This window comes from Hemibagrus wyckioides, linkage group LG16 (genome assembly GCF_019097595.1).
Source record: "Hemibagrus wyckioides isolate EC202008001 linkage group LG16, SWU_Hwy_1.0, whole genome shotgun sequence".
In the NCBI taxonomy this organism is placed as follows: domain Eukaryota; kingdom Metazoa; phylum Chordata; class Actinopteri; order Siluriformes; family Bagridae; genus Hemibagrus; species Hemibagrus wyckioides.
This window is the reverse complement of record NC_080725.1, coordinates 8,318,104-8,462,282: the sequence shown is the minus strand read 5'-3', so window position 1 is coordinate 8,462,282 and position 144,179 is coordinate 8,318,104. Positions and strand designations below refer to the sequence as shown.

The following is a 144,179-nucleotide window of genomic DNA, read 5'->3' as shown; positions in this document are numbered from 1 at the left end:
CCAGCTATGCTTTTAACCCAGAAGTTGAATGCCCTGCCAGCACCGTTACGGAATTTTGATGCACATGTTCTGTATGAAAAGCAATAGAAACACGTGCATTTTTTGGCAAATGCCTTTTGGAAACTATGGTGAGGAGAATACTTATCTTCCTTACAAAACTGCAGGAAATGGATTTATACAAACCCTAAGGATAATATCGGTGATGTGGTTTTGCTCAAAGTGCAAAGAAACGAATAACCTTTTTGGACTCTTTGTGAACAAATTCCCAGGCAAGGATTCTAAAGTTCATAAGGTGGAAGTAAAGGTCAACAAGCAAGGAACTGTAAAGACAGACCGGTGGCAGATGTTATTGTTCTTCTGTCAGATACAACTTGAATGGTGTTCTGAACTATTATTTTAGTTATAGAAGAATAGTGACAGAAAACAATTTTGCCATGTGGGGAGTGTGCTGCCATTTATTGTGTTTTGCATCTACTATGGTACTCTTCTGTTATATATGTGATTATGGGGCCACCTACTGGCTGTTAATGGTATTTTTAGTATATATTTGTGAAACAGGAAGCAAGCATATATTGTCAAAGAAGCTTTATTGTCACTTCAACCATATATAGCTGATGCAGTACACAGTTAAATGAAACAACGTTCCTCCTAGACCAAAGGTGCTACACACAACAAAGACAAAGTACAGGTGATGCAGACATACATGGAGATAAACATAGAGATAAAGCTAACTATACTTAATGTGCAATCTTTAGAAACTAGACATACAACAGAAGTGCACAGGATGTCATGACAAGACAGTGCAGACAAACAGGACATATAATGCAGACTGTGAAAACGAATAGTGTTGACAGTGAGTGCAAATATAAAAGTTACATGTAAACACGATCAATGTAAAGTGTAATGTAACGTGACCTATGTGTGCAAACAGGACAATTTTGTGTGTCTGTGTCCAGCACAGTACAGTTCTATGTTGAGAGCAGTTCTCTGTTGTGTGTGTGTGTTGTGTGTGTGTGTCCGTGTCCAGCACAGTTCAGTTCTCTGTTAAGACCACAGTTGTGTGTTGTGTGTGTCCGTGTCTAGCACAGTTTAGTTTCTCTGTTGAGATCAGATCTCAGTTGTGTGTGTGTCTGTGTCCAGCACAGTTCAGTTTCTCTGTTGAGAACACAGTTCTCAGTTGTGTGTGTGTGTGTCCGTGTCCAGCACAGTTCAGTTTCTCTATTGAGATCAGATCTCAGTTGTGTGTGTGTGTGTCCATGCCCAGCTCAGTTCAGTTCTCTGTTGAGATACCTAATTGCCTGAGGGAAGAAGCTCAATGCTGTTTGCTTTGCCAGTGCAGCGTGCGGCGTAAATGTCCATAATGGTATTCTATCCATAATAGAGGGAAGAAAGACTCCGATGATCATCGAAAGAATTAAAAAAATTTACAAAAAATTCAATGTGCCATGGAACACTGTAAAGGTCATCGTAGGGAAGTGGTTTCAGTGGGTAAGGTAAGGCTGGGTAAATGATCAGAAGGTCAAGGTTCAAGCCTCTGAACTGCCAAGCTACCATTGCTGAGCAAGGCTTTTAACCCTACCTGTTCCAAGGATGCTGTACCATGGCTGACCCTGTGCCCTGACCCCAGGTTGCTAATAAGCTGGGATATGCAAAAATTCTTCAGTGGTAGCTCAAGTGGTTAAGGCTCTAGGTTGTTGATCAGAAGGTCGAGGTTCAGGCTGTAGAACCACTAAGCTGCCACTTCTGGGCCCTTCAATTCAATTCAATTCAATTTATTTTGTATAGCGCCTTTTACAATGAACATTGTCTCAAAGCAGCTTTACAAAAGAAGAAAAACAGAGAAAGGGGAGGGGGAAAATGAAAATAAACAATATCTAAATAACTCGAAATAAGAATAAAATTATTAAATTTAATTATAAAACTATTTTATCCCTATTTTATCCCTAATGAGCAAGCCTGTGGCGACGGTGGCAAGGAAAAACTCCCTGGGATGGAATAAGGAAGAAACCTTGAGAGGAACCAGGCTCAGAAGGGAACCCATCCTCATTTGGGTGACACTAAACAGTAAATAACGTAACTGTAGCTGATTAATGTCCTTTCTACAACAGAAATCAGTGGCCCATGAGGAACTATTAGGTCAGTGTAGTTTCTAAGGTCATTATAGACACTAATTCTTTGCTGTCACAAGCTGACAGATGAAATGGCAGATCTGTGATGGTGTGAAAGTCCCCAAGTGGCTCTGTCCATGGCTGTCTCCTGGTCCACAAAGATCCATCCATAGCATCAATGGGCACCACCAAGTGACGAGACTCCGACCAGGGATAGGGCAGTGGTCACAATGGAAACTGGCAAACACTGGGAGCTCAGGAGTGGGGTGTATAGCTCGACAGAGAAAGACAGAGAGAGAAGGAGAAAGATATTAAGTATGATTCTGTGATGTGATGTTTAAGACAATGTAAGATTATGTATAAAGTGCAGTCAGGGACTCCGGCAAGACTAGCTATGACAGCATAACTAAAAGGGAGAGCCAGAAGGTGACAGACATGAAGGCTTCCCGAGACATAAAGCGTCCAACCACTTCACAGTCAGCAAACCTGAGTGACTTGCAAGGGTGGTAAGGCGACAGCATCCAAACATCCCAGTACACCAAACACTCTATGTCCATGAACCTTCCAGATCTGCTCCTTTACCTAAGAACTATATATTAAAAGCTTGACTAAACAAATGTGTCTTCAGCCTAGACTTAAACATTGAGACTGTGTCTGAATCCCGAACACTAATTGGAAGGCCGTTCCATAACTTTGGGGCTTTGAAAGAGAAAGCTCTGCCCCCTGCTGTAGCCTTTGCTACTTGGGGTACTACCAAGTAACCAGCACCCTTTGTTCAGACTAGGCGTGGCAGATCATAAAAGACTAAAAGATCGCTCAAGTACTGTGGCGCAAGACCATTTAGTGCTTTATAGGTCAGTAACAGTATTTTATAATCAATGCAAAATCTGACTGGGAGCCAGTGTGGCTAGGATAGGAGTGATGTGTTCATATCTTCTGGTTCTAGTTAGGACTGCATTCTGGACTAACTGGAGCCTGTTTATGCTCCTACTGGAACATCCAGACAGTAAGGCATTACAATAATCCAACCTAGAGGTAACAAAAGCATGAACTAGTTTCTCTGCATCATGAAGTGACATCATATTTCTTATCTTAGCAATATTTCTGAGATGGAAGAAGGCTACCCGAGTGATATTATCTACATGAGCTTCAAACAAAAGACCAGAGTCAATAATCACACCAAGATCTTTTACTGCTGGACAAGATGAAACAGAAAGACCATCCAATGTTACTCTGTAATCAGAAAGCTCACTTCTAGCTGCATGTGGTCCTAGTACTAGCACCTCTGTCTTGTCCGAATTAAGCAGGAGGAAGTTAGTGGCCATCCAGTGTCTAATGTCCTTTACAAATTCTTCTATTTTAATAAGCTGGTGTCTCTCATCTGACTTAGCTGAAACATATAGCTGTGTGTCATCGGCATAACAGTGAAAGCTAATACCATGTTTATGAATAATTGCACCAGGGGTAGCATATATAGGGAGAAAAGCCCCTTGAAAAGCCCTTGAGCAAAGCCCCTGGCCACCTCTGCTCCAGGGTGCTGCATTATAGTTGCCCCTGCGCTATTCTACTGCAGTAATTCTATATGTCAAAATCTAGCTATGTGTGTAATTGTTATATATGTTTTGGGGACACCAGAAGCTATGTGAACCCAGGTGGTGCCCTATGGTTTAACACTAAATTGGTGTTGGTGATGTTGTGAAGGGTAGCATGTCTTGTGTGCTTTTTTAAAATTTATTTAAATATAAATAAAATACTAAACGGAGAATATAGGCGTCAGCTACTGACCTGCTGCATGGTTGAATACAGAGAGAAAAGGGTTGTTGAGGGATAAAACCTTGTAGATGTTGAGGCAAGACATGCTTCAGAGTAGAGATTGGAAGCTAGTAACAAGGAAGTGCTAAGGAGCAAAAAATAATAAACAATAGTATTTGAATTTAAATTTGCTTCCCTTCCTTTGTGTTGATTAGTTCATTAATTTCGTAATTTTCCATTTGAATGTCCATTTTTACAAGCTTCAGTTTTAAAAAGAATAAAGGATTCTCAACATATTGTGTGATTAATTAATACATTTTTCACACACACACACACACACACACACACACACAGTAAAAGCTTTATACATGTCTTCATTAACAAAATGAGCTAACTATGACTATTTAGCATAGTCATTCTTGATCTTAAGAAGCTTCTGTGAGAATAGATAGTGTAGCTTTAGTTTTAGCCTATTTCAATTAAGTTTCCAAGATACCTGGCAATGCTTTTTTATTCACTGTATTATGTATATTATTTAGGTTATAAGTAACTACTACGTTAAAATACAAGTTTAAAACATATCTGCAGTGTTATTTTGTTGTTTTGTGTTGTGTTTTAGCACTTGACAGAAAACAGTCTGAGGGTCTGAAGTCTGAGCTCTAAGAAAGACATTTTATTTCTGCACAGATCAAAAGGGAGTAAAGTTTTTTTGTGGGGTAAACTGGCAGAGAATTGTCAGGTTACTGCTGGATGCGGCGGATGGACTGGATCTGAGGAGTCTGACAGTGGGACCCGAACTCCCTGAAATGTTTGTACTCCCCTGCATGGCGGTCACATTCCATGATGTACTGATATCCACGGTATCCAGGATACTGGTAACACACAAACCTATCACACGCAAATAAAAAGTCAAAATTGCATATATTATATATATAACTACAATAAATAAATAAAATAAAAGCCCATTACTACAAATACAAATACATCTGTAAATAATGTTGGCAAATAATGGGAACACAAAGTCATAATTTAGAAGACGATATGATGCTTACGCTCCAGAGTGGATGCGCATGGAGCCTACTTCATTGTGGCACCAGCCCATTGCCTGCAATGAGGGGTAGTCATCATTTAGCTCCCCCTTGCGACCCAGGTAGTTCTCCCTCTCATAGATTGTCATCCTGCTCTCCCTGTGGTTCTGTAAAGATTAATTGGAAAAAATAAATATTTATGATGAAATTTCTGTGTTTTTTTCTACAAGATGCATGAAATTATTGTGAGATAATCTAGTCATCCAAGAGGATCATGCTCAGATTTGATAATCAGATTAGGTATATGCTTGGAATGGCTAAAAATGACGTTACATTTGTTTTATTGTCTGCAATTGAACCTGTACATATCTGAGAGGACTGAAATGCAATGCAAACTTTGAAAACTTACAATGCAAGAGATTGGCCTGAAGGAGGTCATCCTCTCAATATGATAAGCGTTGCTTCCTCCAAAGGCATCACACTGAGGGTACTCACCACGCTCAAGCACAAACTGCTGGCCCTGAAAAGAGGGGTGCTCATAGCCCACCCACCTGTGGAGGGTTATGCAAAGTAAGCACTAGACCAATAGTGGAAGACAGCAGTTAAATTGCAAAATAATTTGAAGTTGGATAACGGGCTTAAACAGTAGGTCTTAACCCAGCAGTCTTACCCAAAATCTATCTACTTTTGAAAAATAAAAGCTATAATTCAGTTAGCCAGCTATCTAGCCAGCCCATACAATAGCCCAAATAATTATAAACTCAAATTTCCTTATTTATTAACTCGACTTTCGCAATATTTTGTTCATTTGTTAAATATGTCATTATAATTTGTGCACTTACGCTCCACTTTCTACCCTCAGAGAGCGGACACTCTCAAAGCCAAAATCCATAACATTCCAACACTCAGAGGTAAACTCATGATGGCGACCCTGGAAACACTCCTCATCATATACTATAATCTAAAAGACAGAGGTTAGGCACTTCATCAGGTATGAACCACAAAAGTTCCTACAACTAAAAATAATGAATTTGCTTATTTTAGGCAGAAGAAACTTAAAATATCTATGACATCAATAAGCATACCTTCCAGTGGCCAGAAAACTTGGTACAATGATGATTCATCTTGTCTGTAACAAAAAGCAAATTAATGGTTTTATTGTATAAAAAATATAAAGTAAATCATGGCAAGAAACATACAGATATTAATGGTTCAATAGCATACAATAACATGTTTACAGCAATGTATCTCTCGCATTTATAATAAATGCTAATATAAACTTGCAAGTGTGTTACCAAATTAATTACATCAGAAGTCACCAAACTCATGTGCCAGTCATATTATTCAACAAAATGAATTTTTAAATGTATATTTTTCCTTTAAAAATCTAGAAGAATTGTTTAAAAGCAAGCTATTCAAAGATATAATATATTATAGGCTTAATGCTTATAGGCTATTATATAGGATATTATAGGCTTAATGCCTTCCCTAACCTTTAGCACTTAGGGTGGACGAGGGTGAAGACAGATTTTTAGATGATTAACGGGAAGAAGAGTTGAAGGGAAAGTAGATAGGAACTCACCTTGTTTCAATTAAGCTCAGGAAGTCCTGGTGAGTGAGTGAAACCTGGCACACACCGCCATCCTTTTAAAGCCTCCCCTGGCAAAGGGCCGAGCCAGAAGCCCCAACTCAGCACCCGTGGGCTGGGCTGCCATTGTCCTGCATACAAAGGCGGGGATAAATCTAGAGTGGCAGAACTGCAAATGTTACATTATGTCTGTAGGATCCATGCATAGGGAGGTGAAGGTGTAGTCATCTCTCAAATGTCATCTTTGCTCTGCAGCCAGCACTACAAGTTCCTCTGGTATGGACATACATTCATTAAGAATAAACAATTTCCTTACATAAATATCAAGCCATTTTCCTTTTTAGAATTAAAGAGAAGCACTTTCAGTTTATTAAAGATGTTCACTATACTAATAACTATTTGTAAAATTATGTTCTCATTTATTGTAACATTCAAATCAGTCAGTACTAGCATACAATGAATGACTCTTATTATTTTGGTACCAAAACAAACACTACAACAAAGTGCTTGAAAACTTATTTCGACAAGGAAACACAGTTTACAGTCTGGGTTCAGAGCATGGTTATCAGAACAGAACAGAAATAATGTGCAGGCCAAATCACAGGATTTCACAGTAATAGACGAGGTCATAAACAAATAGTATAACACAGTCAGCCCAGGACAGAGCATGCCTTGATATATTCAGAATATATCAATAATGTTCTATAACAATAATTTCTGTAAGACTAAACCTATATAACCATGCAAACCATTTCCTAAAGCTCCTTCCTTTAGATACATTTACATATACAGTTAGAGAAAACTTTGCATTAGTGCCAGTTGTACAAGATTTTGTGAGCTACATTCAAGTGACTGCAACATTGAGCTAAACACTGGAGTTTATTTTCTATATAGCTAGTAATCCTTAACTTAGTTATTTACCTAACATTGCTAATAAGCATAACCTAATTACATCCTTTACAAAACTGTTTGAAACATTGTCAAAATAGCTGATAAAAATTAACTAGTGAAAAGGTTAGCAAAAAAGCACACATAGAACGAAATACACAAATGCAAAGTTCAACAAATGTCTAACCTGACAACAAATGAAAGAGCATCTTTTTACTGTTTTTATTAAATCACAATCCTGTGTGACTTCCAATGGTTTGTGAGAGTTAAAAAATGACATGAAAAACAATTGTTATGAGCAACTATATGAGTAAACATTACAGTTTGTGCGTTCCTTACATCACTGTTTTTGACTACCACAGACACCACAGAAAAAACATATATAAGCAAATAACAACAATAAGCATACCTTCCAGTGGGGAAAAAACTTGGTTCAATGATGATTAATTTTTTCTTTAGCAAAAGGACATGCAATTTCAAATTCAAATATTATTTGTCACATACACAATCATACACAGTACAACATAGTAAAATGCTCTTTTTATGTCTGTCTGTATACTATTAAAATAGTTGGTTGTATTAGAGACAAAAAAAATGGAATTAACAATAAATAAAATAATTTAAATAAAATAATATACGTGGGAATAAAGTGAAATTTGCAATAAGTGGCAATGAGCATAACAAAGAAAATAAGCAAATTTAATGGAAATAATTTTAGACAAAATAAAACATAGCAAGAAATAAGCAGATGTAAATGGTTCAATAGCATACAAAAATGGGTTTTCAAGAGGTTAAGGGTTTACAAAAATGTAACGCCATCATCTGACAACTCTCTAAACAGCTATAAGCCAGCTTCTGGTAATGATCACATCGAAGATCAGAACTGGGGAAAAAATGTGGTTTCATTGATTTTGAATGTAGCATGATTGTTGGTGCTATACGGGCTGGTTTGAGTATTTCTATAACTGCTGATATCAGTTTGATTATTATGTACAACATTCTTTAGAGTTTGGTGCAATAAAGAAAAACATTCAGCATTGCAGACAGAAAGACTGGTCTGAGCTGACAGAAAGGCTACAGTAACTCAGTACAATTGTGTAGAGCAGAAAAGCATCTTAGAATGCAGAACACGTCAAACCTTGAGGCAGTCCAGTCCTAGTCCCCCACAATCACCGTCCTACCTCCACCCACCCGGCATTTGAACAGGATGATCAGTGTGAAATGTTATTATTTTGTTTAAAGATCTTATTTTTTCATTTAGTACTACTCTGCAGAAGATACATAACATATTTATTTGTTTCCCAGAACACAAAATAATAACAATTTACACAGATCATTCTGTTAAAAAGTTTACACCCCAGCTCTTAATGTATCCTGTTGCCTTTTTGAGCATCAGTGAATGTTTTCAGCTCTTGTAATTGTGGACAAGTCCCTCAGTTGTCCTCAGTGTGAACAGATGGATCTCAAAATCATATAGCCTCTGAAAGTGCCAGACCTGAAGGATTTTTCTTAAGAACTGTGGGCAAGGAACAAGGGACTCATGAAGAACTATAACATCACCCAGTATTAAGAATTAAGAGGATGTAAACTTTTGAACTGGTTATTTGCGTAAAGTCACTTTTCATTTTGTCTTGTGGAATCAATTGTTTTTTCATCATTTTCATCATTTTCATTGTTTTATTTGATAGATATGTTATAATATTTTTTTTCTTTTAATAACAACAAAAACCAACCTGACAACCTGATGTCTAAGAACATTCAGTGCTGAGAAAATTACAGTAATATGGTCAGTTGGACTGTATATAGTAACTTTTCATTAAAATTAAAATACTTTTTAACACACAAAGTAAAATTCAAGAGGACACAGGTGGAGGATTATCATGACCTGACCTTTGGCCTACACATTCCTCACATCCAAATGCAGTCTGTACCATGCAGCCCCATTACAAAGAGCAAAGTGACACTGTCAGGGTTTTCCATTGACACTACAGACAATCAGGAGCTTTCCGTGCAATGGGATAATCTCATGGCTTTAGAACTAAGAAAGTCTGATGACAGGGATATTTCTATTATTAGCCAAACCCCTCCATGCTCCACTTGCCAGGGTATAAAAGGTGGGGTACTAGATGGAGCTAGCAGCACGGGCCAGCCTACTCTACACGGTACAGCTGTACTCAAGCAGGTAAGAGGCCAATAATTGCAGTCATATACAAAATGGATGAAGAAGTGAATGGTTTTGGGGGAATTAGGTCTACTATTTGAAATACACTGTAACTCCAGACTCATTTTGTCTACAGACTCATTCCAACCAATCAAAGTTAACATTCCATGTCCTTCATTATGTTAACCCACTATGGATATTTTGCATATATCCACAACGTCCTGTGACATTTCCCTTCCACTCTTTCCCACAGACTCTCTCGAACCCCATCAACATGTCTCAGACTAAGTCCACCTCCAGCCAGGGCACTGATGCCAAGGATAAGGGAGCCCCTGCCGCTCCTGCATCTAGCAAGGCCACAAAGACTGGAGACACTGCAATGGGCAATTACAGAGTAAGTTTTCTTACTCTAATCAAAACAGAGAATTATTTAAAGGAGCATAGAAAATTAAATTTTTTAGTAGGTTTTATCATCTATATATGATAGAACATCCATATGAAATATTTTTATTAAACTAATATATACGCTTTCTCCTCCAGATGATGCTGTTTGACCAGGAGAATTTCCAGGGGAGAATGATGGAGATGTACAATGAGTGCATGAACATTTGTGACCATGGATTTGATAGAGTACGCAGTATCATTGTCGAGTGTGGCCCGTAAGTTTCCCATTTAAAGGCTGTGTATAAGATGTATATATTAATACTGTATAAAAATGTGAAAAATGGTTATAACAAACTCTTCAGAAAATCTGTGCCTAGCTCATTGTTTGTTTTTCTCTCTGTCTGTTTAGCTTTGTTGGCTTTGAGCAGACTAACTTCCGTGGGGAAATGTTTATCCTGGAGAAGGGTGAGTATCCTCGCTGGGATACCTGGTCCAACAGCTACCGCAGTGACTGTATCATGTCATTCAGGCCCATACGCATGGTGAGTACAGCAGCTTTCTCATCATGAAAGTATGTGAATGCCTGAGCACCACACTTCAAAGCCTTAGCCAGCACTCAATGTTCCAATTCATCCCATACATGTTCAATGAGGTTGAATTCAGGGCTCTGTGCATGCCACTCAATTTCTGCCATATCAATCTCATCAAACCAGGTCTTTATGGACCATTTTTGTGCAAAGGGCAGAGTCATGCTGGGACAGAAAAGGGCCTTCCCTTTCAACATTTCAAAAATAAATTTACAAAGTGAGTTGTGGCAAAGGAGTCATTATATGACAGTGCCATGTTTAAAGTCACAGGTTTTTCAATAAGGCCCACTCTATAAAGTTTGTGTACTGAGAATGCATGGTCATGTTCTTGACTTGTAACTGTTATGAAATAAGTGTAGCTAAAACACCTGATCTGAAGAATTAGAAGGCCACATACTGTAAGTTTCTTTACATTTTAAAAATTTCTTCTCTTTTAATTCTACTACACAGGACCCTATGGAGCACAAGATCTGCTTGTATGAGATGACTGATTTCCAGGGCAACAAGATGGAGATCCATGAGGATGATGTCCCCACTCTGTGGGCACATGGCTTCTGTGACAGAGTGGGCAGCGTGAGAGTTCCCGGTGGGGCGTGAGTATTAAATCATTATTCATCATTTATCATCAATAACCACTTTATCCTGGTCAGGGCAATGGTAGATGCAGAGGCAACCCTGGCAACACTGGGAGCAAGGTGGGAAAATTACCCCTAAATTGGACACCAGCAGAGCACCATGCACACAAACACATTCACACCTAGGAATAATTTAGAAAAGCCAGTCCACCTACCCACATGGTGTTTGATGGTTAGAAGAAACCAGAGAACATGAAATAACCACACTGGGGAACACAAGGAAAACTTGTGAAAGTCCATACAGTAACCCAAACTCAGGATCCAACCAGGGACTCTGAACCTAAAAGGCATAAATGCTACCCAGTTTGCAATCCTGCCACTGCTGTGTTAATCAGTCTTTATTAATTAATTCCAGCTAGTAATGCAGGGTGGAATTCAATTCAGGAACTAAGGATGGTCTTCCCAACTCAACATGGAATCAACATGACTGCACACAGCACCAGCAGCAAACAAAGTTGCACTTCTCAACTTTTATTAGTTTATTCTGTGTATACAAGCAAATGTATATCTCAATTTTAGATCTATTAACTTAAAGACATATTCACTTTTAAATCTATAACATTGACTACACAGATCACTATATTAAGGAGTTAAATACATATTTCTCACCATTAACTGGCTAAATTGTTGCTATCAAAACATGAATAGAAAGGCATCCACATTTTTCCCACTTTGTAGCTCACAGAGATTGAAAATGACCTTATTTACAAGCACAAGTTTCCCCACTTCTGAGGTAAGTAGAATGCAGTAATATTACACACTAATGCTGCATTCAGTTAAAGGTAATTCCCAATTCCCAACCAAAGAAATTCCACTCAACTCAGAATTCCACAGAGTCTTCATAACTCTGAGTTCCTCCTGGTTAAGCAAGTGACATCAAATCAACACAGTTGTGCACAGTATTGGCAGTAAAGTAGTACTTCTTACATTTAAATGAGTTATAGTGTAAATGCATATATTTGCTTTAGCTCAAATATGGTTCAGACAATAGTTCCAGCTGTATCATATTTTAATGCACTGATTCTAATGCATTTTTGTTTCTATAGTAACAGCTCATTCACAATTATGTGTATAGGGGAGGCTCCATGTAATAAACAGATTAAAAATGTCTTATCACAGCCAACAACATTATCTGTAATATGTTATTCCCCACATAGAGAACCAATACTCTTTATATTTTTACATTTTGATGTAACGTTAATTTTCTGTTAAAATGAGATTTGTTAAATAATGAGTCATTGTTGAACTCGTTATTTATTTTTTGTCCTAAAATAATGATTAAGTCTGTGATTATGACTTGAATACTGATTCTCTTTAACTCTTTCCTTAATTCTAGTTGGGTTGGATACCAATACCCAGGCTACAGAGGCTACCAGTACCTATTTGAGTGTGGAGACTACAGACACTATAATGAGTTTTGTGCCTTCCAACCTCAGATTCAGTCTATTCGGCGTGTGAGGGACATGCAGTTTCACCAGCGTGGTAGCTTCACCCTGACCGCTGCTAAACAATGAAACAGGGCTTCTGTGAAGTAAAGCCCTCTTATGGTGCTTTTTATCCCCTATTCCTGTCCTTGCTCTAATTCTCACTTGAGATTGATATAAATTGTACCACATATCTGAATGACTTCTTATGACGCATATAATAAACATTTAAGAAAATCAACTTTCTAATCTGAGTTGTCGTTTCTTGCTAGTCTTACTGAGGTCTGTACACTAGAAGTTGGCTATTGTATGGCTACGCAGTACACAATAAAATATGTCCAGCAGGTGGCAGGGATACCGTCGTAAAAGTGTTGAATACATCAGCGAGGAAGAACAAAACGAAGATGGCAGCACTTTTTAAAGCTCGGAAAGGTCAGTAAGTAAACATTTTTCAGTATTGATTTATGTGTGCCCATTTAAATGTAAGTATTCAGCCCTACAGTTAGTTTGTGAATGGATTTAGCTGTCTGTACTGTATAATATCATCCACAGTTTATAAACAGTGGTGCTGCTTGACCGGTTCAGCAAGTGAATGACAGCTAAAATAGCTTCAAAATCATTCCGAAAGGTATTTATTTATTCAGGTTTATCTAGTTATTTATTTTAAGCAACGCTATGCTTTTGCCAGCTAGTTAAGCTAGCTGATGTTGGTAGAGACCCATGACAGTGTTGTAACCAGTTTGTGCAAGTAAACCTTTTAGTTTTCCTTAACTAGTTTTATTTTAGACCAAAAATGACAGCAATAATATGTAAATACCAAGTCAACTATCTGTTTACATATTTATCAAATTGTATATAATATATTTTAAGCTTGTATCGCACAGAAAAAGTATCGCATCTAAAATGACATAAAGCGAATAATGCTTAATTATACTAAAGAGAATTTAATTTGCTTTATGTAATTATTCAGTTTATGAAAGCAGCTCTGATCTGTACGTAGCTAAATTAGGATTTTTGGACGTTGCTGAATCACGCGCCACCATACAAGCGCACGGACCTACAACCTTTGACCTAGTTTTTTGATTGCCGATGTTTGTTTTACATTTGCACATTAACCAAAATAAAATTGTTTATAATTTCACTTAAACGCATCCACGATCACCATGGGTAAAAAATTCTTTTTCACCTTCACTTGTAATGCATCACTGCAGGAGTTGCTTACTGTATTGTACACAATCACCGTCCACTTTACTGGGAACACCTGCGCATTCATACTGATCCAATCAGCTAAACATGTGGCAGCAGCACAATGCAAAAACAAAACAAACAAATAAAAAAAATCAATGTTGAGGTTTACAGCAGGTTTTTTTTTCAGAATGTAGAAAAAAAAATTAATTAAAAAATTAATGGCATGGATGTTGGTAAAGATGGGCTGTTTTTTTTAGTGTTTCAGAGGCTACTGATCTCCTGGGCTTTTTTGGAGCCTGTATCCAAACATCCCAGTTCACCAAAACACTCCCCACAGATCTGCTCCTTTACCTAAGAAAAACTATTTACAAAAAGCTTGACTCTGCCCCATGATGTAGCCTTTACTACTTGAAGTATCAACAAATGCACCTTTAGATTGAAGCAGGTGTGGTGATCATAAAAAAACAAATGTTTGCTCAGGTACAATGTCGTTAGACCATTCAGTACTTTATAGGCCAGTAATAATATTTTATAATCAACATTTTACTGGAAGCCACTGTAGTTTGGATATGTGATTTGTTTATATCTCTCAAATATTTCTGAGATGAAAGAAGGCTTACTGATATTATCTACATGAGCTTCAAATGAAAGACTGGAATCTATAATCATACCAAGGTCTTTTATTGCACCACATAATGTAATAGAAAGGCCATCCAGAGTGACTATATAATCAAAAAGCTTACTTACTTGCACAATGGTGTCAAAAGCTACTCTAAGATCAAACAACACCAGCAGGTAAGACACAACTCTGATCAGAAGCCAGTAACGGGTCATTTACCACTTTAACCAGTGCTGACTCTGTGCTATGATGACGCATAAATCCTGACTGATACATTTCATGAATGTTAGTCTTATGTAGGTATGAGCATAACTGCTGTGCTACAACCTTTTCTAGGATCTTGGAGATAATGGGGATATTTGATATTGGACTATAATTGGCCAACCCCTTGAACTGCTAGTTTAAAATATTTAGGCACATACTAAGGGAAGAATTAATTTTAGAAGCTGTTTGGTAAGGGAAGAAGTACGTTAATTATTTTGAGAGATATATTAAATCTGTCTTTTGAAAGGGGAGTGAAACATTGTCAAGTGCTGATCAGATCTTTTAGCATTGTTATCTACAGGATGAGCTATCAAATTGTCTTGAATTTGCCATTGAAATGTTTTTTTTTTCATACAGTAGTTTTATTCCTAGTTAATTTTGCTACAGTATTAAATAAAAATTTAGGATTATTTATCTTCAACTAGGGTGGAGAGATATGCTGCTCTAGCAGCACTAAGAGATTTTCTGTAGCTCAGGAGGCTATCCTTGCATGCTACTCAAAATACTACCAATTTAGTTAGATGACATTTACATTCTAATATCCTATTGGTCTGCTTTAAGATGCATGTGTGATCCTTATACCAGGTGCTAGTTTTTTCCTAAGTGGACCTACATTGTCTAGGGCAGGGGTGTTCTCTTAACTGGAAAGGGCCAGTGTGGGTGAAGGTTTTCATTCCAACTAAGCAGAAGACACAGTTGAGTCTATTGCAAGCTAAGATCAACTGATTAAACAGGTGGAATCAGGTGTGGCCCCTGCTTGATTGGTATGAAAACCTGCACTTACACTGGCCCTTTGTGGATATCTGATCTGTGGGGTCAGATGGTGATCTAGTCATGAATGATAACTTTGGGAGACTATTATTTATAAACCCCTCTGTGGTAGCAGATGTAAAATTCCACAGAGGTAACATGGCAAAGTGCATATATCAGGTCTAAGACAAAAAAATGTATTGAGACTGTCCTAATGTATTCTGATTAATCCCTACTGAATTTAGGATAGACACAACTGCTGATCTGAGAGGATCTTCGGAATAATTAAAATGAATATTAAAGTCTGCAGCAATTAATGCTTTATTTAGAGAAACAACAAGTTTTGAAATGAAATCTGCAATTTAGAGTCCCTGGCCCTGGGAGTCTGTAAATATTAATTAGTGGAATCAACTCAGTAGACTTAATTTGTTGTGGCTACATAGGTTAGTATAAAGAACTTTAAACATGTTAAATTAATGTCCAGGTCTTGGTGTCTTAGGAGAGGTGTATATAACTATATCCAGGAGCACTAGCTTCATTAAATGCTACATACTTTTTTTCTTGTTTATTTCACGTTTCTGTTTAACACATACATTAAACTCCTGATCAGTAATAGTTTTATTTATAATAAGTGCTTAAGATGTATAAGATTTAATATTGAACATTCCTAGTTTCATTCAAAGGTTCTGGCTGTGCATTCACAATGATCTAATTTTATGCTAATCAGGTTACTAAAGCTAATTTTTTGAGAGTTTCTATGTTTTTGTTTAGCTTGGGGAACAGACAGTTTAGCCTGCTTGTCTCCTGGTCCCTGGCTTTGGCTCTGGATTGTCACCAATTAACTAGTCCTGTTCTATATGTACAATGCTGCAAGAAATGAGAGCAGCACCTTCCTGCATGGGATGGACACTGTTCCACCCTAATAGGCCAGCCTTGTCCTCAAAACAGTTTCAATTATCTATGAAGCCCACATTGTTTTCAGAGTACAGCCTGGACATCCAGCTGTTCAGCGACCATAACCTGCTGTAAACTGTATTGCTACACCACTTTGGGATGGAGGCAAAATCATATTACTGCATCAATCATTATCTTCAATAATCTACAGTATCACTCTCAGTAACCTCTGACTGATAAATGTTATTAGCTCCCTCATGAAAAACTACTTTTGAGAACCTATGCTTGCCTGAAGACCTGAAGATTACCTCCTATGAGCTCTTTTAGGTTTCTCAGCGGGTGCTTCATTGAGGAAAGCAAACCAGTTTGACATGAGAGGCGGAGAGGGGTGTTGCTCCCCTGGGTGAGCCTCAGTGTTAGCTTTGGCATTGCAACTATGTCATAGAGTCGTCACCCATTTGTTGTGGGATTACTAAATCCGTCTAAGACTTTCCACTATAGACACTACTCTTACTATCGCTAACCCTCTCTAGCATCTGGATTCACACCTCTAATGCTGCAGTCTTCTCTATCAGAGAGCTAACTAACATACGTATCACACGTAACATTACTGATAGTGACTGTGGAAGAATTACTAAACATCCTTAAGCTAGTACACAAACACACTGGACTTTTGCTTGAGTATGGGTTGAATATTTAGGAGAGCCGAAGTGAATTTCTGCTTGCTGTCTTTAGACCGAAAACGAAAGTGCTTTCCGTAAAGATTAATTGCCTTTAGCAAAAATTGCTTCCATTGGCCAGTTATTAACAATAGAAAAGCAGGCAACTAAGTTTTTTGAAGTAACCCAGTATAAATGAATATTCTGTTACAAATTACAGAAAAAAAACAGGTGTTTGAGCTTATCTCCATTCCCCTGTCTATATCCATAACCCAAACGGAGCACAACTCCTCATGACACTGGCCTGAAACTGTTCTTCTGTGGCTCAAAGCCAGTAAATCAAGCTCTGTCACACTTGGATTAATTATGTGTAGGCCATGTTGTTTGCAGATCTGAACAATTCAATTAAATTTGTATAGTGCAATGGACATTGTCTCAAAGCAGAAAAAACAACATTCTTGAATATTAGCTTCTACTGAGTAATTCAACTCCAATTTTGGTGAACATGGGTAAATTTTTTATGTGGGCAAACACATTACACTAAAATGGATTTTGTTAGAGTTTTCTGGTTTACTCGGAAAAGAAGCCTGAGCCGTGCTGCTGCCTCTACCTCTGCTGATATCAGGGAAGATCTCGCTAAAGAATTACACAGAGACAACGACTGACTAGCAGTGGTAACCCTGTCAGATGGCTGTTGAAATCTGATTGGACACTTACAGATTAGCACACAGATACACTATAGTAAATTTCAGCTCAATTGAATTTGCAGCATTTTTCTCATATGCATGACTATGACCCAAACCTTGCATATGATCTCTGAATGTACCTTTATTAATTCCAGTAGGGAAAATTCAAGTTGACATAGAAGTGCAATTAAGGGTAATAACAACAAAAATCAAGAAAATTCTACGAAGTTGTTTTTTTATATTATGTGATAAATAGAAATAATAAAAGTAACAATAAAATAAATCACTTAACATAGCTTCTTAACATAACCTCATAATATTTAATGATTAATAATTTAATGATGCATTGTGGGATGATAAATCACAATGCAAAAAAAATTGAAGATGTGAGCCATGGAATTGTGCGGTTAATTATGCAATTGCCATGTTTGAACAGCAGAGGTGCACAACAGAGTATATAAGTGAGAATATAGTGATATCTCCAGATTACACAAACCAACACACAGTACACAACCAAGTTATAATAGTTAAAAATGGATGTTCACTAACTTTCAAACAAGACCAGCACTACACTGCTGCAGTCTACAGTGCCCAGGAAAGGTTTCAGAACTGGGGCATTAGAGCTAAATTGGGAGCTGGTTAAAATGATGCCTCGGGTTCTGCTACTGAGCTTATGTTTGTCAATCATTTTCCCTGGGACAGAGATTTTATTTATTAAATCATATTTTCTAGGAAAATGTATGTTTATTTTTTATATATATATTTATCTATATTATTAGTTAATTGATTTTTTTTTTACATATTCTGACAATAGTTACAAATATGGGTATTAGGTAGTTTAATAAAGAATCCTGTCCATTAAATGTGATTTATTGATGCCATGAATGAGTATGCTACAAATGAATAATGTATTTATTATGTCCTTGTGGGTGAAAATAAACACTGCATGATTATATTTTTCTCACAGAGTGTCCTGTTTCCTCTGTAATTAATGCAGACAAATAAGACAAATTAAAAATCTACATGGTGTTTTGTGTGTGTTTCAGCCCTGAGCAGGGCTGTGAAATGTGGCACTCGTTGCTTTTCTCAGCTTGCAGAATTACCTGAACTCCATCAAATTCTGAGGCAAACATGTCAGGAATATGCAGCGAAAGAACTTGCTCCGATTGCTGCACAGCTTGACAAAAATCATTCTTTCCCGGCTAAGCAGGTAAGTAACTTGCAGCTGCAATCTTTTTTTTTGTCATTGTTAAAAAGAAATTCTAATCCATACAAAGCAAAAAAAAAATTTTTTTAAATTTGTCAGTGATTGAGTTTGTTAATATACAGAATACACATAGCAGAGATAAGAATCAGGTGTGCATTAATTTGCACTCTCCACATTCATTTTTACAGTGGATATACATTTTTTATTTTACACTTTTCCCCTAAAATTATTGTCACTGTTTTACATTTCAATATATAGATTGCAATTTCACAATAAAGGTGTAAAAGCTTCTTGGGTTTTTTTTTTAATCTTTTTATATCTTTGTTATTTATCTTGGTTTAATTTTTTATTACAGAACAAAAACCTGCCATTTTAATAGGGGTGTGTGTAGACTTTTTATATACACTTCATGTACACCAATAAGGCATAACATTATGACCACCTGCCTAATATTGCTTTGGTCCCACTTTTGCTGCCAAAACAGCCCTGACCCGTTGAGGCATGGACTCCAGTAGATTCCTAAAGGTGTGTTGTGGTATCTGGCACCAAAATGCTAGCAGCAGATCCTTTAAGTACTGTAACTTGCAAGGTGGATCGGACTTGTTTGTAACACCAAGTCAGTTAAACTTCAGCGATATACACTACCAGTCAAAAGTTTGGACACACCTTCTAATTCTATGGTCTTTCCTGATGTTTATTTCTTTCTACATTGTGAAACAATGCTGAAGGCGGCCGAAATACACAATAATGTCCTTTGAACAGTGGATATTGAGATATGTCTGCTACTGATGCTCTGTAAAGCCTTCATAACGGCTCTAATCTGAGGTGCTGTTAATTGGTGATTTTTGAGGCTGGTAACTCTAAATGAACTTCTCCTCTGCAGCAGAGGTAAATTTTGGTCTTGCTTTACTGGGATGGTCTTCATGTGAGCCAGTTTCATCATGGTGCTTGATGGGTTTTGTAAATGCACTTGACAATACTGTTCTTGCAAGAACTATTCCAGAACACTTGACCTTCGTGTCTTAAAATAACAACTGACTGTTGTTTTTGTCATTACATATGGATTACTTAAGTCCATGTGTGTTATTTCATAGTTTTGAAATCTCCAGTATTGTTCTAGAATGTAGAAAATAAATCCCTAAACAAAAAACATTGAATTAAAAGGTGTGTCCAAACTTTTGACTGGTAGTGTATATCCAGTTATGAAGCATGAGTGATTGTGAATCACTTTCCCTTGATAGTGACAACAGGTGCACTGGAGAAGCAACAGCAAGACAACCCCCAAAAAGGGAATGGTTTTAAAGGTGGGGGCCACAGACAATTGCTCTCATATCCTTCAGTACTGATTTGTATCTAGTTACGTGTTTTGTTATGGTCACTATTTCCAGTGCCTGCAACCCAATCAGGTTGCACAGGTAGTCCAGCTCCTGCAGAATGGCACATCCATACATGCCCTCACAAGGAGGTATAGTGTGTTTCCAACACAGTTTCTAGAGCATGGAAGAGATTACTGGGAGACAGGCATTTATACAAGGAGAGAATCTGCTCCTTTGTGTGAGGAGCACTGCGAGAGCCCTACAAAATGACCTCCAGCAGGCTAATTGTGTGCTTATTTCTACTCAACAATATTTTGATTGATTTTTAAACAGAGACATGACACACGAGGTAAACATGTAGTATGCGTTTCAAGGCACACTTGTATTATCTGGATTTATAAACCCCTTTATAAAGGCACACTTGTATTATATGGGTTTATACCCCCCACCCCACCCAACTCCAAGCCACCCTAACATGTCTAAGAGAGGCTATATACCATGCTTATATAAAGAAGAACAAGAGGGGGGAAAATAAAATAAATGAAAAAACAAATGGAGCTGGAAGTCTGGGTTTTGTGTGCAAAGAAAGGGGGGAAAATAGAATTGGCAGGTCTACCAATGGCATCCCATTCTCTAAACAGATGATAGCAGGTTTACATTGAGCACATGTTACAGATGTAAAAGAGACTGGAGATGCCATGGGAAATGTTATGCTGCCTGTAACATCATCCAGCATGGCTGGTATGGCACTGGGCCACTGATGGTCTGTGGAGGAATATCCTTGAAGTGTCACACACACCTTCACATGCTAGCCAACTGTACCTTTACTGTTGTTAGTTACCGGGATGAAATCCTCAGAGCCATTGTCGCACATTATGCTGGTGAAGCAGATCCTGGGTTCCACTTGGTACATGACAGGCAGTGTGTAGTGTCTAAGCAATTACTGGACGATGAAAGCATTTATGTCATTGACTGGTCCTCACTTTCCTCAGACTTGAATTCAATTGAGACTCTGGAACATTATTTAATCCAAAGCCGCCAGGTTGCACCACAGACTATCCAGGAGCTTTCTGTTGCCCTGATCCAGGTCTGGGAGCAGATCCCCTAGTACACCATCCACTCATCTCATCAGGGACATGCTCAGACATTGTCAGAAGTGCATACAGTCACATGGGGGCCAAGTCAGACTCTGACTTATATTAAGAGTTGTCCTGATGAGATTCATGCAAGTTGAATCAGTCTGTAATTAAAATTTTTTACTCTGATTTTTGGTGTGATTTTGAATCCACCCCTCGTGGGTTGATGATTTTGGTTTCCGTTGTCCATTGTTACAAAATTTGTCCTCAACGAATTACACAATGTATATAAGTAAAGATTTTCAACATGAATCATTCTTTCATAGGGATCCAATGTGTGATTTAAGTGTTCCATTATTTTATTTTATTTTATTTTATTTTATTTTATTTTATTTTATTTTTTAGCAAGCTTTCCTCTTCTTGCTTCAAATAGTGATGCTATTGGTATCTGGTCATATTTTAGCATGTTATATTATTCTGTGTTTTTAAATTGCTAAACAGTTATTGCTTTGTTAACAGATACAGGCACTGGGAGCAATGGGTGTGATGGCCATGGAGGTACCAGAGAATCTTGGGGGAGCTGGAATGGATTATTTGGCCTATAGTCTGGCTGTTGAAGAGATAAGCAGAGGTTGTGCATCTACTGGGGTCATCGTCAGTGTCAACAATGTGAGTCTATCCACCTATCTATCCACCTATCTATCCACCTCAATCACACACACAAATATAAATAATGTATACACACTGACTAGCCCCTTATTAAGAACTCATACATTTATACAATTTCCCAAGTGGCATCACTGCATTACATAAAATTATGCAAATCAGGTCAAAACCATTAATTAATGTTTAGTAATGAAGTAAGTAATGAAAATTCTGAGGTGGTGTTTTTTACAGCTTGCAAATTTCCACTTAAACAACACTATGAAAGCAGCAGTATGCTTGCACCTAACTGACATAATTAAAGGGTTGAGATTTTTCAGATTGAGCTAGTAGTATGTTTTTAAGTTTTCACACGTATTAGTCTAGTTTCTGGTTACTTCTTTGCTAACTGCATATAATTAAAACAAAATAAAAGGTAAAAAAAATTGGCTGTGGGAAGGGAATTGACACATTAATTGTTTGCAATTAATCTCTAGTATTTTAAATTAAAAATATTACTATGATGTTTAAATGAACACCAGAAAAATCTGCAATGAGTAAAAACAAAAATCCAGGCTACTAGTGTTTATACAAGTATATAAATATAAATATATTTATACACTGTTCCCTCTTGTCCTTGTCTTTTTATATTATGAAATAGAATATGAAATATACATGCTAAGGTTTCTGATATTTAACAAATACATTCAAATATATGCTTGTGCTCCAACTGTATTAAATTACATATAATGAACCAGCTGTAACTGAATATTAATTGCATTTCAGTCATTATATTTGGGCCCTATTCTGAAGTTTGGCACAGAAGAGCAAAAGAAGCAGTGGATATCTCCCTTTACCACTGGGGAAAAAGTAGGCTGCTTCGCTTTGAGTGAGCCAGGTACATATGTCTGTCTTTCCATATATTACAAAACATCCACTAACAGAGAATGTCTTTTACATATATTTTAGTGCTCACTTTCTGCATTAATAATCATAAAAGTTTTAGGTGTCTTGATGTTCTTGATATCGTAAGTGAGCAGGTGGCACAAAAGTGGCATTCTTCCTCATCCTCTAGCCATGTGCTTCTTTGCTTTAGGTGTGGGATGTAGTTAGCAGCAGGTGGACTGATTACTTGAAATTCCAGCTAGGTGTGAATGTGTGCTATGCAACAATCATAAGGATGGCTTATGTTAGCATTTTGGAATTTAACTATTGTCGCTCAGCCATACAAATTACAGTGACTTGATACTGATTCAAGACATTTTTGCATCAGTGAGGGGAAAAAAGGAACCGATCTGCCATTCTGCATTTAAATTTAAATTTGTCCTTTAGTTGACATTCATTTGTTTCTAATTGACAGTCAGTTCCATAAACACTAAACTTTCTGATCATAACTTTTAAAAATAAAACTTAAAGCTCATTTCACTCCAATTGACACATTTTCCATCATCATTTGACCCTATAGTATTCATAATTATGTCATCAGATCTAAGAGTTCTTTGTTTTGAAAGGCAATGGGAGTGATGCAGGTGCAGCCTCCACACTGGCACATCTAGATGGAAATGAATGGGTGCTGAATGGCACCAAGGCCTGGATCACCAACTGCTGGGATGCATCTGCTGCAGTTGTCTTCGCCACAACAAATAAGAGCTTAAAACATAAGGTACTATCCATTGTGTCCTACTATTTTCAGCTCACCATCAATTTTTACTCAAAAGTTAGGTAAATCATTTATTGTTTTATTAGTCATTTCAAAGTTAGGTCTTTTCTAGTTTCTAGTAACTACACAGATTGGTTAAAATTTGGTCAAATAGTTAAATGTATATACATTCATGGGAAAAGATGGGTTTCTTCTCATATACAGCATAAGCTGAGCTGTTTGCTTTTTTGCAAAAAGAGTGGTATAAAGTTCCCCAACAGCAACATGTGAGAAACTGGTGGAGATCATGGAGCCAAAACGCCTGCAAATCGGGGTTATTCCACCAAATACTGATTTCTTAATGTTATTTAGCCAAAGCATTAACACAATTTATTTACTAATTACTTGCATACTGACCACTGCAGACCGGGAACATTCCACAAGAGCTGCAGTTTTGGAGATGCTCTGATCCAGTTGTGTAGTCATTACATTTTTCCAGAGCTGTATGTTTCTTTTTATCAGTGCTTAAATAATATTTGTGTTATCCTCAGGTGACAACAGAAATTCACAACAGGTGTAACTTACTTGACTTTTTTCCCCCAAATTTTTCCCAAAAGGTAAATTAACATTCTAAAACCAGATGGGAATAAAATAAATAACAACCTATAATTTAGTAACATGTAATACCCATTTTAGCAACAATAACTTGAGGTAAACTACTTGAGTTATAAATAATAATAAAATAATATGCCAAATTTTGTGATTAGTTTTAAATATATGGGTTTATATATATATATATATATATATATATATATATATATATATATATATATATATATATATATATATATATATATATATATATAAAATGTATATGTTTAAGGGCGCTGGTGGCTCAGTGGTAGGTTTGGGAGGGTTGTGTCAGGAATGGCATCCGGCGTAAAACCTGTGCCAAGTTGTTGTGCGGACCAGCCCTCACACAAAGGGAGCAGCTGAAAGGTCAACAACAACTTTACATAGTTTACATTTATATTTCACAGTGGATATTCTTTTGCTCTATATTCTCAGGGAATCAGTGCCTTTGTGGTACCTATGCCTCACCCAGGCCTATTTCTTGGAAAGAAAGAGGATAAGCTTGGAATCCGCGCATCGTCTACAGCAAACCTGATTCTGGAAGACTGCCGTATCCCACTGACAAACTTATTGGGTGAGCCTGGGATGGGCTTCAAGATTGCCATGGTGAGAATTAGGTTTCTAACACTGTCTGTAATGCTTATCTCAGTGCATGATTAAGCAAGTGACTGGCTTAGGATGAAAATACAAGTCTCATATACCCAGTCACTTGCTTGAAGCCAAATTTACTGTATTTTCGCAGGTCTACTACTACTGTAATCAACATTTTAAAGCAAAAAAAGAGCTGAAAATTACCTTTGTCAGTTTGTCAGTATTTCTTAAATAAAAAAAAATGAACAATTAACAGTGAAGTAATCATAACATTCTTTCTAATGTCAACAGATAGTACAACAACTTAACTGAGAATGGACAAATTTTTCAGATATATATTTTAAAATGAACAAGCAACGTAATAAACTAAAACAAAACTATAATAATATAATATACTATAATAATAAACTAAACAAAATAACAAAATGTTTATTACTAATTGTTACTAATCACATTGATAACTGTGCTTTTACATTAGCACTGTATCTTCAAATTCAAATTTTATTTGTCACATACAAAAACATACACAGTACAACATGTAATGAAATGCTTTTTACGACTGTCCTACATTTGAAGAAGAGTATAAAGTATAAAGTGTGTGGACAAGAAAAGTATAGGGATATAGGTAATAAAAATATGAATGGAAAAATAGGAAGAATAAAAACTCTTAGTAGAAATTAAAGACATGATAAATTATGAAAAACACCAATAGTTACGTAAAGCCGATTGTGTTTTGGATATACATATACAAATATATGTGTATATAAAAATGTAAATATATAAACATGTGTACATAATATAAACATAGTATAAACATAATAATATAATACAATATATCTTCTTAAATTATCCAGCATAACATGACAAAAAACAGCTCTGGAAAAAATGAGACCACTGCAAAATAATCAGTTTCTTATGGTTTTTTCTTACAGTATTGGTGCATGTATTGGTGAGATGAACAGTTTTGTTTCATTTTTTGTGAACTGCTGACAATATTTCCTAAATTCAAAATATAACTATTGTTATTTCGAGTGTATATTTAAAGGAAATGACAACACATCAAAATAACCCAAGATCATGCAGTATTTGTAGAGCTTTAATAACTCAAATAAAACAAAATGCAAATAATTTGTAAACAAATTGTGTTAATGTTTTGGATAAATAACATTAAGAAATCAGTATTTGGTGGAATAACCCTGATTTGCATGCGTTTTGGCTCCATGATCTCCACCAGTTTCTCACATTGCTGTTGGGGAACTTTATACCACTCTTTTTGCAAAAAAGCAAACAGCTCAGCTTTGCTTGATGGTTTGTGATCATCCATCTTCTTCTTGATGACATTCCAGAGGTTTTCAATAGGGTTCAAATCTGGAGATTGGGCAGTGGTCTCTTTTTTTTTTTTTCCAGAGCTGTATGAGAGACGAAACCCATCTTTTCCCATTAATATATGTACATTTAACTATTTTTTTCCAAAGCTATATATATATATGTAGTGTATATGGATATAAATATATATATATATGTGTATATGGATATATATATATATATATATATATATATATATATATATATATATATATATATATATATATATATATATATATATTAGTCCTTTTTTTCATATAAATTAAATATCGAAGTTAGAGTTATTGGGTGAAGAGAACAGAGCAAACTGTTTGTATGAGACTAAGTAAAACTGTGAAATGTTTACCATTCTAAGGTCAAACCATCTGTGGAAACAACACGTACAAAAAGCTTTAAAAAAAAAAGGGTTACTGTATTAATACTTAGACTAACAATTATTTATCAGTCTCCTCATGATGCAAAGTCCATTTATCCTCATCACAGATACAAATGTTAGATTATTCGTATGAAAAATTAATTCTTTGACGTCTCATGCCACATTGTCCTGCGTCACAGACAAACAAAAAAAAGTTTGAAAAATAAGCTTAAAAACTACACAAAAAGTCACACACCAGTGGCTTATATAATAACACAAATATATTTTTTAAGTTTTGTTTAATGTCCAACTGACAAAACAAGTTTGGCTACTGTGCAGGCACAAACATCTGTTCCCTTTATCACATGAAACCCTGGCGTTTTGCTAGACAAAAAACTGGCCGTGAAAAAAAAGGTCCTACAGTATGATGCTGTAATATGAATGAAGCTGGCTGAAAAAAAAAAACTGCTGTGTATTTTCAGCCATTGTGTAAAAGATACAGCATGTTACTGATTTATGATGTGTAAATTTACAGTAAAGGGTTAGAAGGTACCAACATCATTAAAAATTTGTCTGTAAAAAAAAATTTGTATCTCTTTGTATAACAGCAAACGCTGGACAGTGGGCGCATTGGTATAGCATCTCAGGCTCTTGGGATTGCACAAGCCGCTATCGACTGTGCAGCTGGATATGCTCAGAAGAGGATAGCTTTTGGAGCACCAATTGCAAAGTTGCAAGCAATACAGGTTCAGTACACAAATATCAAGTTTATTTATGAATATGTCAGAAGAATGCTTTTGGGGCTTAATCTAATACTAACCAACTCAGAACCATCAGATGAAGCATGATGCTGCTGCATCAGCCTTAATGGATTGAAAAGGAACCTGTTCTTTCATGTGCTGTGCAGAGTGATTACTTTTGCTTGCATGAAATTCATGACCTTATCTGAAAACTATACTAGCTCATGTAAGGCACTGCACAGATTGGTAACTGCACAGACTACCATCACCAAATTAAAATCTTTTTTATTTGCTTTAGTCAGAAAGCTATTGATGTCCTGCTAGCATCGCTATTGTTGATTTTCCTGTGTATTATATTATATAAATCTTTTTTTTTGATCATATGGAAATCTTGTCTAGTTCCCAAAAACTAAAATTACTTAAAACTAATCAGAAAATTTGGCATATTATTTTGTGCGCATCATGTGCGTATCATTCTATAATACACACACTCGTTTTTTCCATATCTCGTAGTGTCTAACTTATACTCGTTCGGTATACATTCATATGCATAATAATGAATCGATTTTGTAAAGAACTTTAGAGTCAGAAGTTATTCATGTCACTCTGCAACTCTCCAATGTACATTCACTATCCACTTTAATAGAAACCCTGGCATATTTATGCAGCTATCTAATCAGCCAATAATGTGGCAGCAGTTCACAAAATCATGCATATGCAGTCAACAGCTCAGTTAATGTTCACATCAAAAATCAGAATGAAGGAAAAGTGTGATCTGTATTACTTTAATCATGGCATGGATGTTGGTTCCAGTTCCATGTTTGGTCTCTAGAGTTGATAGAGTTGTTTTTAAAATTCACAGTTAGGACTTGCAACACTAGACTTGATTTTAACAGAAATCTCTCCTCCAGTTTAAGTTGGCAGACATGTCTGTGGCTATAGAAAGTGCTCGTCTTCTCACCTGGAAAGCTGCACTGTTACGAGATGGAAAGAAACCGTATTCTAAGGCTTGTTCTTTTTTCTTTTACAAATGTTTAAGTTTTTACCTACAAGTTCTCATGGTCAACAGTATATCAAATATGATTTGAGAGACTCATTTCCATCTGCCCTTTTGTAATAGGAAGCTGCTATGGCCAAGCTGGCTGCATCTGAAGCAGCAACATTTGTTTCTCATCAGGTAAGAAACAACTCCAGATTTCAAATAGTTAATTGAAAATGAAGTGTCTAAACTTTTTGTGTAACCTTTCCATATGAAGGCCATTCAGGTGCTAGGAGGAATGGGTTATGTAACAGACATGCCTGCTGAGAGACACTACAGAGATGCCCGCATCACTGAAATCTACGAGGGGACCAGCGAAATTCAGAGACTTGTCATTGCAAACCAGATTTTGAAGGAATATCAGCAATAGAGCTGCATGGCATGCAGCAAATGTATGTCAACACACCAAATCATCATTCTGAAATGACTTTTAACATGGCAGTGAGTGCCCGGGGATGCTACCATTGTCAAAAACACATGCTAAATAGTGAAAGGTTTGCCTGTGCTGTCATTTCCGGATATTTAAGGCTTAAGTGTCAGAAGAGCAGTCATTAATTCCACAAGAGAGCAGAATGTGTCTGTGCTGCTAGCTTTTGCTGATGTCACTGCATGTTTGGAGAAAAATCTAATCATGGAATGATTCTCAACTGAATACATACTTGGCTTAAAATATTTTTACATATTTCGTTTGCAAATCTTTGCTTATTGCATCAGTACACTATTACATGTAATAAATTAAACAATTAGAAGTTTAAATGTAATAAATTTCAGTATATGATTTAATTGAAAGTTGAATAATCTCCTTTATGAATGAGCTTCAAAAATTTTACTGGTAGTGTGGTGTACAGACAGAATTGCAGAATGGCTGTGGCAATTTGAGGGTGCTGTGTGGCTAGTGGCTAGATTTTGATCAGTTCCATCACAGAAGAGGTTGGTTGCTGCAGATTAGAGTTTGTTCCAATGCAGGCAGCAAAGTGGTTAACAAAATGCTTTCAAAAATGAGTATTAAATAAGGATAGAAGGCAGATTAAAAACACTGCATGGCAAAAATGAAAAAACTGTGTTTCGTCCAGTTCGTAGAAGGCCTGTCATCCAAATAATTCCTATTTTATTTTTTGTTTTAAAAATATTAATGACTAAATACTGGATTTGGCAGAGTGACCCATTTAGTGGATGTGTTTTGCTGGGTTTTTAATATTATATATTTTATTATTAATAATATTTTATATTAGGTTAAAACAATGTTTAAGTAGTTAATTAAGAAATAAAACATGACCAGGTGTGCTGTTATAGGAAAATCAATTATGTGCTATCATGTGGCCCAATGTATAGCACAGGCCTGGACTGCTGAAGGACCGAGGACTTTAAGGTTTCTCTGTAAATTTAATTACACAGATGGCCTGCAACATTAAGGAGTGTGATGTTCTTTCATTTATAAGAAATGTAATCACTGACAAATTGCAGTGGTACAAGAACAACAGATTCTTCTGTCCATGCAATTGTATGACACTAATCAAGTCTGGTGTAGTAAAAGCATTATGTCCTTGATTATTTTCTTGCTATTTTATTGTCTTACTGAGTTTTATTCCTTACCTGTTAGAATTTTCGGGTTCACTCAGGAGAAAATCCTGAGTCACGCTGCTGCTGCCTCTAGAGCTGAATTCAGGGAAGAGATGCTAAAGAACCATGCAGAGACAGTGATTGAATAGCAGAACTCTTCGAAATCTAATGAGAAAACAGGGAGTATTTATACAGAAGAAAGATATAATCTTCATTATTATCTATAGGTAAACAAAAGACGTCAGCAGAAACAGACGTGGTGGTTGACGTGTTCACTGGCAGTTTTGCGAGTTTACTACGACAAGGCCTATCTAAGATACGGAAGACAGAACTGTCACTGAGTGTCGGTGTTCAGCACATGTTCTCAAAACAGAACGGGAAGAATTTCTAGGACAAAACAAAGGATATCATGGTAGTAAGATGAGGTCATAAACAAATGGTGACACACTCAGCCAAGAGCCAGAGTCAGCCCAGGAGTGTGCCGAAATATAGAATATATCAATGCTCTCTTAGGTCACGATGGGAACTGTGCACGCTTCTGTGGAGCATCAAAACAGTCTTACTGTCAACTGGGCCATCCCACAGCCCCAACCTCACACGACAGTCACCCTTTAAGGCCGTGCATGCCAGAGGTCAGAGGGTGGTCCTGTCTAGCAGAAAGCAAGACCTACTTCATTGTACTGTTTGGAATTGCTACAAAAGTATTGTTAACTAGGGCATCTACAGATCGCCTAACACAAACAGAAATGCACTTAAGGATACACGGTAAGAACAGAAAAACCAAAACAATGATCATAACTAATGGTATAATGGAATGCAGAATCCAGTTACCCCACCATCCCAAAAACAAGTAAGCCGATGATGACTCAGCTGGTGGCGGACTAGCTACAGCCTTTCGCATATGTTGAATAACATTGGTGGTGATGTGTAAGTTATCAAAAAATAAAAAAACAGCATGAGGTGTTAAGCATCTAACAGACACCTCCACGCTCTGCAGTCAAGATGTCCAATATCATCCTATTCTGAAGAACCACGTCTCTCATATCCTTTAATTCACTATTGACTAGCTGCAGACCTTGTTCAGTATCATTCACTAAGGATAAAAGCATATATGTCAGGCCATTTATTTTATTAAGTGTGGCTGCGGTACCTCCTCCGAGGAACATGGACCATCCTACCGCTGCACCTGGTGAAGTCCAGGGGTCAGCTAGGGTATACCCTTCAAAATATCTAGGTACATATCTCCTACTTTGGCAATAAGACACAGGGGACTCCTAGTTGGGATTTTGCCAAGGGTTACGTGTGTGTACAGAGACACTAGGGACAACAAAGTCTGGGTAACAGCACCCTGTCCAATTCCAATGGCTAGGTATATTATTATAAGCTTTACTTCCACATACCCACAAAACAGTGTTAGTTGTTGTCAGAAAACTAAATGGACATTTCTGTCATGAGGAGACCATCAGTAGATCGATGGAAACCCTTATTATTAATAAAAGAAAAAAGAATTAGAGCCCTCTTCCGAAGCTATCACATCCACATGAGTCTTGCACTAAGAATTGCCAAGGGATAACTGGTCACTATCATTCGAACAGAGACAAGTGTAACCCAACTTTCTAAAAAATAAATACCTGAGAATTGCCCAATAATACATCAGGGTGAGAGGTGCACTCTTCCCCAGGGAGACCATGACATGCATTCAGGCTGGAGTTGCAGCCAGGCACTGGATTAGTCATATCATGTCCTGAGCGAAAAGCAGCAGCCAGACGATCAGGGGGAACTAGACCGAAAGAACTGTTCTTATTGATCTCAACTGGAGTATTATTATCTAAAGGAAATGACAACCACTGAGTACCAATGTGATGACAGACCCAACAAGATGCATCATGAATGTCAGACAAATTGTGAGCAATTTCTAAGAAAAAACACAGGCCAAAAAACTGTGCTTTTAAAAAAAGTTTTAGTGGCAATAAAACTGTACAATTCCTCCCTTTAAGTGTTGGGACATTTTCTTTTTCATGTGCAATTTCATGCACAATAGTGCTTTTAGTAATTATAGGCCTTTTCATGCACATTACTATTTCGCCATTTTCTCCAATAATGTACAAACTACTGTACCATTATCACCTAATTACAATCCTTGTGTGCAATATTACAGCTCTACACTAGTATTTGTACAGTATTTGTGTAGTATGTGTACAGTATTTGTATTTATTTATTCTTTTTTACAGTTTATAAAACAGTGTATATATTTCTTTCTTTTTCTCTTATTTTATTTTCATATTTTTATATTTCTTTCTTTTTCTCTTATATTTTTAGTTTCATTAGAGCAACTGTAACATGGCAAAGGAATTTCCTCCTGGGATTAATAAAGTTCTTTGAATCTTGAATCTTGAATCTTGAAATTTCCACCACACTGCTGCTGAGGTGTAAGACTACTAACATAGGGGCATAAGGCCCCTACTAAAAGTATAATCAACATTTTTTTGAATGTTTGAGGATGCCCCACAGATGCTCAATAGGGTTTAGGTCTGGAGACATGCTTGGCCAGTCTATCACCAAGGCAGTGGTCGTCTTGGATGTGTGATTGGGGTCGTTATCATGTTGGAATACTGCCCTGTGGCCCAGTCTCTGAAGGGAGCTGCTATGCTTATGCTCTGCTTCAGTATGTCACAGTACATGTTGGCATTCATGGTTCCCTCAATAAACTGTAGCTCCCCAGTGCCGGCAGCACTCATGCAGGCCCAGACCATGACACTCCCACCACCATGCTTGCATGCTTGACTGTAGGCACTTGTCTTTGTACTCCTCACCTGGTTGCCACCACACACGCTTGACACCATCTGAACCAAATAAGTTTATCTTGGTCTCATCAGACCACAGGACATGGTTCCAGTAATCCATGTCCTTAGTCTACTTGTCTTCAGCAAACTGTATGCGGGCTTTCTTGTGCATCATCTTTAGTAGAGGCTTCCTTCTGGGACGACAGCCATGCAGACCAATTTGATGCAGTGTGCGGCGTATGGTCTGAGCACTGACAGGCTGACCCCCCACTCCTTCAACCTCTGCAGCAATTCTGGCAGCACTCATACATCTATTTCCCAAAGACAACTTCTGGATATGATGCTAAGCACGTGCACTCAACCTCTTTGGTCGACCATGGCGAGCCCTGTTCTGAGTGGAACCTGTCCTGTTAAACCGCTGTATGGTCTTGCCCACCGTGCTGCAGCTCAGTTTCAGGGTCTTCTTCTTCTTATAGCCTAGGCCATCTTTATGTAGAGCAACAATTCTTTTTTTCAGATCCTCAGAGAGTTCTTTGCCATGAGGTGCCATGTTGAACTTCCAGTGACCAGGATGAGAGTGTGAGAGCGATAACACCAAATTTAACACACCTGCTCCCCATTCACACCTGAGACCTTGTAACACTAACGAGTCACATGACACTGGGGAGGGTAAATGGCTAATTGGGCCCAATTTGGACATTTCCACTTAGGGGTGTACTCACTTTTGTTGCCAACAGTTTAGACATTAATGGCTGTGTGTTGAGTTATTTTGAGGGGACAGCAAATTTACACTGTTATACAGGCTGTACACTCACTACTTTACATTGTAGCAGAGTGTCATTTCTTCAGTGTTGTCACATGAAAAGATATAATAAAATATTTACAAAAATGTGAGGGGTGTACTCACTTTTGTGAGATACTATATATATATATATATATACGTCCGAAAACTAGTCAGTATCTGGTGTGACCACCTTTTGCCTCACGCAGTGCAACACATCTTCGCATAGAGTTGATCAGGTTGTTGATTGTGGCCTGTGGAATGTTGGTCCACTCCTCTTCAATGGCTGTGAGAAGTTGCTGGATATTGGCAGGAACTGGAACATGCTGTCGTATACGCCGATCCAGAGCATCCCAAACATGCTCAATCGGTGACATGTCCGGTGAGTATGCTGGCCATGCAAGAACTGGGATGTTTTCAGCTTCCAGGAATTGTGTACAGATCCTTGCAACATGGGGCCGTGCATTATCATGCTGCAACATGAGGTGATGGTCGTAGATGAATGGCACAACAATGGGCCTCAGGATCTAATCACGGTATCTCTGTGCATTCAAAATGCCATCAATAAAACGCACCTGTGTTCGTTGTCCATAACATACGCCTGCCCATACCATAACCCCACCACCACCATGGGCCACTCGATCCACAACGTTGACATCAGCAAACCGCTCACCCACAAGACGCCATACACGCTGTCTGCCATCTGTCCTGTACAGTGAAAACCGGGATTCATCTGTGAAGAGAACACCTCTCCAAAGTGCCAGACGCCATCGAATGTGAGCATTTGCCCACGAACTGCAGTCAGGTCGAGACCCTGATGAGGACAACGAGCATGCAGATGAGCTTCCCTGAGACGGTTTCTGACAGTTTGTGCAGAAATTCTTTGGTTATGCAAACCGATTATCAGTGGTGGGCCGTCAGGGCCAGCAAGGCCTTCTCTGCTGGCCTAAACAGCAGTGATCTGAATCACTGACTTGCATTTTAATATATTTAATATATTTTTCCATGAATGTGTATTAAATTATTCCCAATACTCTATTCTCTACATTTCATAGCTTTTCTCTTGGTTGCGCTGCTTCCAGTAGTGTATATTTATGATGAGAGTATTTATCCAATCATATTTCAGCTAGTGGCTGACATCATGTGTTGCCCGGTCTTAAGGCCTTCAGAATCAATAGTGCAGGCGCCTGTAGCTTAAAATAAGTGGCAATGAAATTGTTACATTAACCAATCAGATTTCGAGTTGGCGTCACTGGGGCCATCTAGCAGGCATATGATTACGTCGGCAATTTCCTGTCCTTTGATTGGATAATTGGAGTAGTCAGAGGCAGAACCGCACATATACAGTGTTTCTATATTCGCTGCGTCTCATTTCAGATGCTGCGTCCCCCGGTTGCAGTTTGCTGCATATGTCATCAAGAATGTCTTTTTTGAGAAAAGTAACCGTAATAAAATTGACTATTCCTTGTGAGGTGTGAAATACTGTAGACTAATTTATTTTTTACTTTGATTAGTATCTATTGCCGTGGCGTCCAGGGGTGATTCTAGAATTTTCATTTAAGGGGGGCTCAGCCCCAAATGAGGGTAGGTAATTAATTAATTAATTAATTAAAAAACAGGGTAGGATGGTAAACATTTGAGTACTGAACAAGCCAAATATGAGTCTTCCTGAGCACACACACACACTTGTCCTCTGATCCTCACTCTGAGACGCCGCAGTCTGCGGATTGAAGAACACACTGAAAGATGGGGTAGAGCCGAAAGTCTGCCGCCGTTTTCATATGGGGACTGAGGTGATCACAAATTTGTGCACAGTTTATGGAGAATCGCAGAATTTTAGGAGGGCTGAGTAGAAAATGGCCTAGCGACGCCCATGGTGGCGTCATAATGATGGTATAGAGGTGGATTAATTCAGGAAGGACACCAGTGAAGGCCTAGGTGTGAAATGCCCGCCACGAAGGTCAGGTGTTCTGGAATAGTTCTTGCAAGAACAGTATTGTCAAGTGCATTTGCAAAACCCGCCATGATGAAACTGGCTCACATGAAGACCATCCCAGTAAAGCAAGACCAAAATTTACCTCTGCTGCAGAGGGGAAGTTCATTTAGAGTTACCAGCCTCAGAAATCACCAATTAACAGCACCTCAGATTAGAGCCGTTATGAAGGCTTTACAGAGCATCAGTAGCAGACATATCTCAATATCAACTGTTCAAAGGACATTATTGTGTATTTCAGCCACCTTCAGCATTGTTTTACAATGTAGAAAGAAATAAACATCAGGAAAGACCATGGAATTAGAAGATGTGTCCAAACCTTTGATTGGTAGTGTACATACATATATATATATATATATATATATATATATATATATATATATATATATATATTGGTAACTTTTTGCCTCCAGAATGTTTATTTTTTCGCGGCAAGAAAACTGATTTGGAACGCTAGTTGCGTCACTAATAAACGTTATTACTATGGAAACTAGTAGTAAGAACGCAAGGGATTAATAATAAAAAGCGCGCTGGAGGCGTCACCGTTTCCCACCATCGAACGTGCCGAGGTGGGAAACTACGTCATTACAACTGCCAAATTACCTCTTACAATACACCATTGCTTGCTATGGTGTATTTAGTAATTTTCAAGTTGTAATAACGTAATTTCCCACCTCGGCACGTTCGACATGCAAAGTGGAAAAAACATCTTTCGTTTGCTCCGCCAGATAACTGAGTACAGCTGGTACTGTTCTACTGTAGTAAACTACAAATATTTATACAATATTTTACTAAATTTTGAGAAGACTATCCCATGTTGACGAATTTCAAGTTGTAGGTGCCTTTCGGTGGCTTTTACCAGTTGTAGTCGGGAAATTACAAGTTGCAACTTCTCCTCGAAAACAGCCCTGCAAGCAGCAACTTCTCGAACACAGCAAGATAAATAGGCTAAGATACATTTTACTATAAATACACATTCAGAACTTTGGCTAAGCTTGTCTGTGTTTTGATTTATTATTGTTGTTGTTATTTTTTGGATTCGCTGCAAATGTCAAAATGAGCCTGTCGTTAAGGTAATACTGGTTTCCTATAGCTGGCTAAAAAACAGACACTATAGCTTGTCATTCATTCATTCATTTATTTATTTAGCTAGATAGCAAACTTTTAGATAAAAGTGTCCAATTTTCTTAAACGGCTAGATTTCCCTTGCAAGCTTAAAAGCTGTTTTCTGTGGTTATAATCTTTTTATAATTACTAAGAGACAAGCTAGGCTAAATAGTATAATACAGATGTTATTAAGACATTTCACCTGCAACGTATCTTGATGAAAAATGAATGTTGAGTTTCCTCACTGACTTTAGGGCGGATCTTTCTGCTGACAAGAATAAAAAAAAGAGGAGAGAACTAACCGATGAACAGAAAGATGAGATTAAAGAAGCATTCGAACTCTTTGACACCGATAAGGATAAAGAAATAGATTATCATGAACTGAAGGTAATCATTTCAAGCTTGTCAGTTATGTGCTTTTTTCATGTTCTCTCTCTCTCTCTCTCTCTCTCTCTCTGTCTCTGTCTCGCATGCATTCTCACACATTTACTAGCTGACTTGCTGTGTTTGATATTTTTTTTGTGAAGGTGGCCATGAGAGCGCTTGGTTTTGAGGTGAAGAAAGTTGATGTTATGTCGATCTTAAAAGACTTCGACCGAGGAGGCAGTGGAAAAATAACTTATGATATTTTCAAAGAAGTTGGTATGTAACTCTTAAACTTCATCTGGGATTAAATATTTCCTCTTTAAATATACACTGCTCAAAAAATTAAAAGAACACTTAGAAAACACATCAGATCTCAATGGGGAAAAATATCATGCTGGAAATCTATACTGATATGGACTGAGTAATGTGTTGGGAACGAAAGGATGCCACATTGTTTGATGGAAATGAAAATGATCAACCTACAGAGAGCTGAATTCAACGACATCCTGATCTGGACCAGGGCATCACTGAGCTCCTGGACAGTCTGAGGTGCAACCTGGTGGTGTCGGATGGACTGAAACATAAAGTCCCAGGGGTGTTCTATTGGATTTAGTCACATATGCTCAGGGTGAACCTGCTCTCAGCTGTGAAAAGCACAGGGTGCCAGTGCCAATGGCAAATTCCAATTGAGCTCCACGGTGCCAGGCAGTGAGCACAGGGCCCATTAGAGGACGTTGGGCCCTCAGGCCACCCTCATGAAGTCTGTTTCTGATTGTGTGGTCAGAGACATTCACAGCAGTGGCTTGCTGGAGGTCATTTTGTAGGGCTCTGGCAGTGCTCATCCTATTCCTCCTTGTACAAAGGAGCAGATACCGGTCCTGCTGATGGGTTAAGGACCTTCTACGGCCCTGTCCAGCTCTCCTAGCATAACTGCCTGTCTCCTGGAATCTCCTCCATGTTCCTGAGACTCTGCTGGGAGACACAGCAAATCTTCTGGCAATGGCATGTATTGATGTGCCATCCTGGAGAAGTTGGCCTGCCTGTGCAAGCTCTGTAGAGACCAGGTATTGCTTCATGCTACCACTAGTTACACTGACTCTAGCCAAATGCAAAACTAGTGAAAAAGTCAGAAAATATGAGTAGGGAAAAAATGTCAGTGGCCTCCACCTGTAAAACCATTCCTGTTTTGGGGGTCATCTCATTGTTGCCCATATAGTGCACCTGTTGTTAATTTCATTAACACCAAAGCAGCTAAAACTGATTGACAAACACTGATTGTGTATTTAGATGAAATTTAAAATGATGGTAGATAGGGCTGCAACTATTATTTTTAAAATATTCTGGGTATTGATAAATCTAATTAAATTGGAAAATCTAAAAATGTATTTATTTATTTCAGTCAAGCAATATAAATTGATTAGAATACATAAGACATGTAATACCATGAAATGTATTACTCAGCATATCAAGTGTTCAGTGCATTAGTGCATTTTTGAAAACTTGCTAATGTTGCTCCAAATCATTATTTATATTTCTGTTTTGCATTACTGACCAAAACTGCAAAACATTTAACTTACAGTTTATCTAAAGAAAGTTTATTTATAAGAAGAAATTTATTTAATTAAATTTTATCTGGTTCAAAAAAAAGGCTTTTTTTAAAGGAATCATCTAAAATAATCTTAAAATAGATTCATCCATTAATTACATTTTTATTCAATCAAGTAGATGGATTTAAATTAAAATCACTTATTTTTAAGGTTAAAATATATTAAAGTTTTTTTGAAGCATTTCAATTAACATGTACAAATTCAGAATAAAGACAAAATAAATATCCATGGCTGTCTTGATAACTGAAATACTCCAATGGTAAATTAATTTGCATGCCACCTGTTCTGGTGTGCAGAAATCAAATAATCACTCTTTACAACCATGGAGAGCAGAAAAACAACTCAGAAAGCACAAAGCATCAAAACAACAGGTAGCTACAACTGCAGAAGACCACATCAGGTTCCACTCCTGCTACTCACAAAGCATGAACAGTTGCTTAAATTAAGAAAGTGATACATTCAGGCCGAAGTTATGCTGTACGCTGTAAAAGTAAAAATGGTTCAGGAATGGTTTGATGAGCACAGCAACGAGTTTGAGGTGTTGACTTGGGCTCCAGATTCCCCAGATCTTAATCCAATCGAGCATCTGTGGGATGCTGAACAAACAAGTCCAATCTATGGAGGCCCCACCTCGCAAGTTACAGGACTTAAACATCTTGGTGCCAGATACCACAGCACACCTTCAAGGATCTAGTGGAGTCCATGCCTTGATGGGTCAGAGCTGTTTTCGGCAACAAAAAGGAGGACAAACAATAATAGACAGGTGGTCATAATGTTATGGGTGATCTGTGTATTTGACAACAGTTTGAGCAGCAGCCCCACTGATATCTGGATTAGGCATTATTTAAACCAAAAACTGTCAAAATATTTGGATATGCATATTTTCTCTTATAGTGACCGACAGGATATTGGATCGAGACCCAAAAGAAGAAGTTCTGAAGGCATTTAAACTGTTTGATGATGATGACTCGGGGAAGATCAGCCTGAAGAACCTGCGCCGTGTGGCCAGAGAGCTAGGAGAAGATATGAGTGATGAAGAGCTGAGGGCTATGATTGATGAGTTTGACACAGATGGAGATGGTGAGAGTAAGTACAAGATGGATGACTGTTATACCACTTTATCTGAAAACAAATCCTGTTTGTGGCTTTCCATACATTTTTACCATCCTGACAGGCTAGCTTTATAATATGTGATGAACATCATTCACTGTCTAAAATTGTTTGATTAATAATAAATAATATTGTAGCCACAGAATGTACTAATCTCTTCCTTAATTAGATTTGTTTTGACATGTGAACACCTCACCCATTCTCAAATTGATGCCAGCCAACCAACCAAACCCTTGTCTGAAGGTTTTTCGCAGTGCTACCACAGAGAATGATGCATACAAAATACTAAATTTACTTCAACACACTAAACAACTCCCTGCAGAACAAATTGCTTGTGTTTAAAAGCATGTAGATTAAACTGCATTAGACACGTTTCTTTTTCTGTAAATTTTTCTATATCCTGAAATAGAATAAATAAAGAAAAAATTGTGATTCAAATAATTGAATAGCTTTATAATTATTTAAGCATCTGAGAGGTTCAACTTTACTATAAACTAATGTTTGCTTCTTCTTTTTTTTAACTGGTTACTTATGGATATATTCCATGTTTACTTTAACATCTAACACTGTGTGAGCAATCTACCTCTATAGGGCTATTCACACTTGAAATTGTTATCCCTGGGTCATCCTAAACCCCGGATAAACGGAATCCTGGGGTTTGATCTGTAATCACGTTTCACACTGCTCATACTATACCTGGGGTTAACTGTTAATCCTGGGTATTCATTAACAGACGTTTCACACGTAACATTCCTAAACCCTGAGTTAACGTTCTTATTTACATATTTGCAGTGTCATTGTCACTTACAGATAACCCAGGATTCTGTTTTTCTGAGGTTTAGGATGACCCAGGGTTAACAATTCAGGTGTAAAAGGCCCTTATGAGAACCAATATGAAGTGACTATTAGTGCACAAACCACCAAATTTCTTACGTAGTAATTTAATATGTGAAGAAGGAGTTGCAGTGTAATACTAACCAAACTAACTAAATTTAAAAAATAAAATCCTGTTGCAGACCTGGAGCCAGTGGTCTAAGTATGAAAACAGTCTTAATTATTTTACTCTTAAGTATTTTCTGTCGATGTAGTGATAATGGAAGTATTAATGCGCTATTACTCCACCTTTAGGCACAATTTTTCCCCCTCATTATTATGTATGACAAAATTATTTGTTCATGGTTTTGGAACTTTGTATCTATAAGCTAACTTTGTATCTGCTACTTTGTAACATTGGACTGATTTTCCTTCCTAATGTTTTTTTTTCTTTTAGTTAGTCAAGACGAGTTCCTCTCTATTATGACCGGAGATTCCTGAGTTTACAGCATGGTCAAGTCTTATTAAATATCCTATAACATATGGACAACAGCCATGATATGGCTTGATGGTTAGAAAAGACACTTACAAATATAATCACTCATGTGTTCACTATATAAAGCTTCATTTGACTGCTTTAATGAGGTACTAGATTTCTCTTACACAAGACATTAATTGTACTACTAAATGTTGAATATAATTAAGCATTGCATTGTGGTATGACTACTACTGACCGTCCACTAATCAGTCAGTTAATGTTTATCTGTATAAAAGTTTAATTACTGTAGTTTGGTGCATTACTGTTGAAGTTGTGTACTAACTCTCATGTATGGGCATATTTACTTATAAACCAGAGGTTATATACAGTACTACAGTTTAGTTTTTTATGTTCAAAACTTTACATGATTCTAACACACTTAAATGAACTTAAAAATGAAAATAATTAAAAGTATGTTCAATTTGCTGGAACTGCCACAATAATGCTCCACTCACAGCAGTACTTCAGCACTAAAACTCAAGAGATATATTATAAATACTTGACATAGTAACAAAGACTGGTGTCCAGTTGATTTTATTAACTGGAAGGATACATGACAAAGTAATGACAAGGCAGCGTACACACACATCCCTTAGGTATTTTATGTGTAGAAAATGCATGTACTGACATGTTTTGGGTGGTAAGACAAAACCCCACTTGGGCACAGGTAAAGTGTGTGAAACTGTGGCGTCAATGCAATTTATGCCGTTCCTCTCAGGAAGTTTGTATTTTTGCTACAAACAAAGACATTTTGGTTTGAGATCAAAAGATGAATATTGATAAATCAGATGTTAGATGTTAAACAACTTGTAATGTGGCACCTTTTTTAAGACATGCATTTTCAAGTGATCAAAAAATCTAGAAATATTATTGATTGATTGGATATTATTGACAGGTTGCCTTAGGATTGCTCTATTAGACTGATTGTTTAAACAATTAATAGCTCTGAAGCTCTAGTCTTGGTTTGAGCCTGTGAGGGTTTTGCTTGTGATGTCTGCATTTGTTGTAACGATAAACCAATGATAAATGATAAACCAAAAGAGAGGGAGGATCCTCAGTGGGAGGATAGACTGCCATTTTGAAGCTGAGACTGAAGGGGAAATTAAACATAGACATTGCACAAGCTTTGGTTACAGCCAATAAACCAATTTGGAATGTCCATAAAAAGAAAAAAAAACACTGCTGTACTACCAACTAGGCACTGAAATCTAATGAAAAGAAGAGCAGTTGATGTCAGAAACTTTGTAAAAAGCTGTGATGAAAAATGCAAACCCATCAGTGTGTGACATCGCCAACAACTTTCACAGGGCAGGGATGAAAGTATTACAATCCACTGTCTGAGGAAGACTTTAAGAACAGAAATATAGAGGGCACAATAGGTTTTGATCCAAAACTAAAACTCTACGAAAGTCATGCAAAATGTGGAGAAATAAAGGATCTGGTCTTGATCCAAAACATACAAGCTCATGATTTAAGCATGGTAGAGGTAGCTTCATGGCTTGCATGCTACTTCAAAAATTGGCTCACTCATCTTACTTGATGATGTAACTCATCCTGGTAAAAGCAGAATTAATTTAGAATAAATCATTTCTTATTCATATAAGGGAAACACTTGAAAATGGTTGTAGGCAGATGGAACAGATGATGTTCTCAACAAAGAAATTTATGTGTTCCTTGACATATGCATTGTATGCAGCTCTAACATTTGCATAAGTCTAATGTGTCTCTTGTCTCTTGATATTTGTCAAACTGGTGAAATGTAGGAAGAGTTGAGAATAGAAAGGACATGGTTGAAGTCACCAGAGATTGCCAAATTTCACTATCAACTTGTCAAAAACAATGTACCCAGCATACATCCTGATTTTAGAGTTCTGTGATTGTTCAATGTCAAATAACACAAAACACACTAAAGCAGCAACCCTGAGCTGCACTAAAACAACAAACAAAAAAATAGACTAAATTATCAGACAGTCTGTTTAGCCTGCTTGTCTGCTCCCTGGCTTTGGCTTTGTATGGTCTCTGGATTGGATTGCTCAGGATTTACTAGGCCTATTCTCTATGTGCAGTGCTTCAAGAAATGAGAACAGCACATCATCCCATCCTAATAGGCCAGCCTTGCCCTCAAAAGAGCTCCAATTATCTATGAAGCCCACATTGTTTTCAGAGCACCACCTGGACATCCAGCAGTTCAGTGACCATAACCTGCTATAAGCTATATTGCTACACCACTTTTGGATGGGGCCAAAGCATATTTCTGCATCAAGCATTCTTCAATAGTTCACATACATTCTTCAATAATTAAAATACTCTATAATATTACTCCTAGTAACCTCTGACTGATGAAGGTTATTAGCTCTTGCATGAATAACTACTTTTGAGAACCTATGCCTGCCTAAGACCTGAAGATTACCTGCTATGTCTGGTACCCTGCTCCCGGTATAAAACTAACTGGTGCTGCTGGAGCCCCTAAAGGCCTAGCTAATTTTACATGCTTTAAGATAGAGTCTCCTAAAACCAGAGCTCTTTCAGGTTTCTTATCAGGTGCTACACTGAAGACAGCAAACATGTTAGACATTAAAACCTTGTGCTCCTGTGTAGGAGCCTTGGCATTAGCGTTTGTTTTGCAACTACGCCACCAAGTCATCACCCATTCGCCCTACTGTGAGAGCTCTAATGGCGGACTTGGGGGATTACTAACTCCATCTAATCCATCCAGATTTTCCCATACAGAGACTACAATGCTCTCACTATTGCTAACCCTCTCTAGTGTCTGGATACACACATTTAATGCTGCAGTCAGAGAGCTAACTAACATACACTTATCACAAGTAAAATGACTGCTAATGACAGAGGACAAATTACTAAACATCCTGCAGCTAATGCACTGGACAAGCTGAATGTTTGCCATACCGGATTATGTACTTGTATACTGAAAATGGGCTGAATAATAAGAAGATCCAAAGTGGGTTTCCTCCTCTTACTGTCTTTAAACTAAAAATAAAAGCATCCTCCAAAAAATTAACTTCAACAGCCGAGTGAAAAATATAACAAACGAAAGTGGCAGCACAAAATTATTGATGAGAAGAGGGAAAATCAATCTAATTTAAATGCCAAAATGGCCAAAGAACTTAATGCAAATTAAAACCTTCTTCACTTGCATCCACCTTCGCATCTGTGAATTCTGGACTAACTGAAGCTTGTTTATACACATAATGGAACATATTGTATATAATATATTATATATATTATATATAATATGAGCTTTAAATGCAAGACTAGAGCCAATAAGCAAAGGTCATTTATTGTTCCACATAATGAAACAGAAAGGCCATCCAGAGTTACAACCCGAATTACGGAAATGTTGAGACATTTTTTAAAATTTGAATAAAATGAAAACTAAAAGAATTTCAAATCACATGAGCCAATATTTTATTCACAATAGAACATAGATAACAACAAATGTTTAACCGTTAAAATTTTACAATTTTATACACAAAATGAGCTCATTTCAAATTTGATGCCTGCTACAGGTCTCAAAATAGTTGTGATGGGGGCATGTTTACAATAGTGTAGCATCTCCTCTTCTTCTCAAAACAGTTTGAAGACGTCTGGGCATCGAGGTTATGAGTTTCTGGAGTTTTGGTGTTGGAATTTGGTCCCATTCTTGCCTGATAGGTTTCAAGCTGCTGAAGAGTTCATGGTCGTCTTTGATGTATTTTTCGTTTAATGATGCACCAAGTGTTCTCTATAGGTGAAAGATCTGGACTGCAGGCAGGTCAATTCAACACCCGACTAAGAAGCCATGCTGTTGTAATAGCTGCAATATGTAGTTTTGCATTGTCCTGCTGAAATACACAAGGCCTTCCCTGAAATAGACGTCATCTGGAGGGGAGCATGTGTTGCTCAAAAACTTTTATATACCTTTCAGCATTCATAGTGCCTTCCAAAACATGAAAGCTGCCCATACCGTATACACTTATGCACCCCCATACCATCAGAGATGCTGACTTTTGAACTCAACGCTGATAACACACTGGAAGATCTCCCTCCTCTTTAGCCTGAACATAGAACACTTTTCACTTTGAAATTTCAAATGAGCCTTTGCCCACAGGACATGCTGGCACTTTTGGACCATGTTCACATATGGCTTCCTTTTTGCATGATAGAGCTTTAGTTGGCATCTGCAGATGGCACGGCAGATTGTGTTTACCGACAGTGGTTTCTGGAAGTATTCCTGGGCCCATTTAGTAATGTCAATGACAGAATCATGCCGATGAGTGATGCAGTGTCGTCTGAGGGCCCGAAGACCACAGGAATCCAACAAAGGTCCTCGGCCTTGTCCCTTATGCACAGAGATTTCTCCAGTTTCTCTGAATCTTTTGATTATGTTATGCACTGTAGATGATGGGATTTGCAAAGCCTTTGCAATTTGACATTAAGGAACGTTGTTTTTAAAGTATTCCACAAACTTTTTACGCACTCTTTCGCACTCTGCCCATCTTTACTTCTGAGAGACTCTGCCTCTCTAAGATATCCATTTTATAGCTAATCATGTTATAGACCTGATGTCAATTAACGTATTTAGTTCTCCCAGCTGAATCTTTTCATAATTTCTTGCTTTTTCAGCCCTTTGTTGCCCCCGTGACAACTTTTTTGAGACCTGTAGCCTGTTGCAAAATTAAATTCCTGTCTTGTAAGTGCATAAACAAGTTCCAATTAGTCCATAATACAGTAGCCAGAGTCCTAACCAGAAGAAGTGACCACATGAGCTATTTTATTAACAATGTATTGGATCCAAATCAAATAAAATACTACTATGAACCTGTGAGCACTGAATAGTAACATTCACCACAGTACTTGAGCAAATGTCTGGTCTTTTATGATTCACCACAGCTACTTTAAAATCAAAAGGTCCAGACTCTTTCTTGGTACCTTGACTAGCGAAGGCTACAGTTATTGGCAGTACTTTCTCTTGTAAAGCACCACAATTATGAAACAGCCTTTGAATTATTGCTTGGGACTCATTCATAATGTTTGGGCTGAATGCATATTTGTTTAGCCAAGCTTTTTATTAACAGTTGTTTTCCTGTTTTCTGTTGGCTCAAGGGCATAGAGTGTTAAGATGAATTGGACTTTGTCCTTCACCTGTCTAATATGTTTGGGCTCCTCCATGCTCTGAACCTGAACAAACCCACAAAACTTTGCTTACAACAGGTTACAAGGAAATTGAATGGGGTGAACTGTCCCCTAAAGCTCAAAGTTTGAAGACCAAGCTTCACCAGTGAGAATGCTCAGTGCCTTTCTCTCATCTTGGCTGTATAGAAGTCATCAAAAGTTGAAAGGAGAAGCACTTTTTACCTTACCAATCATTTGGTGTAATTCATTCATTTGTTGAAAGTGTCTCTGCACATTACCTTCATTGTTTCTTATGGATGTGTGGGCCTAAGCCCATTTGTCAGAAAACAAAATATTTTTGAACTACTGCAATATTGGTTATCTTAAAAGAAATCTACATTAGTGTTAAAGCAGGTGCTTGGAGTTTTTTTTCCCCTGACACTAATGTTAACACAATACAAGCCATAAACACTTTATTTCTGAAATTCCTGGACAGCACTTGTTTTACATATTTTTTTTACTTGTTTTCTGAGATTTCTGAAGTATTGCTCATTGATATTGGTCTTTATAAATCAGCTATGTGATAACTCTTCATACCTCTAGTCTTTCTTCCCTTACAAAAATGTGAACACAGTACAAGCAATTTTTTTATTGTAAAGGTTTATTTAAAACGAATAAAAATTGTTTCTAATTTTTATAGATCTTATAGAAGCCTCACTAAATCTATTCAAATTGACAACATAAAATAAGTCAAAAATAGAATTTATTTATTATTATTATTTATATTGCCAACCATAGAGTATTTTTTTGTAACGATATGACTAAATCATGGACCACTTAGAAATGCTTGCTATTTGTTAATATAAGAAATAATACATTAAAATAATTATTCATTGCTTACATTTAACTCAGTAAGGCAAAAATAGTGTGAAAAAATCATGCATTCCCAACATGGTGAAAACATGTACAATAGTGCATAGTAATTATGTTGGCATAATGTCATAAAAACATGCATTATTTATATAATATGGATCGATGTAAATGCATTCTCTGCTAATAGGATAAAAACATACTTGAAATTAGTTTAAAATATTTAGAAAAAGATGTAATAAAATTTTGTAAACTTTTCACTGTAAATACTAGATCATCTTTAATATATTAATGATATTTTATCTGCTTGTCTGCAGTGCAGTTATGATCTTGACACCTTCAGAAATATCAGATTTTTTATCCTTAGTTTAACTTTAAGCTGTTTCTTTTTACTGATTTCACATATGCATTTTGTGTAGGTAGTGTGACTTTTGAGTCATTAATGCATTGGCATTAGCTAACATTCGTAAAAGGATGAACAAAGTTACCAAGAAAGACCATAGAAACTTGTCATAATGCAATGAATACCACAGCATTTGCTTCTTTCCATAAAAGATTTCCTAGGCACCAAGGCACCAAATCCATTAGATAGAAATATTATAGAGCAAAGGCTTTTTAAATGGGCTTCATTTGTTAAATTAAAGGGTTTATATAATAAACAATTCCCATTATTGAACATAAATATATTTAGAAGAAATGTAAAATCTAAAATATTAATTCAGAACTGTTATATACATACTTAATTTGACCTTCTCTACACTTTTGAATGCACATGTCCAACTGTTCAGTGTTTCAGTCATTTTTGCATAACTTGCTGTTCTCTAACAAGGTGCTCAACGGCAAAATTCACAACTGGTGTTTGATCCATGAATCGACCAATAAATTTTCTGGTTCAATTAGAATTGGTATTTAAACAGTCCTCTTCATCATGCTGTTCACACTTTGACATCATGAGACCAAGACGACACCTAACAATTGATCAACAGTACCCCGCCATTGCGAGGCTTCAAACAGGATGTTCTCAGAGGGACGTGGCCACCGAGCTTAGAGTGTCACAGAGTGTCATCAGCAGGTTGCAACAGAGATACAGAGAGACTGGAAGAGTCACAGAACGGCATAGAAGTGGATGTCCTTTGGCCACATCCCACGTTGATGACCGCTTCATTGTGAACAGTGCCCTGCGGAACCGGATGATGAATGCCACTAAACTCCAGGCACATTTAAGGGAGGTGAGAGGCACCCAAGTGTCACGTCAGACCATTCGAAACTGTTTACATCAGTGTGGTCTGCTTGCTAGACGACCTGGAAGGATACCTGACCACACCACCAGGCATAGGCGTCATCGTCTTGCATGGACGAGGGACCAGTGGGCCTCAGTGCTGTTCTCTGATGAAAGTCTATTCACATTGAGCAGAAATGATGGCCTCTAACAATGTTAGAGACGTCAAGGAGAGCGCTATGCATCAGCCACTGTTGTGGTGGTGTTACAGTCTGGGCAAGTGTGTCTACTCAATACAGAACTGCCTTACATCTTGTGAATGGTACAGTGACAAGCCAATACTACCTGAATAACATCATTAATCCAGTCATTGTGCCCCTGCATGAACACCACAGGCCTAATTTCATCTTCATGGACGACAATGCTCCAGCTCTTCGAGGTCGCATGATTAGGGAACGACTGCTGGAGGCTGGGGTACCTCAAATGGAGTGGCCTGCACTTTCTCCAGACCTGAATCCCATAGAAAACCTATGGGATCAGCTGAGTCACCGTGTAGAGGCTCATAACCCTGCACCCCAGAACCTCAATGACCTGAGGGCCGCCCTGTTGTTGTCAAGCTGTAATTGATGGTCAAGGGCACATGACAAATTATTGAGACATTGACATTTTTTGTTGTGGTATACCCAACACTGTTGTGGCTTTTGTTTCAATAAATTGTTTGAGATGAGGAAATCACCATTGCATGCTTCTACTTAAATGCCCTACTTTCATTATATATCACTGTAGCATGAACCTTTTACATTTTCCATAAATTTCACCCAAAAGCCAAATATCCTTAACCTTTTGTGAGTAGTGTATGTTTATACTACCTATAATACATGCTGTAATTTATTGTAGAAAAGGTGTGTAGAAAAACTGTGTGTAGGTACAGTATACAGTGTTGTTGCTACAAAATAGATATACAGTAATTATTTCCCCATATTCCAAGTCAATTTTAATCCATACATCTTATTTCTTTTGTGGTTTTATTTTTCTCTTGTTTCTGAGATGGTTTACACAGATCAAAGCCTAAATGCAGTACTTTATGTTTTACAAATACAGGACACAATTATTCCAAAACCAGTTATGTTTGAGATTGTAAACAAGGCACCTGAAGGATACAGTTGCCTAAAACTTCAGTAACTTCATTATATATGTTTGAAATATTTCAATATTCTCAAGAACACATTCTATTTAAGCTTGTAACTAAGCTTTGGTAGCTAAAATTTTACATTCCCCTCATATGTAAACAATGCATAGTTTTATATTTATGGTCTAACTTGAGTCAAAGTGTTTCACTTCCTGAATCTTTGATCAGTACTTTTGTCTCCAGTTTAAATACATAACAGCAAACTCAAAGAAAATGTTTCAGATCAGCATGCTGAGTATGCCTTGTTGTGTTGTGTTACTATTGGTTTTCAAATACTTTAAGGGTGACCTTTAACATGTACATTTTGTCTGCTCTACTGGAGATATAATCTTGTTTTTTTTCCTCCATATATTATAGTTCTTTCCACAGACTTTAGTGTTGATTTTTAAACTACATCCAATCATGCAACTCGATTGTAAATGTTGTTTCAAAGACAAAAACAGAGAAGTTGTTTTTTATATGAAATATTATATGAATATGAACTAACAATGCCTTTGCTCATTTTCTTTGATAACACAGATAAAGCAAGTTTGCTGTTTTGTCCTTGTTTCTTGAAAAATTTGTAAAATACAAATAGAGAACATAAAAAAACATGCTACAAAAAATAAAATAAAATCCATGTCTTAATGGCAGACTCTTTAATATCTTGAGGAAAAATTCTGCTTGCTGGTCACATGGAATGAGATAATAAATAATTAAATCAGTTGTTGTTGATCTTTCAGCTGCTCCCTACGTGTGTGAGGGGTCGCCACAGGACCAACTGGTCTGCACACCAACTTGGCACAGGTTTTACTTGGCACAGGATGCCCTTCCTGATGCAACCCTCCCATTTTTATCCTATATATTTTATATATATATATATATATATATATATATATATATATATATTAATTATAATCCCAGTCTATGAATAGATGGATAGATGGACCACCATACTACTTGATGACAATAGTACAGATGTATGGATAAATTGTATAAATATAGCATTTCAAAAAGATACACAACAGGGATACCATTATAGAGTAGTATAATATTTCTGTAAAAACAATTATAAAACACTGTGAGTGTTCTTCAGTATGAAAGGATGAAGACTTAATGTTTAGTATGAAGGCTTTGAGTTTGGTCCACACATTAAATGTCTTTTTAACAAAATTAAAAAACAATAATAATAAAATAATTAAAAAAACAACAAAACAAAATAAAAAACATATAGCCCAAGAACATGATACCTTTTAGCACCGTGTATGGATGGTAAAACAACTGAGAGAGAGAGAGATAGAGTGAGTGAGCAATGAGACGAATTGAGATCAGTTGAAATAATGGCTAAATACTAGATGGATCACTCTATAAAAGTTTATTTTAGCCACCATTTCAATTATCTATGAGTACAATGCTACTGAATGACAATGTGCTCAAACATCTCAGTCAGATATTTTTAAGCTTTCTGACATATTATTTCTGAGAGGCTATAGAGTAAATTGAGGTTTAGTAAATTTTGTGTATCTGTATTTCATAATCCACTCTAGCTTCTCATATAATACTGCAGAATTGTTGTCTCTCCTAAAATGTAAATATCTACATAATGTATGAGTAAATAACCTTTTTGACTCCCAAAAATATTTTTTGCCTAATTTTTTAGAACATTTTCTTTATATTGGTGCTTTATGGAACAAACATGCTTTTGAGTTTTTGCTATCATGTCTTCAATAACACCAAATGCACAATGTCTTCTTAATCACCTACATAATACAGTATTTGAAAAAGGTCACAGTTGACTGACTCCTCTTCACTTCCTTTTCTGTATTACATTTTTTTTTTACTCAGTTGTACCCTTTGAAGCAGTAGACACCATAGAGTTTGTGCTTCTTGTCTGGAAAACCGGAGAAGCGCACAGCAGCTTCTGTGGGGCTACAGCGGCGACGTGGACGCGAGATGGGATAGCGCACACTTCCGTCAGCTAACCAGCCGGCATCACAGCGATCATAGCCCAGCAGTTTCCATGCTGCATACATTTGGCCAACCTTAGCAATCTGAGCACCATCTTTTTGACATGCCAGCACTGCTTCATCATATGTCATCTTCCAAGAGGGTGTAAGATAGTAGAAACGCCCTGCAGAGTTCAAAAGATGCAGTTTTAAGATCTTATGGTTCCGGTTGTTTACTTTAAGGGTTGGTTATATGTTAAAATTATTTGGGATAGATAGTGTGTATCTGCAGAACATCTGTTTCAATAGTAAACTTTGCATGACAGGTCTGATTTGGCATGACAGTGATGATTATGCCTACTTCAGTGTAAAGGTTGAAAGTGTAAAATAGGCATAAAATATTTGGTATAGGTAACATTTATCTCCAGCTGGGAAAAACTATTATAATATATGTAATGCACACTTTTAGCATTCTTCTTTAGAAGTTTCTAAAATATACCAACATAAATACAAACCTTTGTATTTTGACGTGAAACAGAAGACGTCATATCTGCCCTTTTCCTTGTCTTGCATTCCATAATTCCTTATGCCAGGGACAGTGTTCTTCCCTCCACAAGGCTCTCGAGGTTTGGTGATTGGGTATTGCACTGATCCATCACTGAGCCAACCAGCATTGCACCAGTCTAGCCCTTCCCTCCAAGCATCATACAGCTGGTCAAATGAGGCCACAATGGCATCCTGATCTTGACAGGCTGTCTCAGCATCTTGGAAGTTCAGTTTATAACGCCCATGAGATGAAAAATGTGGGAAAACTACACCTGTGGAAAGATTTCGCAGTTAGTTCCTTTGCAAGGTAGCCTGGTGTCTTTAATTATAACATTATATGGTATTTTGTAGTCTGTATATTAATACAGTCTGTGACCTTGATTTAAATTTAGTCTAAATTAATAAAAGTTTACCCCCTGATTTGTCACATCATGTTCTTGTCCTTTGTGATTTTACACAACTTGTGATTCATTCATTCATTCATTCATTCATTCATTCAATAAAAGAATTTGTCATTATATAACAGTAAACTAGTTTGAACTATATGTATGACACAAACAGCAAAACTATTACTTCTATATTCTTAAGCAATTTCCTCAATTCTACTGTAAACAAGAATTTATCTAAGCAGTTGGAATGGAAATAGGCTAGAAATATCTCATCAAAATACAATATTTTATTTTCCAAACTAATTACACTAGTTTTGAGCTTGAAATGTTTTAGTTGAGCTTGAAATGTTAAGTTTATAATAATGCAATAATACTGTTAAATGATTTTTTAAAAAATTGGGACAATGTTACCTTCAAGATTGAGGGACACCACTACTGTGCCATCCTCCAGACCATCAATCACCTCACATTTGTACCTTCCATAGTCCTCCAGTGTTATCTCATTAATGACCAGTGATGCATCATTCTCACTGGCACCCTGTAGATCCACACGGCCATGAAATCTACCATAGCTCTTCTTATGGAGACCCATAGCTACAAAAACATCAATCTCTTTTAGATAATCTGATGTTAACTTAGTCCACTTTATCCTCATTCTGGGATTGGGGACAAGCCCAGGGTTCTTTTGAAACATGCATGGCAGTGTTACATTGCCCCCCCGATGAGACACCACTTTGGCTTGTTCTGTCATAACAGATAGTCCAGGTCCATTTTCTGAAGAAAAAAAAAAAAGAAAAAAAAGGAAGAATAAAATATATAAGCATATTATATATATATATATATATATATATATATATATATATATATAAATATATATATATATATATATATATATATATATATATATATATATATATATTACACACACACACATATACACACACACACACACACACACACATATATATATACACACAAATAAATACATATACATATATACATACTTGAATTTTTGAAAACTAGTCTAAAGCATTTACCATGTTTAAAAATGTGAGGAAAGGGCATTTTTAGTTTTAAAGATCACAGTACAATTGGCAATTCATTGCATCTGTAAAGAAAGTTGTGTTCTTGAAAAGAAAAACAGTTAAAAACTAATTAAAGAAAAGAGAATATTCCAAAATTCTCTGAACAGCTAAATATAAAATGTTTATTACTGCTATAAAACTCTTGGAAAAAAGGATGTTTACAGCATATCCTTATTATTAACTGTAATTGACCGAATTAACTGTAAGTCATTGCTTGTGGATGTTGTCTATGCAAGTGTATAAATCATGTTTGCTACATTTCAGAAAAACCAAACTACCCTGAATGTTTATAAATAGAATATTATATGTGATAGAAAAGCTTTCTCTATAGTTTCTTCAATTGTAACAATTATTTTCGATTCTCAAAATCCTCCAATGTCCATTAAGCCAGCTGAATATTCTATTCTAGGCTACTCTCATTTTACCTATTCTTAGCGCTATACTTTAGTACTATACTGCTATACTATACTATATTTTTGAACAACCTGTTTTATGGCAATTCATTTGGTTGTAGTATACACCAAAGACATTTAGGTCAGATATAAAAAGATGGATAGAAGACAAGAGTTTAGGAGTTTTATTTCCTGGTTTTCTACATCTAGATGTGTTCAACAATATGGACCCTTTAGTACCAGACCACATAATTTTTAGGCAAGCATAGGAAAAGCTAAGTTTTTAAGTAATATTTTTGTGTCTGCTGTTTTTCCAGGGTTTTTTTGTGGGGGGAGGGTGCATGTTCAAATGCAAGTTCCATTGTGTTATGGTCTGTTTAAAACTATACATTTTTAACCTAGATAAACTTTTTTTTTTGAGTTAGCAGAAGGGGCCATAACCAACATAGTGTCACGGCCGGGATTGAACCCGACCGTCCGTGGTGCCCGTGCACACGCCAACATGCAGCTAAATGCAGACCCAGGCACAGGATCCAGTGAAGCGCTGCTTTTATTGAAAAATGAAGACACAACATGGGGGAAACAGACGAAAGACGAGACATGGCGTGGTTAACTGGAAAAATAATAAAGACGGAACCTAGATACAAACTGGATCATAGACGGACAGGAACCACAGAACATGCAACAGTTAACACGCAGGTTAAACAATCATGGACGAGGACATACACAGAAGGATCCCTATTTATAGGGAAAGACATTAGGGTAAACTGGTTACAGGTGACACAATCAGGAGAGAGAACAATAGGACAGGTACAATTCGAAAGACACACGAACAAGCAGGCTTCTCGGATTCACCTGCCAGCACCCTCCTCAGGCCTGGCAGGGAACAGTCCAGCAGTTCCTGACGCATAGATACTGAGAGGGACACATCCCCCCGGTAATGCCTCTGCCTCAACAGTCTTGATATTTCTTGAATTCGTATTCGTATGAATATTTCTCTCATCAGCTGCTGTTATTTTACTTGGCTGACCTGTTCATTGTCTAATGGCCAGTGGTTTCTTTTTTCAGTACAATTCATACTGTTGTTTTGGATGTTCCCAATGTTTGTGCAATGTCTCATTGATTATCCCTGTTTTCTTAATCTCAAAATGGCTTGCTTTTTGGCAGAATTAATTAATTAATTAATTAATAATAAACAAACATTAGACTAAAATTAGAGCCATTTGGTCTAAAGTCAACATTTGATAACGTTTACAATGAATTCTGTTTTTCTCAGCTGATTCTTTACAATTGGTAATAGACATTTTCTAACTGAGCCTACTTCAGAAAGTCATAATGAATGCTTGAGATAATTAATGAATGTGTGGTTCTGATTTTTTTTTTTTTTTTTTTTTAACATTTAGTAGTTGTAGTAGTAAAGCCTGCTCCAATATTTTTGGAGGAGACGTAATATGCAAATTATTGAGGAGAATGTGTTCCAGTCAAGAAATTTACTTAAGCATCACTTAAAAAGGAGCAGGAAAGAACTTCTAATATACTTTGTTGTATACTAAATTGATCTTGGAATGCAACAAAAGAAAGAAATAATAATGGCGTGCTGAGTACTTTCTAGAATAAAAGTATACTGAATAATCTTAGCATATAAGATCAAATTTAGTGTATATCCATTTTATGTATGTTTATGTCTGCAGTCTAATATCAAGAAATGTTATTTTGGGTGGTTCACCATATTCCAATGGTGAGGTACTCAGGGCAGGATAGGACACTAAACTGACTAATGGCCCATTTTTATTGGGCAGGAATGTGCCGCAATCTGCCAGCCAACCCCTTTGTGCCCCCTTCCATTAATCAAGGCCCATTAGAATGGACTGCATAAAGGCATCACTTTGTGGGCAATGCAATGGGATACCCAGAAGCTGTGCAACTCTGCAATACTGCATGCAGAGCTAACACTCCTAGTTATTTCCTGAGAAAATAATAGGACTTAATAGGGCATGTCCTTTTTGTCATGCATTGCTTTAAAACTATACAAATTATTAGGGATTAAATCCAACCACAGATGGACTGGTTTCTTTAATCAAATGCTTAAAATTTCAATTTGTAAGTTTGTTGTAAGTTCGTTGTTATTTGCATAACAATGAATTGGAACATTGTTATGCAAATAAAAAAAGTGTCACACAGACATCAGACAATGTCAGCCAAAGAAAACAAGAGCAGTTGATGGCTAAAACATTGTGAGAGCTGGGAAAAAACCCCAAAACAATAGTCAGTGACACCACCAACAGCCTCCACAGGACATGTATTATGGTATTGCAATCCATTATTTAAAGAAGACTTTGAGAGCAGAAATCTGGAGGCCATATCATAAAATGCATCCACTCATCATCAGTATGAACATTTATTAATAATGTAACTCATGATGGTAGCAACAGAATAAATTCAGAGGTCTGCAATGACATTCTGTCTGCAAATTTACAGAACACTACATCCAATACAATTGGAAGAAACTTCATCATGCAGCAATACAATGGCCTACAATTAACCCACTTGAAAATACATTTCACCTTCTGAAGGGAAGACTGAAAAGCAAAAACCTCAAAAACAGCAACTGAAAGCAACTATGGTATACACCTGGAAAAGCATTAAAAGCAATAATTAACTTTGCCCATTCAGCCACAAGTGCATTAGTGGGGTCAAGCACCAAAGTCAGATGAGATGGCCTGGCATGCAGTCAGAAGTTTGCATTTATCCCAAAGGTGTTCAGATTCAAGACTCAAGAAGCTTTATTATCATTTCAACCACATATGGTTAACGCAGAACATAGTGAAATGAAACAATGTTTCTCCAGGACCTGGTGCTACATAAACATACAAAATATAAAGATCAAACACAAGAACAACACAAAGCTAGGACAGAAAGTTTGTCCAAGCCACATAAAGTGTAAGTGTGCAGTGCAGTTGATGTCAGGTGTCTCTGCTGGCCTCTGAAGTTCTTCCACACTGACACTGGCAAAACATGTCTTCATGGACCTCACATCATGCACGTCATGCTGAGAAATGTTTGGGCTTGTTAAGCTACAGTATCTAAAGACATTCTATGCATACTTGCAACTTTGTGGCAACAGTTTAAGGCTCACATATATATTGATGTGGCCTGGACAGTCTCTGAGTTTGACAACCCTGGTTTGGTAAAAATCTTAATAAAGAACATAATGTATGCTGCCTGTGGTCTGTTTTTCTGATTTCATTCATAAAATATATTTGTTGATTCTTCCAATCACAACTTAAATTGCATTTCTCAGGTTTTGCTGAGTTTATTAAGGTTATGGAAGTTATGGCATTTCCCCCATGTTAGCCAAGCAATGTAGCAGGTAGAAGATTGATTTTAAGGTTCTGTCTTAATTGTTAAAAATGTTCAATAATTCTTAATGATTCTATGGTGATTTGAGATGACAGAAACTTAATGCACTGACCCAAGAATGACTTTGAAGCAAAGCATTGCAAAACCACTGTTATTTCTACATAACCTGGCTATCTCAAGAGAGGCAATGTGCCTCTCTCACTTAGCAATTATTTAAACACTTAATAAACCTAAGAAATGGCAACTACTAAAATACACTGAAGAAAATTATAAACGCAACACTTTTGTTTTTGCCCCCATTTTTCATGAGCTGAACTCAAAGATCTAAGACTTTTTCTATGTACACAAAAGGCCTATTTCTCTCAAATATTGTTCACAAATCTGTCTAAATCTGTGTTAGTGAGCACTTCTCCTTTGCCAAGATAATGGGGGGGGGGTCCGAAAACTAGTCAGTATCTGGTGTGACCACCTTTTGCCTCATGCAGTGCAACACATCTCCTTCGCATAGAGTTGATCAGGTTGTTGATTGTGGCCTGTGGAATGTTGGTCCACTCCTCTTCAATGACTGTGAGAAGTTGCTGGATATTGGCAGGAACTGGAACACGCTGTCGTATACGAGCATCCCAAACATGCTCAATGGGTGACATGTCCGGTGAGTATGCTGGCCATGCAAGAACTGGGATGTTTTCAGCTTCCAGGAATTGTGTACAGATCCTTGCAACATGGGGCCGTGCATTATCATGTTGCAACATGGTGATGGTCATGGATGAATGGCACAACAATGGGCCTCAGGATCTCATCACGGTATCTCTGTGCATTCAAAATGCCATCAATAAAATGCACCTGTGTTCGTTGTCCATACCATAACCCCACTGCCACCATGGGCCACTCAATCCACAATGTTGACATCAGCAAACCACTCACCCACACGACGCCATACACGCTGTCTGCCATCTGTCCTGTACAGTGAAAACCGGGATTCATCCGTGAAGGGAACACCTCTCCAAAGTGCCAGACGCCATCGAATGTGGGCATTTGCCCACTCAAGTTTGGTTACGACGACGAAATGCAGTCAGGTCGAGACCCCGATGAGGACGACAAGCATGCAGATGAGCTTCCCTGAGACGGTTTCTGACAGTTTGTGCAGAAATTCTTTGGTTATGCAAACCGATTGTTGCAGCAGCTGTCCGGGTGGCTGGTCTCAGACGATCTTGGAGGTGAAGATGCTGGATGTGGAGGTCCTGGGCTGTTGTGGTTACACGTAGTCTGTGGTTGTAAGGCCGGTTGGATGTACTGCCAAATTCTCTGAAATGCCTTTGGAAACGGCTTATGGTAGAGAAATGAACATTCAATTCATGGGCAACAGCTCTGGTGGACATTCCTGCAGTCATCATGCCAATTGCACACTCCCTCAAAACTTGTGACACCTGTGGCATTGTGCTGTGTGATAAAACTGCACATTTTAGAGTGGCCTTTTATTGTGGCCAGCCTAAGGCACACCTGTGCAATAATCATGCTGTCTACTCAGCATCTTGATATGCCACACCTGTGAGGTGGATGAATTATCTCGGCAAAGGAGAAGTGCTCACTAACACAGATTTAGACAGATTTGTGAACAATATTTGAGAGAAATAGGCCTTTTGTGTACATAGATCTTTGTGTACATAGAAAAAGTCTTAGATCTTTGAGCTCAGCTCATGAAAAATGGGGGCAAAAAAGTGTTGCATTTATAATTTTGTTCAGTGTATATTCTAACAGTCTGTGAACAGTCAGTCAAATATGCTAAATATTAATATTACATAAATTGGAAATGGTTGAAATTGTGAATGATTGCATCCATGTGCACGTCAAAATATTTGACTTACCTGAGATGTAAATGGTCCTGTAAGATGCCAAATCAGAAACCTTGTCAAAGTTCTCTGCATAGCACACAGACAGGAAGGTGAGGAGAAACAGAGTGTTCATCTTGATATATTGCATTAGTGCCGTTATTTCACTATAAATAGAAAGAATAGCACAGAGTTATTCCAGCAATTCTTGTTTCAACATAATAACAATCACTGCATGTCCAAAAATTGACATTTCGGTGCTATGATAATCTAAGAACAGATGTTTTCTTCTGAACATCCAGTATATTTCTATCTGCAGTATTCCCAGGTGAACCACCGATTATTCTTGTAATGCAGAGCATGCTGTCTCCTTATCACTTCCAAATGACATTTTCTACAGTTAAACTCTTCACCCAAATGCTGCAGAGCACAACGTGAAAAAAATGAAACAAACTTTACATATCAACACAGTGCAGAACACAAGCACAACTTTTCCAGACACACTTTTTTAAGCACAGCAGCCCTATTAGAGCACTATCATTCTTCAGCACAACAAAGCCTAAAGAGGGTAGCAGACTTACCATCTTACACAATATACAGTCCTAGCTAATAGCTGCATGTGCAGATCTTGTCACAAATACATCTGAGTTAGAAGGATACAGACTCTCTCTCTCTCTCTCTCTCATTCTCTGCAGTAACACTGATTGATCCTTTTTTCTCTTCATTCAATTCAGACTGCTGACGCACTAACAGAGTGTGCCAGGTAGTAGTTCTGCAGTCAGCAGCACAAAATTGTCCTCTCTCTGCAGAGCAGCCCCCACCCATTCACCTCAGACCAGGCTGCAAATAGTCATTAGGCATACCAGGAATCCACCAATGATAAGATTAGGGAGAACAAACATATGTCCTTTCCTACAGCAGAGATATTTCAGAATACCCTGTCTACATTATAAGAACAACACCATTCACCACCTACAAAAATAATAATAATAAAAAAACCCATACAAACAAGTGAATAAAACAAATTTTAAATTCAGTACAGAAATCATATCCTATCAAAATGTCAGTAGCTTTTTGTGGTCAAATAAGCTTTTAGAAACTGATAAAATAAATGTAAGTATTGTTCAAAAGTTCTGATGACTTTTATTATATAAAACATTTGCAAGTCCTCCAGAAGATATTCAGAATTCTTGCAAGAGTTACTAAAATGTGGTCTTCTTCATACACACATTAATAAAAACATCATATATTGCAACATTTTACTGTCCATTGTTACAACATCCAGACATTACTAATTACATCATATGTGTTAAATGCATTGTTATAATTTTATTTGTAAAATAAATTCACCACATTTAAATGAAAAAACTTTGTTTTGGCTTATTAAACTCTCATGTTTTATGGTATCTGTTTGCATGAAATGTTTTGCATTTCATGCAAAAAATCATGACGATTCAGGTTAAAGAGCTTCACTTAATGTTCCATTAAACAGCTGGGCTGGTTTGTGTATTACATAAATTGCTGATGACCTGGGATTTTTTATGTATGGAGTTTACAGAGAATAGTATGAAACATTATTGTTGATTTGAGAAGTCAGGGAAAATAGACAGATTGGTTTGAGCTGCCAGGAAGAATATGGTAACTAAAATTATCACTCTTTACAACCATGGTGAGCAGAAAAGCATCTCAACATGCACAAAACATCAAACCCTGAGGTGAATGTCCTAAAACAGCAGAAGACCACATCGAGTTCTACTCCTGTTAGACAAGAACAGGAATCTGAGGCTATCATAGGCACAGGGTCACCCAGACCCGACAGGTGAAGATTAGAAAAAAAAAATACATTGTCTTATTCCAGTCCATTTTGTGTGCCTCTGTGCCCACAATAGCCTCAAATACTTGTTCTCAACTTCAGATGTGTTTCTGCTCACCACGGATAATTAGAGGCTATAGCCTCTTATAAACTGTGGTGAGCAAAGAGTAAAGAGTGTTTATAAACTTCCTGTCAGCTCTAGCTAGACTAGTCATTCTGCCCTGGTCCCTTGCTTATCAACAAAGTTTCAGCATGCAACTTAGCATGCATCTCAGGACATCAGCAGTGTTTTAAATACCCAATCTAGCCCATCTGGCACCAACAACCATACCACAGTTAAAGTCACAGAGATCACATCGACCCTGATGTGAAAACATCATCGATTCTGATGTTTGATGTGAACATTAACTGAAGCTCTTGACTGGAAGCTCTTTATGCATTGTGCTGCTACTACATGATTGGTGGCATATTTATAGATAGCTGCTCATAACAAGCAGGTGTACAGCAGTGGTTAGTGGTCTCTTGAACTGCTATACAGAAAGCTGACTTCATCTCAGGTTAGGCTTCTCAATAATCTCTCCACTTTCTGGCACTGAGACCTGTATTACTTCACAGAACATGTCTACATTGGCTGCTCTGCTTATGCTTTCACTCACACTCCATGAGAATCTGGAAGGGCTGGTGGTACAGGTTTGCTTTTGTACCAGAGATGTTGCTTCAGACCTTTTTCCCTCATTTCCACATCTCATCCTTTGAATTCTATGCAGTTATACTGACCTCTCTGTCTCATCATTGTCATCTACCACTCTCCTGGTCCCCTATAAAACTTTCTTCAAGACTTTTTTGAGATTATCCTCAGTCTTTTGCCTACCAAGAGGCACCCCTATCACTATCCATGGAGACTTCAACCTCCCCTCTGACAAGTTCAAGTAATCTAGCCTTCTCCCATTCCTTCTCCCTGACATTCAACAGCTGCCCTTTTGTACACTATCAATGGTACCCAACTCCACATCTCCAAATCATCACCACCTGATTTTCAGAATAGGGAGGGTGATGGTGAAGTATAACTATACTACACCATCACCTTCCCTATCCTGCCCTATCCTGCATAACGTCACCTTCCCTATCCTGCCCTATCCTGCCCAACGTCAATACCTCTCTCCCAATTACTAAAACCTCCACCCTATCTCCCCTTCCTTTGTAGTTTATTGGACCCTATCATAACTTCCTAACCCTGACACCACAGACACTTTCCTCAGCCATGGAACTTGTATGCCCAATACCCTTTAAAACCAGGAAAATTTCAAAGTGCATCAGTAATTCACGCTGGATAAGGCTGCCAAATGCCATAAATGTAAATAAATAAATATATATTAATATAACTCTGTGTGTGTGTGTGTGTACATCTAAAACACACCCAAAATGTACTTGTGGAACATTTTACATTTCTAGATTTGATATAATTTTGACAATTTCAGCTTTTTATTTAGTTTTTAGTTTCCTGATATGTACATTGTTGTTATGTACATTTTCCTGATATCTAACTAAGGAAAGCATAAGCCTCAATATTTACTTCAATGAAAAATCCATTTATAGATTTTTTTTTAACGAAGATCTTTACAAATAACAAAGAATGTTCTGTTGGAAAAAGGACCTCCACCCTACTCCTGTATAAATGGGTTAGGTTCACACCAGAGTCCACCCATCCTGGATGTCAGTTAGAAGTCTGCAACGTCACCCTCGTACCACCTTAGCTCACACAAAGACCTCTCAGTATAGCTGAATACTGCACACAGCAAGAAATTGCTTGTTTCAATGCTGTGTACATCCAGCTGTCTAATCAATACTTCTTTCAGTGAATATATATAAATTTACTTAGAAAACACATTTAATAAATCTTTTGGGTTGCATGGCACAAGTACCACTGCACTGTGGCAGTCAACACTTCAGTCTTTCTAGCCTGAGTATGTCTAAATTGAATATCACTAAATTGACTATGTCTAAATTAAATATCATATGCCACATCGATCTGTCTTTTCATTTTAAGCAGTTTCTAAACAAGAGGACGACCTTGTGAATACACAATTTATATATATATATATATATATATATATATATATATATATATATATATATATATATATATATTTATTTATATATATATATATATAAACAGTACTACAGTGCATTACTTATCGCTTATTTACATTTTTATTACTATCAGAGACGATGAGCACATTTTTATGTTCTGCAGTTCATACTCAGTCTCTGTGAGTGGTTTGTCTATTTGCCCTCCAATGGCCTTTTACAGTCCTATTAGCATCTGAGAACGACCAGTTAATGGGCTCAACAACAATTTTAGGTCTCCTAATTTAATTGCTGTTCTCAATTAATGTGTACTAATTAAACGACATAACGACATTTTCCTCACAGCAATGTAAACAGTGAATTTACGTATCTTAATTGATTCGTCTGGTAGCTTTTCTCAGCCTGTTTAAAAGTTGACAAACCCCACTAGCTTTAAAAATTGGCTATATGCATTTCTTCTTATGATATTAATTTTTTTTCGAATAAACAAAAGAATAAAAGTGAGAAGGCATACATCTTACCTCGTGGAACAGAGAACTTGCGTGTGCTGCCGTATAATTTCTGGAGCGTTTTCTTTGTACTCTCGCCTACGTCACAAGGTAATGACTGAAAAAGGCACACATCGCATTGCTTGGACTACTTATAACAGACTTTCCATTCAGCCTTTTTTACGTTTGCCTCCACCAGAGTGAAACAGACTCATGACGGCTGATGACAAGTCGTTTTCATGACGTCGAATCAGACGCTTCCCTGTCGGCACTAGCCGCTGTGACAGGAGGGGGGAGAGTGCCGGCATCCCGATTATGATTATGTGTTTAAACTTAAATTAAGAAATTTGAGTGCTTTGCAGTGAATGCTAAATTGTCTAAGCTTAATTGAGATGAGATACGAAGCTTTATTGCCATTTATTGTACAACAGTATAAGAGAAGTATAAGACTGTATAAGACATCTTCCGGGTGTATCACTATGCTATTGCACTGAATATTTCAGTATGTATAGTACTGTTTGTTAATTGAGTTAGCAACATAGCAGCATTCAGGGGTTCGAGGTGGTTGCATGGGAACCACGTTACATGCGCACCTGATTGCAGCATAAGCTACAGAAATCCACTGAAATCATACTTTAAATTCCACTTAGTTTGCATGTGCAGCCAAGAACGTATACGTATACCCAATTTTATTAGTTAAACAATCGATTTTATGTGGATAAGTAAAGTGAGTAGCCTACAAAGAGGAGGTCAGGTAGAGAAAAACGCACCTTAATTGCAAATATCGCTGAGTGCAAATCAAGCAAATGTTTTAAAAGCCGAAATGTGCAAAATAATAATTACAAAGGTTTCTGTTAAATTCATTTCATTTTAAGCAGTGTCTAAAGATGAATAATCATTTGGGTCTAAATATGTGCATTAAAAAACAACCAACCAACCAACCAAACAAACAAAAAGCATGTGCATATATGTATATGATATATGGTTGGATGAAAAAAAATGTCTTAGGCAGCTCAGATTTATGTAACATTTTAGAATTCAGCCACTGGTTTAATCAGCAGTTGCTTTACATTATTTTTTGTTATCCCATTGCCATATTTTGTTCACATCCATAAAAAAAAAGCCTTTGGTTAATCATTATTACTGTTAGGAAGTACAAGCATTGTTCAGTCAACCTTATGCCTTCAAGGGAAATTAAAAAGGGGAGGACTATGACTGAAAACCTGGAAGTCACTAAAAAGTCAGGAAAACTAGCTGTAGTTCATACATGTACAATACAACACCCCTGAGTCTTTGGTACACTTCAAACAAAAAGGCTTTGAATATTTATTAATGATGGCAATATTATTAACAATAATAATTAATTTTGTGTATAAGAAAAGTGTGTAAGAATAGAGCAAATACATTTTCATTTCAAGAGAAAATAAGAAAATAGAAGGAATAGAAGAATAGTAGGAACATTTCATGTTCTTTCTCCAGTGCTGGTGCAGTTTAAACTCAACATGTGCTGTTTAAGGGCGTATGAGTACCAGTACTGTTTACAATAAAGCTGCACAAAGACTCCTTTTTGAGGATCTCAGCAAGCAGCACTGCTGGAGTAATCACAGAAAAAAGGGGTGGGGGAGCACAGGCATGTGCTCTGAACGATTGCTTCTGTGGTCGTTTTGCTTGGAAAGACGGGTGGAAGTACTGCTATTAGAAAGCAGGCACTGTATGTTGGCTACAAGGTTTGATTCATTTGAAAAAACTTGTCTGAATTTCATAGTGTATCTTCCTGAGGTTCCAACTTGTCTTTCTTCACTGCCTACTGCAAAATAGCAATGAAAGAATACAGATATTACGAAGCTCCAAAAAAGCTAATTTTGACTTAGCTTAAATGTTGGTAAGTAAATAATAGTTAAATGAAAACGGTGTCATGGACAGCAGACAAAATATCTGTGAAATTGCAAATGCACAGACAAAAAATAACAGTTCTGTGGGAAGTTAAATTGATTGTAAACCATGTATACATATAGAGATAACTGTAGACCTCTACAGTGTATTTACTGTGAAATATGTCAAGGAGCTATCAAAAGATAAAAGGAAAAGGCCTATGGCATATAGATAACCATTATTTTGTTAACAAAGGTAAGGAAACTTTCATATGTTCTATCTCTATATATGTTATTAGTTACCTGTTTTTTTTCTACAGTTCTCAAATGTTGTATATTATTTCATTTCATTGCACGTTCTCTTTTTCGTCACTAAGTGTCCTGTTTTTTTTTTGTGTTGTCTTTTTGTACTTATTGTCTTATCTTTGCTCTGTTTGCACCTAGTTGCACACTTTGCACTTTATGTAGCTAGGACAAACTTCTGTCCTAGCTCTGTGTAGTTTTTTTGTGTGTAAACTTTATGTTGTATGTTTATATAGCACCAGGACCTAGATAAACAGTGTTTCATTTATGTACTGTGTCAGCTATATTTGGTTGAAATGACAATAAAAGCTTCTTAAATCTTGAATCTTGAATTAAGGTCCATATGTGGGCATGGTGTCATCCACCCTGATAAACTTTAAAATAACCCAGTACACCATTCCCTTAATTGTGTCTATGATTAAGATGTACAAGACCAGTTACAATTAACTAGCCCCTGAGCCGTGATCCACACCTGAAGAGATAGGTCATATATTGAAAACGAGCTGCCAGCTAACAAATAAATTAGTGCATGTACAATCAACCACCAAATTGCTATTGCACTGTCAATAGCTAGCTAGAAACCAGCAAATTGGTACCATACAACAAGCTGCTGGCAATTTTACAAAAGTTCAATGTAAAAAAAAATGCCTAACAAATTGTGCAACCAAGAAATAACCATGTAGCTAACTTTATGGTAAAATCTTTTTCTTTTTAAAATGTTTGGCAGTGTGTTTTGGATCATTGTCTTGCTGCATGACAAAGTTCCTCCCAATTAATCTGGATGCATTTCTTTGTAAATTAGCAAACAAAGTGTTGCTTTCAATGTCTGAGTTCATTCTGCTGCGACCACTTTTAATTAGATCATCAATAAAGAAAAGACTAGCCTGTTGAAGAAGCAGACATGCAAGCCCAAGCCATGACACTACCTTCCCCATGTTCCATAGATGATCCTTTTTTCCTCCAGACTTTGGTCTCCATCACTTTGGTATATGTTAATCTTAGTTCCATTACTTTTGAGGCTCTTTTCTATTTTCTATTCTCTATTAACTCCAATCTGGCCTTCTGATTGTTACTGTTGATGATTGGTTTGCTTCTTCTGGTATGGCCTCTATATTTCTACTTTCAAAGTCTTCTTTGAATAATGGATTATGTTACCTTTACCACTGTCCTGTGGAGGATATTGCTGATGTCACTGACTGTTGTTTACAGCTCTCACAATGATTTTGTCATAAGCTGTCATAAGTTTTTTTGGCTAACTTTTTTTTTGATGTCGTTGCTCATTTGCCATGCATGATGTTTGTGCAATGCCTCTGACTGATTTTCCTTCTTTTCGTGGCTTCAAAATTCAAAATTTCTCCCATAGATAACTCAATAATACAGTCTTTACAGATGAAAATGAGAGCTAACCCCAAAAGTATTTGTTCACAGCAATTCATTGTTTAAACAACCAATCTATTTGGACACACATTGGCAGAAACAAATACTTGTCAGTCACGTTATAGGTGATGCAAAATGTATTATGTTCTATGTCAGTTAACACATCTACATATAAATACCAGGAAATAAAAGCTGATAATCCATTTGGGTGGAGCTTAGTTATGCAAGGTGGCTAAAATCTTGTTAGCTTGGACCAATTTTTACTGCTGTTTACAAAATGAAAAGAAATGCAATTTTAGCATATACACTACTCACAAAAAGTTAAGGATATTTGGCTTTTGGGTGAAATTTATGGAAAATGTAAAAAGTTCACGCTACAGTGATATTATATAATGAAAGTAGGGCATTTAACTAGAAGCATGCAATGGTGATTTCCTCATCTCAAAAAATTTATTAAAACAAAAGCCAACAACAGTGTTGGGTATACCACAACAAAAAATGTCAATGTCTCAATAATTTGTCATGTGCCCTTGACCATCAATTACAGCTTGACAACGACATCTCATACTGTTCACGAGTCGACTTATTGTCTGCTGAGGCATGGCATTCCACTCTACACGGTGACTCAGCTGATCCCATAGGTTTTCTATGGGATTCAGGTCTGGAGAAAGTGCAGGCCACTCCATTTGAGGTACCCCAGCCTCCAGCAGTCGTTCCCTAATGATGCAACCTCGAAGAGCTGGAGCATTGTCGTCCATGAAGATGAAATTAGGCCTGTGTTGTTCATGCAGGGGCACAATGACTGGATTAATGATGTTATTCAGGTAGTATTGGCTTGTCATTGTATCATTCACAAGATGTAGGGCAGTTCTGTATTGAGTAGACACACCTGCCCAGACTGTAACACCACCACAACAGTGGCTGATACATAGCGCTCTCCTTGACGTCTCCAACATAGTTGTCGGCCATCATTTCTGCTCAACGTGAATCGACTTTCATCAGAGAACAGCACTGAGGCCCACTGGTCCGTCGTCCAGTGTAAATGTTTCATTAAAAAAAAAAATGCTCCCTGGCCCATGCAAGGCGATGACACCTGTACCTAGTGGTACCTAGTACCTGTACCTAGTGTAAGTGTTTCGAATGGTCTGATGTGACACTTGGGTGCCTCTAACCTCCCTTAAATGTGCCTGGAGTTGAGTGGCATTCATCACCCGGTTCCGCAGGGCACTGTTCACAATGAAGCGGTCATCAACGTGGGATGTGGCCAAAGGACGTCCACTTCTATGCCTTTCTGTGACTCTTCCAGTCTCTCTGTATCTCTGTTGCAAACTGCTGATGACACTCTGTGACACTCTAAGCTCAGTGGCCACGTCCCTCTGAGAACATCCTGTTTTGAAGCCTCGCAATGGCGAGGTACTGTTGATCAATTGTTAGGTGTCGTCTTGGTCTCATGATGTCAAAGTGTGAACAGCATGATGAAGAGGACTGTTTAAATACCAATTCTAATTGAACCAGAAAATTTATTGGTCAATTCATGGATCAAACACCAGTTGGGAATTTTGCCGTTGAGCACCTTGTTAGAGAACAGCAAGTTATGCAAAAATGACTGAAACACTGAACAGTTGGACATTCAAAAGTTGCATTCAAAAGTGTAGAGAAGGTCAAATTAAGTTCACCTGTAAAGGTTATAGTGCATTTTAGGTGCATCCTGAAATTTCACCCGAAAGCCAAATATCCTTAACTTTTTGTGAGTAGTGTAATAGAATTCTTATGGTGCATTTCTCAGAGATACAATTTTACACATACAGATGTCTTTTTTATAAACTTTTATTTTTATAAACTGAGCCATCTATTGTTATGTTAAAATTGAAATATGTTTTGCCTTGTCAAATGACTTGTATCATAATAAAAAAAAATCCAATAAGTAGTTTGATATTTACTTTGTTTTCAGATATATAGTAAGTTCTAAGTATTTTGTTTTTGATTCTGGTCCCCCAGAGTCTGGCAAAAATCTGTACAAATTGTCGAACAATGGATTGTCAAACATTGGATTCATAGTCCAGATGTAAATATAATAGATGGATCAGCTATTTAAAGAGTATAAATCAATGGCATGTGAGAGCATTTACAGTTACTGGATGATAGATGCAAGTGTAATCAACAAATTATATTTGCTATGATATTGTATCTAAATCTATCTAAATGACAGTTACTACAAAGAAAAAAAATGTAACCCACCAAATATATGTGGTCACAATATTTACTGTCTTTATTTTTTATTTGTTTCATTCCGCCAAAGTGTTTGTGACATAAGGCATTAGTTTAAAACTGTCACTTGTCATCTTTAGAGGGGGCACTGTATTGAGGGAGTTGTTGAAGAGTTGAAACTTTTATTTGAATTAGTAATGAAGAGAAGCTCACTGTGAACACAGCGTCTTTGTTTTATTTCATTAATTATCCCATTTAAACAGGTCTAATTTCTGTATACAGTAGACCAACTTTCTTGCCCTGTATTTAAAATAGCTATTTTATGACAGTGTTTATTAACAAAAATGTTGTAGCAAAATTCATGAAAGACAACAACTATTACATAAGTGCTTCTATTATAACTTTCAACTCCTTACCTGGTATCTCCCCACCCTCGATCTACACTATATTGCCAAAAGTATTCGCTCACCTGCTTTGACTCGCATATGAACTTAAGTGACATCCCATTCCTAATCCATAGGGTTCAATATGAACCCTTTGCAGCTATAACAGCTTCAACTCTCCTGGGAAGACTGTCCACAAGGTTTAGGAGTGTGTTTATGGGAATTTTTGACCATTCTTCCAGAAGCGCATTTGTGAGGTCACACACTGATGTTGGACGAGAAGGCCTGGCTCTCAGTCTCCGCTCTAATTCATCCCAAAGGTGTTCTATCGGGTTGAGGTCAGGACTCTGTGCAGGCCAGTCAAGTTCATCCACACCAGACTCTGTCATCCATGTCTTTATGGACCTTGCTTTGTGCACTGGTGCACAGTCATGTTGGAAGAGGAAGGGGCCAGCTCCAAACTGTTCCCACAAAGTTGGGAGCATGGAATTGTCCAAAATGTCTTGGTATGCTGAAGCATTCAGAGTTCCTTTCACTGGAAATAAGGGGCCAAGCCCAGCTCCTGAAAAACAACCCCACACCATAATCCCCCCTCCACCAAACTTTACACTTGGCACAATGCAGTCAGACAAGTACCGTTCTCCTGGCAACCGCCAAACCCAGACTCGTCCATCAGATTGCCAGATGGAGAAGTGCGATTCATCACTCCAGAGAACGCGTCTCCACTGCTCTAGAGTCCAGTGGCGGCGTGCTTTACACCACTGCATCCGACACTTTGCATTGCACTTGGTGATGTATGGCTTGGATGCAGCTGCTCGGCCATGGAAACCCATTCCATGAAGCTCTCTGCGCACTGTTCTTGAGCTAATCTGAAGGCCACATGAAGTTTGGAGGTCTGTAGCGATCGACTCTGCAGAAAGTTGGCAACCTCTTCGCACTATGCGCCTCAGCATCCGCTGACCCCGCTCCGTCAGTTTACGTGGCCTACCACTTCATGGCTGAGTTGCTGTCGTTCCCAAACACTTCCACGTTCTTATAATACAGCTGACAGTTGACTGTGGAATATTTAGGAGCGAGGAAATTTCACAACTGGATTTGTTGCACAGGTGGCATCCTATCACAGTTCCACGCTGGAATTCACTGAGCTCCTGAGAGCGACCCATTCTTTCACAAATGTTTGTAAAAACAGTCTGCATGCCTAGGTGCTTGATTTTATACACCTGTGGCCATGGAAGTGATTGGAACACCTGATTCTGATTATTTGGATGGGTGAGCGAATACTTTTGGCTATATAATATAGTGTATGTTGCATTCTATCCTTCCATTTATATTATGGTGATCTACCCATCTTCCACATAAGAAAGGTGCTGTTTTTCTAAATCCTTTGTCTTTGAGGTGAACATGTATTCTCTATTTTGCTTCTTTAAGCATGCTGTGAGTCCTGAGGAGAAACATTCTTCACTGTGCAACTAGAAGTAGCAAATACTCAGTTAAACTCCTGACTGGAGTTGGCCAAAATAAAAGAAGAACTGGCAGCTTATTTGGGCCTCAATTAGATTCAAGAAGAATTCGTCAGCAGCCGAAGTGGAAGTTATTTTGACTCCTGCCTGAGCTGATGGAAATATTTAGCCACATAACAGCACCTGAAGGGGGTAAAATCTAGAAAGAAATTACAGAAAAGGTTAATTAAGTGTCAATTAAAAGATGTGTACAGAAGATATTTTGATGCAAATCTGCACTGTGCACAGATAATCATAGAGAGCAAACACCTCAAATTCGGTAAAATTGTTCATTTTAAATTGTTTTTTTACATTCAGCTTGTTCAGATTGTTTAATGTGTTGAGTGCAGGATATTTAGTCGTTCTTCCTGTCATTAGTTCCTGGCATTAGTAATTAATACTTTTATTTGTGAAAATACTGTATTAGTTAGCTCTCTGACAGAGATGATTGCAGCATTAGAGGTGCACATCCATACATTAGATTAGATTAGGGTTAGTGAGAGTGATAGCAGTGTAGTTTCTGTAGGGGAATGTATTATGCATTAGAATGTATTATGCATTAGACCAAACCACTATAGTGTGTATGAATGTACGTGATGACGCTATGGGGAGGCTTTATTAGAAACACATGCAAGCAAGAGCCTCTGTTTTTCCTTCTGTTTATTTAATGAGTTATAAATTCACTGGCTTGTGTCTTTTCTTTGACATGCCAGAAGTGGCCAAGTAAGGAGAAAAACCATATGCCTAAGAATGCCATCAGTTCAAATATCAGACAACTTTACATTTGTTAAGTCAGGGGTATGACATCCTGTGGGAAGACAGAGTCTGATTTTACATTTGGGAGGTCCACAAACTACTGTAGAATAAAATGGCATGGAAATGGGAACAGGAGCAAACGTTTTGCCAACTAAAAAAAGTGCTCACGACCTCACTAGTATTGGCATTTTATGACATAATGCCAGCAGTTACAGATGAAGGTAGTACTCCTTCAAGCACTACAGGAAACTAGCCGCACACTGCTCATGATCACTGACCAGACCACTGTCTTGCAGGGTTCTGGACATGCAAATATTTCAACAGATATCTGAATGGGATGGGGCATTCCAGACTCAACATGGACCACCAGGCTCTGGTCATTTTGATAAACTATTCTACAAGTAAAACAATTGTTTTAGCAGATACCATATAGTGGATCCCTCATTGCAGCACCAGGTTTCACAATATTGAGACTGTATCTGTTCCCCAAGCTAAACAAAAGTCTAGCAACACTCAGAAAATGTGTTTTAGTAACATGATTAGCACAAAATTAGATCATAGTGAACAACAGTTGAGTTCATCCTAAATTCAGTAGGGGTTAATCAAAATGAAATAGGACCCACTCATAATGGATGTCACACTCTTGATCTCATTTTAACATTCTGATAGCAATTTCCACAATCTGAAACTATCACATACCATCATCTCATTGACATAAAATGTGCACTTTCCCACATCACCGCGTTAAACCTATGTTTATGTATGCTACTGCAGAGAGGTTTATCAATAGTCTCCCAGAGTTCCATTAATAATGTAGCTTGACTTAGAAGAAGAATTAGAGAGAAAATACTAGCACCCTGGTATAGTAATCACACATGCACCTTAAAACAGACCACCAAAAAATTAGAACGTAAATGGCATCAAGATGAATCGGACATGTTTCAAATAGCATTGAAACATAAACCTCCTGAGATACAGAAAATCTCTGCTCCTAGGTCAGCATATCTGTCTACCCTAAAAAATGATAACAAAATCTTCGATTTTGGTTTAATACTGCAGCAAAATTAACTAGGAATTAAAACACTGTAGAAAAACACAAGTCATCAACATGTAGCAGCAATGACTTCATGGATTATTTCAATGGCAAAGGTGAAAATATTATATTAGAAACAAATTCTAATGTTAATTTAAAACCAGTCAATCTAATAGCTAATCCTGTAGATAACAAAATTATTATATTAGATCAGTGTTTAGAATGTTTTTTGTTAATTTCACTAATTCTTCTTCAAAAATCAACTTGCATACTAGATCCCTTACCTACATATTTCTTTAAACAGATTATACCAGTAACACCTGAACCCCTTTTAAAAATATCAATTCTTCCCTTAGCACTGACTATGTGCATTAATCATTTAAACAAGCATCTATCTAACCCCTTAATCAAAAATCCTGTCCTTGACCCCTATCAGCTGTACTGATACAGCACTAGACACAGTGGTATATGACCTACTACTGGCCTCTGATCAGGGTTGTGTCTCCTTGCTGGTGTTACTTGAGCTTAGTGCAGCCTTTGACACCACTGATCATACTGTGTTACTTGAAGTGCTTACAAATAGGACCACATGCAGTCAGAAGTAAGCTTTCTGATCTGTTTCATCATGTGCAGCAGTAAAATACCTTGGTGTGATTATTGACTCCTGTCATTCATTTGAATCTCAGGCCCACTAGGGCAGCCTTCTGTCATCTCAGAAATATTTTTAAGAATGATAATAAATGTGTCACTACATGATGGAGTTTATGGTTTTTTACTAGTTTATGTTTTTGTTACCTTCAGGTTGGATTATTATATTGCCCTTGTAAGGTCCCAGCTGTTGAGGTGGAGTGGCTGGTACTTTGGTGCAGTCAGAACATTCTGAAGCTGAACATGTGCCAAAGTGTGGAAATGACAGTGAACTTTGGAAGACATCCATGAACACTACTCCCCCTCACAATATCCAAGAGCCCAGTGTCATATGTAGAGACCTTCAAGTTTCTAGGATTTGTACCTTCTAAGAAATATTGCTTTAGATACAGCCTGCCATGTACTTACACCAGGTCTGTTTACAACTTACATCACCACAAATGTAGTATTGCTTAAACTGCATTCTGTCAATATGTGCTTTTTTTTAAGGAGACCTCTCTTTGTCTTTCGTCAAAACCTAATGAATTGGACCAAACTGAGTGATACATTTATTTTTAGATAAATTGGAAAGATATGAGAATCATAAATAGTCAGAATATTTGTTCACTTAAATACTTTGGAAACTACTTTGGGTACGACTTTTTCTTTCATATTTTTCTACAATGTTCACTCGCACTATCAAGAGATTTGAGTGTGTTTAATCATTCTTAACAAGTCCAATTTTAATCTATTATTGCTTCAGCTGTGGGTGGTACAAGTATACATTTCTTATGCAAATTCTAATTTAAAAGACAAATGGACATAATTAAATACACCTGCAGGGCAATTGTACATACAGTGCCCTCCACAATTCTTGACACTGTTTAGAGAACCAAAAAAAAAGCAAAGCTGACTGTATAAAATAAATAAATAAATGCAGGGCAAAAAGAATTCAATCTTGGGTTATATTAAACAAATATCAAAGCAGCAATTCAGCTTTGTCAGTTGGCAAAGAGAGTATATGAATTTAGAAAAAAATCTAGAAAAAAAAAAATGGAGAAAATCCGATCCAACAGACGAGCTACTGTTGCTCAAATTGCTGAAGAAGTTAATGCTGGTTCTGACAGAAAGGTGTCAGAATACACAATGCATTGCAGTTTGTTGCGTATGGGGCTGCATAGCTACAGTCCAGTCAGGGTTTCCATGCTGACCCCTGTGCACCACCGAAAGCAGCAACAATGGGCATGTGAGCATCAAAACTAGCAATAGAAGAAGGTGGCCTGGTCTGATGAATCACATTTTCTTTTACATCACATTGATGGCCGGGTGCGTGTGTGTTGTACGTGTGGAGGCCTCACCTCACAACTTACAGGACTTAAAGGATCTGCTGCTAACATCTTGGTGCCAGATACCACAGCACACCTTCAGGGATCTAGTGGGGTCCATGCCTTGATGGGTCAGGGCTGTTTTGGCAGCAAAATGGGGACCAACACAATATTAGACAGGTGGTCATAACGTTATGGCTGATCAGTGTATTAATAGCCATGTGTGGTGCACTACTTTTAAAATAGTAATCATGCAGCTTAAGGTATGTAACAAAAAACAGTAGAGATTACTGAGATTTACAATTCAACAACTCAACTGATACATATAGTGAAAAAAGAGGAGAGCACACAGTGAGAATTCAATAAAGATATACATACAAACAATTTTATTATGTCTTTAACAAATACAAATGCTAAAATGTCTGTTGGGATGTTCACCGTCTAAGCTATATATGTAAAGTCCCGCTTTAATCTTAACCCACAAATTCATTTATTGAATAATGTGTCACAAACATAAAGGCACTTAGATGTCATCAAACAGGTCATCAGGATCTGGACTGACTTGTGTAGGCTGCTGAAATGGAACTTTACTCATTTCTGCTTTGGTTTCTTCATGCAGATTATTCCTATAATTAGAATTAATAAGAACAGTCACAGTATTAGAGGACTACAATACTAAATGACAGACTTAACTTGTAATCAGGATTTTTAAGAAGTTGGTTTTAACATTTGGCTGAAGTCTTAATATGATCAGTATCAGGTCAAATACTGGAATAATGTTCCTTGAATTTAATTGTTCAGCTGGCTGTTCTCAGGTGTAATCAGTTAATGTTAACAATAAGTATTAGTAGCAATAAGTAATGGCACTATGACACTTTTCTTGGTTGAATAAGGAACAAAGAAACAGGAGAATCTTTATTTTACTTTTGCAACTATTACCTTATCTTTTCAGCAATTTTGTTTTAATTTTATTTTCAGCACATGATTCTGTGCTGCTCAGCTCTCTCTCTCAGTGCTTTTCTCTCTATAATTTATCCTTTTGCAAAATTCTGTGTAAACACTAGAGATTGTTATTATATTCTTCATAATTACATTACATTTTGTACTGTGTTGCTGCCACATGATTGGATGATTAGATAGTTGCACAGATGTGCAGGTGTACACCTGATATGAGGCATAACACCTGCTTTATGAGTTGTTCCTGGTATGCAGTGGTTAGTACCTACCAAAATTGGTCCAAAGAATTACAACCAGTGAAGCAGCAACCAGGTTACTGTTGCCCAAAGCTCACTGATGCATGTGGCGAGCAAAGGCTAGCCTGCCTAGTCAGAGCCTGCAGAAGGGCTACTATAGCACAAATTGCTTAAAAAAAGTTAATGCTGGTAATGATACAAAGGCTGCATTATTGGTACAGATGGTGGAGGCAGCGAGGTGCTCTGGCCGGTGTTTATGTAACACCTACATAAACATTATTGCAGACCAAGTACATCATGGTCATTCCTAATGGCAGTGGACCCTTTTAGCAGGACAATTTGCCCTTTCACACTGAAAAAAATATTCAGGAATGGTTTTTGGGACATGATAAATAGTTCAAATAGTTTAAAGTCACATCCTATGGCACTCTCGAAACTGGCAGCTCCCAAGTGAGCTTTCATTCCACAAATTTCCAAAAAGTTTGGAATTGTGTATAGACAGGTTTGTTAAAACTGTAGTGTAACCAACAGTTAATCAGGCCTAGATGGTTGTGGGCAGCACACAAACCTTGTTCCTACAAATTCTTCAAATCACATGTTATTTTCCCTGGCACACATACCAAAAATTTGTGGTCCAGAAGATAAAATTGGTAGCATTTCACTGTACTTTTCTATGATGCTTATAACATAAATGACAGCAACACTTTAGCCTCAACTCACTTAATGTGAGTTATGCTATACACCGATCAGCCATAAAGTTATGACCACTGACAGGTGAAGGGGATTACACTGATTATGTCCTCATCATGGTATCAAGTGAACATTTTGTCCTCAAAGTTGATGTGTTAGAAGCAGGATAAATGGGCAAACGTAAGGATTTCAGCGAGTTTGACAAGGGCCAAATTGTGATGGCTAGACGACTGGATCCAAGCATCTCCAGAACTGCAGCTCTTGTGGGGTATTCCTGGTCTGCAGTGGTCAGAATCTATCAAAAGTGGTCCAAGGAAGGATCAGTGGTGAACCGGCGACAGGGTCATGGGCCGCCAAGGCTCATTGATATTGTTGTTGTTCAAATTGCTGAAGAAGTTAATGCTGGTTCTGACAGAAAGAACCTATATCCCTATACTTTTCTTGTCCACACACTTTAGTTTATATTCTTTCTTCAGTTGTAGGCAGTCATAAAAAGCATTTCATTACATGTTGTATTGTGTATGATTTCGTATGTGACAAATAAAATTTGAATTTGAATTTGAAAGGTGTCAGAATACACAGTGCATGACGGGTCAGGGCTGTTTTGACAGCAAAGGGGGGCCAACACAATATTATAATGTTATGCCTGGTCTGTGTATATCCACTGTACAAACAAAAGTAAATGTTTACTGAGATAAAGTGATAAACTTTTTTTGTGACTGTTATTTCACTGACAGCACTGCAAATGCCAAAATGTCTTGGCTAACCTTGGCATTTTACTTGATAATGTACAACAGAAAACATAATAATGCTTGTTTTTTCAACATCAATTGAAAAAATTATGGATCAGTGTGTGGCTGTGTACCTGACAAACATTTAAATGTCAGATTTCTTTTTTTAAAATAGATTGTCTAATTCCATTATTCCATCAATTTAAAGGAATTAGAGAGATGGAGATTTACTTAAAACATTAGTGTAAATTTATGTAAATGTAATTTAATGTAAAAAAAATGTTAATATGCAGTATAAACTAGCACTACCCAAAAGGAAGGATTCCTTTGCATTTTTTGTGTTAGGTATGCTTTTTAAATAAAGTATTCAAAGTATTCAGTATAACAATCAGAACATTCGGTGCATCTTATAAATTAAGTAGCTAGTGTGAGGATATTACCTTAAGGTTTTTCTCTTTCCCAGAGCTGTTTTTTTGGTTTGGGATTCCAAGGATGGAAAGCCACGTTGACGCCGTTTTCGGCTTGGGGCCACATCCGCAATGTCATTTAAACTGTCATCCACTGGGTTGTTTGCCAGCACTTTCAAAAAAGAAATGTATTAAATTTATACTTTACAGATATACTGATTCTTCTATCCAATAGTGCAAAACATTATAGGTATCACAATACAAGTTCATAGTTACCGAACCTAAGTACAGTGAGGGAAAAAATTATTTGATCCCCTGCTGATTTTGTACGTTTGCCCACTGACAAAGAAATGATCAGTCTGTAATTTTAATGGTAGGTGTATTTGAACAGTGAGAGGCAGAATAACAACAAAAAAATCCAGAAAAATGCATTTCAGAAAAGTTCTACATTGATTTGTATTTTAATGAGTGAAATAAGTATTTGATCCCCTATCAATCAGAAAGATTTCTGGCTCCCAGGTGTCTTTTATACAGGTAAGGAGCTGAGATCACTCTCAGGGAGTGCTCTTAATCTCAGCTCGTTACCTGTGTGAAAGACACCTGTCCACAGAAGGAAGCAATCAATCAGATTCCAAACTCTCCATCATGGCCAAGACCAAAGAGCTGTCCATGGATGTCAGGGACAAGATTGTAGACCTACACAAGGCTGGACTGCGATGGTTGGTGCGATTATTCCCAAATGGAAGAAACACAAAAGGACTGTCAATCTTCCTCGGTCTGGGGCTCCATGCAAGATCTCACCTCATGGAGTCTCAATGATCATGAGAACGGCAAGGAATCAGCCCAGAATTACACTGGAGGATTTTGTCAATGATCTCAAGGCAGCTGGGACCACAGTCACCAAGAAAACAATTGGTAACACACTATGCTGTGAAAGACTGAAATCCAGTAGCGCCCGCAAGGTCCCCCTGCTAAAGAAAGCACCATGTACGGGCTCATCTGAAGTTTGCCAGTGAATATCTGAATGATTCAGAGGAGAACTGGGTGAAAGTGTTGTGGTCAAATGAGACCAAAATCCAGCTCTTTAGCATCAACTCAACTTGCCGTGTTTGGAGGAGGAGGAATGCTGCCTATGACCCCAAGTACACCATCCCCAGGTGACAGGACAACTGTACCGCATCAAAGAGACCATTGATGGGGCCATTTACCGTTAAATCTTGGATGAGAACCTCCTTCCCTCAGCCTGGGCATTGAAAATGGGTCGTGGATGGATATTCCAGCCTGACAATGACCCAAAACACACGGCCAAGGCAACAAAGGAGTGGTTCAACAAGAAACACATTAAGGTCCTGTAGTGGCCTAGCCAGTCTCCAGACCTTAATCCCATAGAAAATCTGTGGAGGGAGCTGAAGGGTCAGCCACAAAACCTTAATGACTTGGAGAGGATCTGCAAAGAGGAGTGGGCCCAAATTCCTTGAGATGCGAGATGTGTGCAAACCTGGTGGCCAACTACAAGAAATGTCTGACGTCTTTGATTGTCAACAAGGGTTTGCCACCAAGTACTAAGTCATGTTTTGCAAAGGGGTCAAATACTTATTTCACTTAATAAAATGCAAATCAATGTATAACTTTTTTGAAATGTGTTTTTCTGTTTTTTTTGTTGTTATTCTGTCTCTCACTGTTCAGATAAACCTACCATTAAAATTACAGACTGATCATTTCTTTGTCAGTGGGCAAACGTACAAAATCAACAGGGGATCAAATAATTTTTTTCCCTCACTGTAGTACAACATAGTTCCATATAGGAAACAGACAATAGCAACCACACAATTATTTTTTATAGTTATGCTTGCAAGAAATAGCTTCACTAAGTCAACCCTTTTTCCACATTTCATTTGTTTTATTATGTGTAATGTCTGCCTCCAAGAACATTGTTAGCCTTTCAGTGCTGGTCATGAAAATATCTCTGATGAAATAAACTGAAGCTCAGTACCAAAATAAAAGACATTCTTTACAAATGTGTGCTTTCATAGAGTGTATTACATGTTTGTGGAGTCAGTAGAAATTTTAAAGGCTATAGAACGGTTTGCAGTTGTGTGGAGTGCTAGTGGGAGCCAGGCATGACATCTTTAAACCACTGCATGAAGTAAAATGAAGAAAGCCTTGGGTAGATCTTGCACATACAAATGTTCATATATTATATTGCTACTCAACCTTGATTCCTTGGTTTGAAATTCTGAGTTTTCGGTTCCTCTTCCTCATCTGTGGTGTTTCCATAGTCACTGTTTTCAATTTTCTCATCTGCATGATGTTTTTCTCTATGACAGCTTTCCCCTTTCTTCCAGCTGGGAGGAGAAAAAAAATACATCATAGAGAGTGTACATTAATGCACTCTTCAAAATACCATATCACCAGATCGACAATTTAAGAGCCACAATAATATTACCTATTGTCCTTTTGGATAGAACATTTTTATCACTGTGCTATAAAAAACATATTAAAAGTTAACATTATTCATGTTTTTGATAGAGACTACGAAGCATTTCTGTAAGTCTCTCTGGATTTTGTACTTTATAGAGCTGCATAAAACAGTATTTAAATTTTCCAGTCCTCTTACATAATACATTTTACAAATAATTACATAATACAAATTAAGCATTAGTAAATGTAAATGCCTATTATTTGTTGAATGTTGCTACGCTTTTTCTGGCTGATTATGAGCTAATGTCTACTAATAAATTACTATGCTCCATCAGGAAATGTAAGGAAATGGCCATATTTTCAGCAGTAAAGAAGCATCAAGCAACATATTTATATTCAGCAATATATTTATATTCATGTTCATAAAGGAGGGGAGCCTCATATAAAAAATTATTTTAATTCCTAGAAGATTTGCCCAATTTTCATATACATACCCCTTAAGCTCATTCATTATTTAATTTCAACTAGAATACCTTGTGGAAAACAGCTAAAATAACTATGATTTTTTTCATTATATATCATATATATGTAAAATAATCATGGACCTAAATGTATCTCTTATATACAGTATTACTAGAAAGATTTGTTGCTCTTGAAGGAAGCAAAGAGGGACCCAAAGAAAAAGAAATTCTGCAGAGTAGAGTGTGTGCACCAAAGCAATATTCTTTTGTCTTTGTGTGTGTGTGAGAGTGGGAATGCCTTTCACAGCCAGTGCATCTGCCGTAGAAATTAAGAGATAAACACCACCACCTCCTAGAGTCTGAAGCAATAAACTGCAATGATTCAGTTGAATTAAGAAAAATAGAACACCTACTCTCTGGAAACACAAATTTAATTCAGTTATATATGCATAGCACTTTTAACTTGTTAGAAATCAGCTTTACAGAAATGTATACATTTTGAATATACAATATATAGTCAAAAAGTGCAATTAATAAAATGGAAGGCGGTGTCCAATGGAGTAATATGCTCTGGTCCCAACCCAATGCAGCATGGCATGTTCACTGAGCTAAACAAAAATGTGGAGGCACTCCGAAATTTTGTTTTAGTAACTGGATTAGCATAAAATTTTATCAGTGTGAATGCGAGGCCAGCACCTCTGATCTGAAGCTAGGAATGCTCTTACCTCTAAAGGACTTTTGTTACTTATCAAAAGTGTAATGTACTGTACATCAGCCTCTCCTAATTGGCAGGGGAGGTGTCACAGTTATTTATGATTATCCTAATAGGTATCACACAAAAACCTAGACATAAATTCAACATGTTTGAAACTTTTTAAAACAAACATATGTAGCCACATAAAGCATTCAGAATTGTTTCCACTATTAATTATTTATAGACCACCCCCAGGATTCTGAATTCCTCTGTGAATTTTCAAATTTGATTTCAAACCAACTTGTTTTTCTAGACAAGCATTAATTGTTGGAGACTTCTCAGCATTTAGCACTGGCTATGTATCAAAATCTTTTAAACAAGCAGTTATATAAACCCCCTAAATAAAAAACTTGACCTCAGCCCCTGTCAGCTGTCCAACTATAGGTCAATATTAATCCTCCCCTTTATCTGTAAGATCCGAGAAAAGGTTGTAGATGTGGATGCTTATTAACTTCCTCCTACTTAATTCTGACAATACAGAGGTGCTTGAATGAGGACTACATGCAGCCAGAAGTAAGCTTTCTGATTACATATTAATGGATAGCTCTGGATGATCTTTGTTTCATCATGCGCAGCAGTAAAAGATCTTGGTTTGTTTGTTTATTGGTATTTAAATGCAGTGGTGGACCATCAGGGCCAGCAAGGCCTTCTCTGCTGGCCTAAACAGCAATGATCTGAATCACTGACTTGCATGTTAATATATTTTTCCATGAATGTGTATTAAATTGTTCCCAATAGTCTATTCTCTACATTTCATAGCTTTTCTCTTGGTTGCGCTGCTTCCAGTAGTGTATAATTATGATAAGAGTATTTATCCAATCATATTTCAGCCAGTGGCTGACATCATGTGTTGCCAGGCCTTAAGGCCTTCAGAATCAATAGTGCAGACGCCTATAGCTTAAATATATATATTTATATATATATTTTAACTCACAATGGCTGACAGAGGAGAAGAAATCGATTTGGTCGTAGACATCCTTTCAAATGCATTTTCAAGGTGGACTTTTCAATAAAATCCTTTTGATTCTTCAAAATAGTTGGTTCAAGAACCATTTATGATTTTGGATTTTCTTTTGCACAAAACAAACAATTTGACTTCATTCCAGATCCCCGGGGTGGACTGTGGGTTTTTTTTTGTTTGTTTGTTTTTTTTTTGTTTTTTTTGCGCTGCAGTGAAAGGAGACTTGAGACTGAATTGTGTTAATTTGTTTTTTTGCTATATGTAATGTAATTTTATTCATGTTCGCTACAAGAGCCTATGACAACGCACCGTTATACAGTGTTTCTATATTCGTCGCGTCTCATTTTGGATACTGCGTCCTCCGGAGATTGCAGTTTGCTGCATACGTCATCAAGAATGTCTTTTTTGAATAAAATTGACTATTCCTTGTGAGGTGTGAAATACTGTAGACTAATTTATTTTTTATACTTTGCTATTTAACAGTTGATTAGTATCTATTGCCGTGGCGTCATAATGATGGTATAGAGGTGGATTAATTCAGGAAAGACACCAGTGAAGGCCTAGGTGTGAAATGCATGGCCTGCCACTGTTTAAATGCCATACCAGAATCAATGGCTATAATCATGGCAGGATCAAGGTAGGTAAAGTGGAATATTTTAGTAGTTCTTATAGTATGACAACAATAGAACATTATTTCAATTGTGTCAACAGTAGCACTTCAATACTCAATAAGAACTCCAGGATCTTCCTTGGTAAGACATTTTGGAAGATTAATATATGTTTAACGCTCATTCTTGTTTTACAGAGATCACACACTGGGGGCTCATCACCACTGAGTAGGAAAGCATGTGTAAGTCTTGAGTGTCCAAAACAAATCTTGTGTATATGATCTGATCGTATCTGGTTTCAGAGGATAAGTTGAGGGATTGTCTTTTATTTATTGTAGGGCTGATTTTGAGTAGTTTGTTATGAATGCACTGGTCCCATTCTGCCACTTTTTGGAGATGTACGAGTTTATTATTGGTTTGAGGTTTAATGGTGGGATTTTACAATCTGTGATTCCCATTTTGAGGGCTTCCTTAGCAGCAATGTCTGCTTGTTCACTGCCATATGACTCTGTATCCAGCAGAGACAGATGCTAAGATTTTCTTTCTGTAAGGAATCCACTTTAACTAGGATGCTGGTAATTATGGGGTGCTTAGTCTTTAGGGATTTGAGTTCTTGGATGGAAGATTTAGAATTCTCCAATTGCTTAAGTGGAATGTCTAGATCATATTCAAAATTTAGATATGACTTGTTTTATTTTTTTTGTATGATTTGTTTTATTTTTTTTTATTATTTTCTGAAATACAGCCAAAAATAATAGGTAGAGATGATATATCAGTAGCTCTAAGGGGTAAACATGTCTAGTAAATCCTGTGTAATAAAGTAATAAAAATTCATAAATTGATACACATTAATTTGCTACTGTAAAAGAATACTGTAGGTCATCCAGGGGGCTTTTTACCTGTGCTTTTCTTCTTGTATAGTATTCTCTAGCTGTTTTATCCTCTCCTGTAAAGTGCGGATCTTGGCCTTCTTCCCATTAAGGATCAGAACAAAGCGGTTGTACAGCTCTCTTTCTAATATCTCCTTCTCTTTGATATATTTCTCCATTCTAGAGAAAAGGAGATGTGAATGACAGTCAAATTCATATGCACAATAAACAAACAAACAAAAACAAAAAACCTACTCATTATATTCTAAGATAAGATATACAAAGATATATTCTAAGAAAAACAAAACAGAAAATAAAACTATAAATATGCTATGTATAGAACATCTATAACTCACATCCTCATTCTCAGTAAGAGGTAATATAAAAAAAATCATCTTCCCTCGGATTTAACAGTAAGCCTGCCAGAGCTAGAGTTTAGGGCTTAAATGGTCATAATTAGGATTTTGTAGTTAAGGTGGCACTTAATAGGCATCTTTAAAAACAAACAAAGATAGAATTTGTGACAAGAATTAGGACAGAATGCAAGCTGTGTTAATTTTAAATATATTAAAAGGATTGGTGCATAATAAAAAAAAGTTTACATTTTGTTTATAACAGACAGGTACAGTGCCCTCCTAAAGTATTGGGACATAAAGGCCAAGTGTAATGTTTTTGTTAGTAAAGACACGTGGGTTTTTAAACCTAAAGTTTAATATGAGATAATGGATAGGATTTACATTTGCATTTACATCAGATGCTTTCATTTGCTGACATTTAGATCTAATGACAGAAGATGATTAAAGTAAATAACACTTAATATTTGGCTACATATCCCTTGCTTGCAATAACAGCATCAAGTCAGCAACTGAGTGACTTTTGTACTACTTCTCCAACCTTGTACTGCTTCTTTCAGTTTGTTTGTTTTGAAGGTTCTCCCACTTTAATAGGTGAAATGCATGCTCATTGGGGTTAAAGTCTGGTGATTAACTTCCAATTTTCAGCTCTTCTGTTGTGTTGGCAGTCTGCTTTGAGGCGTTGCATTAGTTTCACTTAGGTGTATTTCTTTGAAAATTGGCAGGCAGAATGAATCTTTAGACTTCTAAATTCAATCTGGTGCTACATGCTAGAGCATGTTTCAGAAGCATGTATGTAAACCCAAGCCATGACACTACCATACTTCCATCAATGGAGCTTGTATGTTCTGGCTCGTCAGCAAATTTCTTTCTCCACACTTTGTTTCCCCTTCACTTTGGTAGAGGATTATCTTGGTTCTAGAATTTTATATCTTTGCAAATATAATAAATAATTCCATTAGACATTCCATTTCTTATAGCTGATGAGTGCTATGAAATCTTTTTTTTATATTTATAGTTGTGACAACTTTGAATGATGGATTGTGATAACTTCTGCTGATTCATCCTTTTTAACAATTAATACAGTTTTCACAGGTAAAAACCAAATCAAAAGTAGACATTCAGATAGATCAACTGTTTAAATAATCACTCTAACAGGACACACCTGGGCAACCAAATACTTGTCAATCACATTTTAATCACAATTTACAATTTTAAAAGTTGCCAAGTTCTTTAACACATCTAAATGTAAATATTAGAATATCAAAGCTACAATTTTAATCAGCTATCTAAAATATCTAAAATTCGTCTTTTGATCTCAACCACATGTCTTCAGTAAGAAGCAAAAACAAAATAAATGGTCATGCAGTTCCAGTACTTTCAGAGAGGACTGTATACATGAGAAGCAGATTATAGGTATAACACTTTTAGGATAGAGTAAATCTGGTATCAAAAAGAGAAATAAACAAGTTATTATTTACTTTGCAGTGATATGCTCCTGCTTATTCCTCAGTCTCTGGTTCTCCTGTTGTATTTTGTGTTTCACAGCTTCCAGGTGAGCACTGCACTCTAAGCTATAAGAAATTAGTTCCTTTATGACTTTAGTAGGCTCTGGCACAGGTAGCAGTTCCACCATGCCAAACCTGAACTGAGATATAAATTAGAAAGAAAGAAAGAAAGAAAGAAAGAAAGAAAGAAAGAAAGAAAGAAAGAAAGAAAGAAAGAAAGAAAGAAAGAAAGAAAGAAGAATATATATATAATATATAATAAATATATAATAATAATACTATTTATTAATAATATAATATTAATAATATAATATTATTAATAATATTTATAATAATAATATTTATATTTATTAATAATAATAAATAATAAATATATAATATTTTTATATATTTTTCTCAGCAGAAAAACACAATGCTGTTCTTTTACAGACAGAGTGTAGGGAAATGCAACTTAAAATATTAATAATAAAGACAAGGTTACAGTTGTAAAATAAGTCTCTCCAATGTCTAACTCACATTTTACTCTTATTTTATATATTATGTAAATATTATGAATTTAAATGAAAGAGATGAACTTATTTCGATTTCACAAAACAATTTGTGTAACATTTGATAGATGGGATTTTTATGATTTTAAATTAAGCTATAAAAGTACCTTCATGTATAGATTTGTAAAATCATTTCAGAATTGCAACAGCTACAAAGAAGTTGTCCTAGCCATTTTACTGTAAGCTTTATTAAATGGGCTTTAAACATTACCAAACATAGGTCAAATAAATACCAAAATAGTGAATGATTATGATGAGTAAAAATAATTACCAAGTGATAATGTATATATTAATCTTCAAAAATTATTCAATATGACATTAAATTGAAAAGATATTTTCATTAAATTCACTGGTGCAAATTATTCCAGATTCAGTGTCCACTGGCACATCACCTATTTTATTAGGAAGAAAAAGACTGCTCTTTTGACACATGTTGGTCCATAATGGTAGACAGGTCTAATAATATAGTATAATATACACCACTGCATATTTTGGCATTGTAATAATGGGTAGAGATTATGAAATAATATTGCACAATACAATATTTTTGTAAATAACTTTGTAAACTGTATAGATTTCCACTTCAGTTATATGCTATTTTGTGTAGCTTTTTGGCACAAAAAGTTCAAGGGACTGCAGAACTTCTGCTCTTCTTGCAATTTGTCAATTAGTCCAAAACAGAACAATAAAACAGTGAAACAGAAAAAAAAAATCAACAATACAAATTCAACTCTTATCCCAAGAGAGTTAAAGGAGAATGATACCAGCAAACCATAGCATGCCACTCACCGACATGTTACTCTGAATTTTCTCATAAGATAGCTGCAAGATATGGCTTCCAGATTGCTCAGGGGCCAGATGAAAGCTGTAGCTCTGGTCTGCCTGTACATCTCCAGTCAGTATCAGCTGCAGGTCACTAACATACTTCTCTCTTGGTATCTCCATCTCCTGGGCCTCCCTGCTGACATCCTCCTCTGATACTAATGACAGAACACAAAATTACAGATGTACGTGTTTAATGTGAGGAATGATATTATGTTTAGGAAATATATGATATTCAGTAAAACAATATACCTTCACCACTCCATGCAGAGACACCATCACAGAGAACAACAACAAAACCAGCTCCCAGGTCTTTGTCCCATTGTAACTTGAAGTAGAATGTGCACTCAGGTTTAGATGCTATAGATATTTCACGTACACTGACCTTCATGACAAATGCAGTCACTTTAAACTAAAAGAAGAAGAAAAAGAAGAAGAAGAAGAAGAAGAAGAAGAAGGCGGCTTTATTATTGCCACACGTTACATTACAGTACAGTGGCATTCTTTTCTTCACATATCCGAGCTTTTGAAGCTTGAGTTGTTCTTTTCTTTCTTTGGTATCTGAATTTGAGATTAAATCATAATTTCAGTTTTCATATACTGATATTTAAACAAACAAACATATATTAAACAAATTTGAATGTAGCACATTGATACAAAGAAAATTTTATATATTTTTTATTTGATATAATTACTGCACAATTTTAAAGTAAACTAAAGGAAATTAGTCTTAAAATAAATTAAAGTAAACCCTTAATTAGTTGAATATCCTTTGCTTGCAATAACTGCATCAAGCAGCAACCTAGAGACATCAGCAAAGTGTTGCATACTTTTCCATGCTTCTTTCATTTTGTGGGGGTCCTCCATTCAGTCCCCTCTTCAGGAGGCAAAATGCATGCTCAAATGGGTAAGGTGGTGTTTGACTTGTCCAATCTGTTGTATTGGCAGTATTTAGAGTCATTGTCTTTGTGTCAGCTGTGGATGGATAGAACACAGCTTGAACTAGCCCGTTATGTGTGATGTTTGAACTTGTGTGTTATTTGCACAAGGTTGCTTGTCTTTTAGGAGAAATGCAGTAAAATCTGGGTTTGTGTATGTCTGGGTTTGAGAGTGACAAAATGCTGGAAACCACTTGCAGGAAAAACACTTGCACTCTTCTAAGATATATTCAGTGAAAATCCTGAAAAACTGAGCAGGGAACTTCTCTTATGTCATGTTCTCTTCACAAACTGTATGAATGAGGGTTTAAATAGATTCACACTAGTGTTTACCTGCAAACAGTTTGGTTGGTAATACGGTTTAACAAGACCGTAAGTGGCTTGAACCACTGTTATTTGCAGTACCAGAGATCCCACAAGCCTCTACTATGTTCTCCTCATTCAAATTAATGTACAGGCAGGAAGCCTTGTGATGACAGAAAATTCACAACATCTAGAACGGTAAATTGGAGGAGAGACCTTCAATCAGCAAAGTCATAACACAAGAGAATTTGCGTCAGGCCCATTTGCATGACCGTCCCGACTTTACTACAGGGGTACCCAGCTACAGGAATTTGCAACAGGAGGTAGATGTTTTACCCACAGTATGTTTTTTGAGACCCTCTACTCACAGTATGCTTTTTGAGACCCTCTTCTCACAGTATGCTTTTTGTTTAAAGCACCATTCTGTGTAATCTTTAGATACACAGCCAATGGTACAGTCAATAATTTTACACAGACTTGCACAAGGTGAATGTAGTTTCAAAAATTTATGCCTGTACAACCTGGCTCATTGATGAGCTCCTGGATTAGATGGGCATGGCTCATTTTAAATGAGTCCTGGATTTGACTAAAGGCAGATTTCATTATTCAGAACAATTCAGTTTTATTTGTATAGCACTTAACAATAGACATTATTGCAAAGCAGCTGTAGAGGAATATAAAAATGTAGAAAATTAATGATGCAATTTTATATTTAAGTTTTTATTTATCCCTAATGAGCAAGCCAGAGGTAATGGTTGCAAGAAAAAGTCTCTTCAAAATGATATTAGGAAGAAACCTTGAAAGGAACCAAACTCAAAAGAGAACCCATCCTCATCTGAGTGACACTGGGTAGTGTAATTATTAATAATTTCCTTTCTATCAATGTACACCATATTACAGTCAAGTGCAGTTGTTTAACCATACAGGTCCAGAGAGCAGAAGTGGTTAGGGCATATTTTGCAGATTGGATGAACTCTCAATTTTAAAGACTCTGAGAGTTTTATATCTGAGCATGAAGCAAAACCACAATTTAAAAGAGTTCACGCTGTGAAAGAACAGTTCATTGGCTCGACGTATTAAATGAAGCTGCCCCTTACTTTGAGTCAAACAATAGTGGCAAACCTACTGATCCTGAACAAACTAGGATCTTCTGACTCAATGATGTTATTTCATTAGTAAATTAGGTGCATTAATAAGGTATAAGAAGAGAAAGAGAGCAGATGTGAGTTTGAAAAGTGTTGTGTTAATCCACTACACATAAATGTGTAAAATGTCTGATGGCCATATTTTAAAATTATTGTACCACTGAAAATTACTTCATACACATATGTACAGTTTATTTTTAACTTACATTCCTATACTCAATCATCACTTTCTCAAAAAGCCTGTACTGAAAAATGTCTTTCTTGAATAAACCCCTTTCTCTTTGTGGATTGGACATGCCAATTTTAATAAATCATTATACTAACACTTATCTCTTGAAAACCTGGCGATTTTAAATGAATGCAGTGAATGAAACAAGGACTTTGATAATGTCTAAACAGACACTGATGCGGCGTAATGTTAGAATTTACGGAAAGGGTCAGTCAACGTATCACTTAATTAAATTTTTAGGTAAACGGAATCAAATGACTCGAGTTTTTAAAATGATTTTTAATGTAATTACCGCCTATAGGAAAGAGTTTTGGGTTTAGTGACGGTGACGTTGAAGTCAAGGGACCGCGGTGTAGTTTCTTTATAGTCGAACTATAGTTTTTATAGGGGAATGATCTGGTTTAGAAAACTACAAATTGACGAGAAGGAATTTCAAGTTAAGGGTGCGTTTTATAAGTTGCTACCGCATATTACACGTTAATGGCGTAATAATATGTTTAAATGTTCAACTAAATGATACATCTTTCTGCATATTGGGAAGCTACTGCATAAAAATAATTGTCAGGAAATGCGGACACACTACTTGCGAATCAGAAACAATTTGGCTTGGGAACGATTCGGATTGCACTGTTTGCTCAAATAAGATTTAGATAAAAGAATTTCCATGTAAAATATAAACAGTAATGACTTACCTGCCAAATGGTTCGATGGCAAAGTGATTGTGATTATTACTGGATTATATATGGATCAAATATATGTGTGAAAGTTAACTGGTTAAGTAGCTACACTTACGTCGTATTTTTGAGAATTTTGTATGCGCCCGACGGGCACCTGTAGTTTCGCCATTTCCTCCATACACAGGAAGTGTGAGGTGGCTGGGTAACGCTATCAAAATGGTAAGATTTTCGTTGTTTCTTTCTACCTGAAGTGTTAGTAGGGAGAATATGGCTTCCTTTACAGTTCTTACAAAATGAATTTAAATCAGTTTAAAGTTCCTTTAACATAGCTAATGACAAAATAGACTTAACAACGTAACTAGTGACCGTTAACTTTGATTTCGAGCTGTTTTAAATTCTAGTCTGTCAGCTCAGTGTGGCTAAATAGATGACCAGTACAGTACATTTGTCATTATTAACACTTAAGTCCTGAATACCTTTGGCTGATGAATTGTACGTTAAATGAAATGTATCCTACTGAATTCTTTATCTCGTAGTTAGAAGCTAGAGTATGCTGTTTTGGTGACCGTATAAAGTCCCGTTTATGGAAGTTCAGTTTGTGGTAGGACTATGAAACGAATGATGGGATAAGCAATCACAGGAAAAATCAAGTTAATCAGTGCTCCGTCGCCGTGGTGAAGCTAAACACAGTTAACTATCCGAAAGTAAAAATTTAGCTGCGCGTGTTTTCCAGACTTTGCGGCAGTAGTGCCGAACAATGTAAACCGAGAGAAAACACACAACCAAAGCAATTTTATGTTCTATGTAGCAATCTGTTTTTAAGCAGTTTAAAGTTCTACATAATTAAGTAGTAAATGTAGACAAAACTTTTTGCAGACCCTTATGCTACATTCACACATACAGTGACTTGTAGTGACCAGAGACCGTTCCTTCATGAGCAACATTGATTCTTAACCATTACCTGTGGGCTTCTCTAGCGACGCTACAAAGTTGACAAAAATTGAACATTGGTTCAATATGTGCTTTTAATATTAAGGTGCAGTCCCACCCAGCGATCTTCAGCGATGGCCAGTCGTGAAGAATTGTAGATTAGTTAAGGTGTTAAAAGACAGTAAGAAAACTGAACTTTCATATACTTGTTCGGTAATACAGATTTCTATGTATTGCGACATAATCATGAGTAGCGTTTGTAATCCCATCAGATGGCCGTTTAAACGGATTGGCTGAGGACAACAATCAAAACCTATTCACAGACCATACTGATTATAAATCTCAGGAAGATTTATTTCCTAAAATTATGTTTTTCATGTTATGCAAATTAGCAACAAATAAAAACGGGTGGAGCTAAATGGTACAATCTGCAGACTGGTTCAGTATTAGCCAAGGGTATGGCTGTGTGTGTATTATAAAAAGTAAAGTAAATTTTCCATTTTTAAATGATTAATTAATAATTCAGTTACAGATTAGTAGTATTGGGGATGCAACAATACAGTTAACCCACGGTTCAATACGTATCTCGGTTTTTAACCACGGTGTTCGGTTCGGTTCGGTTGGCTTGGCAAGTTTTTTTTCCATTATTCTTTGCTTAGGTGACAGGAACAGTAAGTATGTTAAGAAGAAAAAAACTGGTTGTAGTTGCAATTCTCTTTATTTTACTTAAATGCAAAAATCAACTTGTACACATTCATAGTGTACTGAAAATAGTATGACTTTATTACAGGGGACGGGTTTGGGGTACGGCGCTCTTTTTTCCCAATCCGCTATGTAATGAACAGTAAGGGTGAGATAACTTTTACCCGCGAGGTCCAACTATCTGTTATTAGAGCAAGGCTTTGTGCTTTAGCCAAAGTTTTCGATTTTTTTGCGCGTTTTTTTCGTAGAGGTCGGGAAAAAAAGGACGTGTCGGTAGTGTGTAACGCGGTTCGAGCACTTTTATAAGTTGCCGAAAGCCCACATCACCGATCACAGAAAACGAAATGCAAATCCTTAGGGGTTATTATATTATAATTATTTTTGTGTCTCTCGGAATCAGTTGTGTATGAATGCTGGAAGGAATTAGATAGGGGACTGTTTTTTTGGGTACCTGTGTTACCTGCTCTGCCATCCTGCTTCCACAACAGTGATATCTCTGGGTAATGGAGCTGTAGATGTGCAGTCATGTTGGAAGTATTTCCATGCCAGCATCGCTAGCATGGTTACCGCCCCTAACTTTAGCGCTCACTGATTGGATATTTACTCGTGGGGAGGCGTGTCTATCAGCGCGTAGACATGCAGTACAGGCAAACACAAACAGGCGGTTCAGAGAATAATAAAACACATGGGAAGGGAAAACCGAAAAACCGCGGTTCACATACGCGTATTGAACCGTGGAGGTCGTACCGAACGGTTCAATATTATATTGAGTATTGTGGCATCCCTAAGTAGAATGATACAGCCCACTAGATTTCAGCTCAAAGGGACTTTTGGTGTTTGAGAAACAGCAAAATTAGCCTAACTCCTCTCACTTTCAATGACCATGCCCCAAACTCTGCAGATATCCTCAGATCCTTGTTTTTGGCTTGCCTTGCCAGATCACAAACATGAACGTTATCAATTTGAGTGATATTGCATCATTTAGAAGTGGGTGCTGCTAGAAGTTTTGTGTTGATATCTCATCACCCTGTTAACCGTGTCAATTGTTTGCTGAATATTAATTGTCCAATGACAGCCATGTTTTTTTATGTAATAAGGTACTAATGAACTAATTTAGTTAAATCTTAACACATAGATACACCATACCAATTTTTAGCTTGATTAGATATATTGTTCCTGAGAAACAGCGAACTGACCATAGCTTAAACCCTTTGTATGACAACCATTTGCACATGACCTCAGAATATTGTCTGGTAAATGACTTGTTTAGTGGGAATTCATGTAAGCACTCATGAGTTCCAACTGTCTGAGGCACTGATTGAGAACTGATTGATGTATGGCCACCATATTGTTTACAAATGTTTTTGACAATTTTGTACATATGATTGGGTGATGACCCCCATGTATTCCAAAGTGTGAAATGATTTCACAGCTATTTGCAGCCTGTAGTTACCTACAATTAATACTAATAACCACCAATCAGACATAACATTATGTCCACCTGTCTAATATTGTGTTGGTCCCCCTTTTGCTGCCAAAACAGTTCTGACCCTTCGAGGCATGGACTCGATTGGAGTCCTGAAGGCGTACTGTGGTATCTGGCCACCAAGATGTTAGCAGCAGATCCTTTAAGTCCTCTAAGTTGCGAGGTGGGGCCTCCATGGACCGGACTTGTTTGTCCAGCACATCCCACAGATGCTCGATTGGATTGAGATCTTGGGAATGTGGAGTCCAAGTCAACAGCGCAAACTCATTGTTGTGCTCATCAAACCATTCCTGAACCATTTTTGCTTTGTGACACACTGCATTATCCTGCTGAAAGAGGCCACAGCTATCAGAGAATACCATTTCCATGAAAGGGTGTACATGGTCTGTAACAATGCTTAGGTAGATGGTACGTGTCAAAGATTCCCAGCAGAACGTTGTCCAAAGCATGACACTGCCTCCGCCGGCTTGCTTTCTTCCCATAGTGCATCCTGATGCCTTGTGTTCCCCGGGTAAGTGTCGAAAGTGGCACTTTCTGCAGTGCACATGGGTCAGTATGGGCACCCTGACTGGTCTGCAGCTATGCAGCCCTATACACAACAGACTTTTATTCTGTATTCTGACACCTTTCTATCAGAACCAGCATTAAGTTCTTCAGCAATTTGAGCAACAGTAGCTCGTCTGTTGGATCGGACCACATGGGCCAGCCTTCGCTCCCCACGTGCATCAATGAGCCTTGGCCACCCATGACCCTATCGCCGGTTCACCACTGTTCCTTCCTTGGACCACTTTTGATAGATACTGACCACTGCAGACCGGGAACACCCCACAAGAGCTGCTGTTTTGGAGATGCTCTGATCGGTCGTCTAGCCATCACAATTTGGCCCTTGTCAAACTCTTGTCAAAATCTCTTTGTCAAATCCTTACACTTGCCCATTTTCCCTGCTTCTAACACATCAACATTGAGGACAAAATGTTTACTTGCTGCCTAATATATCCCACCCACTAACAGGTGCCATGATGAAGAGATCATCAGTATTATTCACTTCACCTGTCAGTGGTCATAATGTAATGGCTGATTGGTGTGTAAGGATAAATACATTTTTGGTCAGAGGACTAAACAAACTGTAGACTGCAAATAATAAATTTGAACCAGTAAACGTCAATACATGGTAATTATCCAGTCTACACAAATAAGTAAATAAAATGCTGTTATGCTTTAATGCTTCATGTTAAGTGAAGCAAAATCATTACTATTATTGTTATTTTGAATTATATTTTATTAATTGATGCATGTTTATGTACTTTGTTTTATGCCATGTATCTCAGAAGCCTTTTGAAATGTTCTATGTAAAAAAAAAATTTTTATTATTATAATTTAAGTTAGTTGAACCAAAAACAATTACACTGTGCAACACTCATTAGTGTGCTGGGAAACTATTTTGCACTTAGCCAGTTTTACAATAAGCTTATTGGACAATAGTTGAACTTTACTGTTTATTTTACAGATACAGATAATGGCATTGTGTTTACATCCGTGTTCTCTTGTAAGATGGTGACATACAAAGCACTTTTGGTGCAGTGGAAAAATGGATTAATATTTTATATATTGTATGTTTTGTTGTTTTTTAGGCATCCAAGCACAATGTGCTTTTAACACTATTGGAATTGGAACGTCTGTGCTGGGGATTGTAGTAGAGAAACTTTCTCAAGTGATGCAGAATTGCCCCCACTACAGAGTAAATTTAAGAGCACAAGCCTTGGCCTGATGGTGGCACTGTAGTGCAGCATTTTATAATTTGGCCCAAATCAACAACAAATTGCCTTCCCTGGATTTCTTACCTAATCTTCTGAAAAAAAAAATTGCATGATATTACTCTTGCAAAGTAGTCCTACAATTTTGACAAAAATATTGTTAAAATATTCAGCAGAGCCTGAACCTCAATAAAACTCAACAACTCAAAAACTCAAAAACATGTTGGCATTTGTATACAGCCAATTGGTTATAGAGCCTAATTTACCTAAACAGCTGATTGAGTTGAGGCTGCATGGGGGATGGGGTCAATTTGGACACTGGACAGGGTCAACATTGAAGTATTGTCTCAAAACCTAGCAGGTTTGTTAAATGATCAGGGGGACAAAATTGTGCTATATTTACTCCCAACACAGTTTTTAGGGTGATGGTATCCACATACATACGCATACGGTGTGTGTGTATATATATATATATATATGCATATACATACACTTTTGAAAGAAATTACATTCATTCACTATTAATGGTTCCCTATTTTTTTCTTGATCATTTAACATTAACATTTCTTACTAGAAAGAAGCAAAATAATCTTCAGATAGAATAAGAACAAATTAATATCTTATAGAATAAAAACTAGATAGATTGCCAGATAGATTGCCACAAATTACATTTATTCATTTGTGTTAATAACAAATATTGCTTGCCTACTGTTTCATGAGAAATAAAGTTTTCTCTATTTTAAACATATAATTTCCATATAATCTGTTTCTCTTATTTTTTGCAGTCTGCCATATTCAATTTCCAGAGTTTACTCACTGTTATCTTGCTGCTTATCTGCACATGTGCATACATAAGAGCCCTAGCACCAAGTCTGCTTGATAAGAACAAAACAGGGTATGTATCTGAAGTCTTTACTTCAAGGTTATTATCAATCGTACTATAAGCATTCTCAATTCCGTCCATTATCTGTCTGGCAGAAAATATTTTGCCTTTTGAAACAGGTACTTTTACTCAGGTGTGTGCACAGTCACTGTGCAGCATTTGTTTGTTTCATGCTCTAACAAATTAATCAAAAAAAAAATTTTCAACAGGTTTCTTGGGATATTCTGGAAATGTGCAAGAATAGGTATGTTTTTTGCTGCATGACATACAGAGAACATAGCCTATAATACTTAAGAATTGGGATTAAACTGTGTATTATATTTGTTTTCTTCCATTATGTTTTAGGTGAACGGAAAAGTCCTTATGTGGCCTGTTGCTGTATCATCATGGCTGTCACCATTTTATTTTCACAGTAGCTGCAGTCTAAATAAAAAAAGTCTCCACACCAGCACATTTGTAACTTGTCAGTTGTTTTTAGATTGACTGTCCTCTTTAGCACAATATTTGTGCAAGTTCATATAAAATGCATGTTCCCCTGCTACCATGGTAAAAAGAAAAAAAAAGAAAGTGATTCATTAATGTTTATACCTAATTGCTAATGTGGAATGTGTGGAATTTTATGAAGATGTTCATGTGCCTCTCACTGTTCTGGTAAATGTGCTCTTGTTCAGCTCTATCACACACAGTAAATATTATTACAAAACCAAAATCTACTCATCTGAAACTTAGAAGTGAAGAAATAATCAGTGTTGTTTCCGGGAATTGAATATTGATTAAAAGTTTGTTTCATGGTGAGTGTGAAAAAAGAATATGTGTAGAAAGAAAAAATAAATTCTGCCATCCTTCTTTAGCCTCCAGCCTTTAATACAAAATGTCCCAGATGGGATCTCAGCCCTAACCAAATATACTATTATAAGTCATCTATGATATTAGCTTTAGCCTCTAAACTGCTGTGAGAATTAAGAAATTAAGTTTAAAGGGCATGCACAGCTTCTTTGTAGCTGCAAGTATCAAGCAGAAAAGGTAAATGTGTTTGAATCCTAGTCACATCCACTGTTTCATTTAAACAGTAATCAAATGTTTTGCAGTTTGTATTGTTTTGTACATACAGTTAGGACAAATAATAACCAGTGCTATGTGAGATTTAATGCATTCCTTGTCCTTTTTTTGTCAAATCTCGGGGAGCCTCTTTTACTCTGTAAATGGTCATATAATGCTTTACAGCTACTCTTTGATGCAATGATCAAATCTGCCAATTATTTGCGAGCACTCCAGTGCATAAAATAATGCAAAATGGGAGCTTCAGGTCATATTTATACGGAAGCCCAGAGAGGCCATGTGATATTATTTTTTTTGCTTTTGTTTTCTCGTCATCACGACTTAATTTTCTCGTGATCTCGAGATAACAAAAGTCGTTTTCTCGTGATCCCGACATAATCAGAACCGCGGTGAAGTTTGATATTCGGACATTAGACAGACATTCGGAAGCGGTAGGAATTTCGGAATTTCGACAAATTTCTGCACGACTGAAACGTGGTACTTGTTACTTAACTACGTTCCCCAGTTATTCTAATTTCTTCTTAAATATACATATGGCATGCAGCATTGCAAAGAGCATTTGTTTATTTATAAATAAAAATTGAATTAATTGATAGTATTAATTATGTATCATGTGAATTAATTTGCTATTATTAATTTATTTTTTAATTAAAAAAAAAAAACTATTTCTTCAATAGCTTCTAGGTCATGTGACCCTGTGACCCAAAACTAGTACTAAAATAATCTACTTGGACACCTCCACAAGGTACATCTCTTATCCCAAAAAATGTCTTCATTGATTTTTATTCATTTGTTTATTTTCTTCATTTGTTTAACTCCTTTCTTATATAAACAAACAATTCATTTTTATCACGATTACACACCGTTTTTTATTGTTATTACACAATAGTCTTCTTAAACACACAAGCATCATTTCCATATTTTTTTTCTGGCTGTTTGAAGCTGCAAAGTGCCACACTGGACCTGTTGAGATAATTTGAAATATTTCATATATATATACTTATATTACACACACACACACACACATACATATATACAGATGTGGCATTTAAGAATGCGCATCAGAGGGACAGGAATCCCGCAACGACTCGCGGCATTGTGCGGCATTGCGAGTGACGCTCTCGCGCAGAAAAGACGAGACCAGTAGGCGGCAATCGTGTTTCATGTACATTGAAATCGATCAACATAAATTAATGCTGCAATTGGCGTATGATATCAAAGTACCACAAAAGCTATTTAAAAGCATTATCCATTATTTTAGTACTAGTTTGGGGTCACAGGGTCACATGACGTACAAGCTATTAAAGAAATAGTTTTTTTTTTTAAAAATTAAAATAAAAATAAAAGAAGAGATTCTTTGGGATACAAAGAGGTGTACCTTGTGGAGGTGTCCAATTAGATCATTTTGGTACTAGATTTGGGTCACAGGGTCACATGACCTAGAAGCTATTAAAGAAATAGTTTTTTTTTTTTTAAATAAAAATAAAAGAAGACATTTTTGGAATAACAAAGAGGTGTACCTGTGGAGGTGTCCAAGGAGATCATTTTAGTACTAGTTTGGGGTCACAGGGTCACATGACCTAGAAGCTATTGAAGAAATAGTGTTTTTTAAAAATTAAAATAAAAGAAGAGATTTTTTGGGATACAGAGAGCTGTGAAGGTGTTCAAGTAGATCATTTTGGTACTAGATTTGGGTCACAGGGTCACATGACCTAGAAGCTATTGAAGAAATAGTTGTTTTTTTTTTTATTAAAAAATAAATTAATAATAGCAAATTAATTCACATGATACATAATTAATACTATAAATTAATTCAATTTTTATTTATAAATAAACAAATGCTGTTTGCAATGCCGCATGCCATATGTATTTTTAAGAAGAAATTAGAATAACTGGGGAACGTAGTTAAGTAACAAGTAGCACATTTCAGTCGTACAGAAATTTGTCGACGGTCCCTAAACTACCGCTTCCGAATGTCTGTCTAATGTCCGAATATCAAACTAACTTCACCGCAGTTCTGATTATGTCGGGATCACGAGAAAACAACTTTTGTTATCTTGAGATCACGAGAAAATTAAGTCGTGATCACGAGAAAACAAAAGCAAAAAAAATAATATCACATGGCCTCTCTGGGCTTCCGTATATTTACGACTACCAGAATGGGATTTTCAATAAATATAATTGCTGATATCCTGGGATTTTCATATACACAGTCTCTAGAGTTTAATCAAAATGGTGCCATTAAAAAACATCCAATGAGCAGCAGTCTCTGTAGATAGAAGCACCTTGTTGATAAGAGATGTCAGTGTTTTCACAACACAGATATTTAGCAATTCGGTGACCAGAACCTGCTGTAAGCTACATCAACAGTTTCTGGTTCACCAGTTGTCCTTCCCTGAAGCACGTAGTAGGCAATAAACCACTGCATACAAGGGACATCCATCTTACTTTGAATTAGGCTCTTGTCAAAGATGCTCCTAATTATGCTTGCCCATTTTCCCCATTTTTGCCTGAAATATCGCACCTCTTAACAGGTGCCACTGTAGTGAGATAATTAGTAAGGTAAGGGCATAGACAGGGGAAATGATTGTTCAGATGCAGTTGTAGTTTTGCTGTTTGCAGAAAAGATAAAAGGAGGGAGACAAAAAATGAGGACAGAACAGAATGGAGGTCTGTGGCAGTTGACTGAAAGTTTAATTAATTGGTTGATCATACACCTGGATCTTACCTCACAAAATCCCTGACTTTGTGCAAGTTTATAAAGTGTTCAGGTGTAATAATTGATGCTGGATTGGAGCCAAAGGTCACTTTCAGTGGGTACTAAAAACACAGCGAAAAATTTAACAGCTCATTAGAAACACAAATAATTTCACCACCCTGTGTGTGCTGCATGATACTCTCCCTGCTTCTCACTGAGGGTGAGGTGTCTTTACCGTGAGGACTTGAGTGTTTTTGCTGCCTTATCTTGCAGCCATGTACTCCAGCATTCCTCAATAAGGGTGCTAAAGTACCACTGTCCTTTCAGCAGCAAGGTGGTAGTCATGTGAGGAGCAAGTTAGACTGCAAGTATATATGTACACCGATCAGCCATAACATTATTACCACCTGCCTAATATTGTGTTGGTCCCCCTTTTGCTGCCAAAACAGCCCTGACCCATCTAGACATGGACTACACTAGATCCCTGAAGGTGTGCTATGGTAGCTGGCACCAAGATCCTTTAGCAGCAGATCCTTTAAGTCCTCTAAGTTGTGAGGCAGGGCCTCCATGGATCGAACTTGTTTGTTCAGCACATCCCACAGATGCTCGACTGGATTGCTATGTGTTCCCCTTGTAAGCAATGGTGGTGAACAGTGGTTCACCACTGTTCCTTTATTGGACCACTTTTGCTAGATAGATGCAGTTTTGGAGATCCAAAACTGATCCAGTCATCTAGCCATCACAATTTGGCCCTTCGCCAAACTCACTCAGATCAAAATGACAAAAAGGACAAAATGTTCACTTGCTGTCTAATATATCCCACCCACTAACAGGTGCCATGATAATCAGTGGTACTCACTTCACCTGTCAGTGCTCATAAAGATATGGCAGATATATATACTTTGAAAACACATCAGATCTCAATGAGGAAAAATATAATGCTGGATATCTATACAGATATGTACTGGGTAATGTGTTAGGAACAAAAGGATGCCACATAGTTTGATGGAAATAATAATTATCAACCTACAGATGGCTGAGTTCAAAGACAACCCGAAAATAAAAGAGAAAAAATGATGCAGCAAGCTAGACCATTTTGCTGAAATTTCATTGCAGCAACTCAAAATGGAACGCAGTAGTTTGTATGGACCCCACGTGCTTGTATGCATGTCTGACAACATCGACAACATTAACATGCTCCTAATGAGACGACGGATGGTGTCCTGGGGTATTTCCTCCCAGATCTGGACCAGGGCATCACTGAGCTCCTGGACAGTCTGAGGTGAAACCTGGTGGCGTCAGATGGACCAAAACATAATGGTCCAAGAAGTGTCCTTTTGGATTTAGGCCAGGCGAGGAGCATGGGGCCATTTAATGGTAAGGTCTGACAATGGCTCTAAGGATTTCATCCCAATACCTAATGGCAGTCAAGGTGCCATTGTCTAGCCTGTACAGGTCTGTGAGTCCCTCCATGGATATGCCTCCCCAGACCATCACTGACCCAATACCAAATCGGTCATGCTGAACGATGTTACAGGCAGCATAACATTCTCCACGGCTTTTTCAGACCCTTTCACATGTGTCACATATGCTCAGGGTGAACCTGCTCTCATCTGTGAAAAGCACAGGGTGCCAGTGGTGGACATGCCAATTCTAATGCTCAATGGCAAAAACCAATTGAGCTCCACAGTGCTGGGCAGTGAGCACAGGGCCCACTAGAGGACGTTGGGCCCTCAGGCCATCCCCATGAAGTCTGTTTCTGATTGTGTGGTCAGAGACATTCACAGCAGTGGCCTGCTGGAGGTCATTTTAATTTCATTTCAACACCAAAGCAGCTGAAACTAATAACAACTCCCTCTGCTACTTAAGTAACCAGATCAATATATATATTTGGCTAGTCCATCGTGGCAATTAAAATCCATCATGTAAACAGGTTACTAATGTAACAACTTCAAATATTCCGGTAAACAGCAGTCAAACTTTACACTTATTAAACATATTTTTTAGGAAGTTTTATAGTATTTTTATAGTTATAGTTCTCTTTTCAAGAGCGTGCATTTCAACAACGACAACATTTAAAGAAAACTCATTCCCTGACCACAGAGGCATGTGGTAGTAGGCAAGGTCCCAAAGATAATAACCTTTGCCTACAAAAAGTGCTGTTAGCAACAACAAAAGGGAGGCAAAGGGTAGAACATGTGGTTCAAGAATATCAGAAGAAAAAGTAACAGCTTCATATTTTGTTTGGCATTTGAAAACAAATAACAGTTATCAAAATAATGACATGTTTCCACCACACCAATCACTTTAAATAAACCTTCTTTTGCTGGACTGTACACAGCATACATTGTAAGACGTAGTTTTTTTTTTACTATTGCACAGGGTATTTCAATATTTTTGAATTTAATATATGACCACTATTCAAACAGCATGTAAGGTTTGTCATTTGAATGTAAGGGGTTCAGTCTAACATCACTGAACCCAAGGTACTTCTATGAGTACTTCTATTTGAGACTGTGATAATGAAGTAAAAGACTCCTCCATCTCTGAACCAAGAATGACCAGTGTCCTTATTTTTCTTACGCCTTAAATTTGTTAAAGAGCACATTATGACCTCAGTAGGGCTCAAAACTTTAAAGTTAAGTAAATCATCATTGTCAACTGCAACCTAAATATATTTTTCTTTTTGTTTTTAGTTTTTTTTCTTCTAATATTTCAAGGGAATGGTGGCAGAACAAAACAAATATTGATACAAACACAAATAATAGACCCTACCTTACTGACAGCATCATGTCCTATGCTAGCTATCCAGCTTAGACAGTAAAGCTATGGCCTCTACTACTAAATTTCTTCAGGCAACTGTCAATACGTGTAAGGAAATAAATTGAAGATTGCCAGAATTAGGGTTAAGTGAACTATGTTTCTGCCTGGTTGTTATGCTAAAGTAATGGCCAATCCTTTCCCCATTCAGCTCATAAGTGTCAGCTAGAACCCTGTAGGTTAAGCCCTCAGCAATTTAAACATGCTTATGGTGACCTGACCCTCTAAAAATGGAAAGGTACTTATTAAGGCTTAAATTTAAGCAGTTAAATTAGACATGACTAGTGCCTCTCTTTATACCACCAGCACCTCCCGCAAGTATCATGCTTACCCACTTGTAGTGGGGTAGTGCTAGTGTGTGGTTTTAATGCAGTACCAGCTATAGCATTTCCCCAAGCCAGCTTGAGTGCTTTTTAAATCAGATTTCAGAGCCTTTGTTCTGAGAGAGAACAAAAGAATTTGAAGCTTTGCAGGATATGTATTAGTAGGTCTTCTCAATCTTTGAAGACTTGCACCTATGCATCTATGAAGGGTAGACATATTTCCCTCTGTGTTAATGATGCTGGTGTGGTTTTAATGCAGAACCAGCTATGGCATGTCCCCAAGCTAGCTCCAGCTGTTATCAGATTTTTGAGCTTTTATGAGAAGAAATGAAATTTGAGCTTTAAAAGATTGATATTAGTATGTCTCAGATTATAAAAATTATACCTGTGTACCTATGAAAGATGTTTCCATCTTTCCGTTTATAATGCTGGTTAGAGCCAAATATGCCAATTGCTGCAGAGTCAGGTTATCAAGAAGAATGGTACTTCCTATAACTCTCCAAAGGTCTTGGTAAGGAGGAAGAAAGGTACACTTTGGTTATAGTGTAGACTGAAATCATGTGTTACAATTGATCCCATCAAGGTATCTACTGTGGCTAATTGGGATTAGTCTATTACTCTTGGGAAGTCCTTCCTGAGCTTTTGAAGGTATATACTATTGGCAGTTTTACTGATGAGGTAAAGAAACACTGCACAAACTGCTTTAATCGAATAGGATAAACAAAATGTTTAAGATTTTAAGAACTTATGCCAATTTTTCCTTTTCCTGTAATTTTGGTAGTCACAAGTTGTACTATTGCTGGAACAAGACTGCAAGGTTTGTTGCTTTGAGAAGTGATTTTATGTCAGTTTGGTTTATATCTAAAACCAATTTGACCCAGATGTTAGTCACAGTTCTCTATGTAATTTTGCCCAGAACATACATTTGGTTCAAACATTCTCTTTCTGTTCTTTCTCATTCTTGCATGTTTCTGTTCTTTCTCATTCTCATCAGCACATGTGCAGAACAGGCCAAATTAATCAGTGACAATCCAGAGCCGAGGCAAGGGAGCAGACAAGCAGGGTAAACTCATAGCTGCTATGAGTCATCACCCAGGGTTCACAATATTGAGACTGTATCTGTTCACGAAGCTAAACAAAAATCTACAAATACTCAACGATTGTTTTACTTACCTACTAACATAAAATTAGACTGTACTGAATGCACAGCTTTCAGCACAGCTGAAACTAGGACTGTTAAATATAAGATCTTTTACATCTGAAGAGCTTTTTGTTAATGAATCTATTACTGATCAGGAGAACTCCACATTCACACTCTGTCTAACACTATACTGGCTAACACTATATTGGCTAGTGTTACAGTTTCATTGTCCAACCCCTGTAGAATTATCCAAAATCAAACATGCATACCAAACATAGGTCAATTTTTTTTTTTTTTAACATGTCACTTTAAAGAAAACAGAAAAATGAAAAGAAAAAAACAAAAAGGTACAAAAGATAAAAAGGCAAGTTCAAGTTCAGATTAGTCAGTATTTGTAGTAAATTCTTTGACACAAGGTTTGAATCAATCATAGGAGTCACAGGAAACTTGTAGTAACTTTGATCATGTCTTGTTTTCCTGTTCTTCACCATATGTGCAGTAGATGAGAGGCAAGGAGAGGTTTAATGAAGCGTACTGGTTTTTAAGCTCTAAAAGATGAGAGTGATGTTAATCATTCAGTCAGGAGCAGTCAATGCTGTGTGGTAGCTAAGAGGCACATCCAATCCCACCAAAGGTCCTACCACACTCAGCCATGTGGCAATGTAGTTTACTTTCCTGTAACAACACAAAAGCATGAAATATGAAAAATATACACTACCTTAGTAACCTGTTGTGATTGTGAAGTAGTCCTTACAATACACCAGAAAAACAATGGAAAATTCTCCTGAAATGATGTGTAATAACTGTGATTCTAGACTTCAAACTTCAGAGTATGAAGAAATATTCAGCATTATAAGAGCATCTCATCCAATGGGCACAAATCCCCAGAGTCAAAGTGAACATATATGTGAACATGAGAACTGTTGAGCCAGAATATATGTGGCTGGTCAGACAATGTAGCCTCTCACCCACCCTCAGTCACAGACACTCCCTTTCTTCATGTTGGGTGTTCACATGGTGCCAAATGCAACATCTTAAGATGTAACGAATGTATTGAACAATGCAAGCTCAAAGTACAGCATTATTAATTAATAATAACATATTTCTTAGGAAATAATTTGCTGCTATTCTTACTCTCATTCATCTAGCCTGGATACAAAAAGTTGCCCATCTGAATAGGATTATGGTGTTCTTTTTTACTTGTTGTTCATTCTGTTGGTGGCGTACATTTATAGTGCTGATTTTATAGAAAAAAATATTTCTAAACAATAGTCCACAAACATTATAATATGCCTCAGAATGATATCTAGTTAACATTACCAAGCATAGCAATTAACTTTACCTAACATTGAGGTTAGCAAGCTAGATAAACAAGCTACCTAAAGAAACAGAATGTTAACATGTTTTCTTTTAATAGGATCTGACTCGGGCAATTTTAAAATCTGATTATAATTTAACTTTCAATTTTAATTTAACTGATCTAATTTTGTGATATCTAACTAGCAAGTTGATATTTCAGATTGAGGCATCCTACCAGTGACAGTCATGTCAGGTGATTACACAGAATGACATGCCCCTAAGATGTTGTCTAATTTAACCGATTTTGACGCATTGCCTCAAATTATGAAAAATGTTTCATTGATTTGATGGCGCCGAGTATGGCTGCCGTGTTGCGAGCTCCTACTAAACTTTGTAGTTTTTCGTGTTTTTTGTGTGTTTTATTGATTAATATATGTTGTTTTTCATGCTGGATGTTTACACTCTTATTGTCTATGATAGACACACACTTTTAGAAATTGGCTCCTTCGTCGCACATCGATAACCAGACTTTGATTTCCTTAATGCCGTTGTTTACAAACATGGCAGCAGAGCCCTTTGTCTGGGTCACACGACCGCGACGACAGAAACGCAACCGGAAAAGAGGGAAGAGAGCTGGTTTCCTCGTTAGACTGAGATGCCGTGCTTTTCGACCTCCGCTCCCCACCATTCTGCTGGCTAACGTTCAGTCACTGGACAATAAACTCTGAGAACTACGGGCGCGTATCTCCTACCAACGAGAAACAAGGGACTGCTGCATTATCTGCCTCACAGAAACCTGGTTATCTGTGGGGATTCCTGATTCAGCCATTGAACTCTCGAGATTCTCTGTGCACCGCGCGGACAGAACGAAAGAGCTCACAGGGAAAAGCAAAGGATGAGGTGTTTGTTTCTTTATTAACAACTCGTGGTGCGATGAGAGGAACATACACTCTGTTAGATCCCTTTGCTCACCTGATCTGGAATACCTCACTTTGCTGTGCTGACCATACTGGCTACCGGGGGAATTTACAGCGGTCATAATCACAGCTGTTTACATCCCCCCTCAGGCCAACACAGAACAGGCACTTAAGGAACTGTACGAGAACATAGGCGAGCAGGAAATCGCACACCCAGAGGCAGCGTTCATTGTAACAGGGGACTTTAATAATGCCAACTTCAGGAAAATATTTTCAACACATCACCATAAACGCTCGTGGAGATCGTGTTTTGGATCACTGTTACTCTCCCTTCCGGGATGCCTACAAATCCCTCCCCGCCCAGCGTTTGGCAAATCAGACCACTCATCCGTTCTGCTCCTGCCAGCTTATAGGCAGAAAATTAAATGGGAGGCACCCACCCTCAGGACGTTTCAAAGTTGGTCAGACCAATCATTATCCATTATTTTAGTACTAGATTTGGGTCACAGGGTCACATGACCTAGAAGCTATTAAAGAAATACTGTTTTTTTTAAATAAAAATAAAAGAAGACATTTTTGGAATAATAAAGAGGTGTACCCTGTGGAGGTGTTCAAGTAGATCATTTTGGTACTAGATTTGGGTCACAGGGTCACATGACCTAGAAGCTATTGAAATTAATAAATTAATGATAATGCAAATTAATTCACATGATACATAATTAATACTATCAATTAATTTTTATTTATAAATAAACAAATGCTGTTTGCAATGCCGCATGCCATATGTATATTTAAGAAGAAATTAGAATAACTGGGGAACGTAGTCAGTTAAATAACAAGTAGCACATTTCAGTCATACAGAAATTTGTCGACGGTCCCTAAACTAGCACTTCCGAATGCCTGTCTAATGTCCGAATATCAAACTAACTTCACCGCGGTTCTGATTATGTTGTGATCACGAGAAAACAACTTTTGTTATCTCGAGATCACGAGAAAATTAAGTCGTGATCACGAGAAAACAAAAGCAAAAAAAATATCACATGGCCTCTCTGGGCTTCCGTACGAAACAAAATCACCGCTGTGAATATTGCCACCTCTCTTCCGAACGAGCTCAACGAGTTCTAGACTCGTTTTGAAGCTCATAACATCGCTCGCACAGAGAGAGCTCCCGCAGCCGACATAGAAGAGGTTAGTACACTCTCCGTCTCTGTAGCGGATGTAACACAATCTTTCAGCCAGGTGAACATCCGAAAGGCTGCGGGTCTGGGTGGCATTCCAGGCCGTGTACTTAAAGCATGTGCACACCAGCTAGCGGGAGTTTTCACTGACATTTTTAATCTCTCTCTCTGTCTGTGGTTCCCTCACGCTTTAAAACATCAACCATCGTGCCAATACCAAAGACAGCTAAAACCACATGGTTAAATGACTGGTGTCCTGTTGCCCATTTTCAGCAAGTGTTTTGAGAAGCTGATCAAAAACTACATCTGCTCTGTATTGCCTGCATTATTCGACCCTCTGCAGTTCGCATATAGGAGCAACCGCTCCACTGACGATGCCATTTCACTCTACACGCTGCTCTCTCCCACCTGGACAGTAAGAACAGAGAATGCTATTTGTGGACTACAGCTCAGCATTCAACACCATAGTGCCTGCTAAGCTTGTTGTGAAACTCCAGACTCTGGGCCTAAACAGATCTCTGTGCAGCTGGATCCTGGACTTCCTGTCAGGCAGACGTCAGGTGGTTAGAATGGGTAACATTACCTCATCTCCGCTGGTCCTCAACACTGGTGCTCCTCAGGGTTGTGTTCTCAGCTCACTCCTGTACTCACTGTACACACACGATTGTACAGCCACACACAGCTCCAATGTCATCGTCAAATTTGCCGATGACACGACTGTGGTAGGCCTGATCACTGACAACAATGAGACGGCCTGCAGAGAAGAGGTGAATGCTCTGACACGTTGGTGCCAGGAAATCCACCTCTCACTCAACATCAACAAAACCAAGGAGCTAGTCGTGGATTTCAGGAGACAGAAAAGAACACACTCCCATCATCATCAATTGGACACCTGTGGAGCGAGTCAGCAGCTTTAAGTTTCTAGGAGTCCATATCACTGAGGACCTCACATGGTTAGCTCACACAGATGCAGTGTTGAAGAAGGCACAACAATGCCTCTTTTTCCTCAGGTGCCTGAGGAAATTTGGAATGAGTCCCCACATCCTCCACTCATTCTACACCTGCACTGTGGAAAGCATCTTGACTGGATGCATCACTGCTTGGTATGTAAACTGTACCAGCAGCAATCCCAAGGATTTACAAAGGGTTGTGCGAACTGCCCGCTACACTGTAGGAGGTGAGCTTCCCTCCCTCCAGGACATCTACACCAGGAAGTGTATGAGGAAAGCCCAGAGGATCATTAGCGACCCCAGCCACCCAAGCCATGGACTGTTCTCTCTGCTGCCCTCAGGCAGATGGTTGCACAGTATCCATTCACGCACAAGCCGACTGAAGGACAGCTTTTCCCCCAGACTATTAGGCTGCTGAACACTCAGAACTGACACTTATACAGTACATCACCTTGTCCATAACATACCATTCACCATGCACTCAACTCACTACCACCACAAATTTGTGCACATATACATTTGTAGATTATGTGTATTATGTTTATATATTTGTATATTACTATCTTATATAGTGTATATACTGTATAAAAGTCTACTGTAATTTGTCTAACGTGTATATTGTGTATAGTGTTATCTGCTAATGTGTTAATTGTATTCCAATGGTTGGAACACGCTCCCAAGTTTTTCACTCACCACGGCACAGGTGCTGATGGTGATGTGACAATAAAAGTGATTTGATTTGATTTGATTTGTTACAGAATGCAGGTCTCTCACTAAACATAGTCTGTATTTCATGTCACAGTATTTTAGTAAATGAATAGACTTTAGTATCTTTTTAAAAGAAACTGGGTGAAGAAAAGCATCAAGCCCCAAAATTGAATGTAGTTACTTTTGTTCATACACCTTACCATTATATATGGAGTTGGTCAGCCCTATGCTGTTAGCTTCCACTCCTCTGAGAAAGCTTTCCCCTACATTTTTGACTGTGGCTGTGGGGATTTGTGGTCATTCAGCCAGAAGATCACAAGAGGGTGATCACTAATGTCCAACAAGAACGAATGGCATAAACTTTGATGTACCAACTTTGTTCAGGTGTTAACATAATTTTTGCCATATAGCATATGCCAGTTGGTACACCATCTGGGACCAGCTGTTTCCCCTTTTCATTGTAATGATAGCTTTCCTTTTATCTTAAGGTAAGTTGATGTTTATTTTCATCTGACAAACTAGGAATATTAAGACTCTGTTCTAGGAATGTGAAGACCAAAAAACACTGTTGGTCTGACAACTGTCATGAGGACGTAAGAGCAATTCTACAATGTAGATGATCTGGGCTGGGTTTTCTTTTTACACCTCATGTTATATAACTCTTTATAGTTATAGTTCTCATTTCTAGAGAGTGCATTACAGTTTCAAGTTGAGCTATTGTAACTAATAATGTGACTAGATATGTGGACCTCACATATTCATTTCCATGTTCAATGCTCAACAAGTCCCCAGCCGATCAACTTGCAATAGACAATGACAACATTTAAAGAAAACTTATTCCCTGACCACAGAGGCATGTGGTAGTAGGCAAGGTCCCAAAGATAATAACCTTTGCCTACAAAAAGTGCTGTTAGCAACAACAAAAGGGTGACAAAGGGTAGAACATGTGGTTCAAGAATATCAGAAGAAAAAGTAACAGCTTCATATTTTGTTTGGCATTTGAAAACAAATAACAGTTATCAAAATAATGACATGTTTCCACCACACCAATCACTTTAAATAAACCTTCTTTTGCTGGACTGTACACAGCATACATTGTAAGACGTAGTTTTTTTTTTACTATTGCACAGGGTATTTCAATATTTTTTAATTTAATATATGACCACTATTCAAACAGCATGTAAGGTTTGTCATTTGAATGTAAGGGGTTCAGCCTTTTTTGAGCCTTTTGAGAAGAAATGAAATTTGAGCTTTAAAAGATTGATATTAGTATGTCTCAGATTATAAAAATTACACCTGTGTACCCTGTGCTGGACATGGACACACACACACAACTGAAAACTGCTCTCCACAGAGAACTGTACTGTGCTGGACACAGACACACACACAAAATTGTCCTGTTTGCACACGTGTCACTTTACATTACACTTTACACTGATCGTGTTTACATGTAACTTTAATGTTTGCACTAGTCAACACTATTCTTTTGCACAGAGTCTGCGTTATATGTTCTGTTTGTCTGCACTGTCTTGTTTTGTCATCCTGTGCACTTCTGTTGTATGTCTAGTTTCTAAAGATTGCACCTTAAGTATAGCTTTATCTTTATCTCTGTGTTTAGCTCTATGTATGTCTGCGTCACCTGTACTTTGTCTTTGTTGTGTGTAGCACCTTTGGTCTAGGAGGAACGTTGTTTCATTTAACTGTGTACTGCATCAGCTATATATGGTTGAAGTGACAATAAAGCTTCTTTGACTTTGCAAGGTCCACTTTGGTTATAGTATAGACTATATATAGTATATACTGTGGCTAATTGGGACTAGTCTATTACTCTTGGGAAACTGAAGTCCTTCCTGAGCTTTTGAAGGTACATACTATTGGCAGTTTTACTGATGAGGTAAAGAAATACTGCACAAACTGTTTTAATTGAATAGGATAAACAAAATGTTTAAGATTTTAAGAACTTATGCCAATTTTCCTAGTCACAAGTTGTACTATTGCTGGAACAAGACTGCAAGGTTTGATGCTTTGAGAAATGATTTTATGTCAGTTTGGTTTATATCTAAAACCAATCTGACCCAGATGTTAGTCACAGTTCTCTATGTAATTTTGCCCAGAACATACATTTGATTCATACATTCTCTTTCTGTTCTTTCTCATTCTTGCATGTTTCTGTTCTTTCTCATTCTCATCAGCACATGTGCAGAACAGGCCAAATTAATCAGTGACAATCCAGAGCCGAGGCAAGGGAGCAGACAAGCAGGGTAAACTCATAGCTGCTATGAGTCATCACCCAGGGTTCACAATATTGAGACTGTATCTGTTCACGAAGCTAAACAAAAATCTACAAATACTCAACGATTGTTTTACTTACCTACTAACATAAAATTAGACTGTACTGAATGCACAGCTTTGATCTGAATCTAGGACTGTTAAATATAAGATCTTTTACATCTAAAGAGCTTTTTGTTAATGAATCTATTACTGATCAGGAGAACTCCACATTCACACTCTGTCTAACACTATACTGGCTAACACTATATTGGCTAGTGTTACAGTTTCATTGTCCAACCCCTGTAGAATTATCCACCATCAAGCATGCATGCCAAACATAGGTCAAAAAATACTATAGCGAATAGTAAATTAGTAAGTGATTTTGGATACAGCATGACACATCTGGACTGTGAATGATGATGTCTGTTGCAAAGATGGGGACACAAAAAATGCAACTTAAAATACAACTATTGCTCATGTAAGCAATAATAAAGACATATGGTCACAGGTGTAAGATGGAGGCTAAACTCAGTATTGTGAGAGTTAAAGTTGCCAATAAAGCCAATTTTGGGTGAGTGAAACCAGCAAAGCAGTCGGTCAAAGATTCTACCACACACCTTGTGAATGGAAGGTGAAAAGAGATCCACTTATCTATCTACAAAACAGATGTATGACTTTTGGTCCATCTTTTAAATCCACAGAACAAACATACTGCAATTACTGTTAAAACTATTCAAATAAAATAATTCTGATACTAATTACTGTATACCCAGCAAATTCTTTTTAATAAAGGCTTAATTGTATTAAAGGTGATCAGTAATTTATCAGCGAGTAAGCCACAAGAGAGTAAGCCATTTATAGTACCTGGGCACTCACATGCCAGAGGACTTGAGCTGGTTCCACCACAGTGACACATGGATTAAGAAGGCATAACAAATACCTGTCTTCAGTTACTAATACCTCAGTATAGTTTGAGAATATGGCTTTCCCCAATTAGACTAATAAATAGACATAAATATGCAATGTGAAGTGTTGTATGTGTGTTTCACATTCCATCTGCAGATTTGCAAGGATAATTTCAGATGAGTTTTCACATTCAACACAGACAGTATCGAAAAATATTACCTTTTTTTGGCATGTGCCATTTTCAAAAGTGGTCTCATGAACTCTTCAGTGTGACAAGGATGGAGCATAAAGAAGGGCTGGCCTAGTAAAGGGTGTTCCTGCATGCATGTGCACACACACACACACACACAGAATATAATGTTAATGTTAGATTTTTAATATGCAATCTCAGCATTCTTAATAACAAAAAGAAAACATTTAATTTCAGTTTTTGTTTCTGGACTTTACTCATTAAAATGATTAAATATATAATATGTGTAGGCTATTACTAGTGTAGGTTGTGGGGATAGTAGTAATAGTACATACAAATGGGGTTTAAGAGCCTTTGGTTTAATTTTTATCAAATTATTTCTATAATTCTGACATTTTTGGCAAAGAGTTTAAAATTTAATTGTATACTTATGAGGCATTTTAAACTCAATACTTCAAGACCCATTCCATACTGTGGCTGGGCTTCTGAATTACCTGATGAAATTCACTACATCTTCTTCTGTGCTAAAAAATCAGATGTCTGTTAATGCTGTTACTAACAGTATTAATAGTTAACCGTTCTGTATTTCTGAATACCACTATTCCAAAACACTTTTGTAAAACTTAAAATGACATTTCTCAGAATAAGGAGACTGTGTCAAAGTGTCAAGCAGCACGCAAATTGTTTGCTTGCTAGATTTTTCTTCTGCTTACTCTAATTATGCACTTACAAATTTACAGTTTGTAAAAAGAAACAGAAAACAGGAAACACTGATAAAATTAACAACGCAGATTAGTTAGACAACATAACTAATATAGATTGATGCAGGAAAAATATCTAAAGATATTTGGTATAAGGCTAGTACATAACAAAATGTGAAAAAATATAGGGGTCTGCAGACCTGAATACACTGTATCATGTTTTATGAGGCAGAGCAAAATACTTCTTAAGGCTTTTTGACTTGGAGAACCCAATGAATCAGATGCAAAATCATAAGATAAGGACAAAACATAACACCTTGTAAAAACATGTACTTCTAGTTTTGTTCAAATCCATATGACCAATCATGAACCATAATTATTTCAATAAACCCACTCCATTTTCCTTCTTCTTTTTTATGAAAAGTTCTCAAAAGTAAGTTTTGTTTAAGAAGCAAATTATCAAAAATGGTTAAATGGTCCAAAAGGTAAATTTTTGGGGTTAACAATTGAAGGCATGTTTGGTGTGGGAGGCTGGTTGGTGGTTTGGATTCACCTTATTGCTTTTAAAAGTTTTAGCTTGAACGGATGTATCGTTCTTGGGGGAAAAAAAAAATTAAAATAAACTCTCTTCGGTGCTCTCAAAGGAGCTGCATTCATTTAAACTAACTGAACTGGATGACAACTTTTGTCTTAATCCCAGCTACTTAAGAATGCTCTGTAGCAACACATTCAGCTGTGCAAACCTACTGCATTTTTTTTTTTTTTCAGGAAATGCACTTTCAGTCTCCTGAGGCTATGGATACTCTAATAATAATAATATGAATTGTGTGTTGTTGGCTTTAACTGAAAGGATCTAAAGCAAACTGTTTGTTTATAGATCTACTAATCAGCCATATGCATTGGGATTCAACATGATTTTTAGCCTCAGGTTTTTATTTTTATTTTTAATTTTGTACTCAGACCTTCATAAAGAGGAAATATGTTCTTTATATTTTGTTCATAATATACTTTCCATGTTCTGTATATGTTCTTTTATGAAAAACCTAGGCCCAGAAGACCTGGAATCTCAACACAGTTAATACAATGATATTAAATAATGATTATCACCTGTTGAGTTAGTGTATCCCAAGGTCCTTGTAGTAGTCTTTGTCTGTAGTTTGGGTGAATATTGTTCCAAACCTCATCAAGGGACAAGGGCTGTCCATCTGTACAATGGGGGAACACAGAGCAAAAAAAAAAAAAAAAGCTAATCAGACAACTGTAAAAATCCTATGGGGCTTCCCCATGCATGAGGCAAGAACATACCTAATGTACACGTTCTGAAGTAGAGTGTAGGCACCTGATGACTGAAGGAGTATAAAACATGGTATTCATAGTGCATTAAAACTTGGCTTTCACATTCTTTATAAGCCCCAGCTGCCTCATTATCCAACTAGATAGAGAAAGAGAAACAGATCAGAGCAGAACAGATATTTCATTCTTTTTATTTTTTTTCTATTTTTTTTGTTATTATTAACAAAATAGCCAAGATGGCAATGGAAATTTTCCTTTTGCATAAAGTATTTGAACCAAAAATGTACTTCAAATATATTAAGTGCAGTCATGAATCCTCTAGTCTCTATGTTCCCAGATGCCACTACTAGCATGATATTTCCTGTCTTATACGTATCATGTCTATAATCGCTAGTTTATTATTATACTATGATCATGTAACATAAAGCTTAAAGAGTGTGCTTATAACAGCAAGTGTGATGTTTGGGCTTGACCGATTAGGTCCAGTAAAGGAAAAATCATAGGAAGACATTCTAGATAATAGCATGCTTCAGACTTTGTGGCAAGTGTTAATTTGTGTATTTATGGAGTGTACTCCATTTACTTTTATCCATATCATTATCCAAACATTTTTGACATCTGTTTTACCTCATCTGCTCCGGTCAGAGCATTCATCCCATCATCAGTGTTGTGGTTAAGCAAAGAACAAAATCTTCCAGGTATTATAGCAGTCTTTTTTATGTAACCTTCTTCACCACCCTAAATAGGAGAAAGAGAAGGGTTATACTGACCATACAAATTGGACAATATCTTACATTTTGCAGGTTTTCCATGAATGCTTTAAAATTCCAATCTTAAAAAGGGAACTTTACAACACCTTGACCACTGCCCAACTCCATCCATCTCTGATGACATCTGAGTGCTGTAGGAAAAGCTCACAACAGAGATGGAAAGCCTTCTCATCTAAGTAATAGCTAGAAATGATTGACTCTTCTCCACTTGACATCTGAAAAGGACACAATCCTTTGAGACATAGCATTTTACCTTTTTGCCGAAGATATACTATGAGTAAATCCATGTAAATTTATTTCCATGTAAACATGCAGCAGTAATGTTACAAATAAAATCACTACTTTGTCTTTTTTCCTCTTATAACATTATAACAAAAATGCAAATTAAAACTAGATTTTTAAAGTTCGTCGCAACAAACTTTGATGTTGGCTTGACGAAGAAAGTAGTCGAGAGTGGGGAGATTCGGTGGCAATACATTTGGTGGAGAGCAGACAGATAGGGTCCTGATCCGTCTGGAGGCGAGTGGAGAGATAGGGTGCCAATACATTTGGAGTCGGGTGGATATGTCACCAGAACACACGTCACGAAGTTCCCTTCACTGAGTGTTTTGATATGTCACGTGTATGTTGCAGTAATTTTGTGATTCCGTTTATTTTTGGGGTTCACATGCATGTGACGTCATCAGAACACATCTCACAAAGTTCCCCTCAGTGTGCTGAGTGTTTTGAAATGTCACATGTGTATGTTGCAGTAGCTTTGTCATTTTGCTAATTTTGGGGTGTGGCTCTACGGGAAAACCAAAAGTCCGATCGGTTCTAAAATTTACGGCTTCATCCAGCCCAAGATTCTGAAGGAGCTGGCTGGAGTTTGGCGTCAATATCTCGAAAGCCGGCCGAGTTATAAACCTCCAAAATTTTGAATGGAATTCTATCTGGAAAAAGGCCACTTTGAGCTTTCGTACCGGGAATACCGGAATTTCTGATTGCTTAGAAAAGTAATAGCAACAAACTTCAGACCAGGCCCAACAAACATGCCAAGTCTGGTACATGTAGCTCAAAAGCTGTAGGAGGAGTTACTATTGATAATTAATTGTCTGAAAAAATTACTAATCCTAATGAAAAATCCTAAGAAGAAAAACAGTATGTTGGCTTTTTCAAGCCAACATAATAACAGGAGGACACTTTGCTCCAGGAAGCAAAGTTTTGTTTTGTTTTGTTTTGTTTTTAAAAGCAATCTGTTGTTGTCAGGATGTTCTCTGCAAACAAGATTCCTGATACCATTCACTTATATGTGTGATTTAACTTTCATGTTTATGAGAGCTTTACTATATGAATGATGGCTGTCAATTTCCTATTCAAGAGCAAATTTCAGGATTTTAATTTTTAAGAACTAATAAAACATTTTTATTAGTCAAGCAGTCCTACAAGATGTTCCAACATGCCTGGGATAAATGTTGTCCACATCGATGTCATATCCAGATCCTAGGTAAACTGGACTTATGCTTTTCTATTGCTGTTGTAGAAGTCCATTTCCACTTCCCTCATCTTTCTATTATACACAAAAAATTAATTGTGTAGCCATTAGCAGCTTATACTGTGTCATGCTAATTTAAGTTTTTTTGACACAATTCTCACATCTACTCCAGGCTTACATTGTGATTGGCTTCTTTACTTTTGGAATGCAGACATAAACTATGTATCAAAAGAAACATTGTCTGCTCTTTCAAACAGTTTATTTCTCTTATTTTAGGCTCATCTTGACAAGTTTGTTGGCAAACTACTCAATAGTTGTTGTCATTTGCAAGGAAATTATGACTGCCATTACTCAATCAATTGAAAGGAGGCAGAACTGCATTACTCAAAGAGCTATAATTCATGATTGGTGACATGCATTTGTAAAAGACATGTTCAGTACAAAGTAACTGAGGACATCTGCAACAGTTGGAGCATAGTAAGTAACTGACAACAGAGCTCATTTTGCTGATTCTCAGGAACAAAATGTCCTTTTGAAACGAATATGTAGCTGAATTATAATTAGTATTTATTTACTCCAAAAACATGGTCACCTTCAGCCAATTAGCTTTCAGTCGGTATTTCACACAGCTATCATCACAAAACTTTATAAAAATGTTTATCTAAGGTCTCCTGATTGGTCTTTGTACAGTTGGGTTTATGAGTAGTTGGAAAGGGATGCAATTTTCATATTTTTGTCTCTGTACCACCACAATGGATTTCAAATAAAGCAATCAAGATGTAAGTGAACTGTAGTCTTTCAGGTTTAATTAAAGTTTACGGTTTTCGATGTGCGTTTGTCTCACACACTCTGCCATCTGATCGATCTCTCTCTCTCTCTCTCACACCAGGCATAAAAAAATGAAAGCACAAAGGGGCACAAATAAGTAGACTGGCCGTAATAATGCATAGGTAAGAATCATTAGGTGTTACCTGCTGAATCGACTCACCTCCTCTACTGCATTAACTTTTTGGGCTAGATGTTGTGAAGGGGGCTTTCTTCACCCAGGAAAGAATTTTGTAATCATCCACTTTAATTGTCTGTGATTTGGACACTCCTAAAGTGTCTTACAGATGTTTTGAATTTTCAGCCTAATAATGGCCTCTTTTATATGCATGGATACCTCTATGTACCAAATACTGACTATTCCTATGAACAGCTATCAAATGCAGATTCAATATATGGAATCAGCTCCAGACCTTTTATCTCATCAATCCATCATGAAATAGTGAGCAATCAGGCCACACCTAGCCAAGAAACTGCTGATCAGTCAATTGTCTGATTACTTCTAAAAGTAATTATTACTAAATAATAATTAATTTTAGAAGTGTAAAAACGGAGGGACTATGTAAAACTGGCAGTAATTCTTAAACAACTAATTAAATATTTTTATTGAACCACCTGAATTAAAGCTGAAAGTCTATACTTCAATTACATTTTGAATTATTAAATTATTAGTGTTCTTTCAAACAAAAACAAGCACATATCTTGGAAAATAAGGTGTACGATGAAATTATCATCTTCATTCTGATCCCCACATCATACAAAACATACACTATATTGCCAAAAGTATTCGCTCACCCATCCAAATAATCAGAATCAGGTGTTCCAATCACTTCCATGGCCACAGGTGTATAAAATCAAGCACCTAGGCATGCAGACTGTTTTTACAAACATTTGTGAAAGAATGGGTCGCTCTCAGGAGCTCAGTGAATTCCAGCATGGAACTGTGATAGGATGCCACCTGTGCAACAAATCCAGTCGTGAAATTTCCTCGCTCCTAAATATTCCACAGTCAACTGTCAGCTGTATTATAAGAACGTGGAAGTGTTTGGGAACGACAGCAACTCAGCCACGAAGTGGTAGGCCACATAAACTGACGGAGCGGGGTCAGCGGATGCTGAGGTGCATAGTGCAAAGAGGTCGCCAACTTTCTGCAGAGTCAATCGCTACAGACCTCCAAACTTGCGCAGAGAGCTTCATGGAATGGGTTTCCATGGCCGAGCAGCTGCATCCAAGCCATACATCACCAAGTGCAATGCAAAGCGTCGGATGCAGTGGTGTAAAGCACGCCGCCACTGGACTCTAGAGCAGTGGAGACGCGTTCTCTGGAGTGACGAATCGCGCTTCTCCATCTGGCAATCTGATGGACGAGTCTGGGTTTGGCGGTTGCCAGGAGAACGGTACTTGTCTGACTGCATTGTGCCAAGTGTAAAGTTTGGTGGAGGGGGGATTATGGTGTGGGGTTGTTTTTCAGGAGCTGGGCTTGGCCCCTTATTTCCAGTGAAAGGAACTCTGAATGCTTCAGCATACCAAGACATTTTGGACAATTCCATGCTCCCAACTTTGTGGGAACAGTTTGGAGCTGGCCCCTTCCTCTTCCAACATGACTGTGCACCAGTGCACAAAGCAAGGTCCATAAAGACATGGATGACAGAGTCTGGTGTGGATGAACTTGACTGGCCTGCACAAAGTCCTGACCTCAACCCGATAGAACACCTTTGGGATGAATTAGAGCGGAGACTGAGAGCCAGGCCTTCTCGTCCAACATCAGTGTGTGACCTCACAAATGCGCTTCTGGAAGAATGGTCAAAAATTCCCATAAACACACTCCTAAACCTTGTGGACAGCCTTCCCAGAAGAGTTGAAGCTGTTATAGCTGCAAAGGGTGGACCGACGTCATATTGAACCCTATGTATTAGGAATGGGATGTCACTTAAGTTCATATGCGAGTCAAGGCAGGTGAGCGAATACTATTGGCAATATAGTGTATATATCCTATGATTTTCTTTTAGCCATCTTCCAAAAACTTGTGACTCTACTCAGGAGAGGGTGATTATCAACAATTTAAATTGGCCACCACACGTTAATTAATTTCATCTATTCTAACAATTCCCAATAGTATATATATCCTCACTTAACTTGTGCATTGCTCCCTGCTATTCAGGTTTTTGCTTACAAAAACAAGGAATAATTTTGAATATAATGTGTAACATTTATTTCTGATTCAGCTCCAGCTCCAGCCACCACAATTTAAATGATGTCTTTTGACAAAGTTGGTGTTTGTTTACAGTACTGTAGATGGCTTTGCTGATTTACTCAAATAGTTGTAATTCATGAAAGACAAGATACAGAGCTGCTCCTGGCTCTATAAATGAATAAAAAGTTTACCTTGGAGCAAGATGTAAGACACAGAGGATGCAAAATTGAATCAGTGAATTAAAAAAATCATTATTTTTAACAATATTTCAGTAGGCTGTGTTTAATATGTACACACACCAAGAGCTGATAGATTGAACAAGCTTTTTAAAAGTTCAAAAGGCATGACATCAGTGACAAGATCCACTGGAGTCGTACTGAAGACGGGCATGTGGTCTAAAAAAGACGTCTAGGAGAGCTTCTCTTATGCAGCATGGTGGCGTAGACTTTTATTTTGAAACTTACTCAAGGCATAGAACCTGTCATGAACTGAAGCGAGTATTTAATATCATAAAAACTGTCTGTGAATTGTTGCACACAGTGTAGATTGGGTATTGATTTCATCATTGTACATTTTAGTTTTCATAATTTTCGCTTTAAGTTTGACTGTATGGCGAGGCGAGACTCTGAGATTCTATTTTCCTCATACTCACTTCCCAGTGACTGTCGGAAAATTACCACAGTGGTACAGTACCACAGTATCTTACTTACCACGCACTTCTTCAAACAGAATTCTTGACAAAATTCCTGTTAGAGATGCAATTCCGTTAAAAAAAACAAAAAAAAAAAACAGCGATAACTTGCATCAGATAGTTCATTCGGTTACTGTGCTTTTTCAATTTTGTTTACCTAACGGCATCCCATGCAGGTATCTGCGCATAAACGGAAGTGCGAATAGTCCCATGACATGTACCTCCCCCGCACGCCAGCGCGTGTGATGCTCTGCGCCATGTTCTGCTGGGTAAACATCGGTCCTAGCATTCATATGAACATTTGCCTTTGAGCAGTAGCAGGCAGTGCATTTCACACCTAGGCCTTCACTGGTGTCCTTCCTGAATTAATCTACCTCTATACCATCATTATGATGCCACGGCAATAGATACTCCGGAGATTGCCGTTTGCAGTATTACGGTTACTTTTCACAAAAAAGACATTCTTGATGACGTATGCAGCAAACTGCAAACTCCGGAGGACGCAGCATCCGAAATGAGACGCAGTGAATATAGAAACACTGTATAACGGTGCGTTGTGTCACAGGCTCTTGTAGCGAACATGAATAAACTTACATTACATATAGCAAAAAAACAAATTAACACAATTCAGTTTCAAGTCTCCTTTCACTGCAGCGCAAAAAAAAAAAAACACAGTCCACCCCGGGGATCTGGAATGAAGGCAAAGAAAATCCAAAAGCATAAATGGTTCTTGAACCAACTATTTTGAAGAATCAAAAGGATTTTATTGAAAAGTCCGCCTTGAAAATGCATTTGCAAGGATGTCCGCGACCAAATCGATTTCTTCTCCTCTGTCAGTGTGAAATATGATTGGATAAATAATCTTATCATACATATACACTACTGGAAGGGAAGCAGCGCAACAAAGAGAAAAGCTATGAAATGTAGAGAATAGACTATTGGGAATAATTTAGTACACATTCATGGAAAAATATATTAACATGCAAGTCAGTGATTCCCTGATGGTCCACCACTGCCTTCGAGATATACAATCTACGTAAACATCAAAGTATTTTTCTCATTTTTCTTAAACTAACTGAGGTTTGAATTAATCCCAATTTAAGGCCCAGTGTGGCAGCATTCATTATGACAATGCGCTGTACCAATAAAATGTAACTAAAAATTATTTTGCACAATAACATCAATCACACCATAGTACAGTATGATACACTAGTAGTGCTATTGTATGTTTTCATAGAATTGTCATTTGCAGTGATAAATTTACATTGATTTAAATGTTGTGGCTGTAATATTGTTATTATTATTATGGATGTTCACACTATGCAAATTAGCACAAAAAAGTGAGCAGAACTATATGGCTCTTGAGGGTTTTTGTTTGTTAGTTGGTTTGTAATGGGGAGCCCTAGGAAGGCATAGAAAAAAGTTTCAGCAGACTGACAGTATTTGAGATGAAACAAATGTAAAATGCTTCATTATAGCACCATCATTAGGCCAAATAGGATCATCTCTCTTGCCTGAGTAGTGGGACTACAACATACTGAACATCATGCAGTCATGACCAGTTTTAAGAGATGGCACCAGGATGTATTATAGGAGGACAGCATGATGACACTGTGATGCTCTCGCAATGTTTTGATAAAACACCTTTGGTGCTTGCTTCATGTGCATGCTATTTTAACACGTACCATACTGCTGACCATATGGTTTGTAAAATTTGCCTATTAAGCCAATCCAATTTGTGATTCAAGAAGCATTGGGTGAAATTTCCTCAGATTACCTCAACAAACTGACCGCTAGAATGGCAACTGCTTGCAAAGCTAAAATTTGCTACAAAAGGGAGGATTTTTTGACTAAAGCAAAATTTGAAGGACAAAATTCTTATTTTAATTCTCATTCTTCATTTTATTTTCTGGGTTACCCAAAACTTTTATAAACTAGTAATGTTTATAAAAAGTATAAACATACAGGGTACAATTAACTGCAGCACAGAGACATATAGGGCCATAGCAGCAGTAAAAATGGAAAAGGCCATATGCTAGAAAAACTCTCTCTTTTACTGTTAATGCATGTACTTGCTAACCCTTATCAACAATGAGGACAGAGCTCTATTTGAAGGTCAACAGTATTCCAAACGTGTAGACATATTCTAGAAACAAATCTTATTACAAAATCAGATTAAAAAAAAAATCAGATAAAATGCTTACTTATTTTGAGACCGATGTTTTATTAAATTGTTCTGAATCATTCATAGGTCCAGGAATTATACAAAGGATCATAGATTTAATGAAGCTTTAACAAGCTGACACTTTAGCTTTAGAAGTGAACAATGGGTGAGTGAAAGAAAAGGCACAGCTGTGGAGAGTGTGGGGGTGGAAGAGGGAGAGAGATGAGATTTATGGGCATTAATATCTATAATGTGTCAAAGTCCATGACCACTTTAATAGTAAGACCTTTTCACTCGAGCATGCATTCAATGATCCAAACTGCCAATTACATAATAGCTGTGCAGTGCATTACATCATGCAGATACAAATCAAGAGTGTCAGTTAATGTAAACAACAAATATTAGAATGATTTGTGTAATTCAGAAACTGCTCAGCTCCTAATTTTCTATTACATTCAACACTGCTGCTCCCACTACACAATTGGCTGACTAGATAACTTCATGAATGTGCAGAGGTACATGTATCTTATTAAAGTGGATAGTAAGTACATTATACTTAAAATATCTACTCACAACAAAAACAAAAGAGACTTGACTGACTGTGCTTAGTACACCACAACCTTGGCTCTCTTTAGTGACACTTGTGTCACGGGAACACTGATGTCCTCATGATCAGCACTGATTTTGTTGGACAGGCGACCAACTGTGATGGCTTTTGCTACAAGACAGAGAACATTTAAAATACATTCAACTTTGTTTACATCAAGTTAATAATATACACTATGTAGCCAAAAGTACATGGATGTCCCACCATTCCCAGAAGACTGGAGTCTGTTACAAATAGCAAAGGGGTTTCCAACTTGATGATACTGCCCATGGTTTTGGTTGAATACATATATGGGTGTGATAGGTGTCTATGTGTATTTGGCTATATAGTACAATATAACAATAAACTTTAAACTGAAATGTGAAAATTACATTTCCCTGTAAAAAACCTCTGCATTTTAGACACACCATTCACTGTAGGGTTTAGCAGATGCTTTAATCTAACCCAGATGTGTGAGGCAAATAAAACAGGTATGTTGTCTGTACAGAGCTGTTGTAATTAGATTGAAGTATCAGTTGAAGATTATCTTTACCATTTTGATCACTGGTACTAATAATCGCTTTTATTCTGTTTTCAGTTTTTTCCAATTCATCTTTACTTATGACAATATAAACACTGCCATTTGTTTATATAAAATTAACATGTAACTGCAGAGGCTATAGATCATAATTGGTTTCCTCCAACTTTTGGCAATGCACTACATATTACGCTGACACAAAAAATCTCTAAGAAATATACACTTATTACTCCAACTACCAGATTGCCTAATATTAATGGTAAAAATTTAAATGAAATAATATACAACATGAAAAGAAGTGTTCTAATACAGTAGAAGGTATAATTCACTGTCCAATTATAATTAACATGAAAATTATCTGTTAGTTGTTAGATTTGAAACTTCTTTGCAGACCTATTTAATCTTTTTTCTTCTTTAAGCAAAAAGTGAAAGTTTTTCATCACATATACACTCAGCTTTAATTTCATAATGCTAAACTAAAAAATAAGAACAATTAACTATTTACTGTGACAGAAAGCAATTGCTCTGAATTAGCTCAATGAAGTGGCAAGCTCATCTGACATTGTTTAAAGGGAAAAATAAGTTCTTTTGACATTTAGTGCTCTGTTACATTCCTAAGCAAAGATTGTAAAAGCTAGCAAGTCTAAAAGTGTCATTAAATATTTAATTTTTTTTTTTTTTTTGGGCCTCATTTCCATCTCAGCGAAGTCCCACACGCAATTTCTTCTCTGAGTGTACCCTCTGTCCTAGTGTGTTGAGCCTGGACAGACATTTGTGTGTATTTGTAGTGTGAACCCACCTCCCCCTTCCTCTCTCAGTTCCTGTAGTTCAGTTGTTGCAGGGACAAATCTCTCTCACTGTAATTGACTAATACTTGAGCTTGCTTGGAGGTGGCCTGAGAGCACCACATTATAGTGGTCTAATAAGTGCAGAGATTAATTCCAACTGACTTACCACTACATATGTGAATGAACCCTAAAACTAGACTAACCTACTATCAACATCAAGTTTGTGTTTTCTGTTGCATAATTTCCAAATATATTTGAGAGATGACTAACTCACATGCAGTTTGATGGTCAGGGCAGTCCTTCTGAAAGTGTTCTACCGAGCCACAAATTCGACAACAGCCACCTGAGTCAAAAAAATAAATAAATAAAAAATTAATATGCATATTAAAAACGTCTACTTAGCCCTGTTAACTTAGCTCCGAAGTTGTTGTGTGTGGAATGACACAAACTTGCATGACTTTGTGTCAGTTTTTTGTTTAAAATGGTCTGTTTGTGTGTGTACCCTGGATGTAGAAATTGTTTTAAACCTAAAACGTCCGCTTGGAAATAACGTGATTGCTCAAAAAATTTCCTTTAAAAATCCTGAGCGATTGAAGCTGTGCTTGCTCACTCTGCATCTGGATATCAACACACCCAGAAATTCTTCTTCTATCTTTTTGTTAGTAAAGTGCATGTGACTTATTTACACTTCCTTTGTCTTTGCACGTTCGCTTTGTAAATACTGGGTCTGTAGTTCCACCTACGCCACACGTGACCTTTCGACGTGATTATGTAGTACGCAGTGTCGAGGACATGCTTCCCAGAGCCAGTGCTAGACGAGCTTATGTGGTTAAAAAGTATACAATCTTTAATTTTTTATAAGAAAATGAGCAACCGCTTTACTAGATAAGACCCTACTTCCTCGGCTAGGATCATTTAGAGATCTTTGAAGCTGCATTTAAACTGCATTTTGGAAATTCAAACTCGGAGACACCATTAAAGTCCACTATATGGAGAAAAATCCTGAAATGTTTTCCTCAAAAAAACATTTCTTTACGACTGAAGAAAGACATGACAAGGATTGGATGACAAGGGGGTAAGAAAATTATTTGTAGATTTTTATTCTAGAAGTGAACTTCTCCTTTAAAGGAATATTCAAGATGATATTTCAGGGATATCTGGCAAATACTGTTCATTTTCCTTATCACTTTTATTCATCATATGTTGACTATGGTGTATGGTCACTCTATGGAAGGCCTTTCTCATTGTTAAAAAAACAAGCAAAAAAAAAAAAACAACAACAACAACAACAACAACAACAACAACCTATAGTCACCCTAATCCACATGGCAAAATGTGCTATTGTTAATTTATATTGAGGCTTATAGTAGCATGGATGTTATCACATTCTAATAGATCCTGAGAATTTTTGGAAGGAAGGGTGGAAAAAAATTGGCCCCAAAGAGTCTTACCCTAAAAGAATACTGAAAAACAAATAGAAATGTTTTACAACCAAATTTTGTTGGCTGCTGTATCACAGTACAGATGAAAAGCATATGACATGCGGAAGTGGGAGCATGGTAGAACAGCGGTTTGTGAATGGAGGGCAAAGCCAAGGGAAGTAAGAAGGAAGGATCACACACTGACTTATTCCAAACCTGCCTCCAGATTTCTCTTTACCAGGTTTCGGGCACCAAAAATAAAGAGGAAACTGGAGGCAGGCTTGGAATAACTTACTTCCCTTGGCTTTGCTCCGTTTCAGCCAAATGCTTCAAAACTCACCTGCAGCATAAAGGCCTTTTGGATTATCTGGGCAAGATTTGGACAGGTGACCAGTCTTTCCACAAATGAAGCATTTGGCATAAGGATAATCACCTGCAAAAATCCAAAATTTAATTTAGTACACAGTGCATTGAAAGTTTTTCCAGAGGAAATAAAAACCCTTAATCAGATAAATAATAAATGATCACACTACTTTTTGACAAATTACTTAAAAATACATTTAACTGTATGCAAATCATGATAAACAATTCAATATATGATATCTTTGACAGGTGAAACCTGAAAACAGCATTCTCCTCCGACAAGAGTATAATGTTCACAGTGTTAAGAAAAAATCATGACAGAGGGAGGTGTTAGTTATTAGGACACTTAGGGACAATTAGGACACTTAGAATTTGTATATTTTTTAGAACTAGCCTTTGCATTACTTTGCTGGTTTAAAGCCTCTCAAATATTACATAAAAACCAAAAATTTTAACTATTGGTAAAGCACCAATAATTTGTCACTTGTCTATAATACTATTTAAAAAAAAACACTACATTCTTACCCATAGCAGGGTCTATTTTAGCTCTGCACCTCTGGATGTCATGTTCTGTAGAGCCACAGCGAAAGCAGATCCCTCTACCCATTTCCTCATCATCAGCTTTTGGGCAGTCAGCCAATCCATGTCCAGGCTTCCTACAGTTAAAGCACACCTGCATATAGGAGGAAAAATGCAAATGTATTGTTACCTCACAAATAGGGTTTGGCAATATAACAAAAAAAAAAAAAAAAAATCATACATGACATGCCAAGACATTTCTATAGTTGAAAACCATTTAAAAGAAAAGCTGCAAATACATACCACAATATTTTTACTATTAGTATCTTATATAAATCAAATCAAATTCAAATTTTATTTGTCACATACATAATCGTACACAGTATGATATGCAGTGAAATGCTTACACGACTATTTGCTTTGACCCTTGAAAAGGAAAAAGCACAGAAAGTATAAAATGTAAAATACAGAAAAACTACAATTATAAAATATAAAAAAACTACAATTCACAGTAGGTAAATAAAAATAGGACATAATAAAAAATAAAATAAAAATATAAATATAAATAAAGTAAGGTAGGGTATATGTGTATACAGAATATGTATAAAATATAGAATATATATAAGAAATGGTAATGGTAATAATGGTAATTATACAACCCAGCCCAACTTTCAATCAACATAAATTCCTTATGCTACACACCATGTTGCTCTTTGTAGCATTCTGTCTCTTTATCCTCCGATTTTCTCTTCTTTTGTTTTTTTTTAGAGCAATGGCTAGTACGTCTCTTACGTCCTTCTCCTCTGCAGCCATTCCTCGTCGTCCATTAGGTAATGGTTGCCTTTTGTGTTCCATATATTCCATGAACCCATTCACATCATCTCTGTTTTTGTTAGCTCTTTTTCTATCAGGGTGTGATGCATCATCTTGCGAAAAGCTTCCTGAAGAGTTCGGTCTACCTGCTATGCCTGCACTTAGTTGTCTCCATGATGCAGCATTCATTGATTTGTGTTTATGGACATTTTTCGCCCAGCGTGTCATTTTTTTTCACTGTCTAGGGAGAGAAACATAAGTGAAATACAATCAGAAACTTCTTTAAGGAAAAAAAGCCTAACTGCATATGTGAGTACACCCCTAAACTAACACTGTTGACATTCCTTTTTATTACACCACTCAACCTTTTTGGGTCCATCAGCATAGCACATCTTGAGTTGGTAATATTTTCCCCCACATATTCTTGAAAAACAATCTACCAAACAATCTATCAAATTCTAAGGGCATCCCAACTATTTTGTCCCGTGCTGTAATTTATTTGAGCTTGCATGTTTTTTGTTAGAAAAGGCTTTCATCTAGCCACCCTACCCCACAGCCCGGGATTGTGAAGAATATAAGAGATTATTGTCACAGGCAGAGAGCATTTAGTACTTCTCAGATATATCTGCAGCTTATATAATGAAATGAAATGAAATTAAACGAATGAAATGAATGAAATGAAATGAAATGAAATGAAATGAAAATGAAACAGCCTTTGTCACATACACATTACAGCACAGTGAAATTCTTTCTTCGCATATCCCATGCTTGGAGGTTGGGGTCAGAGCGCAGGGTCAGCCATGATACGGCGCCCCTGGAGCAGAGAGGGTTAAGGGCCGTGCTCAAGGGCCCAACAGTGGCAACTTGGTGGTGCTGGGGCTTGAACCCCCGATCTTCCGGTCAACGACCCAGAGCCTTAACCACTTGAGCCACCACTGCCCCTAATAATGTTGCTGCAGGTCTCCTGGCAGCCTCCCTGGTAAGTTTTTTGTCTTGTCCTGTTATCAATTTCTCTGTTTGTTGATTGTTGTCTTTCTGGTGTTCTATGGTACAAACTCATATTCCCTCTCCTGATTGATACCCTTCAACAATTAAAGATTGAACATGAGATTGAATGTGATTCTGAATACAGCCACATTCCAAGCATAAAATAAATAAATAAAATAATTGTAATTTCACATTGATGTGCACCAATTAGCTTAAACAAATGCCCTCAAACTGTGAGTTTTATTGACTTCATAAACGAAGGCAACTAGACAAACTAATATTTAACCACTTTATTTGTCATTGATATAGACCATCTATTTTTTTCTACTTTCCTTACTGAGGAACTGTGCAGGGAATTAGCAAAATCTGACAAAGCACACAATACCTCAAGAGGACTCAGTGAAATTTAGATTAAGTTTTTAAAGTTTTCAAAGTTTTTATGACAGCAGTTCATGATGGCAGAATTCACTCATTTTTGAATATTAAAGGCCTGGTAAGGCAAGTCATAATGGTTGTTAATCCCAAGTTTATTTTAGGTCCTTCCTGACTAGTTTAGCTATTCATTGCAAGGGACTGTGTTTAAAATGTGGGCAGGTAGTTTGCTGTTTTAAGTTTCATACCTTTTTCCTTTGATCTCACAATAATGTGCTGTCAGTGTATTTAAATTTACAATTATAATGTTGTCTCTTGATTGTAGACTTTGATAATGACAAGCCCATTTCCTATTAGTGTGTTCTTGACTTGGCTAGATGTTGGGAAAACCCTTCTTTTACCAAGAAGAGAACATATCAAACTTTAGTTATCTTATGTGTTCCTTTAGGCTTTTTGTTGCTGTAGAGCTTACCACTGCTCTCCTTATGTACCAAATTTTTCAAATGGTCACTCCTAAAATTTCTTCTATCTTTCTGATTTTTTCAGCCACTTGATTGCCACTTCACTTGCATTGATTCCTCTTTGTACTACATAATGAGAGTTCCCATGAACACAAAATTCAACACTTGGAATTAACTCCAGAACTCTAGTGATGTGGGATGCAAACGTTCATATGTGGTACCTGATGCCTTACACTCCTTCATCACTTCCTTTATAGCTGTCCTGTGGTTCAAGTGAATCTTTTGGTCCAAAGTTCCTGTTATATTTGCATATACTGTAATTGCTTGCATATATGTTCCTCATACCTTCCGCTGTTTTGAAATTCCATACTAAGGAACTAAGAAAGAACCACGAAATTAAGTCCTAATTATGGAACATCAATTCAGATTTTTCAGGCTAAAAAATAGTCGACATGGTGTATGTAACCATTTGACTCACTGAATTCTGATATAGTGAATTAAATAAATATAGTGAAAACAAAATAAATTTTTGTCTAATAGATTGCTAAATTGTTAAAAAAAATTCTATATGTGAAGTATCATTTGTCTAGTGTTATATTTTAATCAACAAGCTGGAGAGCTTCAATATCTTTTTAGCCACTTCGTTGTACTTAGCTTTTTGCATATGTAAACACACAACATTAATCCAACAACTTGCATTCCTCTCTAAACCGTCCGGACACACACACACACACACACACACACACACAATCGGAACCAAGTTTACATATAAGCATTCATAACATCATGCCTAATTAGACTGAATATCTTTAGCCTAGGTGTATGTAAATGTGCTGAGTCAACAGTGGCTAACATACGCTAATACTACATTTACCAAACAAGAGAAGGCCGGATATAAATATTAGTTATGATAAAGGGTATGATGACAAGAAACACTGAGATAATAAAATGCACTTACTAATCCGGAAGCTCACGTGTACTCTTCTCCCTGTGGAAACCTAACCCCGCCTCCTCCTCTTCTTCTTGTGTTTATTGGCGGTGGGCAGACCAACTTAAAGGGTGCATTTCCGCCACCTACTGGATTGGAGTATGGAGCATAGAATGACACATAAGCAAAAGAAAAATAATAATAATTAAAGTTAATCCATATGACTGTAGTACTGTATCCTAGATTCTTTAAATCTTATTTCTTTTAAATAATTTATTACTAGTTGAAAGATTCTGGACTGCTTTGGGCCGTTTCCAAACCTGTAGTGACACAGTGTCTATTCCCAATGCCCTTAATGCATGCGTTAGATGAAACCTTGCTCTATCATATGCCACACATTTAATGAGTACTGCTCAACTGTTTCTTCATGTCCACATTTATAACACTTCCCTGTTTCATGTTTCCCTATTCTGTACATACTCATATTTAACCAGCAGTGTCCAATGCACATTCTTGAAATTATAGTATCCTCTTTCCTGATTCCTAATTTCTTTCTTTCTGGTCCAGCATTATTCTGGATATGGTAAAGGTGTCTTTCTTTTTATTTCGGTGTCCCACTCCCTCTGCCACTTCTTTCCTATTTCTTTTGCTATGATCCCTTTCACTTCCTTTTTACTTAACGGTACCTGCACATGTGTGTAATTCAGAGCCTGCTTGGCCAGTCAGTCTGCCTCCTCATTTCCTATCACATATATATGTGCTGGGATCCATAAGAAGGTAATCCATACTGTTTTGTTCTGAAAAGGCTTTGCAGTGTTTCATCAACCAAGTCCTGTCTTGCTGTAGATGTTCCAGATGATAAGCTGCTTAAGGCCGAGAGTGAGTCTGTACAAATGACTGCTTTTGCTGCTTCTATCCACTGAAGTGCTAGAGATATTGCTATAAGCTCAGATAAAAAGAGTGAAATATGGTCAGAGATTCTTTTTGATAGTCTGACTCCAAATTGTGGAATAAAAACTGATGCTGCTGTATGTCTTGTGTGTGGATCCTTAGAGCTATCTGTATATATTTGCACAGCAAATATGTATGGTCTATATACTGTTGCACTGCTAAACTTTTTTATTGTGTTCTGTTTCTTGTTCTGTTTGTCATCTTGTAGCTAAGTGTCTGCTAGTGGCATAGGGAAGAGCCAGGGAGGTACTGCTGACAAAGTCACTGAAGGGGCAATATCTATACTACTCAGAACCATACTCTGTGCCTCCTTATTAATATTCCACCTGAAGCTTAGTAATCTTTTATATTCATATTCCCAGCAGTCTTTCACCACTTTGTTAACTGGATGGCTGTCCATGTGTCCTTTTAGTTTCATCCAGTACCTCAATCTTAGCTTTAACCTTCTAATTTCTAGAGGCATTTCCCCCATTTCAAACTGTATCAGATTTATAGCAGAAGAGCTTATTGCTCCGCAGCATATTCTGAGTGCTTGCAATTGTATTGCCTCCACCTTTGTAAGATGTGTTTTGGCTGCTGAACTGTACACCATACTCCCGTAGTATATGGCTGCTCTTATCAGTGCACAGTAAATTCTTTTAAGTGACAACTGGTATGCCCCCCATTCCACTCCTGCCAAACATCTCAGGACATTTATTGCTTTCTTACATTTGTCTACTAGTTTCTGAATATGCACTCTAAAATTCAGTTTTGAGTCCATCCACATTCCCAGAAATCTGACTGCTGGCACTTGTTCCAACTTTTCTCTGTAAATTTTAATGTTCAATGTTGGGTTTGTTCTGCTTTTTGTGAAACAGATCACCTGGGTTTTTGTCACTGAAAAACGGAAACCCCATTCATTAGCCCAGTTTTCTACCTTGCTGACAGCAGTCTGCACACAGTTCTCCACATGCCTTACATTCCACCCCCTTTTCCACAGTGCTCCATCATCTGCATATAGCGATCTTCCTATTTCTATGCCTATTAAATATATTCCTATTAAATGATTGTCATTAATCATTAAATTGAACAAGACAGGGCTGCTGACACTTCCTTGCTGCGTTCCATTATCCACTGTATAAGTCCAAGAGAATGGAGATCCTACGCTTACTTGTATAGTTCTTTCAAACAAAAATTTCTTGATCCAGTTAAACATCCTTCCTTTTAATGTCATAGGCCTTTAGCTTCCCTAACTCCCACACCTTGTAAAAGAGACTCAGAATGATGTTTAAGGATTTTTCTGAGAGGTGTTTAATCATCTCATAACAAATCTCATCTTTCCCTGGGGAGGTTTGCTTGACTCCAATCAATGCTTTTTTCAATTCTAACATACTAAACTCTGCATCTAAAGTACATCCCAAAAGTTCCCTTTTCTCCAATATTTGAGGGTAATATTTCTCAGCCAGTTTTTGACCTCTTCATTACTTCAGATATGTTTTCATTACCGTGTACCAGTGGTGGGCCGTGCATTTCACACCTAGGCCTTCACTGGTGTCCTTCTTGAATTAATCTACCTCTATAGCATCATTATGATGCCACGGCAATAGATACTAATCAACCGTTAAATAGCAAAGTATAAAAGAAATTAGGCGACAGTATTTCACACCTCAGAAGGAATAGTGAATTTTATTACGGTTACTTTTCTCAAAAAAGACATTCTTGATGCCATATACAGCAAACTGCAATCTCCGGAGGACACAGCATCCGAAATGAGATGCAGCGAATATAGAAACACTGTATAACAGTGCGTTGTGTCACAGGCTCTTGTAGCAAATATGAATAAAATTACATTACATATAGCAAAAAACAAATTAACACAATTCAGTCTCACAAGTTTCCTTTCACTGCAGCAAAAAAAAAAAAAAAACACAGCCCACCCTGGGGATCTGGAATGAAGGCAAACTGAAAACCCAGAAAAAAAAGAAAACCCAAAAGCATAAATGGTCCTTGAAAAAGCTTACCAACTATTTTAAAGAGTCAAAAGGATTTTCTTGAAAGGTCCGCCTTGAAAATACATTTGTAAGGATGTCTGCGACCAAATTGATTTCTTCTCCTCTGTCAGCCATTGTGAGTTAAAATATATATATTTTATTTAGTTTGTGCGGTTCACCACCTCTGACTACTCCAATTATCCAATCAAAGGACGAGAAATTGCTGACGTAATCATATGCCTGCTAGATGGCTCCAGTGACACCAACTCGAAATCTGACTGGTTAATGGAACAGTTTCATTGCCACTTATTTTAAGCTATAGGCGTCTGCACTATTGATTCTGAAGGCCTTAAGGCCGGGCAACACAAGATGTCAGCCACTAGCTGAAATATGATTGGATAAATACTCTTATCATAAATATACATTACTGGAAGCAGCACAACCAAGAGAAAAGCTATGAAATGTAGAGGATAGACTATTGGGAATAATTTAATACACATTCATGGAAAATTATATTAAATATATTAACATGCAAGTCAGTGATTCAGATCACTGCTGTTTAGGCCAGCAGAGAGGGCCTTGCTGGCCCTGACGGCCCACCACTGCTGTGTACTCTAGCACGTTTCTGCTACCAGTTTTGCCTTTTCACTGTCGGATGTTACAAGTCTGTCTTTCCAAACTAAAACAGGAATAGTGTTATTTCTTTGCTTCCCACCTATCCTTCTTATCATTCTCCAAAACTCGTTAACTTCAACGTCCGCACCGATATTATTATAGAACTCCAATATGTTCTCTTAGCTGTACGAATTACTTTTCTTACTATGGCCTGTGCTCTTTTATAAACAATAAAATCATTATAGTTAAATGTTTTTCTAACTCTCTTAAATGCTCCCTTTTTATTATTTATTGCCTTTTTACACTCCTCATTCCACCATGGGACACCTTTCTTCCTACTACCTGCCCTCTTCTTACCTATAACTTCATCCGCTTCATTTCTAAGTACTTTACTAATCTTACGATTAAGTGTTTCTACCCCATCCACATTATTCTTTATTTCAGACATTTTGCTTTCACTTGTTTCTTTATATTTGACCCAGTTGGCTGCTTTAAACTTCCATCTTGGCATTCCTTCTACCGCTGTTTTTGCCATGTTTACTCCAATTTCGATACTGATAGGAAAACGATCACTGCCTATTGTATTTTGGTTCAAGACTTTCCAATCACACTTTCCAGCTAGGCCTTCAGATACTAGTGTCAGGTCTAACATTGCATTACATTCCATCATGCATACACACTAGCCTTCCCCAGTCAAACATGTCCTCAACAATTGAGCCATTATAATCTGTGGTTGTACTTCCCCATAATATACTGTGTGCATTAAAATCCCCACACCACACCTTTTTGTGGTTTCCATTCCCGTTAATACTTTCCATCTTATCCCTATTTAGTCTTTCACACTGTAGAAGTTAATTATTACAATAGTCCGGGACCCATCCCAGAGCTCTATCACCACTGCCTCTAGCTCCTTATTCATCTCAACTATTCTATATCCAATGCCCTGCTTTATAAAGGAAACCTAATTCAGTGCTTCTTCTTTTTTATTGGTTTTATTGGTGGTTGTTGGCTCAGGATTTTGTTAAAAATAAATAAATAAAATAAATATATTCATATATTATTTTAATTACTTTGGTTTCTATGAGAAATTGTACAAAGAGCTACACGTTCTCATGTTTTGGGATATTCCTTAAAATATCTATTAGATCATTTTAATGTTTCTAAGTTTCATATTAGCTCCCTTCCTTCTTCTTCATAAACCTGACAGTGTAATATGACATGCTCTATTGTCTATTGTCTACGTTTGGGTCTAGGATGATAGACCATCAGTAATTCTTTTCCCCTCTGCAATTCTGGAATATAAAATGCCAGCCCTATCTTGTTAACTGTATTCTTTGATGCACCTATGTAGATTTGAATGTACTTGTGATAACAGTCTATATATATTTGTATGTTATTTGAGTCAAAGTAAAACTGTTTATCATTATTTTTCCTCTCCACTAACATAAAGTCAACTATGGTGTCTGGGAGTATCCATGGGTGTATGGTTGGCAATGGTACTATTAGACTAATTTTTGGTTGAGCTATTCCTAGTTCTGTTCTGCTATCCACCCAAAGCTTTTTATTTCTTTCCTCTCCTTCTCCCAACAAGGTTAACTAGCTCGTATTACTTCTGAGGCAAATACTCCTTCTTCTTCGTTGTCTTCATCGTTGTCTTCATCGTTGTCTTCTTCTTCTGTGTTTCTAGCAGTTTAGACTTCCTCCCTCTTAAGGCCATCAAAGCAGCTGCTGAATCAGAGCAGATGGGAACTTTGTCTGGCCTTGTGTCCTCTGCCCTGTGGTATGCTCAAAGGATTCCTAACAGTTCGACTGTAAAAACAGAGACTCCATCTGTGGTGGCTGAACTTAATTCCACATTGTGGTACATACATCCCAAATCCAGCTCTTTCTTCGTCCCCACATAAGCATCATGTTGAGATATTGCTCTACATTTGAATTCATTGCCTTGTTGTCTTTCACTTGTAAAAGGGTAAAATCAATGCCTACTTCTTGTATCGACCAAAAAGGAATGCGTAACCAGCTCATCTGATTTGCTATGTTGCTATGGTCTTTTTTTGTCCTTGCTACCAAAATCCCATGTACCTTGCAAAAGACATTTTTCTAGGGCTCTGAACTTGAAGCCACTTAACTTGCCCAGTACTGCAACCCCACCTTTATATGCTTCAAGCTTAGGGGCATTTCACCCATTTAAATAAACATAGCAGGAACAGGCCTAGGCACATGTGCTTGCAAAACATCTCATTTTCCAGGTCTCATTTTAGCAGCTGAACCATAAACAAAACATCCAAAATCAATCACAAATCTTATCATTGCTTGATATATTAGACACATGGGTTTCCTCTATGAGAAAATGGGGTTCCATTTGAACTAACTTTATAATAGAAACTACATTTCTTCCTCTTTTTTCCTTTCTTCTTTCCTTCTTTTCTTCTCTTCGTCATGTACTCATGTAAATCCTCGCTTTTCATAATATCTGACCTCCTAGTTGTTCTTTTACTCCAGTTAATACATTGACAATGAAAGCTAGAAATGATTCCCTATTCAGTATCATTATGTCAGGGCTGGCATACACCGATCAGCCTTAACATTACTGTACTGACTGAGTACTGACATCTGAAGTGAATAACACTGATTATCTCCTCATCATGGCACCTGTTAGTGGCCGGGATATATTACGCAGCAAGTGAACAAAAGTCCTCAAATTGATGTGTTAGAAGCAGGGGAAAAAAGTGTAAGGATTTGAGCGATTTGACAAGTAACAAATTGTGATGACTACACAACTTGATCAGAGCATCTCCAAAACTGCAGCTCTTGTGGAATGTTCCCGGTCTGCAGTGGTCTGTATGCAAATAATTAGTAAATAAATTGTGTTAATGCTTTGGCTAAATAACATTAAGAAATCAGTATTTGGTGGAATAACCCAGATTTGCATGTGTTTTGGCATTCTCTCCACCAGTTTTTCACAATGCTGTTGGGTAACTTTATACCACTCTTTTTGAAAAAAGCAAACATCTCAGATTTGCTTGATGGTTTGTGACCATCCATCTTCCTCTTGATGACATTCCAGGGTTCAAATCTGGAAATTGGGCAGTGGTCTCTTATTTTTTTCCAGAGCTGTATATTGACCTGCAGGGTGCTGGTGGAAATTGGGCTACTGTTGGTCAAAGAAGTAGAGGAGGGAGGAGAGTGTGTAGACAGAGAGAGAAGAGGAAATGTAAGTGTAGGACTGAGAATAGGAACTCTGAATGTTGGTACTATGACAGGGAAAGGTAGAGAGTTGGCTGATACACTATATTGCCAAAAGTATTCGCTCACCTGCCTTGACTTGCATATGAACTTAAGTGACATCCCATTCCTAATCCATAGGGTTCAATATGACGTCGGTCCATCCTTTGCAGCTATAACAGCTTCAACTCTACTGGGAAGGCTGTCCACAAGGATTAGGAGTGTGTTTATGGGAATTTTTGACTATTCTTCCAGAAGCGCATTTGTGAGGTCACACACTGATGTTGGATGAGAAGGCCTGGCTCTCAGTCTCCGCTCTAATTCATCCCAAAGGTGTTCTATCGGGTTGAGGTCAGGACTCTGTGCAGGCCAGTCAAGTTCATCCACACCAGACTCTGTCATCCATGTCTTTATGGACCTTGCTTTGTGCACTGGTGCACAGTCATGTTGGAAGAGGAAGGGGCCAGCTCCAAACTGTTCCCACAAAGTTGGGAGCATGGAATTGTCCAAAATGTCTTGGTATGCTGAAGCATTCAGAGTTCCTTTCACTGGAACTAAGGGGCCAAGCCCAGCTCCTGAAAAACAACCCCACACCATAATCCCCCCTCCACCAAACTTTACACTTGGCACAATGCAGTCAGACAAGTACCGTTCTCCTGGCAACCGCCAAACCCAGACTCGTCCATCAGATTGCCAGATGGAGAAGCGCGATTCGTCACTCCAGAGAACGCGTCTCCACTGCTCTAGAGTCCAGTGGCGGCGTGCTTTACACCACTGCATCCGATGCTTTGCATTGCACTTGGTGATGTATGGCTTGGATGCAGCTGCTCGGCCATGGAAACCCATTCCATGAAGCTTTCTGCGCACTGTTCTTGAGCTAATCTGTAGGCCACATGAAGTTTGGAGGTCTGTAGCGATTGACTCTGCAGAAAGTTGGCGACCTCTTCGCACTATGCGCCTCAGCATCCGCTGACCCCGCTCCGTTAGTTTACGTGGCCTACCACTTCGTTTCTGAGTTGCTGTCGTTCCCAAACACTTCCACGTTCTTATAATACAGCTGACAGTTGACTGTGGAATATTTAGGAGCGAGGAAATTTCACGACTGGATTTGTTGCACAGGTGGCATCCTATCACAGTTCCACGCTGGAATTCACTGAGCTCCTGAGAGCGACCCATTCTTTCACAAATGTTTGTAAAAACAGTCTGCATGCCTAGGTGCTTGATTTTATACACCTGTGGCCATGGAAGTGATTGGAACACCTGATTCTGATTATTTGGATGGGTGAGCGAATACTTTTGGCAATATAGTGTATGATGGAGAGAGTGTAGCCAGGATGGTGGTGTTTAGGATGACTTTGATGGTCTGTAAGAAGAAGAGGTCAAATATAGAGATGGAGAAGAAAACCAAGTGATGGAAGCTGAAAAAGTAGGAATGTTGTGAGGAATTTAGACAAAGGTTGAGGCAGGCTCTGGGTGGTCAGGTAGTGCCACCAGATGACTGGGAAACTACAGCAGAAGTGATCAGGGAAACAGGAAGAAAAGTGCTATGTGTGTCATCTGGAAGGAGGAAAGAAGATAAGGATACTTGGTGGTGGAATAAGGAAGTGCAGGATAGTATTCAGTAGTGGTGTAAAGTAATGAAGTAAAATGGCTTCGTTACAGTACTTAAGTATTTTTGGAGAGTTTGGAGAGGCCCCTCTGTTCATGAACGTAATGTGTGAGTAACTGCACGTGTATGTGATACTGATACACTGATACTGTACACTTCATTACAATACAGTTCTAAAGGCCTCTTCTTTCTTTTATGCAAGTCTTATTTTTTTGGTGGTGCACTTATTGATAAGTTTAAGAAAGAAAGCAATACAGAATAAAATTCATAGTTCTCCAAATTATTATAGTCTTGCTTTTATTTAAAAAAAAAAATTTACTTCTACTTTTACTTTCTATACTTGAATACATCCATGAAAACACTACTTTTGATACTTAAGTACAGTTTATTTAAGATACTTAAGACTTTTACTCAAGTAGAATTATAATGGTTGACTTTAACTTTTACTTGAGTCATTTTCTAACAAAATACCTGCACTTTTACTCAAATATGCCTTTTGGGTACTTTATACAACACTGGTATTCAGAGGAAGAGTGAAGAAGAAGAAGTGGAACATGGACAGGCCCGAAAAAAATAGACAGGAATACAAGGAGTTACAGCACAGAGTGGAGAGGGAGGTGTCTAAGGCCAAGCAGAAGGCATAAGATGAGTTGTACACTAAGTAATACACTAGAGAAGGAGAGAAGGACTTGTACAGGTTAGCTAGGCAGAGGGATCGAGATTGGAAGGATGTGCAGCAAGTTAGAGTTATTAAGGATAGAGATGGAAAGGTGCGCACAAGTGAGGAGAGTTTACAGAGGAGATGGAAGGAGTACTTTGAAGAGTTGATGAATGAGGAAAATGAGAGGGAAAAAAGAATAGAAGGGGTGAACTCTGTGGAACAGAAAGTAGATACGTCCTTAGAAATGATGAAGTCAGGAAGGCTTTGAAGAGGATGAAAAGTGGAAAGGCAGTTGGTCCTGACAACATCCCAGTGGAGGTCTGGAAGTATCTAGGAGAGGCAGCAGTGGAATTTTTAACTAGTTTGTTTAACAGGGTTTTAGAGAGTGAGAAGATGCCTGAGGAATGGAGAAGAAGTGTATTAGTGCCGATCTTTAAGAATAAGGGTGAGTTGCAGAGTTGCAGCAACTATAGGGGGATAAAGTTGATGAGCCATACAATGAAGCTATGGGAAAGAGTAGTGGAAGCTAGGTTAAGGATGGTAGTGGAAATTTGTGAGCAGCAGTATGGCTTCATGCCCAGAAAGAGCACAACAGATGCAATTTTTGCTCTGAGAATTTTGATGGAGCAGTATAGGGATGGTCAGAGAGAGCTGCACTGTGTGTTTGTAGACTTGGAGAAAGCGTATGACAGGGTGCCAAGAAAAGAGCTGTGGTACTGTATGAGGAAGTCAGGAGTAGCAGAGAAGTATGTCAGATTGGTGCAGGACATGTATGAGAGGAGCAGGACAGTGGTGAGGTGTGCTGTACAGTGGTGAGACCGGCCATGCTGTATGGTTTAGAGGCAGTGTCACTGAGGAAGAGACAGAAGTCAGAGCTGGAGGTAGCAGAGCTGAAAATGTTGAGGTTCACTTTGTGACCAGGTTGGACAGGATTAGAAACGAGTACATTAGAGGGACAGGTCATGTTGGACGTTTGGGGGACAAAGTTAGAGAGGCCAGATTAAGATGGTTTGAACATGTTCTGAGGAGGGAGAGTGAGTATATTGGTAGGAAAATGTTGGACATGGAGCAGCCAGGCAGGAAGAGGAAGGCCAAAGAGAAGGTATATTGATGTAATAAATTAGGATATGAAGCTAGTGGGTGCAAGTGTTGAGCATTCTGAAGATAGGTGATAGGTGAAGAGAGATGATGGCGACCCCTGAAGGGAAAAGCCGAAAGAAGAAAAAGAAGATAAGCACATCTAGCACAGGTACTGATAGAAGCAGTAGCAGTGTGGAAGTTAAAGAGACACAATGCATGTAGAAATATCCCAGTCACCACAGATAATGCTAGAAACCAAGTGAATGCTGGACTGGGGCCACAGATATCTTGCTTTGCACATGTGGTAAATTTAGCATGCCAAAGGGGAATTTCAGTGAACCAGATGGATCGCCTCCTTGGGAGGATCAGGAAGGTGGTTTCCTTCTTCCACAGAAATACAACAGCAGCTCATGTGCTTAAGACAAAGCAAGAAATGCTACAGCTACCATCCCACAAGCTCATACACGATGTCACAACAAGATGGAATTCCACATATGACATGTTCGAGCACTAGGTTATTTTTGTTAAAACCAAAAGTTCCTTGCTGTAACATTCTTGTAATAAATGGAGAGCAAATCTCCTCCCCCCTTTTTTTGCTGATCCGAAAAATCATCCAATATATACAGTGAGGGAAAAAATTTTGATCCCCTGCTGATTTTGTACGTTTGCCCACTGACAAAGAAATGATCAGTCTGTAATTTTAATGGTAGGTTTATCTGAACAGTGAGAGACAGAATAACAACAAAAAAATCCAGAAAAATACATTTCAAAAAAGTTATACATTGATTTGAATTTTATTGAGTGAAATAAGTATTTGACCCCTTTGCAAAACATTACTTAGTACTTGGTGGCAAACCCTTGTTGGCAATCACAGACGTCAGACATTTCTTGTAGTTGGCCACCAGGTTTGCACACATCTCACATCTCAAGGAATTTGGGCCCACTCCTCTTTGCATCTACGACCCATTTTCAATGCCCTGGCTGAGGGAAGGAGGTTCTCACTCAAGATTTGACGGTACATGGCTCTGTCCATCGTCCCTTTGATGCGGTGCAGTTGTCCTGTCCCCTTAGCAGAAAACATCCCAAAGCATAATGTTTCCACCTCCATGTTTGACGGTGGGGATGGTCTTCTTGGAGTCATAGGCAGCATTCCTCCTCCTCCAAACACAGCAAGTTGAGTTGATGCCAAAGAGCTGGATTTTGGTCTCATTTGACCACATGACCTCTGAATCATTCAGATGTTCACTGGCAAACTTCAGATGAGCCTGTACATGTGCTTTCTTTAGCAGGGGGACCTTGCGGGCGCTACTGGATTTCAGTCTTTCACGGCATAGTGTGTTACCAATTGTTTTCTTGGTGATTATGGTCCCAGCTGCATTGAGATCATTGACAAAATCTTCCAGTGTAATTCTGGGCTGATTCCTCGCCGTTCTCATGATCATTGAAACTCCATGAGGTGAGATCTTGCATGGAGCCCCAGACCGAGGAAGATTGACAGTCCTTTTGTGTTTCTTCCATTTGGGAATAATCGCACCAACTGTTGTCACCTTCTCACCAAGCTGCTCTGTAGCTCATTCCAGCCTTGTGTAGGTCTCCAAGCTTGTCCCTGACAACCATGGACAGCTCTTTGGTCTTGGCCATGATGGAGAGTTTGGAATCTGATTGATTGCTTCCTTCTGTGGACAGGTGTCTTTCATACAGGTAACGAGCTGAGATTAAGAGCACTCCCCCAGAGTGCTCCTACTGTAATCTCAGCTCATTACCTGTATAAAAGACACCTGGGAGCCAGAAATCTTTCTGATTGATAGGGGATCAAATACTTATTTCACTCATTAAAATGCAAATCAATGTATAACTTTTCTGAAATGCGTTTTTCTGGATGATTTTTTTGTTGTTATTCTGCCTCTCACTGTTCAAATACACCTACCATTAAAATTACAGACTGATCATTTCTTTGTCAGTGGGCAAACGTACAAAATCAGCAGGGGATCAAATAATTTTTTCCCTCACTGTATATGTGTGTATATATATATATATATGTGTATATATATATATATATATATATACACACACACACACACATATACATATATACACACACACACATATACATATATATATATATATATATTTATATATATTTATATATATATATATATATATATTTATATATATATATATATATATATATATGTATATATATATATATATATATAAAATACTGAAACTGAAACACTGGCCAATTTAGTGTTGGAGGTTTCATGGCTAAATTTGACCAGCCTGGTGGCCAATCTTCATTGATTGCACATTCCACAAGTAAGAGCAGAGTGTGAAGGTTTAATTAGCAGAGTAATAGCACAGTTTTGCTTAAAATATTGCAATGCACACAACATTATGTGTGACATATCAGAGTTCAAAAGAGGACAAATTGTTGGTGCACGTCTCACTGGCCCATCTGTGACTAAGACAGCAAGTCTTTGTGATGTATCAAGAGCCACGGTATCCAGGGTAATGTCAGCATACCACCAAGAAGGATGAACCACATCCAACAGGAGTAACTGTGGACGCAAGAGGAAGCTGTCTGAAAGGGATATCCGGGTGCTAACCCGGATTGTATCCAAAAAACATAAAACCACAGCTGCCCAACTCACTGCAGAATTAAATGTGCACCTCAACTCTCCTGTTTCCACCAAAACTGTCCGTTGGGAGCTCCACAGGGTCAATGTACATCGCCGGGCTGCTATAGCCAAACCTTTGGTCACTCATGCCAATGCCAAATATCAGTTTCAATGGTGCCAGCAGCGAAAATCTTGGGCTGTGGACAATGTGAAACATGTATTGTTCTCTGATGAGTCCACCTTCACTGTCTTTCCCACATCCGGGAGAGTTGGAAAGTGGAAAGTGTGGAGAAGCCCCAAAGAAGCGTACCACCCAGACTGTTGCATGCCCAGAGTGAACCATGGGGGTGGATCAGTGATGGTTTGGGCTGCAATATCATGGCATTCCCTAGGCCCAATACTTGTGCTAGATGGGCGCGTCACTGCCAAGGACTACCGAACCATTCTGGAGGACCATGTGCACCCAATGGTTCAAACATTGTATCCTGAAGGCGGTGCCGTGTATCAGGATGATAATGCACCAATACACACAGCAAGACTGGTGACAGAGTGGTTTGATGAACATGACAGTGAAGTTGAACATCTCCCATGGCCTGCACAGTCACCAGATCTAAATATTATTGAGCCACTTTGGGGTGTTTTGGAGGAGCAAGTCAGGAAACGTTTTCCTCCACCAGCATCATGTAGTGACCTGGCCACTATTCTGCAAGAAGAATGCCTCAAAATCCCTCTGGCCACTGTGCAGGACTTGTATCTGTCATTCCCAAGATGAACTGATGCTGTATTGGCCACAAAAGGAGGCCCTATACCATACTAATGAATTATTGTGGTCTAAAACCAGGCGTTTCAGTTTGATTGTCCAACCTCTGTATATATATATATAGCACCGAACGGAAGTTTATATATATATATATATATATATATATATATATATATATATATATATATATATTCCGTTATATATACACAGAACTTCCGTTCGGTGCTCAACACTCCTATCCTGCTGATGGCGGTAATGCAGCAAAGCCGCCTATTAACGTAAGAGGAAGAAGAAGAAGCAGAAGGAGCTTCTGAAACCCAACCAGGAAGACGGCAATTACGAGGATTATATATTTAAATATGGCGTCCTGGGTTGGCGATAGCATCTTTGATAACCAGTTCGA

At 37.5% G+C, this 144,179-nt stretch overlaps 10 protein-coding genes across 17 annotated transcripts in view; 5 read left to right on the top strand and 5 right to left on the bottom strand.

Moving 5' to 3' along the window:
• Window positions 1-4,600: 4,600 nt before the first annotated feature.
• cryba4 (crystallin, beta A4) lies at window positions 4,601-6,012 on the bottom strand. The gene is made up of 5 exons (XM_058412320.1): window positions 5,974-6,012; window positions 5,731-5,849; window positions 5,298-5,439; window positions 4,913-5,055; window positions 4,601-4,748 (listed from the first exon to the last, which is right to left on the bottom strand). The coding sequence occupies exons 1-5, from the start codon at window positions 6,010-6,012 to the stop codon at window positions 4,601-4,603; spliced, it is 591 nt and encodes a 196-aa protein (XP_058268303.1).
• A 3,787-nt stretch (window positions 6,013-9,799) lies between these two features.
• Window positions 9,800-12,764, top strand: crybb1 (crystallin, beta B1). The gene is made up of 5 exons (XM_058412319.1): window positions 9,800-9,919; window positions 10,066-10,184; window positions 10,319-10,451; window positions 10,947-11,089; window positions 12,468-12,764. The coding sequence occupies exons 1-5, from the start codon at window positions 9,800-9,802 to the stop codon at window positions 12,643-12,645; spliced, it is 693 nt and encodes a 230-aa protein (XP_058268302.1). The 3' UTR covers window positions 12,646-12,764.
• Window positions 12,765-12,908: 144 nt separating this feature from the next.
• Window positions 12,909-29,769, top strand: acads (acyl-CoA dehydrogenase short chain). Its single transcript, XM_058412670.1, has 10 exons — window positions 12,909-12,987; window positions 18,662-18,825; window positions 21,734-21,883; window positions 22,643-22,754; window positions 23,368-23,519; window positions 24,564-24,734; window positions 27,048-27,185; window positions 28,091-28,186; window positions 28,300-28,356; window positions 28,436-29,769. Exons 1-10 carry the CDS (start codon window positions 12,960-12,962, stop codon window positions 28,586-28,588), a joined length of 1,221 nt encoding a protein of 406 aa, XP_058268653.1. The 5' UTR covers window positions 12,909-12,959; the 3' UTR covers window positions 28,589-29,769.
• Window positions 29,770-36,068: 6,299 nt separating this feature from the next.
• cetn3 (centrin 3) lies at window positions 36,069-46,685 on the top strand. Its single transcript, XM_058411777.1, has 5 exons — window positions 36,069-36,408; window positions 36,697-36,829; window positions 36,970-37,084; window positions 39,310-39,501; window positions 40,796-46,685. The coding sequence occupies exons 1-5, from the start codon at window positions 36,392-36,394 to the stop codon at window positions 40,837-40,839; spliced, it is 501 nt and encodes a 166-aa protein (XP_058267760.1). The 5' UTR covers window positions 36,069-36,391; the 3' UTR covers window positions 40,840-46,685.
• A 157-nt stretch (window positions 46,686-46,842) lies between these two features.
• hapln1b (hyaluronan and proteoglycan link protein 1b) lies at window positions 46,843-74,773 on the bottom strand. Of its 3 annotated transcripts, none has more exons than XM_058411766.1 (5): window positions 74,612-74,773; window positions 58,832-58,962; window positions 52,541-52,903; window positions 51,710-52,012; window positions 46,843-51,379 (listed from the first exon to the last, which is right to left on the bottom strand). In XM_058411766.1, exons 2-5 carry the CDS (start codon window positions 58,944-58,946, stop codon window positions 51,090-51,092), a joined length of 1,071 nt encoding a protein of 356 aa, XP_058267749.1. In that variant the 5' UTR covers window positions 58,947-58,962; window positions 74,612-74,773; the 3' UTR covers window positions 46,843-51,089. The 3 variants fall into 3 exon arrangements, with proteins under 3 accessions (XP_058267749.1, XP_058267748.1, XP_058267747.1); XM_058411765.1 differs by lacking the exon at window positions 74,612-74,773 and adding an exon at window positions 63,218-63,750; XM_058411764.1 differs by lacking the exon at window positions 74,612-74,773 and adding an exon at window positions 59,377-59,780.
• A 151-nt stretch (window positions 74,774-74,924) lies between these two features.
• Window positions 74,925-90,339, bottom strand: xrcc4 (X-ray repair complementing defective repair in Chinese hamster cells 4). 4 transcript variants are annotated; one of them, XM_058411769.1, is made up of 9 exons: window positions 90,200-90,339; window positions 87,723-87,867; window positions 87,145-87,304; window positions 86,860-87,050; window positions 85,496-85,662; window positions 83,692-83,841; window positions 79,802-79,932; window positions 77,621-77,759; window positions 74,925-75,192 (listed from the first exon to the last, which is right to left on the bottom strand). In XM_058411769.1, the coding sequence occupies exons 3-9, from the start codon at window positions 87,281-87,283 to the stop codon at window positions 75,090-75,092; spliced, it is 1,020 nt and encodes a 339-aa protein (XP_058267752.1). In that variant the 5' UTR covers window positions 87,284-87,304; window positions 87,723-87,867; window positions 90,200-90,339; the 3' UTR covers window positions 74,925-75,089. The 4 variants fall into 4 exon arrangements, with proteins under 4 accessions (XP_058267752.1, XP_058267751.1, XP_058267753.1 ...); XM_058411768.1 differs by lacking the exon at window positions 87,723-87,867; XM_058411770.1 differs by lacking the exon at window positions 87,723-87,867 and having other exon boundaries at window positions 87,145-87,220; window positions 90,200-90,332.
• Window positions 90,265-96,784, top strand: tmem167a (transmembrane protein 167A). The gene is made up of 4 exons (XM_058411778.1): window positions 90,265-90,403; window positions 95,842-95,951; window positions 96,149-96,183; window positions 96,285-96,784. The coding sequence occupies exons 1-4, from the start codon at window positions 90,401-90,403 to the stop codon at window positions 96,353-96,355; spliced, it is 219 nt and encodes a 72-aa protein (XP_058267761.1). The 5' UTR covers window positions 90,265-90,400; the 3' UTR covers window positions 96,356-96,784.
• Window positions 96,785-99,669: 2,885 nt separating this feature from the next.
• atg10 (ATG10 autophagy related 10 homolog (S. cerevisiae)) lies at window positions 99,670-120,547 on the bottom strand. Of its 2 annotated transcripts, XM_058411774.1 has the most exons (7): window positions 120,367-120,545; window positions 115,250-115,378; window positions 115,021-115,131; window positions 114,406-114,532; window positions 114,208-114,305; window positions 112,429-112,526; window positions 99,670-104,655 (listed from the first exon to the last, which is right to left on the bottom strand). In XM_058411774.1, the coding sequence occupies exons 2-7, from the start codon at window positions 115,376-115,378 to the stop codon at window positions 104,556-104,558; spliced, it is 663 nt and encodes a 220-aa protein (XP_058267757.1). In that variant the 5' UTR covers window positions 120,367-120,545; the 3' UTR covers window positions 99,670-104,555. The 2 variants fall into 2 exon arrangements, with proteins under 2 accessions (XP_058267757.1, XP_058267758.1); XM_058411775.1 differs by lacking the exon at window positions 112,429-112,526 and having other exon boundaries at window positions 120,367-120,547.
• Window positions 120,548-122,542: 1,995 nt separating this feature from the next.
• zcchc9 (zinc finger, CCHC domain containing 9) lies at window positions 122,543-130,457 on the bottom strand. Of its 2 annotated transcripts, none has more exons than XM_058411772.1 (6): window positions 130,318-130,457; window positions 127,429-127,780; window positions 126,733-126,880; window positions 126,185-126,277; window positions 124,698-124,766; window positions 122,543-123,229 (listed from the first exon to the last, which is right to left on the bottom strand). In XM_058411772.1, exons 2-6 carry the CDS (start codon window positions 127,765-127,767, stop codon window positions 123,117-123,119), a joined length of 762 nt encoding a protein of 253 aa, XP_058267755.1. In that variant the 5' UTR covers window positions 127,768-127,780; window positions 130,318-130,457; the 3' UTR covers window positions 122,543-123,116. The 2 variants fall into 2 exon arrangements, with proteins under 2 accessions (XP_058267755.1, XP_058267756.1); XM_058411773.1 differs by lacking the exon at window positions 130,318-130,457 and adding an exon at window positions 129,581-129,778.
• Window positions 130,458-144,027: 13,570 nt separating this feature from the next.
• LOC131366923 (EKC/KEOPS complex subunit LAGE3) overlaps window positions 144,028-144,179 on the top strand; it is a 2,528-nt gene continuing 2,376 nt past the window's right edge. The window contains exon 1 of the mRNA XM_058411948.1: window positions 144,028-144,179. This exon is cut by the window's right edge and continues 3 nt beyond it. Within this exon, the coding sequence (XP_058267931.1) occupies window positions 144,136-144,179 (44 nt within the window). The 5' untranslated portion in view covers window positions 144,028-144,135.

Excerpts from the sequence above, each read along its gene's own strand:
- tmem167a (XM_058411778.1), top strand. Across the intron at positions 95,952-96,148 it reads CTTGATAAGAACAAAACAGG|GTTTCTTGGGATATTCTGGA; the intron begins GTATGTATCTGA and ends AATTTTCAACAG. Across the intron at positions 96,184-96,284 it reads CTGGAAATGTGCAAGAATAG|GTGAACGGAAAAGTCCTTAT; the intron begins GTATGTTTTTTG and ends ATTATGTTTTAG.
- acads (XM_058412670.1), top strand. The coding sequence starts at position 12,960 with ATGGCAGCACTTTTTAAAGCTCGGAAAG. Across the intron at positions 18,826-21,733 it reads ATTCTTTCCCGGCTAAGCAG|ATACAGGCACTGGGAGCAAT; the intron begins GTAAGTAACTTG and ends CTTTGTTAACAG. Across the intron at positions 28,187-28,299 it reads GAAAGAAACCGTATTCTAAG|GAAGCTGCTATGGCCAAGCT; the intron begins GCTTGTTCTTTT and ends CTTTTGTAATAG.
- cetn3 (XM_058411777.1), top strand. Across the intron at positions 37,085-39,309 it reads TGATATTTTCAAAGAAGTTG|TGACCGACAGGATATTGGAT; the intron begins GTATGTAACTCT and ends TTTCTCTTATAG. Across the intron at positions 39,502-40,795 it reads CACAGATGGAGATGGTGAGA|TTAGTCAAGACGAGTTCCTC; the intron begins GTAAGTACAAGA and ends TTTTTCTTTTAG.
- hapln1b (XM_058411764.1), bottom strand. The coding sequence starts at position 59,414 with ATGCAGCTATTAGCTAGGACTGTATATTGTGTAAGATG. Across the intron at positions 52,013-52,540 it reads GGTGTCCCTCAATCTTGAAG|GTGTAGTTTTCCCACATTTT; the intron begins GTAACATTGTCC and ends ATCTTTCCACAG. Across the intron at positions 51,380-51,709 it reads TTTCACGTCAAAATACAAAG|GGCGTTTCTACTATCTTACA; the intron begins GTTTGTATTTAT and ends TGAACTCTGCAG.
- xrcc4 (XM_058411769.1), bottom strand. The coding sequence starts at position 87,283 with ATGAAGGTCAGTGTACGTGAAATATCTATAGCATCTAAACCTGAGTGC. Across the intron at positions 85,663-86,859 it reads AAATTCAGAGTAACATGTCG|TTCAGGTTTGGCATGGTGGA; the intron begins GTGAGTGGCATG and ends TTTATATCTCAG. Across the intron at positions 77,760-79,801 it reads TTTCAAACCAAGGAATCAAG|TGCTGGCAAACAACCCAGTG; the intron begins GTTGAGTAGCAA and ends CTTTTTTGAAAG.
- zcchc9 (XM_058411772.1), bottom strand. The coding sequence starts at position 127,767 with ATGACACGCTGGGCGAAAAATGTCCATAAACACAAATCAATGAATGCT. Across the intron at positions 124,767-126,184 it reads AAAAGGCCTTTATGCTGCAG|GTGGCTGTTGTCGAATTTGT; the intron begins GTGAGTTTTGAA and ends TTTTTGACTCAG. Across the intron at positions 123,230-124,697 it reads CCCTGACCATCAAACTGCAT|CAAAAGCCATCACAGTTGGT; the intron begins GTGAGTTAGTCA and ends TCTGTCTTGTAG.
- cryba4 (XM_058412320.1), bottom strand. The coding sequence starts at position 6,012 with ATGAATCATCATTGTACCAAGTTTTCTGGCCACTGGAAG. Across the intron at positions 5,440-5,730 it reads CTGAGGGTAGAAAGTGGAGC|GTGGGTGGGCTATGAGCACC; the intron begins GTAAGTGCACAA and ends AACCCTCCACAG. Across the intron at positions 4,749-4,912 it reads ATGCGCATCCACTCTGGAGC|GTTTGTGTGTTACCAGTATC; the intron begins GTAAGCATCATA and ends TGCGTGTGATAG.
- crybb1 (XM_058412319.1), top strand. The coding sequence starts at position 9,800 with ATGTCTCAGACTAAGTCCACCTCCAGCCAGGGCACTGATGCCAAGGAT. Across the intron at positions 10,185-10,318 it reads ATCATTGTCGAGTGTGGCCC|CTTTGTTGGCTTTGAGCAGA; the intron begins GTAAGTTTCCCA and ends CTGTCTGTTTAG. Across the intron at positions 11,090-12,467 it reads GTGAGAGTTCCCGGTGGGGC|TTGGGTTGGATACCAATACC; the intron begins GTGAGTATTAAA and ends CCTTAATTCTAG.
- atg10 (XM_058411774.1), bottom strand. The coding sequence starts at position 115,378 with ATGTCAAGTGGAGAAGAGTCAATCATTTCTAGCTATTACTTAGATGAG. Across the intron at positions 115,132-115,249 it reads GGAGTTGGGCAGTGGTCAAG|GGTGGTGAAGAAGGTTACAT; the intron begins GTGTTGTAAAGT and ends TCTCCTATTTAG. Across the intron at positions 104,656-112,428 it reads ATGGCACATGCCAAAAAAAG|GAAAGTAAACTACATTGCCA; the intron begins GTAATATTTTTC and ends GTGTTGTTACAG.